The 104,153-nt window shown below is 51.3% G+C and overlaps 3 protein-coding genes and 1 long non-coding RNA gene across 7 annotated transcripts; 2 read left to right on the top strand and 2 right to left on the bottom strand.

Annotated features, from left to right (window-relative positions):
* Nucleotides 1-1,153: 1,153 nt before the first annotated feature.
* Nucleotides 1,154-24,136, bottom strand: PLEKHO2 (pleckstrin homology domain containing O2). The gene is made up of 6 exons (XM_081144999.1): nt 24,053-24,136; nt 17,871-18,017; nt 12,940-13,056; nt 8,471-8,575; nt 6,376-6,474; nt 1,154-4,091 (listed from the first exon to the last, which is right to left on the bottom strand). The coding sequence occupies exons 1-6, from the start codon at nt 24,059-24,061 to the stop codon at nt 3,078-3,080; spliced, it is 1,491 nt and encodes a 496-aa protein (XP_081001125.1). The 5' UTR covers nt 24,062-24,136; the 3' UTR covers nt 1,154-3,077.
* Nucleotides 24,137-33,918: 9,782 nt separating this feature from the next.
* PIF1 (PIF1 5'-to-3' DNA helicase) lies at nt 33,919-41,361 on the top strand (the record flags this gene model as incomplete). 2 transcript variants are annotated; one of them, XM_081121718.1, is made up of 13 exons in its annotated part: nt 33,919-33,983; nt 34,521-35,207; nt 36,104-36,236; nt 36,317-36,442; nt 36,565-36,718; nt 36,810-36,924; nt 37,009-37,115; nt 38,337-38,476; nt 38,793-38,899; nt 39,906-39,993; nt 40,148-40,293; nt 40,925-41,116; nt 41,285-41,361. In XM_081121718.1, exons 2-13 carry the CDS (start codon nt 34,587-34,589, stop codon nt 41,342-41,344), a joined length of 1,989 nt encoding a protein of 662 aa, XP_080977844.1. In that variant the 5' UTR covers nt 33,919-33,983; nt 34,521-34,586. The 2 variants fall into 2 exon arrangements, with proteins under 2 accessions (XP_080977844.1, XP_080977843.1); XM_081121717.1 differs by lacking the exon at nt 41,285-41,361 and having other exon boundaries at nt 40,925-41,284.
* LOC308549273 lies at nt 40,527-69,270 on the bottom strand. Of its 2 annotated transcripts, XR_013997746.1 has the most exons (6): nt 69,092-69,270; nt 67,244-67,479; nt 65,906-66,076; nt 64,990-65,121; nt 42,538-42,763; nt 40,527-41,403 (listed from the first exon to the last, which is right to left on the bottom strand). It is a non-coding gene; the product is annotated as an uncharacterized lncRNA (long non-coding RNA). The 2 variants fall into 2 exon arrangements; XR_013997747.1 differs by lacking the exon at nt 67,244-67,479 and having other exon boundaries at nt 42,538-42,753; nt 69,092-69,170.
* RBPMS2 (RNA binding protein, mRNA processing factor 2) lies at nt 68,782-94,499 on the top strand. 2 transcript variants are annotated; one of them, XM_081121741.1, is made up of 8 exons: nt 68,782-69,163; nt 84,050-84,127; nt 84,707-84,745; nt 85,519-85,581; nt 85,868-86,018; nt 86,492-86,643; nt 93,038-93,107; nt 93,549-94,499. In XM_081121741.1, exons 1-7 carry the CDS (start codon nt 69,083-69,085, stop codon nt 93,098-93,100), a joined length of 627 nt encoding a protein of 208 aa, XP_080977867.1. In that variant the 5' UTR covers nt 68,782-69,082; the 3' UTR covers nt 93,101-93,107; nt 93,549-94,499. The 2 variants fall into 2 exon arrangements, with proteins under 2 accessions (XP_080977867.1, XP_080977866.1); XM_081121740.1 differs by having other exon boundaries at nt 93,379-94,499.
* Nucleotides 94,500-104,153: the final 9,654 nt, after the last annotated feature.

Genomic DNA, 104,153 nt, shown 5'->3' with positions numbered 1-104,153 from the left:
TTGTACATGGTCTAAAAATGTCTCCCAGATTGTTTATTAGTTGGAAAGAGAAAAGTTATAACTCTCCAGTAGAGAAATCGGACACCTTGACCAGGTGATCAAAATTAACATCATTAATGAGGAGCAGATGGATGCATGTCTTCAGATGTGATGCCCTGAGAAGGACCTAGGAGCATCTGTGAAGTTTTTTGGCTGAGAACCCATAACCTCAATCTAATTATGAGGAAACCTCAGACAAACCCGAAGTGAGGAATGTTCTATTAAAATGGGAGGAGGGACCCTGGCCTGGTGGTTCAGTTGGTTGGAGTGTCATCCTGTGCACCAAAAGGTTGAGGGTTCGATCCCTGGTCAGGGAGCCTACATGAGGCAACCAATGTTTTCTCTCTCCCTTCCTCTCTCTAAAATCATAAAAAGCATACCCTCGGGTGAGAGAGAAAAAAAAAGGGAGGTGGGGTGGGGGTAGGAGGACTGTATTACTCAAAAATGTCCATGTTATGAAAGATAAAAGCTGTGGAAACATTTCAGATTAAAGGAGACTAAAGGGACATGTATGCAGTACCCAACCCTACACTAGAGGACAAATATGATAAAGGATATTATTGGGTCAAATGACAAAATTGTAATCTGAACAGTAACTATTATATTGGTGTTAAATTTTCTGAAGTTGGTATTTGTATTGTGGTTACACAAGAGAATATACTTATTTTTAGGAAATACACACAAGTATTCAGGGATAAGGGGCCATGATAATCCTCCAATGATTCAGAAAAAAACTGTGTTCACATGTTAGAGAAAGCACTCAAAAGATAAAACAACGGGTCAATCTGGGTAGAGTGTGTGTCCTCTGCGATTCTTATTCTTGCAACTTTTCTGTCTGAAATTTCCAAATAAGCTTTTAAAAATGGAAAAGCACTGTTCCTATGACAGCCCCCAGCCTGTATAAACGTGTGTAGATGACACTGGGGGCCTGGCTGAGTTTAGCAAAGATGGAGCACTGCGGAGGGCAACGCCCCAGCCCAGCCTATGGGAAGGGTGCCCTAGAACGGGGTTTGGAGAACCAGTGAGGCCACTGATCAACTGCCTACCCCCTGCTTCCTTGAGGTCAGCCGGGAGCTGGTCCCACACCAACAAACAGGCTTGTGGCAGACAAGTTCCATAAAAAGGGATTTATTGCCAAATTTCAAAAAAGGCGCTTCATAAGCGGAAGACATGGAATGCCATCCTCCAGGAGGCAGGCAAGGCAGCCCCTGCGTATTTCCCATTCTTCTCCCTCCCCTGGAAGCTGGCTTCCCCACTGGGGCCCAGGCTGCCCAGGTATGTGGACCCCATAGGAACCAATAGCCTCAGGCCACTGAGGTTGCCCCAGAGCTACTCCCTCAGCCTGGTCACTTATCAGAGGGGAAATGGAGGCTCTAGTCCCTGAAAGCTGGTGACAGCTAAAGCCCAGCAGCCCTCACAGAAGGCTGTTCCCCAAAGCAAGACTTCAGGGGCCACATGACTGTGGGTACTTGATGACATTCTTGCTCTCATACTGGAGATAGAGGGACAGGCAGACTGGGGCGTGGGAGCCAAGGAGTGTGGTTTGGGGAGACCCATTGGGGCTCATGAGACCCATTGCTGCTCACACCCACGCCTGCCCAGTACAGGCCACAGAGTGGACATCTATCCACCCCTCTGGATCCTTGGCTACTACCTTCAAAAACAAAGTAGAAGTACAGTAAAGAAGGCATCAACCTGCTCTGGCAGGTCTGAGGGCACAACTGGTGGTGGGGGAGGGGTAGCGGGCAGAAAGGACAGAGCACGCAGCTGTGACCCTCCTCTCTTTCAGTAAACAAAAGTGCACATGCAGAAACCCCCTGAGAGCGCCTGTCAGGAGCTGCTCCCACTCCCAAGGCCCCAGAGAGAGTGGCTGCAGCCCTCAGGGCCTCTGCACCTATAGGCTTTGCCCTCAGTCCAGCTGCTACAGCAAGATGGAGACGGGATGTGTTCCCGGAGCCAGGGAGGGGCTAGGGAGAGGCCCAGGGTGCAGGCAGGGGCCAGGAGAAAATGCTCCGGCCACTAGGAAGCTCAGGAGGAGCAGTCCATCTAGGGTCTGAGCCAGAGGGGTGAGGGGAAGTGGGGAGAGGGATGTGGTTTCAGGCCCAACATACCCCTCAGCATTAGGAGTGACTGGGATATTGGACCTGTTTGGGTTGTGGAGGAACCACAGAGACCCAGATATAAATCCCATCTGGGAGGCACAGGAGTTGGGGCGGCTTCTCTTCTAAAGGTTGATTTATAATGAATTGCATACAGGATTTTCTGATTTGACGTCGGGTCCTTCTGAAGTTCACCTGTATAGGAACGTGCAAGGCTGGACACAAGCTGGTTCAGGGGCAGGGACGAGACTAGGAGACCTTTCAATTTCCTCCTCCACCCTGGAGTCCTCCTGTCACATCTCACCAGAGGGGAAGGCCTGCAGAACAGGAAGGCCCAGAGAGAGCCACACAGCAAACGGCTCTCACACAGCTGCCTCCACCCTGCCTTCAGAGGCCATCAGCTGAGGGGTGAACCTACAGCCTAGACTCAAGGCCTCAGCAGCTACTGAGAACAGGTGGGGGGTAGGGTTGGTTACGACCTGAAGCTGCCTTTGCCATGAGGCTGTCTGCCTGGGGTATCTGGACATAGAGGGTGGGGTAGGGTGGGGGGGCTCAGGTGTGCTCTATTTAGAAGTCAGGAATGTAAACTACTGGGAGTGAGAAGCAGAGATGATGCCACCCCCAGAACCCGCAGTGCTGTGCCAAAGCCCTGGGGCAGGTTGGAACAACCATGCAAGCACAGAGGTCCTGAGTGTATGCTTCCAGCCCAAGCCAGGGCGCGGAGGCCAGGCCAGTTAGCCAGGCAGTGGCCCTGGTTGGCACCTGGCACCACTGGCCAAGGCAGGGCAGGAAAGATACCAGGAGCCTCTGCAGGTCCTGGCCAACCCCTGACATATCCGATGGCCCTTCAACAGCCTGAGCAGAAGCACATTTCTCAGCAGGGCTGGGTTTTGATGAACTGGGCCAGCCAGGAGGGACCGTGTCCTGGCCTGGCAGGCCCTAGGGTGCACTTCTCCTGTAGAGGGTCACCAGCTCCTTCCGCTTCTCCCGTAGCCCAGGTGCTTCCTGGCTTAGATCTCCCCGATCTTGGATTTCCTGCAGGACCTGGGTGGCCTGCCTCAGCTGCTCCACAGCCTCGCTGAGTAATGTCTCAGCACTCACGGGGGCCGGCTCACTGGTCAGCACCTTGTTCAACAGTTTCTCCGTCTGTTTTGAGGCCACCTGCACCTCTAACTGGGCCCGGTATAGCCGTTCCACAGGTTTCTGTGAACGCCGGGGGCCTTCCCCAATCAGGTCCCCCATGGAGGAGCAGCGGGGATGGGGCTGAGGTGGCAGGTCCAAGGGGAACAGTGTAGATGTTGTTGCATTCTTTGGGGGAATTCCTGGGGTGCTCACGGCCTGGGATGGTTTGTGAGGCTCAGGACTGTCATCCACGCCATTCACTGAAACCTGTGCTGAGCCTGGGGCAGAGGTCTCAGTGGCCCCAGGACTCTGGACTGGCCCTGAAGCCTCCACCCCGCTCATGGAGGCTCTCAGTTTCTCCGATAAGATCTTGGGTGGGGGTGTAGGGGGCTTCCCACCCTCCTTGGTCGAAGCCTCAGAAGTCTCAGAAGAGGGTACCTGGGGCGGTTCTGCACTTTCAGGGTCAGGGAGTGCCTCAGAGCTGGAGTTCTCCCAGCTCACCTTCAGTTTGTCTGACAGGGCCCTGTTGGGGAGCTGCTTAGAGGAACTGTCCTTCCTCACTGGGGTCTCTGAGTCCTCTCGGCTCTCAGGGTGGGCCTCAGGGCTTGCTGAGACAGGGGTTGGGGCTCTTTCTCCCACAGGAGTTTCCACTCTGTCACCAACGATGGCCATTTCGGGTGCTGGGGAAGGCTTGGTAGGAGGCATGAGGGGCCGGAGTGCCTCCCGGGGCTGGGCTTCATTGACATCATTGCTGGGGACAGACACTGGGAGCCCGCTGTCCAGAACATCGAGGTCCAGACGTGAAAGTCCATCAGAAGCTGCGTTGGCTACCTGGTGGGGGGCAGCAAATGGGCATCATCTTGTATCACTGGCCTTTGGGTCTGATGTGCTCACCTACAGTGGTACTAAAGCCCTCCCATCCAGGCTGCCCAGGACCCAGTCCCCCCCCCCCACACACACACACCCTCTGACGAATCCTCTCTCACTCATAGAATTCCCTGTTTTAGAATCACAGGCCAGGAAGTCAGAACCAGGCTGTCCTCTTGGTGCCCCAGCCTGGCTTCTTCCAGCAAAGGAAAGAGGCTGCTCTTTTTAGTGGCAACTGTACTGGCCCAGTCAGCAGGGGACATGGTTTCAGCCATTTCTGACCCTCCCTAGCTGTATGGCCTTGAGAGTGTCCCTTCTCTGCAACCATCCACCCAGGGTCCCCACAGCCAGTAGGAACAAGGACCAGGACTCAATAATATAGCTCTCCAGAATTGTCTTGTGCTCGCTAACTTCTGCTTGCCTTCCCCGGAGACCTCTGTCCAGTCTGCCAGTCCCCACACTCAGCCCTCCGGCCCAGATTTCTCCAGCCTTTGCCTGCCCAGCTGCTCAGCAGCTTGTGCCCACTCTCCTCACATGGTCAGATATGACCCCAGACACAGGCAGCCCAGACCACAGCTGACTGCCAGAGGGGAACAGCTGCACCAAGCAGACAGCTGCCACCAACCTGGCCCCAGGGCTCCACAGGGACACCCAGCAGTCACACACGGTCATGGGGACCTACTCAGGGAGCCTCAGAGGCCCTGGAGCAGGGCCAGGCACTAGGCCTGTCCCAAGGTCCCTCAGATGGTGGGGGTCCAAGCTCGGACCCTCACTCCCTTTTACACGCACACAGATGATCAGGCCGACACACATGCTCAGTCACTGGGGTGACAGTCCCTCCTTGAATTCTTCTTCAAGGGTCTCCCCTCCAAGGCTGGCCTCCCCCAACACCTCCCAGACCTCCCACCTCAGGCATCCCTTTCCTCTCTGGCTATTTCAGTCATTCTCTCCGCAGGCTTTTTCCCCTCAGCTGACAGATGTGAACAGGCTGCCTCACCTCAAAACAAACTCTCCGATGACCTTGGCCCCTTCCCTTCTCCCTCTTTTCCTATGGCACCCCTCCAGCACTGCCAGCTCTGTACCCATGACAGCACCAAGCTGACTCCTCTGAGAAAATATGCTGTAAACATTACCACCTGCCTGTCCCTCAGTCCTGCCCTTGTGCCTCGTGGTGGCCAACCTGACTGATGACCCCTCGGTCCTGTGCCCTTCTCTCCCTAGATGTGCCACTCACTTCTGTGGCCTCCTCTTCCTTGGTGCTCTACTGCCCCTCATTCCCCAAGTGTAGCATTTGCTGAAGTTCTTTCCTGGCCTCCAAGGTCTCTACTCCCCCCCATTCACCCCCATCAGCAACAATGGTCTGAAAGGGGCTCCTTACCTCTCCCCTTGCCAATACCTTCTCCCAAATTCCCTGTGCCCAGGGCTTCTAAATTGCCTAGCCTCCAGGCTTGGGGCTCCTCTGACAACCCTTCCTCTCTATTCAGTCCGCTTCCCCACCCTGTAGTCAATCACAAGCCCAGGTGCCTCTGGCTTCCCAGTCTCTCTCCCACGGGCCCCTCCCTTTTCAACCCCTCTAGGAGCCTGGAGGCCCTGTTTCTCTTCCTCCTGGTCCCCCTTTCCCTCCCTAACCGAACCCCCTACCCTGGGTCTCAAACTGACGTCTAGAACAGAACACACCCTCCCATCCATCCTGTCCTCAGTTCGGGCATTCAAGGTCTCCATAGCCCCCCCACACACCCGGTCCCCACCTTCCCTGACAGGTCTCCCAGTCAAAGGGACTCGGCACACCTTGAACTCTCCTGCCTCATGCCTCAGCTCACACCACCCACCGGGCATCTCCCTCACACATCTGCCATTTGAAACTCTTCCAGTCCTTCAAGGGTCACTCATGTGCTGGGGTCCTCTGTGGTCCCTCCTGCCAGGACTCCCAGAGCTGTCTTCCGTACAAAAATTAGACACAGCCCTGGTTGGAGCATTTCTTTTCTCCAGCTGGACGCTGAGCTCTGAGAGGCACAGACACCAACTCTGGCTGAGGTAGGTGTGTGGACTCACAAGTGCAGCAGGCACGTCTACACCCTGAGTACGTCTAACACACATGCCTCTACTCAGGCCCCCGCGCACCGCTCAGGAAGCCCCAGCTCCAGGAGCCTCAGGAAAAATGGGGCCCGAGCCTGGCTGCCATCTAAGGAGATGGGGTCCCAGGCTCAGCTGACCTCCCATCTGTCCAAGCAGAGAGGCGAAGTCTCACCTCCTTCAGGTGGATTCTCGTAGGTGGCCGGCGCCGCTGGCCCCCGCGCACTCGGTCCCGAGTCACATGCTCCAGAGCACAGCTCTTGTCCACCTTTATCTGGGAAGGAGAAGGAACCAGGTCAGTCCCCAATGGGCCTTGGGGAGAGAAGGAAATTGACTTAAAGTCAGAGTCTGTACCCACATCCTCACTCACAGGGTCAAGAGGCCCACTGCTGCCCCTCTCTCTGAAACATCTCCCCATGTCCTCTGCTTTTCTCCCTGTTTCTACACTGCCTTTGTCATCTCTCTGCAGTCTGAGGTTCTCCCTCTTTGTGGCTACCCTCCTTGCCTCAGTCTTCCTGCCCGAATATGGGTTGTCAGTCCTTGCCCCTCAGTCAACTGCAAATATATAAGTAGCCCCGAGGCTGCTTTTGGGTTTAGCTGGGGAGGGCAGCGAGGACAGCCCATGATCCTCTGGTACCTGCTTCCAGAAGAGGCCTTGCCCTGGCCCCAGCAACTCTGTCAGGGCCCCTGGGGATAGGCCCAGAAAGAGCAGGGCCTCTGCCCCTTGGGTCAGACTATCTGGAGGGCAGCATCTCCTCCCTGAGGGTAAGGAAGAAGGGTGAGGAGTAGTCCAGGCAGCCACTGAGTAAGATTCACACAGGAAATCCAGACTCTGAACCCCAGAGCAGCCTGTCCCTATGATTGGGGGTGGAGCCAAGACTGTCCAGCCCACAGGTGAGGCTCAGGGCTCAGGCCACCTGGGGGTCCAACTGTCTGTTCTTCAGAGGAGGAGCTGACCCTGCTCTGCCAACACTATGGGCTGAGGCCCAGCCCATGCTCCTGTACCCACAATATGTCCCATCACCCCTGTCCCACAAAATAGGAATATTTTCCCCAGCTGGTGAAGCACTGAGCATGACACAGTCACATTAAGAAATGATATACAAGCCATGGCTCAAAGTCAGGGGCCTTGGGAAGATTTGCTGCCCTTGGGTCTCAGACTTCACAATCCAAGGGTCACCGCAGGCAGCCTCCAGGTCCATTTTAGCCCAAATAGCTAAAAATCCATGATGTCGCCCTGGCCCGTATGGCTCAGTAGTTAAACAGCACCAGTCCACACACCAAAGGGTCTTGGGTTTGATTCCTGGTCAAGGGCATGTACCTGGGTTGCGGTTCACTCCCCACCCCCGGTTAGGGCACTTGCAGTTGACAACCAGTTGATGTGTCTGTCTCTCTCCCATCAATGTTTCTCTCTCTCCCTCTTCCCCTACTCCCTTCCCCTCTCTCTAAAAAGCAATGGAAAAAATATCCTCAGGTGAGAATTAACATGATGTAAAAGATAACCCTCCCTAGATCTGGCCCCAAGGGACACCTTGCCTGTCTCAAGCCTGACTGTGGCCATTGTTGCCACGTCACCACTACAGCACAGGGGGATGGGCGGCCACTACAGAACAGGTAGGGAGGACCAGAGCTAGAGCCAGCCTGGCTCACTTCATGGCCAAACTGAAAAGTGAGCTTTCTGGCTCTCAGCTCAACCTCCAAACCTCTCTGGCCTGGGCCCACCTGCTGTTTGGCTGCAAGCCATTAAATTATACCCTACCACTTACCCATGTGTTCATTTTCTTTATTATTATTATTTTTTAATCTTTATCCAAGGACATTTTTTCCATTGCTTTTTTAGAGAGAGTGGAAAGGAGAGACAGAGAGAGAAACATCGATGTGAGAGAGACACATCGATTGGTTGCCTCCCGCACTTGGGATCGAGCCTGCAACCGAGGTACATGTCCTTGGCTGGAATCAAACCCGGGACCCTTCAGTCCGGGGGCTGACACTCCAACCACTGAGTCAAATCAGCCAGGGCCCATGTGTTCATTTCAAACAAGTTGCTTAATTTCCTCACACCTCAGTTTCTTCCTCTATAAAGTAGGAATGCTACCACCTCTTTGAGGGGTGTTGTGAGGATTAAATGAGGTAACAATAGCATGCCCCAGTGTTTGTAGCAGGGATATAATCAAGGGGTTATCTGAGGTGAGGTGGGCAGGGTCCTCTCTGAGCTCACGCACAGTGGGAAAGGGGACACAGAACTGTCTGTCCACAGGACTTCATCGCACCTCATCGAAAGCCTTGTTCTTGCCTCGGCTGATCCCTTCATTGAGGGCTTTGATCCAGGATTCCTTCTCCTCTCCACTGGGTGCTTGGAATTTGATATCGCTGACCTGCAGGGGACATGGGTGTGGTAGATAGCAGATGTTTAAACGGGCTCACATTTGTGGTCTTAAGGAAGCTTCCCACCCCAAATCCCAAAGTTGGCTGTGGCACAGCTGGCTAGAAGCAAACCAAAGTGACCTCCACAACAGGTCTGACTCTGGGGCTTCAGGGGAAGGGAGGGGACAGGTCCAGCAGAGAAGGGGCTCCCTCCCTGCAAACAGCTGTCGGAGACTTAGATTAGAATCAGCCATGCCCTGTGGATAGAACTCAGATCTGGTCCTGCTCCATATGACTGCCTGCCCCAGGCTAGCCACCTGACCTCTGGGCTCCAGTTTTCTCTGAAGTAGGGGTAGTCCCAGTCTCCTGGGACTGAGGTGACAGAGGTGACAGACATGGGGGTGTCCATTGGTGAAGGCCCACTGGAACCAGGAACACCTTCAGGTCCCTAGTGGTCCCCATACCCAGCCTGGCCCCAAATGAAAAAGTTCCAGAATCTCCTTTCTGGTCTTGAATCATAGACTATAAGAGAGAAAGGGCATTGGGGGTCAATCCCACCTCCTCATACAGATGAGGAAACAGAGGCTCACCAGATGGGATGGCATTTGACCAAGGAGGCCTAAACTAATCCCATGACTCCTGACTCCATATCCCATGCCACCCACCCCACAGGTCTCTTCCCATCTTGGGCAGGAGCTCCAAGCTCCTATGTTAGAATCAGAGGGCAGCTCAGACAGTTCCTTGCCCCTGGCTTGCCAGGCCCCAAGGTCAGACAGGAAATGATGGAAGGAGTGAGGCCATGCAAACCCAGAGGCTGCTTTGCATGGTGGACATAGCAATGGGGCCTCTGAGCTAGACAGACCACCACTTATAGCTGGCAGACCTTGAGCCTCAGTTTCCTCATCTGTAAAACAAGACCACCACCATGACCTGCCTCGTGGAGCTGTGAAGGTCACTGATGTATTTAAAGTGTTAAATCTGGAGTCAGGCACAGAGTGCTCAGGAGTAGAAATTATCACCATGGCCTTCCTTCTGGACAAAACAGTCCCAGTTTCCTCATCTGCAAAAATGCTGAGGGAATTCAGCCTGAGCAAAGCCAGGGTCCAGGACATAGTAGGTACTCAGTAAATAGTTACTAAATGAATGAGCCAATAAATGAATGAACTAGCCCAAGGTTCCTCCCCTTGACCCATTTTTGGGCCATTGCCCACTCTCTGTCCTCAAGATGCCCTAGTTCTTTGCCTGGCAGGTCGCCAACCTGCCCATCCCCCACCTGATGCTCGCCTTCCCTCCTGCCACTCTTCCAGTTATGTAACACCGAAGGCCGCCTGGCCCCTCAGCATCCTAGTTATATAACTTCCTCCTGGCTGCCTCCTGCTTCTCCTCATGCAGGGCTCTGGGTCCCACCCACCTCCCCATGCCAGGCACAGCCAAATGCTCATTTGCATGACCAGGGTAAATTTGATACTGGCAGCAGATCTGCAGTTAAGTCAGAAACCCCAGGGTACCTTGGCAACTGCTTCTTAGCCCAGCCATCAGGGCTTCTGGGAGCTCAGGGAGGAACAGCATTGCATCTAGGCTCTGCAAGGGCCCACCCAACCCTGTGATGGGGTTGTGAAAAGGTGGAACCAGGGCCAGCCCCTCTGAGCCCAGCTGCTTCTGCTCACAGGCCCTGAGTTGGTGGGGCCCCTGCCTGATGCAGAACTTAGCATCCCAGAGAGCTTGGGAGGCATGTACTTGAACTCAGCAATAGATGCAGCAAGAGTGGGGCAGAAAAAGAGCACTGGCCTGGAAGTCAAGATCAGAGTTCTAGTCTCACCAACCTGCAATGGCACCCTGCTCAGGTCTTTTCTCTCGGGGCCTCGATGGGACAAGTACAGAACCACTGAACCCAACCCAAACTGCGGCCCTCCCATTGGCCAGCCCACCCGAGGCAGGCTGCAGGGGAGGGGGGTGTTAGCCAAAGGGCTCCCCTAGGAGAAGGAATACAAGGTGAAATGAGACCCAGCCCCACCCTCAGGAACCTTGTGATTCTGGCCGACTGAGCCAGGCATCCCACAGGGTGATCAGAACAGGGATAAGCAGAATACCAAGAAGTTGCTCCTCCTGCCCCACCCCCACTCCCATGTCTTGAAGAGCCACAGGCTACACAGGTCTCTGCCCAAGTCCTTCCGAGGAGCCCCAGGATCAAAGAACCTGAGGATTTTAGGAGCTAACAGGTCTGGCCACCAAATAGGCCAACGCGGTCTGGGAAAGGGGGAGAACAAAATGGCAGAGAGGAAAAAAGTGGGAGGGGGAGAGGAGGCAGGAAAAAGGCAAGGCCAAGCTGGCTGCGACCAGCAGGCAGCAAGGCCCAGCAGAGGCCACCCTGCTTCCTGGCAGCGGCTGCCTGTGACCTCATGGCAGGGGCGTGGGGATGGGGAGACAAGGGGGAGAGGGGCATGCAAGACACTGGAGTCTTTGTTTATTTGATTAGAAGGAAAAAACAGGCGGCCCCAGGACCAGACAGCCGGGGTCATGTGACCTCCCAGCCAGCGGGCAGTCTCACTGAGGATAGGGAACACCCAGGGCGATAGGAAAGGAGGGTGAGAGGATGCGGGGGACAAGTACTCTAGGCAGTCCCCCGTGTGCCCTCCGGAGAGCTTCCACTCTGTGTGAGCTCCTGGGGTGGCGAGGGTTAGGGGGCTCTTGAGTTGGAATCAGGGTAGACTGTCCTCCCACTGCTCTGCAGCCCCCACCAATTGTTCTATAGACCACTCCCGACTGATCATCCTGTTCCCAGAGTCACCCTGAGCCCACCAGAACTCTGAAGAATTGGGGAATGGAAGGGAGGGTGCTGGCCAAAGCAGGTGAGAATGTAGCTGCACAAACAGGCCTTTCCAAAGGTGATGACCCACCCTGCACTGGGCCTGACCCACCTGTCCTACCACCAGCTGATCCTCACAACCGGACAAAGGAGGTGGGCCACAGAACAGCACTGGCAAAGGACAGAGGCAAGGCCCTCTCCACTCCATGTCCACATAAGCTCACTAAGAGACACACAAAGACCCAGACAGACCGTGGCCAGGTGAACACACACCTGCACATAAAAGTACACACATATGCACTGGCCACAAGTGTGCAGATCTTCACACATAAAGAACTCTGCATGTCTCTCAAACACACATACACAAATATATCTCCCACTAGAGAGAAAGCAGGCCTCCACGACAGGGTAGGGGCTTCTGGCCTAACAGACCAAAATACGGCTCTCCTCTTCCTCAAAGAGCCCTAAGCAGCAGATGTCACGTGAAACCTATGCCCAGCCCCATGAACCGTCATGACACTATAAACCCGCCCATGGGCACACCCCCAATCCCAGGGTCAGAGCCCTGCAGTTGCTTCTTTGCACCCACTATGGGCAGAGCAGGACAAAGGGTTAGTAAGTAAAACAGCATGGTCTCCTCCAAGGCCTAGAGCCACCAAGGACTAGGCTCCTGGCTCTGAAAACTGAGGAAGAAACACAATGGCCTCTAGCAGGCCCAGACCAGACCCACTCCAACCCCCAGCCTCTGTGACTCAGCCCCACTCTGGGAGGCTCCACATGACGTGCAGAGGTCCGGGGAGAGGCGTGACCCAGCTGCAGATGGGCGAGATCTGGCTCGAGGTGCTGTACACGCCAGCCACAAATCTGACTCCCTCCTGACATCTGTGAAACTACGCCATGCATCAACACTCACCCAGACTCCCTGCCAGAGATATGCGGTACAAACAGAAAACCTCATCTGCACACACAGCATGTCCCAGGGAAATAACCTCTTAGGCAGGAGACTTTCTCCAGCATTATTAGCCAAGAAAGGAAAGTGCAAGAGGAGGAAAGCTGGGAGGCTGCATGTCTCAAGCACTGAGCGCAGGATAGAGAGCCCACCCAGGAAGGCCTGGGGTAAGGGGAGGCCACTCCTTCCCCACTGGCCCAGACTATGTTATGGTGTCAGAGGCCTGGTGGGATGAAGACCTCATCCCCAGCTTTCCTGCCTCAGCTCTGGGCCTCCTGTGTCCAGGGTGTGGGAGAAGGCCAAGTGCCCCACCTCCCAAAGGCTACTTTCCAACTCCAGCCTGGGAAGAAGGCCCCAGAGCCTGGAAGGGGAGAGGGGAGAGAGGATCAGAGCTCTCAGCAGAGCCCTAAAAGCATCTCCTATCAACCAGGGGCTGGGAAGACTCCAAGACAAAATGAGCAAAAGGTCTAACCTGTGGCGGCGCCAGAGCTGAGCCTTAGAGCCTTAGAGAGTGTACAGGCTGCATCCAGGGGCCCAGCCTGTCTTAGGGCCTCCAGGGATGATCTCCCAAGCAGATCCCAGCCTAGAGGAAGGTCAGGCCACAGCAGACACAGCCCTACCTTGTTCCCTGGGGATCGCAGTAGGATAAATCGGTGCTTTCGTTTGAGGAGGGCACGGAGGTCCTGGCACTTCTCATAGCTGCCCAGCTCCACTGTCTCCACACACTTCTGCTCATCCTGGGGAGAGAAACAGAGGGGACATGAAATAGTGAGAGCTGGACACACCCAGACCCTCAGACACCCAGGACCCGCCTCAGACCCTGGTCCCACTTAGTGAGGGCATCACTTGGTCAGGGGGACCCCAGGCTGCCAATCAATCACCAAGATGAGGTATTCAGACTCTGGCAAGTCCGTGCTGGCTGAAGGGACACCCTCAAGGCTAACTGTGCACATGAGATATGGGGCTCACAGTCCCAAGTGGGGAGCAGGGCTGACTCAAGTGCGCCTAAGGCAGTAGGAAGAAACCAGGGGAGCTGGAGAGGCTTAGAAAAGGTGCCTGGGGGTCCATGCAGGCCCAGAGACCAGGCAGAGATGTTTGAAAAAGGAAGCCTGGAAAAGGCAGCAAATTGTCACAAAATGAGAAAAAAAACACACTTCCAGGCAGAGCCATAGAGAGAAGTGTAAACATGTGCTTGGGGCTACATGTCCCACCTTCACCACAGTGACCCTGAGTTGCCTTCTCCACTGGCATCTTCCTCCGCTGACCCTTGGCTTGGGGAGAGGGCACTCTCCATGGCCTGAGCAATGGTTCCTTTAAAAGCACCCCACTCCCAGGTTGTCATCCTAAGGCCTCATCAATAGAAGGGCCAGTGGCCAGGACAGTGTTCAGCCTCTCCTAGGCCACCCCTGGACACTGGCTAGACTCCCTTCTTGCCCACCAGCCCTGGCACCTGAGTGTTTTCTCCACCAGGAGCCTCTCTAGCAAGCTGCCTGAGATAAGCTCCCCCCTCAATGGTGATCCATTGGTTCCTATTCTAGGAAGACCTAGCTGGGACAACTTCCTGGATGTGGCACAGTCTCACCCTGGACACTCCAGGGAAATAGAAATAGGTCCTAGGTTGGCACGGGCAGGAGAGGCACTGCCCTGGAAACTGGCCAACAAGTGAAGCTACTATTGGATGTCACAGTCAGCCAGCAAGAGCACCCATCAGGGACCCCCTCAGTGCTCTGCAGTTGGGGTATAATATCTGGGAAGCAGTGACTCAAATTTATTTGCAGTGGAAATGCCCCAACTTCCCTCCATGAATCTGCATATGCAGTTGGCCCTCTATCCGAGGGTTCCACATCCACAGATTTCATCAACCTCAAATCAAAAATATTTGGGGGAAAAACATTACGTTGTTGCTGACATATTGGGCCTACCATGATTACTTCTTTATTCAACATGCACAGACATTTCTTTCTTGCCATTACTTCCTAAACAACTATTTATGTAGCATTTACATTGTATTAGGTATTAGAAGTAAACTAGAGATAATTTAAAGTATATGAGAGGATGTATATAGGTTATATGCAAATACTATGCCATCTTATATAAAGAACTTGAGCATCCATAGATTTTAGTATCCAAGTGGGTCCTAGAACCAATCCCCTGTGAATACCAAGGGACAACTATACTATGAAACCCTGACACTTAGTGATCATTTTTGCATCCCTGATTCTCCCGAGCCTCTCAATCACCCGGAAAGCCTAGAGTCCCAGTGTTTGCCTCATTTTATAGAGGAAGAGACTGAGGCTTAGAGGCCAACTGATTTGCCCTGGTAGCACAGACCCAAATATAAGGGGCAGAGCCAAACTCAACCCCACACCCTCTGACTCCAGGGCAGAGCCAAACTCAACCCCACACCCTCTGACTCCAGGCCAGAGCTCCTCCAGGCATGGCACACTCCTCCCAGCCAGGGGCAGAGGCTTGGTCAGTGCCTTAGCAACAGGTTGCTCTGCACCAGTGATCCTCCAAGTGTGGTACCTGGTCCAGAAGCAGCAGCATAACCTGAGAACTTGTTAGAAATGCAAATTCTCTGGCTCCATACCTACTGAATCATAATCTTAGTGGAATGGGGCTGGAAATCTGAGTTTTAACAGCCCTCCAGCTGATACTGATGTATACAAAAGTCTGAGAACCTCTGTTCTACACCAGAGGTTCTCAAACTTGGTGGCACTGAGACCTTTAAAAATCCCAGTGTCCACCCTGGCCAGGTGGCTTGGTTGGTTGGAGCATCATCTCGTAAACCAAAAAAAGGCTGTGGGTTCTATTTCTGGTCAGGGCACATGCCTGGGCTGTGGGTTCAATTCCCAGTCAGGGCACATACAGGAGGCGACTGATCAATGTTTCTCTCTCACATCCACATTTATGTTTCTCTCTCTCTCCCCGCCCCCTTCCTCTCTCTCTAAAGTTAATGGGAATATATCTTTGGGTAAGGATTAAAAATTTTTTAAAATCCTCCCCAAAATCCTGATAAACTACATCAGGATCCCTGGGGGGTGGAGCCCAGACATAAAAGTATTTTTCAAAGCAGATGACTGCACAGCTAAGGTGGATAACCACTGATCTGCCATCTCTTCAGCCCTCAGGAAAAGAGGAACATATGGCCAGGGCAGCCTGGTTTCTCCCATGCAGGGTCAATCAGGTATCTCTCCTATTTTTGCCTCTATATATCTCTTTCCAACCCCTAGTCTCCAATCCCTTCCACATTTCTCCATCAAGACAAGAGAGAGTAAAATCTACCTGGTCCAGGAAGCTCCACTGCCCCCCTCCCCCATGAGCCCAAGCCTTGGTGCTCTCTCCCTCCTTTGAGGCCCCCCATCCACAAAGCACCTGCCAGGTGCAAGCACTAGACTAGGTGCTAGGAACACCCTGCTGTGAGGAAGAACAATCCTAGCTCCCTGCTGGGCCATCTCTCTACCTTATGCTGCCTATGTCTGCTCTCCTTTCTGTTCCCCCTACAGTGCCCTGCAAAGGGACAGCCCTCAAGGGCGACATATACAGGGCCAGTTTGCTGGACCAAATACCTGACCCATAGTGAGACCCCAGGAAGTCCTCACCTACTGGGCACCCAGAGGAAGGGAGATGTTTGGAAAAGGACCCCCAGTTGCAGAGAGTGCAGCTCAATGGCCCCATGTGGACATGCTTCCCCCAACTGGACAACTACTAACCCAAACAAAAAGTCAGTTCACCTCCACCACCCAGCTCCCCACAGCTGCCTGACCTGGGTCTCTCCACCCAAAACGCTGAATCATCCGGCCCTTCTGCAGCTCAGAAAAAACAGATAACCCAGCGGGTGCTGGGCGGGGGCAGCATTTCTGGAATGTCAGCCTCACTGACAGCAAAGAGACAGCCAAGAGCCATTCACACTAGCCTAGTTCCTTACATCAAGAAAGAGGAATTGAACTAATAAGCATTTCTCAATTCCTACTCCTGGGTCAAGCTCCCCACCCATGAGAGAGCTAAGTCCTTGAAGCTTCATTGAGGTTTTCAATAGTGATTTTTTAAAGCGTGATTTAGGTTTTTCATGTTTAGGGGCTGTGAAATCCTTCCTGCTTCCCAGCTGTGGCCAGATGTGAAGAGGCAGCTCAAGACAAGTCTGGCAGCGCCAGACAGGCTGACAGCTGGGGGCCTGTCACTCAACCCCGGCAGCTGGGACTGGAGGAAGCTTTGACAACGCCCTTTATTTATAAAAACATCCCCTGCTGCCACCACAGCACATCCTCATTTGGTGAGAGCAACGGTATAGAACATCTGGGGGGCTGTCTGCACACCCAGCTGCTTCTCTGACACCCCAACTCCATGCCTGAGCCTCGGGCAGGAAAGGCAAAGTGCTTCTCAGGGGTAGCTCCTTTAATCACGGAGACCTGAGTGCCCAGTCTTTCTTGGCCTGGGACAATTACGAACTTGCCAAGATACCCTGAGGCATGCTGAGAGAGGCTGGTGAGGAACAGGCAGGATGCTCTTTCTGCCACCAGGCCAGTTCTTCCCCATGTACTCCATCTGTCGAAGGCATGCAGTGGTAGCCCATTTGCAGTGGGTGGGCCCTCTGAGAGCCTCAACCCCAGAACACAAACATCATTTATAAGTAAAAGCCACCTTTCCTCCTCAGGTCTTCACCCAGAGCTTTGTCAACTCTTAACACACAATTTTAGCATCCTTGGTTGTCCAGGTTCCAAAGCCTGCTGAAATGAGAAGGGACACAAGCCTGAAGTGGGAAGATGTGAGGACTGTGAGAGGCACAAGGACAGCAGCAGTGGCAACTGGTAGCTTGATGTTAAAGGAGAGAGAAAAGCTGAAAGGTACAGTCTGCCAGTACAGAACAGTCCAACTGTCAGTGCCTCTGAGCCACCGAGAAAAGACTTAGTTTAGGCTGGTGCCTTCCTTTGAAGAAGGCAGAGAATATTCAATACATTTTAGAGAACTTGCACCAAAAATAAGTTGTAGAGTTTACTTGCTGGCATTAGTGAGTGGAAATAGCACTAGGTTTGGTTCTAGACCTGGCTCCTTCATTCACTGAGACGCTGAACAGTCATTTGGCCATCTCGGCCTCAGGATCCATCTCTGTAGAATGTGACATGATCACCATGCTCTTGGGACTGTCGTGAGCGTTATATGAGAGCTCCAAACATGCATGAGCGATAAGTATTATTTCTACTATCATTGATAAGTGGAGCAAGCTTTAGTTTTCTGGCACACTCACATATGTGGAACCTAGCGCAGGGCCAGGGAGTTGCAGTGTTGGTGTGCAACTGAGAAGACACACACAACCTTATGCACATATGCTTCAAAGGGCCCCTCATCCAGGAGCCCTAGACTAGCATGTAGAGGTATGGTCCCATGCCACAGAGACCCAGAGAAGATCAGGTGCTCGTCCAAGGTTGCACAGCATGGCAAAAATGAAACAGATCTTCCAGTCCCAGTTCTGAAATCCCCCTGCTGGCCTGGGCTGCCCCCACTTTGCCCCCCGCCCCAGCACCCCTAACCTCAGGGTCAGGAAGGTCCTCACCTCATTCTCGTACACCAGCAGCTGGGCCTGGCAGAGGAGCAGATAGCGGTCTTTCCAGAGCCCTAAGAAGCCCCCGCTGCTCTTCTTGATCCAGCCAGCCTTGTCCACTGTCCGTGCTCGCTGAGGCTTCTCGCCCTCCTTCACACCCTGTAAGATAGTACCAGAACATACCTTGAGGGTTGCCGCCATGGGGCCACACAGTCCACAGGCCAAGCTAGGGGCATGTCCCTGTGCTGGGTACCTACTGATATCTTCCCATGTGAGCTTCCCCACAACCCCCAAGGCAAATATTATTAATCCAGTATTAGAAATAACAGTAATTCCAGCAGCAACATTAGCAGCAGCCACCTTGCATTGAGCCACCATGTTCCACTTTCACACACTGTCTCATTTGGCCCATACAACTACCCTCTGAGGTGGTGGCACCATTATCTACATGTTACAGCAACCTCAGAGAGGGTAACTTGCCAGAGTAGCACAGCTGGAAGGACAGAGCCAGGATTCAAACTGGGGCTCTGACTCTAGTTCTTCCCCTATCACACTGCCCCCCATGTGTTCATTCAACCAGCCAACAAATGCTGTACAAGCACCTACAACCTCCCGCATGCTGGAGCAGGCAGAGAGGGATAAAAATAATGGATCTCTGCCCTCATGGAGCTGGGGAAGGAGGAGCTGAGCAGATAAACACTAGACAGAAACACATTAACAAGTGTGAAACACTACAAAGGAAATAATGAAGGGTGGGGTTGGAGGGTGAGAGGACAGTGCGGGACCTGCTTCAGGTAAGGTGGCCCAGGAAGGCCTCCCAAAGGAGAGGACATTCAAGCAGAATCAGAAGGATGAGAGGAGGGAAGTAGGCAGAGTGGTAATCTGCCTGTCAACCCCTGCTCTTCTAAAGAGCACCCCTGGAAGCCCCTGCTTCTGCCCCAAAACAGGAGGCTCCTCTGCCCTCCTCCCCACCCAAGTCCAGGACTTTGGGGCAACCACCCCATCTGGTGAGGGTCCCAAGGGACTTGCCTTCGACCAGAGTCCTTCTCTAAGACATGGCAGCCACCCTGGGGCCTCCAGGCCAGCTACTGTGCCCCTCGACTACCTGCTTGGGTAGCTGGGTGCCAGGTGTATGCTACCAGATGAGGTCGGATTCACCTCTGGTCCCCAGCACCCAGCACTGTTCCTTTACACATAACGGGTGCTCAAGAAATATCTGTGAAATGAAAGTAAAAATACATCCAATTTGCTAACCACTTTGCTTCAGTGACTGCTACACACAGTAGTAAGTGTGAAGGGGAGGGTGGAGGAGAGGGGACCAAGAACGTGTCAGAATCTAGAGGATGCTAGAAGGAAATTAGCACTAATTTTGACTACTTTGTAATTTACATAAAGCTCAAAAAAGTGGCCCCAGTTAAAAGAAGCACACCTCTCCCCAGGGGATACCCTGTGGCCACAGCTGCCTTTGGAAGGACAAGCCCAGGCAAATGGAAGTGTGGTGAGTTGCCAGGGGCTGGGCAGGGCATGGCCTCCCTGCTTTCTATCATGGCAGGGGAGCCCCAACCTGGTTCTCACTGTGCCCCTTACCCTTCTGAACTATATACTCTGGGAGTTGGGGATCTGAGCTTTGAAACCCAAGTCACACAGACCAGAAACAAGTCACTTGATCTCTCTAAGCCTCAGTTTCTTCATCTGTGAAATGGAGATATAAACAACAGTGGCAAAGATTGTAACTCCACAAGAGCAGGGATTTTTGTTTTGTTTACTGCTGTATCCTTGGTGACAAGACAATGTCTGGTATACAGTAGGTGCTCAATAAATGTTTGTTGCTGAATAAAGATATGGCATATAAAGCGCTGCCTAGGGTACCTAAAGTTAGTAAATGGTAGCTGCTATTATTATTATTGTCACTGCCACTCCCTCTGACTCTCAGGGACTCCTATCCCTGGGCCTGGTTCAGAATTTAGAACAAGGCCCTTTCTGGCCTTAGCTCCTGGGCATTAATGCCCCTGCAGCTCCTTGGAATGTAAGGAGCCCCCCAGGGTCTCTCTCTAACTTGTAGATGACAAGGAAAATGGGGAAGTGAGATGGTCCCGAATGGTTTTCCACCATAGAGGAATGAGGAAGCGGAAGGCTTGCCTACAGGCCAGTATGAGCCACCCTGACCTGGAGAAGAGGGGACTTCAGGCCCTTTACAAGAGAGGGAGGCTCTTGTATCCTATCATCCACTCAACTCCTCCTCCCTCTCCCCCCATCACCAGAGACGCTGTGTTCAGCCCCATTGGGCTGTGTGACCCACAGAGGCCTCATCCCCCCAGGGCTAGAAGGGATGAAGGGGGGGGAATGGGAAACCCCACCCCCACATTTCAAACATCACACCTCTCCATCATCAACTGCAGCACTGTTGGCTACTTCCTAGGCCTGCAGCTACAAGTTTTTCTTTTTTCTTTCTTTTTAATGTATTTTTACTCATTTTACAGAGAGAGGAAGGGAGAGGGAGAGAGAAACACCCATGTGTGAGAGAGAAATAGGGATCAGTCACCTCCCGCACGTACCCCTACTGGGGATCGAACCTGCAACCTAGGCACCTACCTGACAGGCAATCGAACTGGCAACCTTTCAATGCACAAGATGATGCTCATCCAACTAAGACACTCCGGCAGGCTATAGGTCTCTCTTAAACAAGGCAATAGGGATGGTGGGGCATGAAGCTGCTGCCTGGGTGTCCCATCTCTGAGCTCCAAGCTCCCCTCCTGCTTTTCAGGGGCCCACTACCACCCCATGGAATCTCACACCTCTTTCTAAACCCCCTCCCCTTGTGACCTCCCCTGCCTGCCTCACCCACTAATACGTAAAAACTTCCTGCCAGCTGGAAGCTCCCAGGGTGCAAAGCTAGGAACTTGTGCCTTGACCACTGTCTTCTCTGGTTGTAGCAGAGCAGTGCCCAATGAATACTATGGCTGGGTTAAGTAGAGAAGCCAGTCCTGGGCCTTAGAGATGGGTGGGGCCAGGATGGGACTGAGGCATAAAGGCACTTTGGGATGGGGGAGTGACAAGTGAGGGGCTGGAGGCATGAACCAAAGCCCAGAGAAGGGTCTCCTTATCATGAATCAGCAACAGCAACAACTACCCAAAGGAAGGTCTGGCTGGAGGTCCTACTTGCCTGCCACCCTTCACCCAGCTCCTCTCCCTGCCCCTCAGACATTCTCCCATCAGGGGGCCTGGCTATGCCCCAATACATTTTAATAAGTGGCCCCACCCCTTGGCAGGGCTCACAGGGGAGGTTTTGTCCTGCTCAGCCCAGTTTCTCAGCCTCCTCTCCTCTTATTGACCAGCTGACCACTGTTCTTACATGTTTCGTCCTCTCCTCTCCCAACTATCCTCACTCAGGCCCTCCCCTGCCCACTGTGGGCAGCTTCTGAGGCCACCCGTAGGCACAAGCCTGGCTCCCCTTTGCCTGAGGTGGGAAGGTCTCTGGGTCATTCATTAAAAAGAAAAAGAAAACGATGCCAGGTCACCCTGACCCTATGCACAGAAGGGAGCAGGTGAAAAGCCACAACACAGGCCATGACAGAGAGACAGAGACCAGCAGAAGAAAACCTGTTGGCACCTCACATCACAGAGAACTTGTGATGATGATCTTTGCCCTTGGACTAAACCCAGTGATGCTCTGACTAAGCTCTGCTAAGAACCACCATGTCAGAGTCCTGCGAGGAACTTCCAGTCTGATGGAGGCAACACAGATGCTGCTTGAGGGGCCCCAGCCTGTTGTGAGGGACATGGCACCTACCTGGAGGGATACCTCAGTCCTAGATCTCTAATGGAATAAGGAAGGGCTTGGGGTTAGTTTGGGAAGCCCTTGCAGAAGGCAGGGTTTTGATAGGACTGTGAAGAGGGAAAGAGACACACACCTTGGCCTGAAGGAAAAGGAGAGATACAAAGGGTATCAAAGACCCTACACTCTCAACTCCTTCACTATAGAATGAGAAAGTACAGGCCAGAGAAGACCAGAGATTAGCTCGAGGTAACAAAACCAGTCCTGGGACTGGACACTGCCCTGCCTCTCTCTAGATAGGAAAGGGCAACTGAGCAGCCTGGAGGCCAGACCAGGAAAAGGCATGACTAAGAGGACAAGGCGTAGAACCCCAAGGCAGAGACGGGAAAGCCTGAGTCCAGGGTTTTCAACTTATTCCAGGGTCAAGAATGCCTCACATTGATATTTGCAGTTTTCAAAGCTTCTGTACATATCATTGCATTTCTGGATCACCCACCTCCCTTGTTTTATAGATGGGGAAATGATGTCCTGAGAACACAAGTGGACAGATGCCCAGTGCCCAGACCTGCACTTCACCAAGCCTCAGCCTGACAGGGTTTACCAACCCATTGCACAGAGGGCGTCACTGAAGCTGAGGGGCTTGGCATAGGGAATGGGGAGGAAGCTCAAAACTAGGGGGAGGTCTGAAAGCAACCATGTGGGAGTGAGATGATGAGGCCAGCCTGGGTCATGAAGGAGAGCAGGTAACAATGACCTAAGAGGGGTTTCAGAGAAACAAAGATGGGGCACTGAGGCCTAAAGAAACAAGGGTAAGTGACAGAGAAGAAATGGGAGGAAAAGAGTTAGGGATGCTAAAGAGCTGGGGGATAGGGAGCCCCTGATTGTGTGGGGAAGAGGTAAGCAAGACCTTAGATAGCCCGACTACGCCAGTAGTTTTTTGGCACAGTCAGTAAATGGCAAAGTTAGAAACTCAGAACCAGAGGGAGTGCAGGGCTGGGCTGGGCTGGCCACGAGACAAACCATGGGCCCAGGAGGCCCCAGGAGAACTTCCCTTAATTGGGGGCCAGAGCAGATCAGAAGATGGAGTAATCCTGTCCCACATCCTCTGGGAGAAGGGGAGGGGCCACCGCCAGACAGCCCAGCCCTCACAACAGGGACCTGGAGCAGGAGAGGGCAGCCCCACCTCTGTAAGCAAGAAACCAAAGCAAAATCACAGTGGACTAACTTTGCCCCCTACTTCCACCCACTCTGAGAGAAGGGGCCATAATCATACTGTCAGGGTCTGGGGAGGAGGCCCTCAGGCCCTGTATTTTATAGAAGAGGAAACACAAGCTGAGAGGGGAAGTGACTTATCTACCATCCCACAGAAATGCAGCGCTGGCCTGGAGGGAACCCTGATACCCCAGTTGCCCCTGGGCAGTGACAGTAAGGAAATGGGCACTGATGGGGACCCAGGCAGCCTGGGACCCCAGGTGGCCAGAGTGGCCCCACGAGTGAAGGCTTCATCTTTCCTCCCCACCCACCCAGGCACAGACATATACACCCTTCCCTTTGGCTGGGAGGGACAGAAGCTGACCCCCCTCAGAGGACAGGCAGCAAAGTCCTCTAGACTCAGCAGGCCCCCCTCTAATTTATTCATTCCACAGGCACACATTAAGTGCTTGCAGTGCGCTTCGATGACGGGGCTGCTGGGAGAACTGTGTTTACAAGTAAAGGGCAAGAGTCGCAGAGTGCCTGACCCCACCCCAGACCAAGAGGGTCCTGAGGGGGAAGAGAGAAGCTCCGAGGGCGCTGCTGGTCCAGCGCCCATCTCCTCCCCAGGGCTAGCCTCCCAGGGGAGTGGGGAAGGCAGGGGCCGCATCAGCCCCTCCTGGGCCAACTCCAGGGGAGGCGAGAGGGCAGGGTAAAGGGGACTCACAGGGACTTATACAGGGGAGGAAAAAAAGCAACTTCTCCAGTTCTCCGGCGACCAGATGGGGTCACAGCCTGCAGGTTCCTTCAGACAGGCACTCGGGGACCCACAGACCCCGCCCCACCACACGCAGAGACCCAACACTAGTGTACGGTCCGACCCGGCGGGCAAGGAGAGTCCGCGGTACCCCGCGCTCGAGCCCAGCACCCCAGGCCACTGTCAGCAGAGCCTCAGTCTCCGCGTCAATCCAATGGGAACAATAACATGCCCATAGTGGGTGAGAAAAACCAGAGAGAGAATGAAGTCGGATGGGTCGCCGAAGTGCCGGACGCGATCCCCGCCCCCGCCCCCCAGCCGAGGATCTGCCCGGTGGGGGATGGGGGAGGTGGGCCGGTGTCCCGAGACCCCCGGGAGAGGGGCTGGCTGGAACAAGGGCCCGAGCCCGGGACCCCAACCGCCGTCAGCGGCTCGAAGACCCCAGCGCAGGCCCCGCGCGGCCGCCCTCACCTCCTCCATGGCGAGTCGCGGAGGTCCGGCCGCCCCGCCGCTCACCCCCGGCGCCGCGCGGGCTCCGGCCCCTCCATCCGCGGCCGGCCGGGCGGCGGTTCTCGGCGCTCTGTCCCGCCCGCCGCCCCGGGCCCAAGAAACTTCGGGGGGGCGGGGCCGGGGCCGGGGGCGGGGAGAGGCTTCCGGGGGCCTGGGGGCGGGGCCTGACGAGCGGACTCGCGGGGCCCGGAGGCCCGGGCTGGGGCTGGAAGCCGCGGGGCGGGGCCGAGGGAGGAGCCTGGGCGGGGCCGGGGTCTGGGGACCGGGAACCCGAGCGGGAGGAAGAGGGAGGGGCCGGGCGGGGGGAGGCTCGGCGACCCGCGGAGGGAGAGGGACTGGGTGGGTTTCTAGGGTGCGGGGGACCCGGAGGAGCGGGGGAGGGGGCTTCCGGCTAGAGGCGGGGGAGAGGGGCGCGGGCGGGGCCGAGGGCGGGGCCGGGCGGGGCGGGACCCCGCGGGCTCCGGGCGCGCCGGCGGTTCGTGCCCGTGAGGTCTCCTGACGGAGTGGGCCGGGGTTGCCAGGCTGGGCCCAGCCGCTCTGGGCGGCCCAGAGGGGAGGCCACAGGAGGCTCCTCTTCTTTCCTCCCCGACGCCAGGGCCGTGGCGACGACCTGGTTCTGTTCTCCCTGGAACCTCCTGGCAGGTCAGGGCCTGGAACTTGAGTCCCATCCGGAGAGTAATATAACCGGAAGACCTGGGCTGGGGAGCTGCGCTCCAGGGTCCCTTTGGGGGGGAGGGGTTCTGCCCCTGGCTCTCAGGGTTCCCCAGCCTTCGTTAGGCATTGCTCAGAACTGTACCCCTCTCTGGTTCCAATACCTGAGGGCCGCGCCCATCCCCCGCCCCCATTCAGCGGTAATCTTGCATCGTTAACAACCTTGCTAGGGGAGTGAAATGTAGGGATCAGCAGAGAATGGTGTTAGTTATACCTTGCACCCTCATTTTACACTTAGAGAGAAACAGAGACCCAGGGAGAGAAAGGGACTGGCTACATCCTATCGTCCAGCCCCACCTCCCCCCAGTCCCACCCCCACTCCCACCCCACCTCTTTCCCCTTAGCTCTCAGGTCAACCCTGCCCCCATGTCTCAGCAGGAAGAATTAAGTGCCTGTGAGATCAATGGTGACCTCCTTTGGCTCTGGCTGCCATAGGAGCAGCTGCACCAGTTGATTGAGCTCTTCTTTCACTGCCTTCTGCTGGCCCTCAGGCTCCCAACCATTTCCAACCCCACATGGAAAAGGGCAGCCTGGGCACCCAGGGCCAAGGGAGAAGACCCTCATGCCTGGGTCTGGGTCTCTTTATCTAAAGAGATGAAGAAACTTCAGCTCAGAGATCTGAGAAAATCAGTGTATGTGGCAATCTCTTGCAGCCACCACACGGTTATATTCCCTCAATCTGCAGAGTTGTGCAGCTGTTGCATCCCATGCTCGAGGGCTCAGAAGATCCTGTGTCTGGAAACTCAGATTCCACCTAAAGGAAAACAGATACCCTGGGGAATTCATGTTGCTGCACAGAAGCAGCTCATGATGGGGGTGGGGTGAGGTGGATTTTTTTTCTTTTTAATATGTTTCTATTGATTTTTTTAGAGAGAGAGAAAGGGAGAGAGAAACATGGAGATCGGCTGCTTCCTACATGCCCCCTACTGGGGATCCAGCGGCAACCCTGGCATGTGCCCTGACGGAGCATCGAACTGCCGACCTCTCAATGCATAAGACAACACTCGGCCAACTGAGCCACACCGGCCAGGGCATGAGGTGGGTTTTGATATCCCTCCAGCTCTGCCACTGTGAGGAATAAGCCACTGATAACCACTTTAGCCTCAGTTTCCCCATCCTTCCCAGGCTGGCCCTCCAGTTGTTGCCTCTACACCACAGGCACTCATTCAACACAAATATTTTATTTGCCTTGATTGCTTGTCAGGCCCTACACTAATAACTGGATTATAATGGCAGGACCCAAGGTCCCTGTCCTCCATCAGGAGAGAAAGGCATGTAAACAGATAAGAAAACTATGTGTTAAATGTGAGGGTAAATGAGGAGAGGAACACCAAAACCAGCACAGAGGGGCAGGACAGGTATTCTAGGCAGAGGAGACAGTGTGAGCAGTGGCACAGAGGTTTGAAATAGTAAGGAGAGAGAGAGAGAGAGAGTGTGTGTGTAGGGAGGCCAGGCTGGAGAAGCAGACAAAGCTCAGTGCAGAGAAGACCTTGAAAGCTGTGTTGAGGAGACTACCTTTTAACATCAGGGCAATGGGAAGTCATTGAAAGCTTTGGGCTGTGAAAGTGATGGAGTCTGCTTTGCATGTGCACCATGTAATCAACAAAGTTTATTGAGTGCTCTAAGTGGGGTGCTTTCCAATACTTCATCCTGGAATTTATCTATTAACTCAAAAGAATTAAGGGAGCCTCTTATCTGCTCACTGTACTAAACTTTTCACGTGTATCTCATTTAATCCTCACACAGGTAGGTAGGTACCCATCCATGAAATAAATACAACTGTTAACCTCACTTTATAGAACAAGAATCCAAGGCTTGGACCCGTTTAAAGTCACTTGACTGGTAAGTGGTGGTGCAAGGATTCAAACCTTTCCTGACTCCAGAGTCTGTGCTTTCTACTAAATGACCTGTTTGGGCAGCATTGTGTGACCAGGCCACACAACATCTGGGCCCAGTCTTGGAGAGCTGATGAACCAGTAGGAGAGTCCTGAGAAGAGCTCTGATGAACAGAGTACACACACAGTGTGTGCTGAGAGCTGGTTCTCAGGGGGAGGGGCTGGAGTGACTGACTTGTATTCTACTGGGGTTAGTTAGACAGACGGAGGGGAAACAGAGTTCAGGAAGGGGGAACATCTCACAAAAATGAGAACTTGTAAAACATCTCGATTTGTCAGGGGAAATACAGGCAGATTTGTGTGCTCACGTGCGTGTGGTGGTGGTGGGAGTGAGTTTGGAAAGATGCCATCAAGGAGGCAGCAGGAGCTAGAGCACTTAGGGCTTTGAGTGCTCACTGAAGGGATTTGAAATTCCTCCTGCAGCCTGGCCAGGCGTGGCTCAGCGGTTGAGCATTGACCTAGGATCCAGGAGATCGCAGTTCTATTCTCGGTCAAGGCACATGCCCAGGTTGCAGGCTCGATCCCCAGCTGGGGGTCTCCAATGATGACTTTCTCATCATTGATGTTTCTCTCTCACTTGCTTTCCCTTCCTCTCTCTGAAGTCAATAAAGACATATTTTTAAAAAAAGAAAAATTCCTCCTGCAAGTAGCAGGGGCCACCGAAGCACTGAAGCAGGGTATGACACTGTTTTCATGACTCTGTGAAGAATGGCGACAGAGCAAGACAGGCCCACTGGGTAGGAAATTGTTACAGAAATCCAGGTTGGAAGTCAGGGAGCCTGAACCAGGCCACGGGTTATGAGGGTGGTAGGGACAGATTCAAGAGTAAGGAGACAGAGGGACCAGGACTCAGAGAAAATGGTTTCATTATTCACTGATTCATCCATTCAATCTCTGTTGAGTCTATGGTGTCTCAGGTGTTGTTCTAAACACACAGCACAAAGTCGTAAACCTGACAGGCGTGGTCTCTGCCCTCATGGAACTGGAAGAGAGAGATGATATAGGCCAGTAAACAAGTGAACATGACAGCAACAGAATGTGGTAAGTTCTCTAAGGGAAATACACAAGGCAATAAAATAGCAACTGGGGAGCCCATTTTAGCTACAACATGTGTAGTAGGGGGAAGCCTTCGGCAGAGTAGATATTTCAGCTGAGACCTAAAAGATGAGAGTCACAAAAAGAGGTAGGGTGAAAGGGAGAGGTAGTTCATGCCGAGGGGAGAGCAAGTGCAAAATCCTGGCATAGGAAAGGGCTTTGGTGTTTAAGGAACATCAAGAAAGCCAATGTGACAGAAGCATGGTAATGGAGAGAGTGGTAAACTTAAGGTCACAGTGAAAAGGAAAGGAGGGAGTTGGCCTCAGGCTATGGTAAGGACTGGATTTTATTCTAAGAGGAATAGCCTAGGGAGGCATAGAGGGCTTTTAATGAGAGCAATAGCAAAATCTGATTTATATATTTGAAAAGATTCCACCTGCTGCTGTTTAGAAAAAGGATTGTAACGGGGCCAGAGTGGAAGCCCCTAATCCAGTGAGATTAGGAGGCTACTGCTCTAATCCAGGGGAGAAATGAGAGGCTGCTACCTCTAAGGAGTGAGGTGGGGATGGAGGAAAGTGAATAGGTTCAAAATACATTTTGGAGGCAGACACAGGTTTTGATTGTGGATTGGATGTGGTAGATGAAGGAGAAATCAAAGATATGATGCAGATTTTTAACTTGAACCAAAATCGGTGATACCATTTACTGAGATAATGAAGACAGGAGAAAATCAGGTTTATTTGGTATTGGAGAAAGATTAAAAACTCTGTTCTGGAGAAAGTGAGTTTAACATGCCTATTAGGCATCCTTGTGGAGATATCACAAGGACAAATGGAGGTATAATCTGGAGTTCAGGGGAGAGGAGCAGGCTGGAGACATAACATTGGGAATCATCATGTAGCTGATAATTAAACAATGAGATTGGACAGATAGAAGAAAAAAAAGTCCTCCTACATTGAGAGGTCTGGTTGAGGAAAGGGGTTAGTTAGCAAAGGAGACCTAAAGGAAGCAGCCAATATGTAGGGAGAAACAAGGGGAGTGTGTTGTGGAAGTTAAGATTTTATTTTTTTATTTTTATTTTTTTCAAATATATCTTTATTGATTTCAGAGAGAGGAAGGGAGAGGGAGAGGGAGAGGGGTAGAAACATCAATGATGAGTCATTGATAGGCCGCCTCCTTCACGCCCCTCAGTGGGGACTGAGCCCAAACCTGGGCATGTGCCCTGACCGGGAATCGAACCTCAATCTCCTGGATCCTAGGTCAGTGCTTAACCGCTGAGCCACACCTGCCAGGAGAGGAGATTTTAAGGAAGGAAGATCAACTGTACCAGAGGTTCCATAAAATAAGTGTCAGCAGCCCTGGCCAGTGTGGCTCAGTTGGTTGGAGAGTCATCCTGTACACGGAAAGGTCGCGGGTTCGATTCCGCATCAGGGCGCATACCCAGGTTGCGGGTTCCTCCCGATAGGGGTGCATACAGAGGCAGGCAATTGATTCATGTTTCTCTCTCATATCGATATTCCACCCCTCCCTTCCTCTCTCTCTCTAAAAATCAATTAAAAATAAAAAACATGTCTTTAAGAAAAATAAGTATCTGCCGCCCAATGATGCGTGCTCTGGAAGGGGGAAGACCGCCCTTCCAGCTTCTCTACCATGCAGGCTGTCCTTGTGAGCTTAGGGCTGTAAAGCCGGGAGGGCAAAAGCCTGGAAAGGACCATACGATGGCGGGGAAGGGCTCTTTTAAGTATCAAATGAGGTAACTCCGAAAATGCATTTTTGTAAATAAATTGTTTTTATTAACGACCTGGAGGTTGGACTGAGACTCCAGGTGAGAGAGCGCAAAAGAGACATCAGGAAAGAGCTCTAGAAAAGGAAATGTCGTCATGAAGAAAATCCCGTTGCTCCTGAAAGCTTGCGTCACAGCCAGGTTTCCGGCCCGGCGAGGGGATCCGGGGACAGCGCCGCGCCTCGCTCGCCGCTGACCCTACAAAGGCAGCGGCGAGCGGAGAACCGCGCGGATGCCAAGGCTGCCGAAGCCCAGGAGGAAGTCCGGCCCCGGCCTGAGCAGTCCCTCTGGCCCCGCCCCCTCCTCCGCCGGCCAATCAGGACTCCACCGGCTGCGCGCGGGGCGGGGAGGAGCTCGGAGCCCGCGGACCGTTACTTCACCGCGAGTCAGCTTCCAGTTACTCGTTCAATTCCTTTCCCTACAAGGACTCACTGCCGCTGCTCCTAAAAAAAAAAAAACCTGAGTGGGCATGTAACCACTTTTGAAAAGCTCTGGCAGTTTCATATGAAACTAAGTATAAACTATTCTATGACCCAGCAATTTCTTACCTAGGTATTTATTCAAAAGAAAGCACAAATCCACAGAAAACCCAAATATCCATCAACGGGAAATTGGGTAAGCTACTATATCCACACAATGGAATACTATGCAGCATCAAAAAGGAACCACCAAGTGACCCGCGCAGCAACATGCGTGGATCTCAAAGTTATTATGCTGAGTGAAAGAAACCTATACACACAAGAATAGATATTGTATTCATTCCATTTATAAGAAGATCTAGAAAAGCTGAAATAATCTAAAACAAAATCAGAACAGGGTTTGCCTGAGGACTGAGGGTAGAAATTGACTGCAAAGGGGCATGAAGGAACTTTCTAGATGATGGTAATGTTCTTACAACTTTGTGCAGTGGAGGAAACGTCCTGTGTCTGTGCTGTTCAACAGGGTAGCCACTAGCCACGTGCGGCTCTGGAGCTCTTGAAGTGTGGCCAATGTAAATAAAAACTGCATTTTTAACTTCATTCAGTCTTAATTACCTTAAATTTAAAATTAGCCGCATGTGGCTACCCTATTGAACAGCACAGTTCTATATCCTGATAAGGGTTTGGGACTCAGATATATTCATCTGCCAAAACCCCTCTCACAATTCGCCTAAGATTTATGCATTTCACTGTATGTAAAGCTTACATTAAAAGATAAGCATAAACTCTAATTAATGCTATGTGTGTTGAAGTGTTTATATGTGAAATGTACTGTTGTTTACACCTTTGAAATGCATAACAAAAAATGTATTGATAACTGGAGGGATGGATAAATTGTTAGACATATGATAGAACAAATACAGCAAAATATTAATTGTAGAATCTTGGTGGTAGGTTAATGGGTGTTCACTGTAAAGGTCTTCCAATCTTTCTGTGTATGTTGGAATATTTTCAGAATAAAATGTTGGGGGTATCAGGGCTGAGAGGAGAAAGGATTGGAAAGTTATTGTCTAATTGGATACAAAGTTTCTGTTTGAAATGATGAAAATTTTCTGGAAATAGATGGTGGTTATTTAATGGCAATTAATTGTACACTTAAAATAGTCAAAATGGTAAATATTATGTCATATATCTTTTAAAATTTTTTAAAAAGTTTGAAAGCCAAAAGAAAAAATATGTTGGGGGCCCAGCCGGCGTGGTGCAGTGGTTGAGTGTTGACCCATGAACCAGGAGATCATGGTTCAATTTCCAGTCAGGGCACATGCCTGGGTTGCAGGCTTGATCCCCAATAGCGGGTGTGCAGGGGGCAGCTGGTCAATGGCTCTCTCTCATTATTGATGTTTCTATTTCTCCCTCTCCCTTCCTCTCTGAAATCAATAAAAACATATATATATGTTGGGGGAAAATCCATGTGAAAATTTCTGTGCCTCCTCTAGAGGCAGCCTGGGGTACTGCACAGAGAAGGGTGAAAGGAGCAGGCTGTGTGAGTGTGCTAGTCCTGTTTGGAGTAGAAGGTAGTGGAAAGAGAACACAATCTTTGGAAACAGACAGACCTGAGTTCATAATCCCAGATCTTTTGCTTTCTAGTTGAATGTATTTGTTTTGACCCCCCCTTTGCCCCACCCACACCTCATAAACCTCTGGGTAGCTTGATTCTGCCTTCCTTTCAGGAAAACTTGTGCTGGAGTTGCTGATGGAATCAATTAAATGTTTACTATTTAAAAATATATATCTGTTTCTTATTGCTATCGCTACTGTAACAAATTACAACAAATTTAGTAGCTTAGAACAACACAGACTTATTATCTGATAGTTCTGGAAATTTGAAATGTCTTACTGGGCTAACATTAAGAACTGCATTCATCCTTCTGGAAATTCTGCAGGGTGGGGGAGGGCCCAATTCCTTGTCTTTTCCAGCTTCTAGAAACCTCCTGTATTATTTGGCTTAGCTCATTACCTTTTCCTCCATCTTCAAAGCCAGCAGTAACATTTTCCAATCTTTCTTTCATGTCCCCCTCCCCCTGCTTCCTTCATCACATCTCCTTTTCTGACTCTCCCGTCTCCCTCTTTTCCTTATAAAAACCCTTGTGATTCCATTGGGCCCACCCAGACAATTCAAGATAATCTCCCCAGCTCAAGATCCTTAATTTATTACATCTGCAGTGTCCCTTTTGCCATGTAAGGTAACATATTCACAAATTCTGGGGATTAAGACGTGGACACGGGGGTGGGAGGGGGCATTTTTCTGCCTACTACTGTGACTTTGAAATTTTATGCTACTCCTATTCATATATCAAGGGTACACTGAAGCCCTGGTGGGTGTGGCTCAGTTCGTTGGGTGTCCTCTTGTGCACCAGGAGGTCGCTGGTTTGATTCCCCATTAATGGCTTTGCAGGAGGCAACTGATGGATGTTGCTCTCCCACACTGATGTTTCTCTCTCTATTCCTCTCCCTTCCATTCTCTCTAAAAATCAATGAACTATTAAAAAAAAGACTACACTGGCGCTGCCGGCATGGTTCAGTGGTTGAATGTCAACCCATGAACTAGGAGAGCACAGTTCAATTCCCGGTCAAGGCACATGCCTGGGTTTCAGGCTCAATCCTCAGTAGGGGGCGTGCAGGAGGCAGCCAACCAATGACTCTCATCATTGGTATTTCTCACTCTCTCCCTCTCCCTTCCTCTCTCTGAAATCCATAAAGATATATTTAAAAAAAAAAAAAAAAAAAAGACTAAACTGAAGAGGAAACATATTTCTTATGATTTTTTCCTAATAGTTTTATTGAGATATAATCCACATACCATACAATTTTCCCATTTAAAGCAAATAATTCAAATTGTTTTTAGTAGTCACAGAGTTGTGCAATCATCACATTTTCATCTTTCTCCCATTTTTACATTTGTGGAAATAAAGGCTTAAGACATTAGGAAACTTGCTTAGGGTAACATCTAACGGCAGGGCTGGGGCATTGCAGTGGCTGTCAGGAGCTGAGACTCTAGTTCAGAGCTGACTCCCTTCATGAAGACCAGTCACCTGGGAGCAGCGTGGTGTAGTAGTGAGACACGCAGATGCTTAGGCCAGGTTAGGTTTGCGTTCAAGGCTTTGTTTCTGCTATCTACAAGCTATGTGATCTTTGGTAAGCCTTGGTTTCCTTATTTGCAAAATAAGGACAATAAAAATAATGGGGGAGGGGGATTGGGACTCGCCTGTAAGATCCCTTCCAGCGATGTAATTCCAAGCTTCAATGAGGTGGGGAGAAGGTAATTAAAAATAAATTCCGCAAGCATCCAGAGCAACGAGAGGGATAAGTATTCCCTGAAGACGAACCCACACGCTTTCATAGCACAGGTCTCAAGAGTTCCTCACTGATGGGCCTCCGCTGGGTGGGAAAGACATGCGTAAAAGGGCCTTTACAAAGGCAGAGAGGGGTGGGAAGAGGTGAGAGGCGGGGCAGGCCTTGGAGCGGCGTGCCCGGGAGTGGACAATGATCCTGCGAGTGGAAACAGAGGCGGGAGGGATCAGTGGCAGCTCTTCCCAAAGCCAAGTTCAGCCGCTATGTAAGAGCTAGAAAGGAGGAGGAGTGTGACAAAGGGACGGTTCTGAAAATAAATCTTCCGGGCAGGCTTGGGTGACACCACTCGACCGACGGCGCAGTGGCGGCCGCGCGCCGTCCCCCGCCACGCCCACTCGCGCGCGCTCCGCCGCCGCAATGAGCCTCCTCCCTGCAGCGGGCGATTGGTTCAGCTCCAGCTAAGGAAGGGGGCGGGGACGAGAGACACGCCCCTGTCCCTGACTGGCTGCAGAATTTAAAGATCCGGCCAGTGATAGGGTGATTCTCTGCTGCTAGTATTTGAAAGTGCCTGGAGCCCGAGTTTCCATGGCAGGTCGGCTCAGTTCTGCATGTTCGTCCGAGTTCCGGGCCAAGTGAGCGTCCACCCGATCTCAGAGTTGGGAGGAAGAGAACCTGCTTCTTTAAAGGGGTCCCTGCAGGTAGGGTGCAAACGAGAGGGTCAGACGGAGGGAAGACACATTCCAGGGGCCCCTGAGATTCCCCTAGCCAAATACTCTACCCCTTCCGCACCTTGGAGATGGGTAGTGCCAGGGCTTCGGAATCACACTAGCCTGGACTTCTACCAGGCGTGTGGCCGCTCCCAGCCTGTTTCCACTTTTGTACACGGGGAATAGCGAGACCTGACTTGCTGCGTAGAAACCAGTGAACGCACCTGGAAGACGATGATTACATGTCCGCCCCCTTTCTCATCTCCCCACGTGAGATTCCTCTGCTTCCTGCGGAGAGGACTCGGAGGATTCCCCAACCGTCCCTGGGTCTCTTTGAAGCTGTCTTTTTTTCTGTCTCCCTTCTTCTGCGGCCCTTGCTGGACAGCCGAGGCTCCCCAAATCCAGGACATTTGACGCTGCCCACCCGCCGCTCTGGAAATTATTGTGTGGGAAAGTAATTTCTAAGTGAATTTCCTAAATTGGCCCCAGGGTCCTTTTACCATCACTGTGACCTCCTTGTGTTTCCAGTGACAGCCTCCGTGATCCTATGTGGCCTTGACCGGGCTCCCCGTCACCGCCTCTATACCACCTGTTATGTCCTTGAGTCCTGTGACCCCTGTGCTCCGATCCCTTTGCAGACCTGCAGAGGCGGTGGCGATGCAGCCGGGTACCCTGGCAGCGGCAGCGGAACGCGAGGACGCGGAGCTGCGGTGCCGCGTGGCTGTGGAGGAGCTGAGCCCGGGCGGGCAGCCACGAAGGCGCAAGGTCCTCCGCGCCGCGGAGCTGAGCCTGGGCCGGAACGAGCGCCGCGAGCTGATGCTGCGGCTGCAGGCGCCGGGGCCAGCGGAACGGCCGCGCTGCTTCCCGCTGCGCGCGGCGCGTCTCTTCACTCGCTTCGCCGCCTCGGGGCGCAGCGCTCTGCGGCTCCCGGCCCACGGCCCTCCCGGGGCGGGCGCGGTGCAGCTGCTGCTCTCGGACTGCGCCCCGGACCGCCTGCGCCGCTTCCTGCGCATGCTGAGCCTCAAACTGGCGGCGGCCCCGGGTCCCGGGCCGTCCTCCGCCCGCACGCAGCTGCTTGGCCCGCGGCCCCGCGACTTCTTCACCATCAGCCCGGTGCAGCCCGAAGAGAGGAGGCGCGCAGCGGCCACCAGGATCCCCGACACGACGCTGGTGAAGCGGCCCACGGAGTCCCGAGTGGGGGCCGAGCCCAACACCGTGAGAACAGGAAAGGGGAGGGGGGGTGCCTTGGGGACTGGGTGTGCCACTGAGTTGGAAGAGACCAAGGAGACCCAAGTTTTGGGGAAAGATGGTGCTGGTATTTGAGGGGGTTGCTGGTTATCTCAGAGGGAATGCCCATCGGACATCTGAGTATAACAGATGCGGGAGTTGTGCGTGTGTTTCTCACAGTGCAATCCCTGAGACTGGGTAAGCAAGAACAAGAAAAGGTGCCCCAGGTCACATTAAAAGAGAAAGGAGAGACGGAGGCCTGGAAAGGAGATTTCAAAAGAAAAAGTAACAATGTAGTCGCCCTGGAGAAAAAGAGGAGCTTTTGGAGAAAACCAAGTAGTCAGCAGCAGCAGGGACAGCCAACAGGTCCGATCAGGTGGGGGTAGGGACAAAGTCTGGTGGTTTTGACAGTTTTTAAACTCAGGCAGATGGATCTCAGACCACAGGGATGTGAGACCAGGAGGGTGAGGAGATGGAGATGGGGCGAGGAGGGGCCCTGGCTAGGCAGGATTTTGCCTGGGGGTTTTGAGGTGAGAAACAGGTTTGTGGCAGGAAGAGAAGTGAGAAGGAATGATGGGTGAGAGCACCAGGAGAGTTAGGGAACCCAGGAGAAGAAGCTGAGGACCCAGATCCACACAATGGGGTCTTCAGGGCACCAGGAGTCAGTGAAGACCCAGCCTTGGGCCCTTCCTCAAGGAGAGACCTGGACCCCAGTAGTTACTGGCAAGATCTCTGGGTGAAACAAGGCTGCCCAAAGGCTCCAAGGAATGAAGCCAGCAGAGATACAAGGGCTACCAGGCCTAGCATTTCACCTGGGCCAAGAAGGGTGTGGTGGCAATGCCTAGAGTATGGAGGGAGGCTCTGAGACAACACTGTTCCCTCAGGAAGCCCCAAGGTGGCCCCTGCCTGTGAAGAGGCTGAGCTTGCCCCCCAGCAAACCACAGCTTTCTGAGGAACAGGCTGAGGTGCTGAGGGTTGTCCTGAAAGGCCAGAGCATTTTCTTCACTGGGAGTGCAGGTAATGTGGGGCAGAGTCAGGGGAAGAAGGTGGTAGGGTGGGATGGAAGAGACGTGGTCTTAACTTTGCCCTCTGCCCAGGGACTGGGAAGTCTTATCTGCTGAAGCGGATCCTGGGCTCACTGCCTCCCACAGGCACGGTGGCCACTGCTAGCACTGGGGTGGCAGCCTGCCACATTGGGGGTACCACCCTCCATGCCTTTGCAGGTAAATGAGAGCCTCTGGGGCTAGAGCTGGGAGCAAGCCAGGCCTGTGGGAAGGGAGGAAGGGGAAGTCAGGGTTGAGACAGGGCTGGGGTCTCAGCCCAGGCTGAATAATATCACTCACAGGCATTGGCTCGGGTCAGGCTCCCCTGGCCCAATGTGTGGCCCTGGCCCAGCGGCCAGGTGTGCGGCAGGGCTGGCTGAACTGCCAGCGGCTGATCATTGATGAGATCTCCATGGTGGAGGCGGACTTATTTGACAAGCTAGAGGCTGTGGCCAGGTCAGTATATGCAGTGAGGTCTGGGTTCTGGTGGTTTTCCGTGAGGAACCTGGCCACCCTCACTGCTAAAGCACTGCTCACTCCTCTCCAGAGCTGTCCGGCAGCAGAATAAGCCATTCGGAGGGATCCAGCTCATCATCTGTGGGGACTTCCTGCAGCTGCCACCTGTAACCAAGGGCCTCCAGCCCCCACAGTTCTGCTTTCAGGTACCACTCATCCTCCTGTCTTGTCCCCCCCACCCCACCCAGGGGTCTGCTCTGCTCTCTGACACCCCCACCTCCCCCCACCAGGCCAAGAGCTGGAGAAGGTGTGTCCCAGTGACCCTGGAGCTGACCAAGGTGTGGAGGCAGGCAGACCAGACCTTCATCTCTCTGCTGCAGGCTGTGAGACTGGGCAGGTGGGCTCTATGAAAAGAGAAGGAACCACGGATAAAGATCCAAGTGTGGGCCACAGAGGAGCACAGGGACCCAGAGAAGGGGAAGAAATGCTTTCTGGGCCCATAGAAGATGGTCACTTTGTGAATGCTGAGATCCTGCCTCCCCCAGGGTTGGGTCCCCATCACCCAGCACAAGGCCTGGCACAGAGTAGGTGTCAGGGAACTATGATCAGATGGACACACAAGAGGAATTCAGAGATGTCAACACTCCCATTTCACAGATAGAGAAACTGGAGCTCAAAGAGATGAAATGACTTGGCCCAAAGTCATGGCTGGGATTTAAACCTAGGTGTGACTAAAACCTAAGTTCCTTCCACTCTTAAAGTCTATGGAGTCACTTGGTAGGGGAGGGAGGTTGCAGATATGATCCTGCCCACCCAGGACAAAAGGTTGAAATGCTACAGCTACTCTAACATGGGAGTGGACAGGCCAGGAGGGCAGGTGACATGGGCCAGAGCTGGGCCTTGAAAGCCAGGTCAGATTGGGATGGACTTAGGGGAGCATGGTGGGGGAGGGTGGTGGTGGTAAGCCGCTCTATATGCCTGGGGACAGGAGGCAGGTAGGAAGGTGCACAGCATGCACCAGCATGCATGGGGCACAAGAGGAATGCTCAGTGGCAGAGCAGGGAGAGGGACCCAAGCTGTCCCCCCTCCTCCCATGGTAGTTGCTGCTGCACTCAGGCCTCCCCAGGTGGAAGGAGGCTGGAGATGGGGAGAAACAGAAGCAGGCCAGAGGCTAGAAGATTATCCTCTAGATTATAGGCTACGAGTATTACAGATATCACCATCAGTGCCTGGTCTAGGTCCTCTATACCTCTGGACTGCGCTCACTCAGCATATCAAACTTCCTGGGGAGTACTGGGGATGGGAGGGTGGCTAGCTCCTTCCTGGAGGCAGGCAAAGGAAAGGGTACCCACCCATGATCACAGCCAAGCACCCAACCCCCCCACTCTACACATACTCACACACACACACAAAACACATACACCATGCTCAGTCCCCATGTACAGGGTCCAAGTGGAGAAAGGACAAGTTGGCCAGCCTGGGGCCAGCAAATCTTGCTCTGGTGCCCCTTTCCAGTCCCAGGCCTAATCCATGGCCTGCTGCTTGGGCCATACCACCCACGTGCCCCACCTTCCCTGATGTTCAGATGAGCTCTGCCCTCATAGCCCAGCCCCCACAGGTGCTCAGATGAGGTGACCCGCCAGCTCCAGGCTACGGCCACCCACAAGGTGGGTCGAGATGGGATTGTGGCCACGAGGCTCTGCACCCACCAGGATGATGTGGCCCTTACCAACGAGAGGCGGCTGCGGGACCTGCCAGGTGAGCAGGGAGCCAAGGTTAGGAAATAGCAGCTGGGAGGGGCTATCAGGCAGGTATGCCCCCCATCCTGGGCCCTTGGGATAAATATCTAGGCCCCAACCTCTGTGGCCATAAGGCCCTTACATTTGCAGAGGTAACTTGATTTTGAGAGGATTTAAGTGAGTCTTACATCCAGGTCTCTAATTCTAAAGCCCCAGGTAGGCCTGAGCTGTCCCCGATACTCCCTACTATCTCCCCCCATGCCCTGGTCTGAGATGTGTTTTTAGAAACTGAGCCATAAGTAACCAGTAATCTGTTTGCTCCCCTCTTTCCCCAGGTGAGGTACACAGCTTTGAGGCCATGGACAGTGACCCTGAGCAAGCCCGGACTCTGGATGCCCAGTGTCCTGTTAGCAAGCTCCTTCAGCTAAAGCTGGGGGCCCAGGTAAGTGGGAAGCAGGACCTAGATCCTGGAAGCTTGGACCTCTGCAACCTTTGCCCCTCTGCCCAAGCTGCTCCATAGCCAAAGGGACCACAGAAAACTCCTTTCCTCCTATTCCCACCCACCTTCCTGTCTTCAGCTTTCCACTGCCTGCCAGCTCCAAGCAGTGTTGCTTTGGATAAGTCCCTTGCCCTTTCTGCTGCTTGTTTTCCTCATCTCTAAATCAGAGAGTGAAATATCTACCTCACACAGTTGCCTTCATAGTGTACCCTGTACTGTGAAAGTCCTCCTTCCTTCCACTATGTTGGCAGTGGGCCAAATGGGAGCCTTTTCTCAGGTTCCAAGGGGCACCCAAGGGGAAAATGCAGGCACCATGTGGTTAGAAGAGGGATGGCAGGACCTGGGGCTATCCCTCAAGATTGTGGCCCTTGCCCTAGCCGGTTTGGCTCAGTGCTTAGAGCATCAGCCCACAAACTAAAGGGTCCTGGGTTCGATTCTGGCCAAGGGCATGTACCTCAGTTGCAGGCTTGGTCTGTTGGGGGCATGTGCAGGAGGCAACCAATTGATGTCTCTTTCTCACATCGATGTTTCTCTGTCTCCTTCTCTTTCTCTCTCTCTCTCCCCCCCTTCCACTCTCTATGAAAAGCAATAGAAAAAATATCCTCGGGTGAGAATTAAAAAAGGAAAGAAAAAAGATTGTGGCCCTTACACACACCTCACAATACACAAGGAAGTTTTCAAAGCCCTGTGACATCTGTTAACTTACTGCTGTTTATCTATATCTCCCCTCCCGAGCAATGTCATTCCCCTTGACACAAGGGAAACTGAGACCTGGGAAAATAAAGCGTCTCGCTGCAGGGGACACAGCCAGTGGCTAAGCTAAGGGTTAGGACTCAGTGCCCCTCCATGACAGGCCCCAGCCTCCTAGAACCACAGCAGGGACTGCTGGGCCTGAGCCAGGCATAGAAAGGGGCAGCTCTCCAAATCAACAGTTGTCTTTCCCTTGCAGGTGATGCTGGTGAAGAACCTAGCGGTGTCCCGGGGCCTGGTGAACGGCGCCCGAGGGGTGGTAGTCGGGTTCGAAACTGAGGGGAGAGGTAAGTGATGGGGGTGCAGACCTACTGCTTGGGGCAATAGGGCCCCAGGGTAAGTGTGAGGAGGAGGAATCTAGGATGGAAAGGTGAGGTCTGCTTCTCACCTCTGAGCCTTGAAACAGGGCTGAAAAATTGGACTTCTCCGTGCCTCCCTCAGGGCTGCCCCAGGTACGGTTCCTGTGTGGAGTCACTGATGTCATCCGTGCTGACCGCTGGACGGTGCAGACCACTGGGGGCCAGCTCCTCAGCCGGCAGCAGCTGCCCCTCCAGCTGGCCTGGGCCATATCCATCCACAAGAGCCAGGTGAGCAGCCAGTGTGGGGATGGGGACAGGACAGGGCAGGGGGGTACAAAATAGGCCTGGGGACTGTTGAGAGGGGCCTTACAGGCTTTACAGGGGCTGAGCTTGCCCTGGATGCCGAGTTCCAGGCCAGTTGTGGAATAAACTTTTCCTCAGTGCATTTCCCCTCCCACGCTCTCCCTTTCCCAATACATATACTTCCCCTCTGTCATCTCCTGCCATTTTCTGAGCCACTACCAGATATGTTAAATTTAATACTTAAACACCTGTATGAGGTATAGATGTAATAATCATTCCTGTTTTACAGAGGAGGAAACTGAGGCTCAGAGAAGTTAAGTAACTTGTCCAAGGCCACACAATCAGTGAGAGGCAGAGCCGGGATTCCTTTCCATGCCTGTCTGACCCTGGCCTGAGTTCTTTCCTTTCACCTATCCCTCTCTCTTATCCTAGATGTGTCTCTTGGAGTCCCTCCTACTCAGATCCCATCCAGGGTCAGCCTGTCCCTCTGCCTTGAGAATCTCTGGACTGGGCGAGGAGATCCAGGGGCAATAGCTGGGCTGGTGAGGTGGGGTCAGGCTCTTGAGCACTAAGGACTTCAAGCAGAGCTGGCTCCATCTCTTGTCTCCATCCCCAGGGGATGTCCCTGGATTGTGTGGAGATCTCTCTGGGCCGTGTATTTGCCAGCGGCCAGGCCTACGTGGCTCTTTCCCGGGCCCGTAGCCTGCAGGGCCTTCGTGTGCTGGACTTTGATCCCATGGTGGTTCGCTGTGACCCCCGTGTGCTGCGCTTCTATGCCACCCTGCGGCGGAGCAGTGGTCTTGGCCTGGTAAGAGGGAGTCACCGAGTGGTGGGCCAAGGGACCCTGGGTAGGGGTGGCAGAGCCTTCTCTGGCTCCATTGTGGACAGGGGCAAGAGGAAGGAGATGCGGGTCCCCAGGCTGCAGCCCTGGGAGACAGCAGAAGCCCATGACTCAGATTCTCTGGCTTCAATCTAGGAGTCCCCCAGTGATGATGAGACAGCCTCAGACCAGGAGAATGTGGACCCAAACCTTTGAGCTGCAAAGAGACGACAAAGGATGGTCTCCCTCCACCTGCTCCTGAGTGGGACAGGACCCTAGGAGACAGCAAGGGAAAGATGGTCAGGGCCTCTCAGCCTCTGGCAGGGGTCCAGGGATAATAATTCCCACCCATTTGCCAGCTGTACCCCAGTTTCTGCCCTTGCCCTGTGTGAGCTGCTTCCAGGGCCAGGAGTAACACTTTCTGTGCCAGATGGGAATGGGCTTGTGGTGGTACCTGGTGTGAGAGGACAGAGCTCTCTGTGAGGGCTGGCCCCAGGACCACAGTCATGAATGCCGCCCCCTTTGGGCTACAGAGGGGAGAGGTGTTCCAGGAGCAGGAATCGCCATGTGGGTCCTGTGGGACTCAGGCCAAATACAGGCCCCAACTAGAGAAGGGGACCTGAGGTAATTTCACACCTAGGCCCAGCCTAGCACAGCCAGGACCAACACCCTCCTGAGCCTGACTCGAGAAGACGCACTGCAAACTGTGCGCCTGTATCTTAAGCTGCTTTTTAGGGAAAGAAATAATGTTTGGGGATTGAAATGGATGTTCTCAGATTATATTTATTTAGGACAAATAAACTTGTGAATTGTGTAAGGACTGTGAGTTGAGTCTCCTGCTCTCTTTAAGAAGGCACCCCTCACCCCTACTTGGGGCACTGGCTATTCCCGGTCCAGGGAGGCTGTCCTGTGCCCCTGCTCCCAGCCCTGCATGTGCACACAGGTGTTTACTCCATGATGGCTGAGCTCACAGACCGGTATGTGGGGTTTGTTGGTATCACTGGTTATTTGGAAAGCTGTTACATGAGGTTGATGGCTCACAATGAAATGAAAGGCAAATCATCATCACCCATTGTCAGATAAGAACAAACTAGAGAATTCAGACGGTGAGAAGCGGCCTGTGGCAACATCTGAAGAATGCTGGGGCCTCGGTTGAAACTTTCTCACTTTGGGCCTTGCTGGGCCTCTAGCTTGGACATCATTCTGACCGGGAAGGGATCACCAACAAACTAGCTTCAGTTGATCAAAAAGCCTGATGGACATTGATCAGGGGCCCTCAGTGGCTGGTTAAAACTGTTAAGGTTCCCTACTTACAGGTGAAAGGAGTCAATTCTGACTGGTAAATATAGTTATGGTGGAAGCATGCATTGGCAGCTACAGAAAGGAATGGCCAATAAATATAAAATTACCAATGATGGGAGGGCTGGAGAACAGTGAAACCATGCTGGTGTCTGGGGGACATAAAGTATGGATGCTTGAAGGCATTTATCCTTGTCTTCCGAAAGCCAGCAGAGGCCCCAGTGTGCAGAGTAGATGCTCCAGGGTGTCTGGTTAAATGGTGGAGACCATTGACATGGGGCCTCAGACCTTCACTGTGGGCTCTGTGGAGGAGGCAGGGCTACAGCCTGTGAAGAACTGGATAGATGATTAAAGCTCAGGGGAGAGACCTGGCTTTCCATCCTGATTTTGCCACTTGCCTGCTGTGTTACTTTAGACATGTTACACAACCTCTCTGAGAGGGTTTCCTCACCTATAAAGTACAGGTAGTAACTTTCTTTCACATAGGGTTGTTGGGAGAAAGGCCAGCCACATGGCAGGAGCTCAATCAGTAGCTGCTTTAACATTTATGATTACTAATGATTATCACCACGATGTCTGGTTCCTACACTGGCTCCTTTGGCAGACAAATCTGGAGGCTCGGAGGGGTGCCAGTGTGGTCCCTGGACAACCTCTGTCTTGCTACCACCCTTCCTGACCTTGGGGAGTTAATTGTTTTTCTATAGCATGAACTCTTTTCTCTGCCCCAAATAGAAGATACTCTTAGGAGAAGCCTGCCCACAGCGTGACCCCCTCAACGAGTGGGCAACCATGGGGGCCTTTAAACATGGTGCCTCGCCTGGCCGGGCGTGGCTCAGCGGTTAAGCGTTGACCTAGGATCCATGCGATCGGGGTTCGATTCCCGGCGAGGGCACATGCCCGGGTTGCGGGCTGCAGCCGATCAATGACTCTCTCATCACTGATGTTTCTAGCTCTCTCTCACCTTCTCCTTTCCTCTCTCTGAAATCAATAAAGATATATTTTAAAAAAAAAACAAAAAAAACACATGGTGCCTCAAGGACCAGGATGTTTCCTGTCTGCACACATGACAGCCCTCCTCCCAGGTCCAGCTATTAACAGGTCACAGTGACCCTGCCCTCAGAAAGCTTACACTCTGGTCACACCTTGTTTCACTCCCTCCACTTAACACACAGCTTGGGGACCATCCGGTTCAGCACAGATGGCATTGTCTTGTGTTTTCTAGCAGCTCTGTACCCTTTGGGGTTCTTGGATGGAAACAGGAGAAACTGACTCAGGATAACTTCAGCAGGAATGGAACAGAAGGCTAGCTCAAAGAAGTGATACGAAGCCCAGAGCCCAGGGTTGGAAACAAGTGGGAACCAGGGAGGCTAGAACCACTGGCAGGAGTGGAGCTAAGAGCAGCTGGCCAGGAGGACCTCTGGCCACCCCTGGACACCAAGCACAGCCACCAGGGGAAGGAGGGCTGCACTCTTCTGCCTCCTCGCCACTCAGTCCAGACCTAAAGGTAGGTGGGCTGGTTGGGCTTGGACCCCACGCGGGTCCTATGGCCACTGGCTGGAGGCTGAACGTGCAAGAGATCCCAGGGCTTCTGCTGGGAGATGGATCTTACATCATCCCCCAGAGCTGGGCTGTTGAGGATGTTGAAGGGTCCTTTCCTGGGATTCTCCTCTCTGACCCCACCCTCAACACAGACTGCTAAGGCACCCCTCGCCCTCCCAGCCCTTTCCCCTCACCCAGGCACTGCTTTCAGCTTTCCCTAGTCTCATATGCGCTTGCCCTGCTTCATGATGTCTTCCTCAGGAGACTGCCTGGGCATCAGAAAGTCCTGTCCTCAGCAGTCCCTGCTCATTGTGAAGATGTCCTCCTCAGTGCCAGTTGTGATCTGCCTTGAGGGCAATTACCAATTTACAAGTCTGTTTTCCCCTGTAATAAGCAGGTTCCTTGGTAGCAAGAAACTTGTCTTAGCTGTCCTTGTGTCCCCACAGCACTCAGCATGATGACTTTAGAAAGGAGACATTTCCTAAAATGCTTGATAAATGAAAGGACACACCATAGTTCCAGGTCCCCTGAGAGGCGGCAATGTTTACTCCAGTTTTGCAGGGGAGGTGGCTGAGTCCTGGGAGCGAGGCAGTGAGAGCTGGAATGAGAACCCTGTGGCCTCCCCTGGTCTTCCCGGAGCTGTTCAAAGGGGGTGAGATAAGGGAGTGAGATACTGGTGGGGTGCCCACCTTCACCCTACCCTCAGGGGGGTGGCCAGGGGAGGGCTTAGCTAGGCATGACCTCATCCTTTCTGAGGTCCTGACATATTATGCCCACCCCACAGGACCAATGATTATGCTCAAACTCCCATCTCAGAGCAGCCTGGCCCTCTCGCTCCCCAAGCACCACACACCATGGACCACTAGGTGGTGCCAGGTGGTCAGTCAGTCTCTTCCCAGAGACGGGGCAGGTCCTTTGTCTGGGTGCCTGGTTGGGGCACATGGACAGACACCTCAGGAGCTGGGAGCCCAGTAAGAGTAGGGAGGGGGAGGTCCCTTTGTTGAGCAGCTTGCGCTTGGTACCTGTTGAGTACCTCACGGTTTGTGTTCATTAGCCCCCTTGTTTTTCACAATAACCCTGAGAAGACAGTGGCACATTGTCCCCACCTTATAGGGAGAGAAAACTAATCTCTTGAGAGGTTAGGTGACTTGGCCAAGGCTACCCTACAAGCTGGGTCTGGAACCAAGTCCCAGGGTCCTGGGGCTTTTGCAAAGTTAGCAGAGGGCCCTGAAGTCAGATAACTGGCTTCCCACTTCCTGTGTGACCTTGGACGTGCTGCCTAAATCCTCAGGCCTAGTTTCATTATTAGTGAAATGGGGCTAACAGCCAATCAATGGAGTTAGGATAAGAGTGGGGTGGGGCCAGGCACCAGGTAAACCTCCTGGTTAGCTCCCATTGGCCCTCATTACTCTTACCTAAAGTGGCCACCCTGCACCCCCCCCTCCTCACCCCTACCCTTTCCCTGCCTCCCGAGTGGTCTGGAGCATAACAAAGAGAATTAACTGGAGCCCAGATTAAGTAATTTGTTTCTTTCCCTATTCTAGAGAATGCAGGCTGTGCCCACCCACTAAGAGGAAGGGGAGAGTCTCCCAACAAACATGAGGTCTTAGCCCTGGTCTGTGAGTGCATTTGTCATAACTCCCCCTCTTTTTCCCTCTGTCCCTCTTCTTATTTTTTTTAATCCACACCTGAGGATATATTTTTTTTCCATCATTTTTTCAGAGAGAGTAGAAGGGAAGGAGGGAGGGAGAGGGAGAAACATCTATGTGAGAGACATCTACTGGTTGCCTCCTGGACTGTGCCCTGACCTATGGCAGGGAGCAAACCCACAACTAAGGTATGTGCCCTTGACTAGGAATTGAACTTGCAACCTTTTGGTGCGTAGGCCAACATTCTAACCACTGAGCCAAACTGGCCAGGGCTCCCTCTGTCCCTCTTCTTATCAGAGCATGTATGAGGGGGTCTTTAGACCTAGTTTACAGAGGAGGAGACAGACGCTGACAGGTGGGCGGCTCAAGCTCTCAAGGCTGTAAATGGTAAAGCTAGAATGGGCACCCAGATGCCTGAGGCCTCACCTCAGTGTTCAGGGCCTTTGCAAAAAGGAGCAAATGTGGGGTGCCTTCTGGCCCTAGCTTTGTCCCAGAAATCCCATACTCAGACTCGTTTTCTTTTAGGATTCCAAGAGCATCACCTGCTGAGACATAAACGGCTGCGAGGGGCTAAGATGGAAGGGGAGGGACTTGGAAGGAGACCCTGAATGGGGAAGTGAACCCCAGGTGCCAGACAAGCCCTGCAGCTAGGGCAGTGACTTTGCCACTGGCCCACCTCCCACTCCTCAGCCTCTCACCCCCTTGGTTCCAGCTCCCTCCTTCAGCCTCACAGCCTCCAGACACATGCTTTCCCCAGGGCTGCCCCTCACTTCCCTCCCCCAGCTGCTGTTGGGTTCAGTAAGCAGAGCCCCCCCCCCCCCCACCACCACCACCTGGGAAAGTGCAGAGTGAGGAGGGCATCCAGTTACAAGCTGGGGCTGGGAGGGCCTGCAGGGGCAACCTGGGGGCAGAAGCCAAAGACCTGGGAAATGATGGTGGAGGCAGGTGTCGCAGAGGCTCCAAGACACCCCCACCCCGCAGAAGCCCCCACCCCTGCTGTAAGAGGCCCTATCTTCTGGGCTCCTTGCTTCCCTGAACACCTTCTCCCAGCTCTGGGGGCCATAGTGGAAAGACCAAGGCATCCAGCATCAGATGCCACCTAGTAGCTAGTGCATGTCAGTTCCCTGACCTGGGCCTCAGTTTCCTCATCCTTGGAATGGGGGTAGGGTGGGAATCGGCCCTGCCTGACCATCTGCTGTCAGGGCGGATCCTGGGACAGTGCTTGGTAAACTGTGAAGGGCTGTGCACACTCCTGGGGATGCTGTTCTCTCTTTCAGCTCCACTCCTTTCTCTCCACTACCCAGGGTGGCCTCCTTCCCCCGCCCCCACCCTGGGCCCTGGCACAGCACTCCATGCCTATTTAAGGCAAATCTCCTGATCTCCTTTTAAATAACATTCTCTCCTTGTTTCGGAGAGGACAAGCAGGCTTCAGGAAAGGGGAGGGGAGCCCCGAGTATCCCATCTGAGGGTGGAGGGGGAAGGGAAGATGTGAGGGTAAAGAGGCATGGCTCCCCCCTCCCCACAGTGAGCCTTGGGAAAGTCCTTGCCCTCCCCCACTCCCCATACCACCACCACCACCACCCACCTCCCATTTTGGTACCCTGACTGCACATGCCCTGGATTGGCTCAAACCTCTTTAGAGGGGCTGGGCAGCCCCTTGCAACGGTGGGGGTGGGAGGATGGGGAATAATGCTAGTCCGCAGGCCCTGGGGGGTCTAAACTTGGGTGAAGGAGTGGTACAGCCAGGGTGGCCAGTGAGGGGAGAGGCAGGGTCCGAATTAGAATTGAAATCTGATCTCACAGCCTGCCCGGTGTGAAGGATGAAACACAACTGTTCTTTGGTTCTAGAATCCGAGGCTCAGAGAGGCCAAGTCGTCTGCCCAAGACCACACAGTTAGTGAGTGGAAGGGTCTGAAATCCAGGCCTGCTGGCTCCAAATGTAATGCTTTCTCCCCTTCTCTGTCAGGTCTCTGTGCCTGAGGTTGTATGTGACACCTGACACTGACACTTATCAGGGACCCTTGCACATACGCTTCCTCTGCGTGTTTCACCTCTCAGGCAGGTCCCTGACTCCTTCCCTTCAGCCTCCCTCTTTTCTTCAGGCCCACCCATCTCTTCTTCCCCTTCTCCTGGGTTCCTGGCCCCCCACCCACCCCAACAGCTCACCTTGACTTGGTTCATGCACTCAGAAACTTACAGCCCAAAGGTGGCCTATCCTTCCCCCTCCAAAGCACCCAAGCCTGGCACCTTCCCACTGCAGGACCCCAGCAGGGTCCTTCCCAGCAGCTCAATTATTTCCCCCTGAGGCCCAAGGCCCTCCCTCTCCTGCTTCCTTCTCTCCCCTCTTCCCACTCCCCAGCCTCCCATCTCAGCCCGACTAATCCCCCTGTGGTCCTCACATGACTGAGCCGCCCTCTCCAGGGTTCAAAAGGAGAGGGTCAGGGATCCTTTAGAGATCATGTTGCCTCCTCGGGACCGGGCACTCATTCCTCAGGCGTGTGAACAGCAGCAGGCTGTGCCCACCTTCCCTCCTCCCCCAGTCAGTGTCAAGCTGAGGCTGGGCTGGGGGGTGGGGGACAAAGTGAGGAAGGAGGCCCAGCCTCTTCTTCCTCTGAGCACTTAGAGCAGAAAAGGGCTGTATCAGTCAGCTGGTCCAAGGGCCTCATTTCACAGATGAGCAAACTGTGGCCCGGGGAAGGGGAAGGGGAAGGGGAGGAGGGGGAAGGGGAGGGGGAAGAGGAAACGGAAGGGGAAGGGGAAGGGAAGAAGGGGGTCCCACTATGATACTGAAGCCAAGCTGGGTCTTTTTGGGACTCCTGATAACCTCAGGTGTGGACTTAATCCCTGGGGGCGGAGGGTCTACTATAGAAGATTCAGGTTCTTGTTTAATGGGGGTGTCCTTGAGCTTCCCAGGGTCTTTCTAGCTTGGTTCTACCATTAACCCATTGCATGCCTTTAAGCCCCTTTTCCTCTTTGGGCCTCAGTTTCCTTGTGTAAAACAGGTGGGTTGGGTAGATGATCTTTGAGATCCTTTCCGGATCAGACTTCCTGAACATCCATCAGTCCAGCCCTACACCTCCAGGCCTCTGTTTCCAGGCTCTTGCCCTGGCCCAGGCCTGCCTCCCTCATAGCTCACCGAAATTGCTCTGCCAGCCTCTGCACTATTGCTGGCCTCCTCCATTCTCTCTGATTTACACACCCCACGCATTGCTCAGGTAACTTCCTGAGGCTTGAGAACCTCCCACAGCGCCCCATGGCCTCCCTCAGAATAATCCACCTCATCCCCTGGCATTCGGCACATCCCACCTGCAGTCTTGGAGCCTGGACTCAGTTTCCTCATCTGCCTGGGACACTAACAACCCCTACTTGGGGGGCTGTGGTGTGGGCACACAATGGGGCACACGAAAGGGGCATGGGGAAGACTGGGTAGCCTACCTGGCACGCGTGGCTTTCTGTGCTCGAAAGGCTGCCCATCCCACCCTCACTCTCCTTCATTCAGATTGGTGAGGTCCTCCAAGGCCGGTTCAAGTCCCACTGCCTCCTAGACAGACCACCCTCTGGGCTGCATCAGAGGTGACCTTGCCCGCATGGAGCTCCCACAGGGCTGGACTCCACTCGCCTGCCTGCACCTGCAGCTCCCACCATCCTGTGGGGAATGTATAACGCGGGCTCCTAGAGAACCAGCTGGCACGGCACTGGCTGAGGGAAAGGCTGGGTCTCTGGGCTCCGGTCCACGACCCCTACCTTCCCCCAGGGCCGCGTTTTTGACACAGATTATCTTTGACCCTCAGAGACATCCTCAGCACCGACTTCAAAAAAGCTCATGGTTGGGTCTCAGAGCACATTCTCAGCTGGAAGTTTTAGACTCCATGTTGCCCTGTACAGATGACCCACCAAATTGACTCTTAGAAAGCTTCCCCACCCTGGCTGGGTAGCTCAGTTGGTTAGAGTGTCATCCTGCTACACAAAGGTTGCAGGTTCGATCCCCAGTCAGGACACACACAAGAAATAACTAATAAATGCATAAATAAGTGGAACAACAAATCAGTGTCTGTCTCTTTCTCTCTCCCCCTTCCTCTCTTTCTCTAAAATCAATCAATAAAAAATAAAAAGGGATCCTTTGGGGCGGAGGAGAAGAAAGCAAGCTTCCCCGAGACCCAGGAAAGTGGTAGCTGGTAGAAAATACATGTTAGAAGAAACTGCCAAGGGAAGAGAAGCCAGACCTAGAAGCTTAAGAGACCCCCCACCCTGGGGTCTGAACACTGCTTCAACCACTTGTAGGGCCTTGGGCAGGTTACCTAATGTCTCTGAGCCTCAGTTTCTTTATTAGTAAAGTGGGGACAATAATACCTATTAGATGATGCATGTGAAGTGCTTAGCTCATGGCCTGGTACCTCATAAATGCTCTAAATATGCTAGCTATAAGCCTTATTGAAGACAGATGGATCAAGGCCCCCAGCTGAGGGTGGTGGGGAGGGCTGTCAAGAAGCAGGGAGGCACCAAGGCACAGGCTGCTTAGCCAGAGATAGGCAGTTGGTTAACAGCTAGAATAAAACACAAAGCCCCAAGTCTGGTGCTAAGCAGTCTACATACATTATCTCATTTAAACCTCAATCAAAAATAAGGGTTTGGAAGAGAAGCTTCCTAAAGCCTTTCCAATTCAGTGAGTACTTGTAGAAGGTTTTCCGTTTACAAAGTATTTTTCACTTTATAGAGTCAACCTATAGTTCCATCAGTGTTGTAATAGTTGTAATGGCCACACAACTAGATCTGGGACCAGAACCAGGAGGATGACTCCATCTTTCCCCAGAACCTGGTGGCAGGCAGCTCTGAGAGGGGTGGGTGAGACCTGAGGCTCCACCAAGGGCCCCAGGAGGGGCATGGTGCTTGAAGACGACGTCATGGAAGCTTGGCTCTGGCTCCTGCCCAGCGTCCGGTTCTGTGGGGCTGTGCCGAGGCCCAGAGGCCTGGGTCTGGAACTCATCAACCCCACCTGTCAGCCCTCCCATGGCCGCTCGCTTGGCCTTTGGTTATCACTAAGGGGAGTGTGGCTTCAGTCCAGGGGCCCAGAATCCCTTCCCTGCCAGCAACCTTAGGGCAGGGAGCTGTGTTCCCATCTGCCAAGCATCCCCAATTTGACTGGGCCGTTATATGACAGGCACCGTGAAATATGCAAAGACCTCACTATTCATAAATATTTATTGAACACCTAGTGTGCCTGGCCCTGAGCCGGCTCTAGGGAATCAGGCAGAAATTCCTATTTACTCTGGTAAAATAAGCTGTAAAGGAAAGCTAAATGTGATGGGAAATAAAAGAGAGCAACTCACTTTACATAGGGGAATCAGAGAAGGCCTTTGACCTGAGAGAGGGATGTGCAGCTAGAAAAAGCATTCCAGACAGAGGAAAGGGCCCACAAAAAGTCCTGAGATAAGGAAACATGGAATATTTAGAGAGCACAGGACCAGTGTGAGGTGGGCACACAGCAAGCTCATCCTCAATAAATGCCAGCTGAATATTAACAAATTATCATAAGGATTCCTGCTTCCAGCCAAGGTGGTAACAGGGACTGGGTTGACATTCCCAACTAAAATGCCCAACAAAATATATGAAACAATGGTTCTGAAGACATTGAATGCCAGACAGTGAAAAATACAGGGTGTCCCCAAAAAAATTTATACACACACTTTGAATATTTATAAAGGCAGTGTCTATTAAAATACATTTCATTTTCAAAACTGAGCTATCAGCTGTTACATGTGTATACATTTTTGGAGGGCACCCTGTAGTGACTCCTGTGAGTCAGGAAACATATGAGGTGAGCCCCGCTTTACTGCCTGAAGAGTTTCCAGACCAGGACAGAGCAAGAGGAGGGCAAGTAGAGTCCAGTGGTCTCCCACACTGGAAAGGTGAAGCTAGTAGTCTGGGGACACACGGCAGAGAATCAAACAGACGAGAGCTGCACTGAGAACTCTGGAGCTCTATAGAAGGTACCTCTTCAGTAACTCAGCTCAGTGCCTATATGTGAGGAAACCACCAGAAAGCACGGTAAGAACCACCCAAAAGAATTAGAACAATCCTGGGCGCTGACACAGGGCTGGGAATAGCACTGGCTCCCACAAACCAGAGAGGAAACCTCATAATTAATGGGGCATTGAGTGGAGCACTCAGGAGAATTTTTGGCTCAAAAGTAGGTCAAATTAAATGCTGCTCTGGCCCCACCTAACAAAAACAAGATCTGAAAGGAGCAAACTATTTTCAAATAACTTTTGTACCCCAGAACAAAGCTCAAGAATATTTTACAAATACAAAAATAACTATTGCCCAGCAGAATAAAACTCACAATGCCTGGCAACCAATAAAAATTAGCATGTATACAAAGAAACAGGAAAATATGGCCCATGATCAAAAGAAAAACCAATCAATTAAAACCTACTCAGAAATTACACAGATGACAGAATTAGAGACCCAGGCATTAAAACAGTTATTCTGATTCTATTCCATAGGTGCAAGAAGATAAAGGAAAGATTGCCATGTTAAGTAGAGATATAGAAGATATTTTTTAAAAGACTTAAATTGAAATATTAGAAATGAAAACTATAATGTCTGAGATAAAAAATATACTACATGGATTAATGGAACAGTAGCCATGGCAGAAAATTAGTGAACTTGAACACATAGTTTTTGGGTAAAAACTATCCAAAATAAAACAGAGGAAAAAAGCTTAAAAAATAATAACATGGAATCAGTGAGCTGAGACAACTTCAAGTGACCTAATATATATGTGTAATTGGAATCTCCAAAGGAAGGAAAAGGACAGGAAAGATTATTTGAAGAAAAATAAACCGAAACATTTCCAAATTTGATGAAAACTATAAATCCACAGATGGGAGACACTTAATAAACCCCAAGCACAATAAACGTAAAGAGACTACACCAAGCTATCTGATCCTCCCCATTCAACAGACAGCCACATCTTGTGCAGTGCCAGCCACGTCTGAGACGTAATGGTTAAGGTCCTAGTAAATGGATTTGACCATATTGAGTGCCTGGGCATCAGGGCTACTTTTAACTCTAGCAAAGCGGATATTGCTGCCATCGATGACCTCTTCATTGAACTCAGCTACATGGTCTACATATTCCAGTATTACACCCATGGCAAGTTCAATGGCCCAGCCAAGGCTGAGAACAGGCAGCTTGTCATTAGTAGAAGGCCCATCCCCATCTTCCAGGAGTGAGATCCCACCAACAGCAAGTGGGGTGATGCTGGTGCTGAGTATGTTGTGGGTACCACTGGTGTCTTCACTACCATGGAGAAGGCTGTGGCTCACTTGAAGGATGGAGCCAAAAAGGCCATCATCTCTGTTCCTTTTGCTGATGCTCCCATGTTTGTGATGGGAATGACCCATGAGAAATAGAACAACTCCCTCAAGATTGTCAGCAGTGCCTCCTGCACCACCAACTGCTTGGCCCACCCCTGGCCAAGGCCATCCATGACAACTTTGGCATTGTGGCTCTCACAACTATAGTCCATGCTATCATTGCCACCCAGAAGACTGTGGTGATACCTCTGGGAGGCTGTGGCATGATGGCTGAGGGGCTGCCCAGAACATCTCTGCTCCTACTGGTGCTGCCAAGGCTATGGCAAGGTAATCCCTGAGCTGAATGAGAAACTCACTGGCATGGCCTTCCATGGTCCTACCTCCTAATGTATTGATTGTGGATCTGACCTACCATTTGGAGAAAGATTCCAAATATGATGGCATCAAGAAGCTGGTGAGCCTGGCCGATGAAGCTCAGCGGTTGAGCATTGACCTATGATCCAGGAGATCGAGGTTCAACTCCTGGTTAGTGCACATACCCTAGTTTCAGGATTGATCCCCAGCGGGGGGCATGCAGGAAGCAGCTGATCAATGACTCTCTCATCATTGATGCTTCTATCTCTCTCCCTCTTCCTCTCTTTCTGAAATCAATAAAAGATATATTTAAAAAAAAAAAAAGTTAAAAAAACCCCTAAAAGGCATCTTGGGCTACACTGAAGACTAGGTTATGTCCTGTGACTTTAACAGTGACACCCAGTCTTCACATTCAATGCTGGGGCTTATATTGCTCTCAACAACTACTTTGTCAAGCTCATTTCCTGGTATGACAACGAATCTGACTACAGCAACAGGATGATGGACCTTATAGCCTCCATATGGCCTCCAAGGAGTAAGAGTGACCTGGACCGCCAGCCGCACCCAGAACAGAAGAGGAAAAGAGAGGCCCTTAGCTGCTGGGGAGTCCTTGCCCCCAACTAAATCGCTCAATACACTGAGAATCTCTAGTCCTTGACACAATTTCCATCCCAGACTTCCTGAAGGGAAGAAGCTTAGCATATACCACCAATAAAGTACACTGTACGCAGCCAAAAAAATATATAAGGTACATCATAAACTGCTTTTAAAAAGTGATAAAGAGCCCTGGACAGTGTGGCTCAGTTGGTTGGAGCATTGTCTGATACATCAGAAGGTGGCGGGTTTGATTCCCCGTCAGGGTGCATGCTGGAGGCAACTGATCCATGTTTCTCTTCTCTCACACCAATGTTTCTCTCTATTTCTTCTCCCCTTCCTCTCTCTAAAGTCATTAAAAAAAAAAAAAAAAAAAAGGATAAAGAGAACAACTTAAAAGCAGCCAGAGCAGTCACTCACCTTGGGCTCCAGCAGAGGGAGGGCAGAGTGGACTCGGGCTGTGTGAGGAGAACCTAGGGTTGTGGGCTTTGGAGATTGAGATTAGAAGGCACCCCTCTGGATTCCTGTGCCGAGTCATTCCCCCATACTGCAGAGGACATCTTTCTCAGGCAGACAATTTACTGCTTTTACCTGGGGGGAGGGTGAGAGCAATTGCCCCACCCTGCTGGAAAACCTCTCCCTCTACCCAGAGGAGTTTCTACAGCCTGAGGTTCGTTAAGAGACTGATAACAAGCAGCTGCCCCACCCTGTGGAGTTTCTACAGCCTGAGGCATATTAAGAGAATCAGATTAATCAACCTGCAGCCAGAGGCAAACCTCAGAGTGCTTTGAGTCTTTGCCTGATCTGCTTCTGGACCCAGGCCTTGGAAAAGCAGACTTTGGTGTGCATCTTGATCCTGTCCAACAGCACACAGCCCCAGCAGAGGAGACCTCAAGCCGAGGGTTGTTGATAGCTCCAAAGAGGGTACTCAAGGCCAGTCACAGTGTCTGGCATGGGCCTGCACCAGAGACCCTCCAAAAAGACTGAGAGTCCTAGCAGATCTACTTAATACACAGAAACAAACCCAAACAGGCAGCCAAAATGGGAAGACAAAAAAACAAGCCCCAAATGAAAGAACAAGAGAACTCTCCAGAAAAAGAGCTAAATGAAATGGGGATAAGCAATCTATCAGATATAGAGTTCAGAACACTGATTGTAAGGATGCTCAACAGCATGAAAAAAGATATGGAAACTATGAAGGAAATTAAGAATGACATAGCGGAAATAAAGAATACATTGGAAGGAATAAACAGAAGATTAGAGAAAGCTGAGGATCGGATTAGTGAGTTAGAAGACAAGGTAGGAAAAATAACTCAATCAGAGATCCAAAAAGAAAAAAACAATTAAAAAACAGGAGGACAGTTTAAGGGAGCTGTGGGACAACATGAAATGTAATAATATTCGCATTATAGGAGTGCCAGAAGAGGTCAAAAATAAGCAAGAGTTAGAGAACCTGTTTGAAGAAATAATGGCAGAAAATTTCCCTAACCAGGTGAAGGAAAAAGTCACTCAAGCTCAGGAGGGACAGAGTCCCAAGCAAGAAGAATCCAAAGAGGCCCACGCCCAGACACATCATAATTAAAATGCCAAGAATTTAAGACAAAGAGAGAATATTAAAGGCAGCTAGAGAAAAGCGAGCTGTTACCTACAAAGGAACTTTTATAAGGCTGTCAGCTCTTTTCTCATCAGAAACTCTACAGGCCAGAAGGGAATGGCATGAAGTAGTCAAGGTAATGCAAAACAAGGATCTGAAACCAAGACTACTCTATCCAGCAAGTCTATCATTCAAGACAGATGGTGAAATAAAGAGCTTTCCAGACCAAAAAAAAAAAAAGGTTAAAGGAGTTTATCACCACCAAACCAGCATTGCAGGAAATGTAAAAGTAATTGCTGTAATTAGAAGTAGAAAGAGAAAGAGAAACATAGGCATAAAGAATTAAAATGGCAAAAGATAAGTATCTCTCAATAATAACCTTAAATGTAAATGGAGTGAATGTTCCAATAAAAAGACATAGGGTGGCTGAATGGATAAGAAACATGACCCAAATATATGCTGTCTATAAGAGACCCACCTCAAAACAAAGGACTCACACAGGATGAGAGTAAAGGGATGGAAAAAAATTTTCCATGTAAATGAAAAAAAAAAAAAAAAATCTGGGGTAGCAATACTTATATAGGACAAAATAGACTTCAAAATGAAGACCATAAAGAGAGACAAGAAAGGTCACTACATAATACTAAAGGGATCGATCCAACAAGAGGATATAACCCTGACAAACATATATGGACTCAATATAGGAGCACCTAAATTTATGAAAAAAAAAATTTCTACAGGACTTTAAGGGAGAGATCGACAGCAAGGCAGTCATATTAGGGGACTTTAACACCCCACTGATTTCACTGGATAGGCCTTCCAGAAAAAAATCAATAAGGAAACAGTCACCCTAAATGACACACTAGGTCAGATGGATTTAACTGACATTTATAGGACATTCCACCCCAAAGTTGCAGAATATACATTCTTCTCAAGTGCACAGCAGTAGAGAGTGGATAAAAAAGCTGTGATACATTTACACCATGGAATACTATGCAGCTGTAAAAAAGGATCACTTATCCTTTGGGACAGTATGGAGGGAATGGGAGAGTATTATGCTTAGCAAAATAAGCCAGTCAGAGAAACACAAGTACCACATGATCTCACTCATATGTGGAATATAATAAACAAAATAAACTGATGAACAAAATAGATCCAGAGCCCAGCCGGGTGTGGCTCAGTGGTTTAGTATCAACCTAGGATCCAGGCAATCGAGGTTCGATTCCCAGTCAGGGCACATGCCCGGGTTGTGGGCTCGATCAGTGACTCTCTCATCATTGATGTTTCTATCTCTCTCTCCCCCTCCCTCTTCTTTCCTCTCTCGGAAATCAATAAAGATATATTTAAATAAATAAATAAATAAATAATTTTTTAAAAACCCAAAAAACAAACAACAACAAAAACCCAAAATAGATCCAGAGATATATAGCAGGGAACAGACTGAGGAATCTCAGAGGGAAGCTGGGGGTGGGGGAATGGGTGGGGAGAGATTAAGCAAAGAACTTGTATGTCTATAAGCTTAACCCATGGACACAGACATTGTTATGGGGAAGGCCTGGGAGTGGGATGGATGCAGGGTGGAGGGGATCATGGGGGGAAAAAGGGAACATTTGTAATACTGTCAACAATAAAAATAAATTAAAAAAAAAAAAATTAAAAAAAAGCAGCCAGAGAAAAAAGACACATTACATACAAATAAAAATAAAGTTAGCAGATTTTTTTTTTTTCAAAAACAATGCAAGTGAGAGGTGGAGTCATGTCTTTAAAATACATAAAGAAAAAATAAATATCAACCTAAAATATTTTACCCAGGAAAAACATCTTTCAAAATTAAGTAAATAAAGCAAGCAAAGAAAAAGCTGTTAGAGAGTGAAACAATGAATCAATACTTTTCCCTAAAGCAACATCTTTTTAAAACTATGTATTATTCATTGCTCTTTTAAATCTAAAGACGTTTAAGTTCTTAAACTAGGGCTGTAATTTTCCATGAACTCTGATGTAACTTTAATCTGAAAAACAGCTTTGATTTTTGAGAAATCTGTAATGAGAGGAAAAACCGTGATTCCCTTAGTTATTCAACAGTTATTTGTAAACTATTATTTTCTCCATTTTTGCCTGGCACACAATAGAAACTTTTATTGTGATCCCTTACAATAAAGCCTTAATAGTTGTTTTCTAAATAATATGCAAAAGCAAATTAGCACAATGCAGAAATTAATTCCTTTTATGAATTTTTAGAGTTCAGCAGACCAACTTGCTAGAAAATCCAAACAATCTTATGACCTGTTTTACTAGTGGTTCATCTCAGATCCTTTTGAAAAAATGTGATATAAGTGTTGGTGAGTCTTAGATTGCTAATGGATATGTTTATATAATTCAAGACACTCAGGTATATGACTGCATTTTAAAAAATGAATAGAAAATTTTGGAATGTAATGCTGACAATATTGATCATATAATTCCTTCAATTATGATGAAAAGGCTTGAATTTTCTTAAATAAAGAATATATAGTGTCTTAAAAAAAAAAATGAGACAACTTGGGATGAAATTAGAAATCAATGACAAAAGAGATGTTTAAAAAAGTTGGTTCTCAAACGTCTCCCATCTCGAACAGTTTGGTTCTCCACCAAGTTGTTCACAGAAGAATGTCTTGGTTGCCAAACCAAACTTTGGTTCTTGACCCAACAACCCTTTCAGGTTGATGACCTGTATGATCAGTAAGGTGTCTCTCATGCAACACACAAAGGAGAGAATGTGTGAGTATGAGTCAGTTTACTGCTAAACCTCTCATACTTAACATCTCAGGAAATTGTTCTGTGAACATTTTTGTGGCTTTTTGTTTGTTTGTTTGTTTTTTGCTTTGGGGGCTCTGGAACAGATTAATTCAATTTACACTATTTCTAATGGGAAAAAATATTCAGTTTTTGAACAATTTCCTTCTCAAGTGAATTAAGTTTGAGAACTGAGGTTCTACTGTAGTACCATCCCAATTTTACAATTTGAGGGAACTGAGGCTCAGTGTATTTATTGTCCCAGGCCACATAACTGATAAGTGGTAGATCTAAGTCTATCTGATGACAAATAAATATGATCATCCTACAAAATCGTTTCCTCCTCTTGACTTTCTGGTTTCTAACTTCTGCACCACCAAGCCCCCAGGCCTGAGACCCTGCCATTTCTTCCAGCTTCAGTGTCTCAGGACAACCAGCAACAGGGCTGGAGACTTGGGGAGGAGACCAGGCAGGCTATCCGCATGCTTCATCTATCAGCCATGGAGTTAATGTTGCTACTAACTTTTAACCCCAACTTTAAAAAAAAAAAAAGTTTATTGATTTGAGAGAGGGTAAGATAAAAACATTGATGAGAAACATTGATTGGCTACTTTCTGCATCCCCCCTACTGGGGATCAAACCCGCCGCAACCCTAGCATGTGCCCCGACCAGGAATGGAACCAGTGACCTCTTAATGCATGAGAGGATGCTCAACCAACTGAGCCACACCAGCCAGGGTGTTGCTACTTTTAATCCTAACTTTTTAAGAGTTATATTTCATTGCCAGGTTGCAGGCCCTGGAGGTGTAAAGCAAGGGGTTTGAGGTCAGAAATACTCGGCTTCCATTCCTATCCTGCTTCCTTACATTCCTGCTCTGTGATCTTGGGGCAGCTTCTAAACCTCTCTGAGCCTCATCTGGAAAAGTGTTAACAACCCCAACCTTTTGGGTTAAAAATCTTGTGAGGGGAGATAGATTCCTCTAGTGATGGACAAGGTTCAGGTTACCTTAAGTTCAGCTACACCTGCCCACCACACTTACTCCATCCATCCCTCTGAGGATAGTTTACTTCAAAACATTTGAAAAATATACTCAACCTTATCAGATGGTTACATCTTTTAATGCTTCCTTAAATTTACCTGTCTGGAATGTCCTTCCAGGAAGTCTTATGAGCCTCAGTGAGACACCCCCCACCAAGCAGCTAAACCAATCTCTTCGGCAACACCACCCTTCTTTCTAAGCCTTTCACATGCTAATGCACATTGAGGACCTCCCAGAGCTGTTGGGGTGGGGGTGGGGGAGGGGAAGCAATGGGGCCTCCCAAACTTACTTCCTACAGAAGGCGCCCACTGCCTGCTATTCATTCACCTTGGGCAATCTTTTACCTACTCTCTCAACTCCAGTCTCCCATTTCCAACTGCCTGAGACAGATTTCCTACCAAATCCAGCTTTCTTCTCTGTCCTACCCCACTGCCCTCCACCCAGGCCCTGGTACTCACTGTCCCTCCCTAACCCGCTCCTACAAAGCTCTGCCAGGCCCAGTGCTTGTCCTCTCCACCTCCTGATGACCCTTAGTCCAGCACACACCAGGGCCCTAAGTGGACCCAATTCTCCTTGTCTTTTCACTCGGCACTCCAGCCAAACCAGGCCCTGCATGCACTGAGTTTTCCCACACCCACATCCTTCCCTCTGCCTGGAATATTCCCCAGCTACCCATCTTCAGGTGCCAGGTCAAGTGCCTTGGCCTCCCAGGGGCCTTCCCAGCTGGCCTGACTGAAGGCTGCTTCATCACTGGTGGTGGCCGCTGCAGTCTTCGGTATATAGGAGGTGGACATAAATACCTGTATTTGGAAAGAATGAGTCTAATCCAACTCCATTTTATAGTGAAGGCACAGAATTGACTGAGGGGCGCCTCCTGTAAGGGCTTCTCTACCAGTTAGGCTTTTTCTGCCACTCGCACTGGAAAGGAAGTCCCCCAGGGGCAGAGTGGGCCACATTCTCTGGGAAAACAACTGCCTAGAGCCCATGATATAGACTCCAGTGTTGACCCGTGCACCAAAGGGTCCTGGATTTGATTTCTGGTAAAGGGCACGTACCAGGGTTGCAGGTTTGATCCCTGGCCCTGGTCAGGTGCATGAGGGAGGTGGCCAATCAATGTGTCTCTCTCACATCGATGTTTCTCTCTCTCTCTTCTTCCCTCCCTTCCACCCTCTCTCTCTCTATATATAATCCTCAAGTGAGGATTAACAAAACAAAACAAAAGATGACACTCCAACTGGGCCAGTGCAGTATGCATTAGTTTTGCAACTGAAAATATTAAAATGTACATGCCCTTTGACCCAGCAATTGCACTTCTAGGAATTTCCCCACAGATAGAGGTTTGTGTGGAATGACCCATGTCAAGGCTATGCACAGCAGGCTTGTTTGAAACAGCAAGACTGGAAACAATCTAAATGTCCATCAAAAGGGAACAAGCTAGATAAACCAGGGCATAGCCACAAATGGAACAGTATAGAGATGTTAAAAAGAACACAGCCAGTCTGGTAAATGCTGATGTAGAATAACCTCCAAGATCTCTGTTAAGTAAAAGAAACAAGGTACAGAATAAGGTATATGGGATGAAAAGCTACATGAAAAACTATACACACAAATATTTATAAATGCTCAGAATATCCCTGGAACTTGTACCAGGTGCTAGGGGGTCGGGTTGGGGGGAGACTTAATGCTCAATATTTTTTTTATAAAACTGAGTTAAAACTCACATCACATGAAACATTTTAATCATTTTAAATTGTACGATTCAGTATATCCAGTGTTGTTCAACCATCACCTCAATGTAGTCCCAACATTTTCATCACACAAAAAAACCCCACTCCTGTCCCCATTAGTAGTCACTCCCTATCTCCCCTCCCCTAGTCCCTGGCAACCACAAATCTGCTTTCTGTCTCTACAGATTTGCTGATGATTCTGCATATTTCATATAAATGGAATCATATAATATGTGATCTTTTGTGTCTGGCTTTTATCACTTAGCATGTTTTTGAGGTTCATCTGCATCGATCCTTTTCATGGATCTTTACTTTCCATTGTATATATGACTATACCACATGTTGTTTATCCATTGATGGACATTTGGGTGGTCTCTACCTTTGGCTATTGTGAATAGCACTACCATGAACACTCGTGTACACGTCTTTGTTTAAATACCTGTATTCAGTTCTTCTGGGTACATATCTAGGAGTGGGATTGTTGGCTTATCTGGTAATTCCTGTCCATTTTTAAGGACTGAAAACTGTTTTTAATATTCTTTCGTACCTTGTGAATCTCATACTATGAGCATTGTGAGCAAATATTAGCTTTTCTAAAAACAAAAACAAACTAAAAAAGTAATAAAAAAATGAAGGTGTACATTTACATTTAAAAACAAAAACAAAACCCTACCTATGTAAATACAGGGAGTTAATGCTAGATAAGAAATTAGCAAATATTTATCTACATGATTCCTGGAAGAAACCTGCATTTTGGACTTCCACCTCAATTCAAATTCAATTCCTTTGTTTCACTGTAGTTCCAGCAGTGGAGTATAGGGAGACCTGGGTTCAAATCCCAGTCCTGTCAGTTACAGCTGTGCATCATTGTATAGGTTACTTAACCTCTTTGCATCTCAAATGTAAAATACAGGAAAATCATCATTTCAGCCAGCTGTGAGAGCTGAATGAGTTCTGAGACATGTTCTGCCTAGCCCTGAGCCTGGCACACAGCTGGCAGCCTAGGTTAGCAGCCTTATGCAGGCAGGGTGTGGGAGCTACTCTCTGCTCTACTGAGATTACTGTGCTCTGCAGCATTTTCACATCAGCTTCTCTGATTCCCCACATGCTCAAGAACTCCTACAGGCCTGGCCCTGATGAGCAGAGTTCCCCTCCCACAATATTTCATCGCCTCTAGTGCCAAACAGTAAAGAAGAGAGGCCAACCAGGGTGTGAGGGGACAGAAACTAGGGTCAGGTGCTAGGAAACCGGCCTGCTGTCTGCCAGGGACTACCCTATGACAGGGAGCATGGGTTTGCTCTACGGAGCTATAGAGCTCAGAGCCACATATGCAGGAGTTGAGTCAAAGAAAAGGAAGACAGATTTGGGTTTAACCGGAGGCACAACTTAAATTTTTAGTTGACAGGACATAATGCCAAGCATTCTTGTGTAATTCCACACAAACTCTCCCCACTTCACAAATTAAGAAATTGAGGCTCAGGGTCCTTAGTCACTTTGGACAAAGTCACAAAAACAATATAAAGTGCACCAAGGCTTGAACCCAGGCCTGTCTCAGTCTGGAACTTGGAAGCTTAGCCTCTCTGCTAAGAGGTCCATGGCCAAGTGCCTGACAAATGTTAATTATCACTAATCATTATCTGATAACAATATTGCTGTAAGTAGAGCTGGAGGTGTAGCAGTGGAATGAGCCATTTGGGGTATGTGATCTGAGTTGCTTCTCCCCAAATTCAGGAAGAGGCTGGATTAGCTTTTGGTGGAGATTCAAGTGTTTGATGAAGGCAGTTGGATTCAGGTCCTAGGGTGCTAGTTGCTAGGGTACAAGGAGAGTCCCAAGGTCTGCCCCTGGAGATTTGGATGTAGTTGTTTCCAGATGGGCCACAGGAGTCGGTCTTCAAAAGGCAATTCTGGTCTGCAGCCAAGTGTGAGGTTCATTGGCTTGAGAGACTGCTAGGACCCCTTCTAATACAGATTCTATAATCTGCAATGCCCAGCCTGGGGAAACATACTGCTTCCTTAAATCCCTAAAGTCTAAAAGAGAATGAATGCAGCTGCTCCCTTCCCCTTATGAATAAGAGGCTTTGGGAGGCAAAAAAGACTGTACAAGGAGCCTGACTGCCACCTTCAGTGGGGAAGGTAGAGCCAGCTCCTCCTCCCTCCTTGCCCACCCCCCACCTTATGCAGAGCCCCAGTCCCCAGAAAACTGTCACTTGCCCCAATGGACTCTGGTCAATCACAACTATTCCTACTTTTAACCCCTAGGTCTTTCTCAGAAACTGTCTAGTAAGGCCAGCTTCCTGGCATGCCAGGCAATTCTGCAATTTGTCTGGCCTTGGGGGCCCTCTCCCAGGCCCTGGGAGACCAGCGACTCAGGCAGGGAAGCAGGCCAGAGTGGCATTCTCAGTGACCTTTGGTTCACGGGGAAGGACTTGAAACCAGTAAAAGTTTAGCAAGTGCCATTTAATCGTTGCCAGAACTTTTTTCTTTTTCTTTTTTTAAACACACACTTTCTGGAGGATCATTTGAGGGCTCCATATGAAAAGATATTTGATTAGTTTGTTTTTTCATAGAAAGAAAATTTCCAAGCCATCTGCCTTTGAAATTAAATAGAAAGTATATAATGAATTCAATGCTTGGCTGTATGACCTCAGATGAGTTGATTTTAGCCGCTGAACCTCAGTTTCCCCATCTGCAAAGACCACTGGCCCAGTGGTTGGATAGGAACAGGCAGTGGGGCAGGGGCTCTGGCTGCTGAGAGGGGGGTGTAAGATGGGAATCAGAGTCTAGGAATCTTTGACCTGCCCAGACACCTCTTTTGGGTTTCTGATTGTTGTTTTTTAATCTTCTGCTTCTTTCAGGTTCCTGGTATCCCACTCTCTCTCACTTTGGGAGAGCGAAGATAAAGCAGTCATTGACATGTTAGTATAAAAATACCTTTCTCAAGGATTTTTCCATGGTAACCCAAGCCTTTCGTTCATTCAATATTCATTACTAAGCCCCCAGGACCTGAACTGGGAGCTGAGAATTCAAAGATGAGAAAAAGATACCACCCCTGTCCTCAGGGTCCTCCCCTAATTTTCAGCCATGTGGGAACAGAAGAAATTAATATTATGTGGAGGGAGGGGGGAGACACTGTCTCTTAGGAAGACTGGGTTTGAAGTGAAGTTCTTGATTTTATTCCTTTGCTGATTTCATAATCACTCCTCCTGTTGCCCTAGAGCTTTGAGGCCTTCATAGAACTTCCAGAGCTAGAGTCTCATTTAACACTGGATAACACTCAGGAGAGCCTGAAAAGGATCTCCAGTTTTACCATGAGAAAACAAAGCGTTAGGGAGATTAAACTACCTGCCTGTGGTCACACAGGTTGCCATGGCCATCTAAACTCAAACCCGGGTCTTCTGGCACAGCTTTTTTGGTTAATAGTTTGCTTTGGATGTGAACCTGGGATCTAGGTAACTGTGTGACCCAGAGTAAAGGAGGCAAAGGGAGGACAGAACTCAGGAACTTTGGGTTGAAAAGATCCAGTCTCCGATCTTCACCTGCCACCATTCTGACCTTGACCTTCAAACTAGCAGTAGGGTGAAGGGTAATAATCACAACCAAGAGTTTACCATGAGCGCCTACTTAGCTTACATAACACATCCTTGAAGTTGTGCACTAGTATCCCCATTTTACAGAATCCTGTCGCAGGGCTATTTCACTTTTCCCATCATCCATTTCATCCACTAGTAGCTAGGCAAGTTCCCTAATACTTCTGGGTCTCAGTTTTCTAATATTTAACTAGGAATAGCAGGAACAATAGGAAGATTATGTCAGACTGCATATTAACTGCCAGGGGCAGGAAGGAATAGGTGCTTTATAAATGCCAGCATCCTGCCCCTTTCCCTTCCTGAGACCTCTTGTACCCAAGTGGAGCTTAAACCTGCAAGTGCCAAGAGAATACAGTTTGGCTACAACCCAGCCTTTGGGTCTACCTACCTTCTCATTACCCAGGCTTTCCTGACAGCGGAGAAGCTGGGGTAGAAAGTAGCTATGTATACCCTCAGGATGCTGGGTGGGTCCCAGGGCAGCATTTCTCAGGAGTGAGGCGATCTGACTCTTTTCCATCCCCTAAGAATGAAACACCAAAGGATAATGTATATACAGTAAGTCAAAGAGAAAGGGCCATATTTCTATAGATAATATATTTCTATATTCCTGGGGCCCCAGGAATGGCCCAGTATTGTTTCAGCAAAGGTTTATTAAACATCTACCACTGCAAATGCCCATCACTCATCAAGCTCTCTGCAGAGATTGAGAGGTGAGGTTGATTTGCTTAGCAGGATTTGTGGATATTTCTCACAGTCAGGGATTTTCCCATCTGGTAGGTGAGACTGCAAGACAGGTATTCCCAGGCTCAAGAGGACATAGAGAAGTCCCTCTGAGAGCATCTGGGAAGAGGAGTGGGGAGTGGGTAAGGGAAGATCAGGAATCTAGGGAAAGGGTGGGGGTGGTTCCAGGCAAAGGGAACAGAAATGTGAGCAGCTCAGAGCTGATGGGAAGCCTGGCACCAGGGGAAGAGAGGGCACTGATGGGGTTGCTAGAGGTTGGGCTATTAGGTCACAGTTGGAGGAGACTGAGTTAAAAGTCCTCACTCTCTAGCGCCCTAGTTGGTTTGACTCAGTGGTTAGAGTGTTGGCCTGTGGACTGAAGAGTCCCAGGTTCTATTCCAGCCAAGGGCACGTACCTCGGCTGCAGGCTCGATCCCCAGCCCTGGTCGAGGCGCATGTGGGAGGCAACTAATCAATGTCTCGCTTACATTATGTTTCTCTCCCCCCCCCCCCCCCCACTCTCTCTGTAAAGCAATGGAAAAAATATCCTTGGGTGAGGATTTAAACAAACAAAAAGTTCTCACCTTCCAGGCAGTCTGCCAGAGTTGCAAATCCTGAACTCTTCTCTCCAGCCCCATTTATATCAAGCCCCAAGTTGGTGGCATCACGGGGTACCCCCGCCAGGCTGGGCGGGAGCGTTGCATGTATATAATCTCCAAATCCCTCTGGAGTCAAAGGTTCTTCCATTTCCGGGGCTGTGGAGGACACAAGGAGGAGTAAGATAGTTGCTGCCTCCAATGTGCATAAGAACTAGTCACACATACAGGAAGCTTTCTGAAGCACTAAGAATCCTGGGATAAGGTGTTTCTTACGAAGGCAAAAAAGAAACTGGAAATAATGCAAATGTCTAATAACAAAAGCAAAGTCAAATTATGGCACATCTCATGGGGGTTAAGCACTCATGAAAAATTATGACTAAATAATTTAAAAAGAAATGCTCATGATAAGTTTAAGGAAAAGGGGGCACTGAAACTATATTTAGCATAAATTGCAATTTTGTTTTTTAAAATATACACAGACAAAAGATTAGAAGGAAATGTTAATAAATTGCTCTCTAGATGGCAGATTGTTTCCTAAACTATTTTATAGCTTACAACTATTCAGCAATGTGCATGTATTGCTATTATCATCAGGAAAGTAATACATATTTTAAAATAATCATCAGCTTTATGCCGTGGAAAAATCAGTGATGGGGTCAATTGTGGACCCTGTGTCATTTGTCACCTCTTTGGGCCTCAGCTGCTGCCTCTATAAAATGGAGACGTGAAGGGCAAGATGAGACTCCCTTTCTGAAAAATTCAAACTGACTTCTAGAGGATACCTGAGTTTAGAAAACTGGTCAGGCTCCTCTTCCTGGGGGGGAAAAAAAAAAGGAGCTGAACTAAAGCAGGAATCTGAGGAAAGTGAGGATTTGGATTGATAAGGCTGGAAAAGCAAAGGGGAAAGAAAAAGGGAGGGTGAAGGAGACGAGGGATAATATTGATGGGACAAAGTTGGTGACATGCCTGGTGGGAAGATCTAGGGAAGGGATGAGAGAGATAATGCTAGATGGACTGTTCTGTGAAGGATGGTCGGGATATCTATGGTTCACAAGGTTGGCTCCACCTGGAGGTGCCAGAGGCTGGAAGTAGGTAAAGACTTTTGGGTAACGTGAAGCACTTCTTGTGCAATGGCAGTGCCTGCTTCCTATAGGAGGCAGTTTCCCTCCTCCTAGAGCCTGAACCAAATGCTGGCAACGGGGCTGGTGGGAAACCAGAGTTCTTCTGCCTTAGCCACCAGCACACAGTAGGTGCCCAATGATTTACTGGGAGAATATGTCATTGAGAAAGATATTGCTTATTTCTAGTTCTCAATTTACTTACCTGTGAAATGGCAGGCTAGGTTATAATTTGTTGCAGAGACTAAATCAGGAACATTGTATACCCCCCACTACTCCTGTGCGGTAGTGCTAGCCTTATTTAGCAGGTCGGCATATCGAGGCTCTGAAGGGTTGAGTCCAAGGTCTGGGATCCTAACTGGTTTGTGACAGCAAACCCAACTTCTCCCTCTCCACCGACGCTGTGGGTCGCTTCCAACCTTAATGCTCAGGTGCGACGACCTGGTTTGGCCGGAAAAGTGAACAGAAATTAGATGCAGGGAGACACTGCCGGTCTCTTCAGTTCCAACGGAGCCCCTGGCCGGGATTCCCCGGGTCGCAGTTGGAGTTCGGAGGCAGGGGCGCCGGAGAGGCGTCCAGTCCTGGGGCAGCTCCGCGTGTCCAGACGCTGCTGCGCTTCAAGCGCGACCCGAGGTGGGCACAGGTTTTTACCAGGCGGCGGCACTCCGAGCCGGTTTTCAAAAGTCAGAGGAAAACTGACCCGGGGGCCGCGCCCTCGAGACCCGCGGAGGGGAGTCACTACCGCCCCGCCCAAGCCTCGAGGCTGCTCTCCCCTCCCCCCGCCACCGGGCTCTGAATAGGAGGGGGTAAAGGTGTGTTAATGTGGGGGGCATTTAAACCGTGGCAAGGGGCCCAAAAGCTGGGGTGTGGGAAGAGGAACGGACGAATGGAACCTTCTCGTTCATTCGAGGGACCCCCCCCCTCCTGGGGCTAATAACCATTTGGATCCCGAAGACTCGTTTCCCCGCCCGGAGTCCTATTCAGTGACCCGCACTGGGAAGGGAGCTTGAGATCTAAGTCCCACCCTCTGGGCTGGAAGCCTGGGGCCAGAGAGGGGAAGTGATTTCCTCAAGGTCACGCAGCAAAACAGCGCGCAGCCAGGGCCAAAGCCCAGGTGTCCACACCCACCCCACGCCCCCGCCATCTACTCCAGAACCTGGCCCCCAACAGCCCGGAGCTCTTGGGAGGGAGGAGGGCGTGGACCAGGTCTGGGCACCTGAATTTCGGGGTGAAAAGAGTGAGCCGAACTCTATAATCCCGTATCAGGGCACAAGCGGGCCTATTTCCTGAAGCCGGCGACCCAGGAGCCCAGCTGTGGGAGCCCCCCGCGTGGGGTCGCGGGGGCGGGGATGCCACGGGACGAAGGGGCACCCAGCTCCACATCCCGCGGGCTGGGACAGCACGTTGCGTGCGGTCCCTTTAAGAAAGTTCGCTAGGCGTGTTCATCAAAGTTTAAAAACTTGTGGGGAAAAGAAATAGGGAAAGATGAGAGAGAGAGAGAGAGAGAGAGAGACAACGAGGGAGAGAAGGGAAAAGCCCCGCCGGGGGCTAGCGCGCCGCGGCCCGGGCCGGGGCGAGTCCGCAGTGGGCGGCGGGGATTGGCTGCGCGTTCCCCCGGAGACCGCGAGGAGGGCGGGGGGCTGGCCCGGCCCCAGCTGAGGCCGGTTCCGGCCCCCGCCCCCCGCCACCGCCCGGCGCCCGCCCCCTCCCCCGGCGCCCGCCCCCCACCGCCGCCGCCGCCGCGGGCGCACTCGGCGGTCGCAGTGAAAAGGCGGAGGCGGCGGCCGCTCCGGCTCGGCTCCGGTTCCCAGTGCCTCCCCCGCCGCACCCCCTCCCCGCCTCCCGCACCCGCCAAACTTGATGTGACCCCAGCCCGACGCGGCGGCCGCCCCTCTCACCGCCCCGCGCGCCCCCCACCGCCACCCCGCCCCGCACCCCCGGAGCGCACCGCTCACCGCGCCCCCTCCCACCTCCTCGCCGGGGCCGGCGCCGCGCTCGCCCTCCGCATTCCCTTCCTCTCGTCACCCCCCCTCCCCCCCGCACCATGAGCAACCTGAAGCCGGACGACGAGCACAGCACCAGCACCGGCACGGGCTCGGGCTCCGGCGGCACCCTGGAGGAGGAGGTGGGTCTGCGGCCCCGGGACTTGTCGGGTGAAGTGCACGCGGAGGTGGGCGGGAGAGAGGGGCGCGGGGCCAGTCTGGCCATCGCTCCCGGAGCCTTCCCGCCGCTGCCCTTCGACCGGGGAGGAGCAGCCCGTGTCCGGCGGGCGGGGGCGTACGGCCTGGACTGCCCCGCCGGGCGGGCATTGTCTCCCCGCCCTCTCGGGCTCGGGGCGGGCCGCGCGCCGGCCGCGGTCCGTGCGTCCCGCGGTGGGCGAGCGGCGCCGCAGCCGCCCCCCGCCTGCTGCCCGCGTGTCCCTCCTGCTCACTCTCGGCCCGGCTCGCTGCCCTCTTCCCGGCGCTTCTCCCTCATGGCTGGGACTCCCGCCTCGGCTGGAAGGAACTGAGGGATTAGCACGGCGGGCGGGCGGCACAGTCCCATGCCCTCTCCACCCTGACCCCTCCCCGTGACCTTGGAGGCCCGGGCCAGCCGCCTGGCACCTTGGTTCACTAGAGCTGTAGTCGTGGCTGGTGGACGGGCTTCCCTCACGGCCCCAGAACCTGGGCTTTGGCAGAGAGGTCAGCTGGAAATTAATTAGTTGGGAAGGAGATGTCTAAAGACACTTTCCGGTCCTCCTCCCTTCGGTTTTGCCCTGGCAGCCAGGCTAGGAACCCAAAGCTGGCCTGGGTGGGATCCGCAAGTAGAAGCAGCATTATCTTGCCCACCGGCCATGTGCTAAGACGTGGGAGTAAGAGGCAGCTTCGTGGAATCTCCAGCAGCTGGGTGGTTAATGGGATCTCAGAATCGGGGAGGATGTTTAAGGGGTGAGGTGGTGGCTATGACTCTCAGTGAATGGAGACCAGGAGCTGGCGGGCAAAGACAAAAACTGGTGTAGAAAGGGGACAGGGTGTGCACCTCCCTTGAAGGGCCTCCCGCCTCTGCTGTGTCACTCCAGGGCTAAGAGACCCTTCCTGCCCCACCCTGGCATGCTCTTGCCCAGGAAACCAAGGACCAGTTATCCACCCTGAGCTCCCTTCCCCTTGGTCTGGGGGAGAAACCGCAGAGCCCCTTGGTGGGGGCTGGTGTTGCTACCTCCCTCCTTTCCAGGGGCATTGCCACTGGCCGTGCTATAGGTTTGGTGCAGAATGGCGGCAACGGCCCCACTGCTGGGCTGGGCTCCTCAAAGTGGGAGGGATGGTGGGAGGGTCACACTGCCAGCTCCCACTCTTAGCAATTCAGAGGCCTGCTGCCAGCCCCAGTCCACCAATGGCATGACATCTTGAGAATCTAGGTCTAGATTCTGCTCTTTTTTGGGGGATTGGAGGGATGGGGAAGGAATACACAACTCTTCACTCTGAAGGGTGGCAACGGAGGGCCTGACATCTGTCCACTAATGTGGTGTGGGCTTAAGTGTGGTGGAATTGTTTTGGCTCCTGATGGTCTTGTCCTCCTTGGACCTTGATGCCCATGGGCCCTTGGCGTTGGGGTCCTTATCCCCATCCTGACCCTACCTGGTTGTTCAGAATCTCCCCCTGAGAGTTGGGGGAGGGTGACAGGGTTGCTGGTGTGTGTGGAGTCCCTGCTTGGCCTTCTTGTGGGCTGAAACTGAGGGAGAGTAACTCTTCCGTGAAGCTGGACTCAGAATGCAGCTTCTGCTAGAGGGTTGGCTGAAGCAGGGATCTCACACTGCCCTCAGCCCACCACTTTGAAGTGGAAAGGGTGAACCATGTGGCCAGGCTAGTCTTGGAGAAAACTTAAGGTGTTGGTCACTTTTTTTAAGTGCCTTTTCTGAGAAAGGGCAGAATCCTCAAGAAGTGGAATCTTTGCTACTCCTTGGGGGTGGAGGTGGCCACATCACTGCAGTGGTTGAGGGAGTCAATGCAGCTGGTGTTGGTGGACAGCCCTGGGCTCCTGTTTATAGGTCTAAAACTAAGGGCTCTGGGATCTCATGGAGCCCAGTGTCTGGTCAGGTAAGCACAAGGATTGGCCCGTCCCCTGATTAGCCTTCTGCACAGTGAGTGGGCCAAGAGCTCTCTTGCTGGGATTCCATCTTGGATTGGTGGTTTGAGCTGGAATTGGACTCCTTTCCTTTAGCTTAGATAACCCCTAGGTGGTTCGTTCTGCAACCCCCAAGAGCCATCCCTTGGGGAATCTGCATTAGCAGTAGTGGTTTACTCTCATGGCTGATCTAGGCTGGCTCTTCCCAGCTGACTATTGGAGGTTAACTAAAGCAACCCTAGAAAACCAAGGAATCCTACTTGTCCACCATAAGACCTAAATTCCTAAAGGTGTTAGATCACTGGAGAAAACGGTGTATTTTCATGGTTCCAGGATGGGATTTCAGTGGGACTGCTGGGTTTTGTGTAGCCTTGACTCGAGACAACTGCTTAGCCTAGACTCTCCCTGGTTGTCCACCTTACACATGGGGGCTTCATCTATATCTTAAGCATTAGGTTCCTTTTCTGGAATAGGGTCAAGAATATAGGTCTGAAGGATCACAGACTGGCAGGTGAGAGGATTTGCCAGGAAGCGATGGAATGTTAAATACAGCAGTAGATAAAATAGGGATATCAGCAAGTGATAGTGGTGCTACTGAGAGGTTAGAGGTCAGCCCTCCCTGACATGTGGCTGAGTAGGAGGTTGTTAGACCTGTGGGGGGTGGGAAAGGCATTCCAAGAAGAGAGAATAGAATGTATAAAAGTGGAGGTTGATTGTGGAACTACATGGCTTGTTTGGGTGACTAACAGAAGTTTGCTGTGTTGCAGCATTATTGGGGGGCACATTATGATCATGCAAGCTTGGGGGGAAATTGGCATTTTTCTGCCTCTTGGGAAGGAGATGTGTTAGAAGCATTGATACCCTTTGAAAGCTAAGGAGAGCAATGAAGAATAAGGGGAGAGTCTGCAGGTGAAGAGCTAAGTATCATTTTCAAACTAGAAGCTGTACCCTACCCCAGGTAGGTCATGTCTGGTGCCCAAACTCTAGAAGGTGAGGTAACAAAGCACATGAACCCTGCTCAGGGCAGGCTTGCCTCCGATGCTGTGCAACCTCAGACCCAAGTGTGTCCTGTCTTAGTGATTTTTTTTTTTTTTTTTTAATACATCTTTATTGATTTCAGAGAGAGGAAGGGAGAGGGAGAGAATAGAAACATCAGTGATGAGAGAGTCATTGATCGGCTGCCTCCTGTATACCCGCGACTGGGGATTGAGCCTGCAACCTGGGCATGTGCCCTGACCAGGAATCTAACCATGATCTCCTGGATCCTAGATCAATGCTCAACCACTGAGCCACGCCCAGCTGGACATGTCTTAGTGATTCTTGAGGGATGGCTAGGTACGACAGTGTTTCTGGGGAGGAGTATGTGTAGTTTGAAAACATTCTATTTTGAAAATGGGGCCTTCACTTTTGTAATACAAGGTAATACTAAGTTATAGTAATTATTCATTGGGGGCCCCCTAAGGGGAGGGTAGTATTTGGAATCTTGGGGTGGGGGGTTGAGTTTCTAAGAGTTAAAGATGTTTTTTTGTCTGCCTAATGGTAAACTATAGAAAGACGGATTAATAGCAACTAAGGGGGTGACAGTGTGACGTGAGGGTGTTGGTCTCTTGCTGTCTTCCTACCCCCATCTTTGCTTGTCCACTGCTTTCACTATAGCTGGGCCAAGGCCTGGTACCCCTGGGTCCATCATGTGTCCTCCAGGGATCTCTGGGGAACCAGCCACACCCTGGCCTCTGACAGAACGGCCAGGGTTAGCACTCTGAGTGTGAAGGCATTCTGGATCCAGCATGTGACTTGGGAACCTCCCCTTTTTTTCCTCTGTCATCAAAAGCATTTCACAGATTCTGGGACTTCTTGGTCCTCTGCCTGCAGGCTTTTTTATTGGTTTAAGGGAAGGGAGGCATCTATGCTTCTGGGCTTTTACCTGGAAACAGGACCCAGGCAGGTGAATTCAGGCAGATTTCAGTAGGTCAGGCTCCTCTCCTTCCTGGGTGTTGTTGTGGATGTGTCCAGCCTCTGCTCAAATAACCTATGGGAGAGGCTCTCCTAATAATAGTAAGCCCATATATAGTGTTTGTGCCAGGCGTTGCTCTAAGCACTGTACCATTTGAACTCCTTCAACTCTTACCACAGCCCTGTGAATTACTTACATCATCATCACCATTTCATAAACGATCAGAGGTTAGATAACTCTCATGCAGCTAGTGAGTGGGTGAGTTGAGATTTGAACCCCGAGTTTGTTCTTCACCACACTATACCTGCTGTTCTGTTTTATATTAGGGTTTTTAGTGACTTGGAGGCAGGGGAAGAAAAAGTCCTGCAACTAAAGTTTCTGAAGCCTGAGCTTTGCGTGATGCCAGGGTCTCAGTAGAAGCTCAGAGACTGGCCCCAGGCTAATTCCCTTGGGTCTCGTGGCATCCTAAGATTGGTGAGGGGAGCTGTCAGCCCCTGCAGGAGGAGTATTTTATCACAGATATTGTTCAGAATTGCCATCTCGTGATGATAAAAAACAGACCGTCATTTTTATTTTTCAGTTCTTTACACACAGTGTGCTCCCTTGTGGACTGTACGGGGCTGCCTGCCTTTACACACCCCTTCGTACCCTGCTGCTGTAGGCATCTTCCCTAAGAAACCGTGCATGCTCTAAAGTCATTTTGGGGGGCCATTCTCTTGGGTCCCTTATCTCCTCCCCTGAACACAGACAGCCTAGCTAGTTTGCCCCAGTAAATCTTCTCAATCTCGTGTTTGGACATCTGACTTCTCATACTCATCTTCAGAGGGCAGCTGGCAACTGCTGTAGATAGAGGCAAGACATGAGCTTGCAGGGTGCTGAGCCTTTGCTCGCATGCTTTCCCCTGACCTCCAGGCAGTCCTGAGAGGCAAAGGAGAGGAGCCCTTCCTGCCTGCCCTGATGACCGAGCTCCTGGTCAGAGGTCTCCCACCTCTTGTTATTCAGAGCTGAAGGAGAGTGCTAGCGTTCCCCTGCCATCCCCTGACCCTGGCTGCCTCAGAAGGGTCCTTGCGTCCCTGGCAAAGCTGTGACGTTGTGGCAGAACCCATCGCTATACTTCAGAAACCTTGTTGAACTACAGACAAACCACGAAGCTTCATATGTCAGAACCCTGTCTGTCTCCGCAGGGACCAGTGCAGACTCCTTGCTTTCTGCAGTTTCTTCTGTTCTATCCTTGGATGGAAAGAATCCTTGGTTGTCTCCAAGTGTGCCAGGCTAGATAGGTGGCAGTATTGTTGGGTCCTCCTTTCCTGAAGAGTCAGTCCACTGGTGGATCCATCTGTGCTGGGGGCCTCTGGAGGATAGCTAGGGATGGGTGTAGTGGGAGGGTCTGCCTAGACCCATCTGCCATGGCCTTTAGTCATTTATGGCTGACTGAGCAGAAGCCTGTGCCTGTCACAAGTTATCAAGGCTGCCTGTATAGTTCTGAACAGGACTTGGACTCCCAGGGAGAAAGGGTAGGGCCTGACCTGGACCAGGCCATGGAATAAATATCTGTAGTGCCTGGCTTCTCTTGGGAAGAGCCAGCCTTCCCCTCCCCAAATGGGTCTTGGGCTTTTACTGGGGTGGGGGTTCAGGAAAGGTTACTGGAATAAGACCTGAGCCCATTTTTGAGAACCTCTATTGCCGTGAAGGCTGTGAAGAACTTCTGTCTAGACTGGGCCCTGTTCTTAACAGATAGTTGTGGCCCTATCCAGGCACAGCTGGGGAAAGAGGGATCCTGATGTATTTGTGACGGGAGTTCCAGATCAGAATGCAGCTTCCTCCCTGAACAGAGACCCTCTCCTAACAGGAGTGTTACATTAGAAAACATCTCTTGTCAGGCATCATCTGCCTCAGTCTGACAATGGGCCGTGTGGTGGGTTTCGTGCTGTGTGTTCCCAGGACGGTGTGTTTACGCTGAAATAATATCACGTGGGTTAAGGGTTGGAGGTATTGAAGCTGGGAGAGGGGTGTAAGGTCCCCCTAGGCCAAAGCTTTGAATCTGTAGGGTGGTGTGTGGCAGTGGTGACAACTGCAACCCTGTCAGGTCAGGGGTAGGCAATAGATCTGCATTGGCTGACCACACAGCACCAGGAAGGATGGGAGGTGTATGGACAGAAAGGAGGGAGCCTCACTCTGAGTTGCTTCTGAAAAACTTTCTGGAACCAAATGGAAAGCAGGTGCCTGGTCATAGCACTGAGTCTGCATAGCACAGTTCATGCTGTTTGGTCTAGTTCCCTAAATGAGGTGTAGGCTGGTGCTAACAACAGGCTTTGACCAGGTGTGCTGCCAAGACAGTAAGCCTTTTCCTGGGGCTAGAAGTATCTTGGGCTGTGAGATCCGAAGCCTTCTTATTGAACACTTCATACATGCCAGCCCTGTCCCTCTCTTTAGAGAACTTATCACGCCAGCTTGGTTCCCCACCCCTATACACACGCACAGTCACAGTCTTGGACACATTGCAGGCTATGGGGGAAGAGCCCCAACTTCCCAGGCAACTTGGACTTGATCCATAGCTCTGATCCCCAGCTCTTCCACTGGCTGGCCAGGCACCTAATCCCTGAGCTGGTTTCCCCATCTGTGAAATAGGCCAATACCGCTCTGCCTATCACATCAAAGGACTGCCAGACTCACATGCCAATGGAAAGCGTGAAAAAACTGGAAACCACAAAGTGCTGCCCAGATGGGGCTGAGAGCCAAGCCCTGATAATATGTGATTTGGAGCTGGAATTAGCAGGGGCAAGCAAAACATGGGAACAGACCCTAAGCCTGGGACTTCACACCAGATCAGGCTGTGAAGGCATTGCCAGCGTCCCAGCCCAGAGCTCCTCCAAGGAAGCAAGGGAAGTACTGGTTCTGGGAGTGTGTGCGGCTAGGTTCCCATCCTCTGCCTGACTGTATCCGCTTGCTCTTTATTCCTACGCTGTTTGTTCAGCCCTTATAAGTCCCGGATCTGTGGGCCATGTCGCCACATTCCATCCACCTCTCGTCAAGTGGCCTCACTCAGAGGGACTTCTTTCCCCAGGGAGGGGTAAGAGCGACCTGCTGGTGCCAAGGCTAAGCATGGGACCCAGGCAGAACCCAGTCCCTACATACATACACGAAAGAAAAATCCTGGCCACAAGATCCCTGCATGGGAGGGTGTAACTGCTCTGAGCTTTCTGTTAGGCAACCCCAATATTGCTCCTGCAGAGACCCCTCTCAAACCTCCAGGTCCAGCTTGGCCCAGGGCCTGGCTTCTTATTTCTGCTCTCTTACCCTCTCGTTCTCTAACCCCTTCTTCACCACTTTGTCTTGTGGGCAGAAGGAAAGTGTTTAATCTCTGAGCAGATGAGGACACTTCCTGCTCCCCTGGTATCTCAGAAGGTGGAGTGTGAAGGACCCTAAGGCAAGTCCACCCCTCTCCCTTATTGCTGAGGCAGAGGAGGAGGGCCACAAAGCCACCTGCCTGGCTGACAATTGGTTTGAGGCTCTTTTTCTTTTGTGTCCATGTCTGGTCAGCAGTTTGCTGAGCAAGAGGCTGAACCTGAGTCCCCTGTCTTGGTTCTCAGTGGGATCGCTTTCCCTTGGAGAAGCCAGAGCAGAGCTGAGTGTGATGATGGCTGGTAGAAATTCAGAAAGTATCTTAATATCAGGAAAGCCATAAGCTGTATGTAATGCAGGCTGCAGTTCATAAACCCCCATGGACTGGCTGGTGGGGGTGGGGTGGCCTGGTTCAGGCTTCCTGGGGCTACGTGTGCCCCGTTGTCCTGTCCTGGGTATCCGAGGGGCCCTGCTATAGCTTACCACCCCCACCTCCCCTAGTGAGTGGGACACAAGGCTACCCCTCAGTTGCTGGGAGTTGACAGTCTGTTTTCCCTTTGACCTGCCTATAACTAACTCTATTTAGGACTAATCATGGGACCATCTAGTGGGACCCCCAATCAACCTTCTGTTTCTGCCCTCATAACTCAGAAACTGAAAGCCCCCTACCTGTTCCTGGGTGCCCAAGGCTGACCCCACTGGGGTCTGAGTGGGTTGGGGGTATGAAATCATCATGTGCAAAAGAGCTTTGACTTGTAAGCACCTGGGGACCCTGGGTCTGCTTCTGACATGCTCGGTGACTGCGAGCAACTCACTGGACTCCAGGGCCTTGGTTTCCTCTTCTAAAAATAAGGTTTCTTCCAGCTCAAATATTCTGCATTTCAGTTGCTGCGGAGGGCTGGGAGCTGGGGAAGGATGTGGGAGGGGCTTATGAGAGGCTTGTTTTTCCCTTTTTGGATTCCACCCCCCTTCCCTAAGTGGTGTTTTCCATCCAGATGACACCAGGAGAGCTCACACTGAGCAACCAGTGGGCGGGGATTTGAAGCAAGCACATTGCTTGAACATTTTGATGGAGTGGACAGTTGAAACAGTTTTTGCTTTCCAGACTGAATTCTAACTTTCAGCGATGCTAAGGGATTCTTGCAAACAATCTTCAAATATTGTCTTTATCTCTTTGGTAGAATGTTTTTATTGACTGGAGTCAGGTGTCCTGAGTCCCTCTTTCCCTGAATCCCAGCCTTGTGAGACAAGGATTTGCCTGGAAGGCAAGAGTCTGTTTTCCAGGGGAGAGTTCCTGGTAGACCTGTGGCATTGATTTGGGAGTGGGGTTGGGGAAGCGTGGGGAGTGGCCCTGATGTTTTCCTGCCTCAGCATCCTTTGTGGAGAAAGGTTCATCCCCCAGGCAGGTGAACCTGAAGTCCAGGCTGCTGTCCTGGAGATCACCAGGCTGGGGTAGGAAGAAGGCTGTGGTTTTCCTTCAGAGTCAGAGGATAAGAGGGTCTCATGTCCAGGGGCATACCACTGTTTCTGAAAGCCGTGTTTACCCTTTCCATCTCTAATCAAAGCTGGAACTTATGGAGCCTGTCCTCTGGGCCACAGTCCTCTACTGCTGCCCTTCACTGAGAAGTTGAGTGTTTCATGTCCAGTATGAAGAAGGTTTTTTGTGCCGAAAGGTTGGGACAAGTTAGAGCTACAGAGCCCTCAGCATCAGTCCCGTCCCTCCCCTTGCAGAGGAGGGCACACACCTGGTGAGAGGACAGTGGCCAGACCCCAGCCTGGCCTCTGGCTGAGTGTGGGGTCCTCTTCACTGGGGAGGGAGGGCTCCGAGGCCCCACTGACCCCACACACCAGTCCTGTTCCACATAGGGCCTTTGCTCAGCTGCTGTCCTCTGTGTAGAACACCCACCCCCTCCTCCTCCCCTGCCAGCCCCCTTCCCTTAGTTCCTATAGGGCCCTCTGTGTGTGCCCTGGGGAGCAGGGAGACCTGTGCAGCCACTGTTGAGGAAGCTGGCTTGGGGACACCTGAATGACAGGTCTGCCCATTGGATTGTGCAGAGCCAAGAGGGATGTCCCCCTGGGCAGACAGAGATTGATCGATGTCCTGTCTGAAAGCTCTGTCCACAGAAGCCTGAATCTGTGCTCTGAGGCTCATGTCCTGGGTGTGTATCACCTTGCTCCTGAAGGCTTTTGTTTGATTTCTTTCTTTTTTTTTTCTTTTTTTTAATCTTCACCTGAGGATATGTTTTCCATTGCTTTTCAGAGAGAGTGGAAGAGAGAGAGAGACAAACATCAATGTGAGAGTGACACATCGATAGGTTGCCTCCCCCGCACACCCAGACCAGGGCTGGGGATCGAGCCTGCAACCTAGGTATGTGCCCTTGACTGGAATTGGGCCTGGGATCCTTCAGTCCAAGGGCTGACACTCTAACCACCGAGCCAAACTAGCTAGGGTTTGATTTCATTTTTATCTGAAGATCTTTAAACAGATTTCAGTTTGTCTGATAGAAGAACATCACTGGCACATAGATGTGAATGTGTTTGTCAGAGCCCCTTCTTCCTACTTCTCTTTTCCCTGTAAAAAGTGAACTCTTACCTCTGGGCTGGGGAGGGTTACTGGGAGGAGAGGAAAACCTAGACACCTGCAGTTTCCCCTTCCTGTCACGAAGGAAGGGACTGGGTAACCCCGGGAGCCTGGGTCCTCTGTCTTGCTGGGATTAGAAAGTATGGTTGAGAGGCTCCTTCTAAACTGTTCTTATGGGAGGGGACATCCCCACCCCAGGGGCCTCAAGAACAAGACTGAGCATGGGGACCACCCCTTCCTGTGCCTCTCAGGTACTATCCCTCTCTGCCCCTCCCCTGGAGCACTAGGAGTGAGATTCAAGGGCCACCGATGGAGGAGGTGAGGAGTGGTCAAGAGGTGATTTGGAACCCTTAGGCACTCTACGTCCAGCGCCAGCTGGAGGGAAAGAGCCCAGGAACACACAGCAAAGACCCGGACAACCCCAGGAAGTCTGCTACCAGTGATAGCCTGTGGCCTTAGCAGAAGGGATTGGACCTTCCCCCACCCCCTTGCTCCCAGCAACTTCAGAGGAAGACGGGCAGCAGGACTTACATAAGGAAAGAGCTGCCTCAGGAGCCCCCAAAGCCTTGCTGGATGGGGACCCAGTTGTGCTCAAAAGGTCATTTGGTTCCTCTAGGCAGGCCTGGTGCTGGCTGGGACCTCCAGCAAGGCTGTGTCTACTCCTGGCTGCCATGAGGACCACACAGCCATGTCTGCTGTGTCCTGTATGGTGGGACAGCTCTCTGTCCAAGTTCTTTGTCCGTATTGAATCTGGTGCTTCCAGTGGGTTCCATCTGAAGAGTTGTTCCTCAACAGGTTTCTTCCCTCACTGACTTCTAAGGATTCTCCATTTCTCTCCCAACACCCACTCTACCCCATTGCAAACATATCTTCCGATTGTGCTCAGGACATGGCTGTGGTCTTGCACCGTCTGCTTGTACTTGCCATTGAAGATGGCCATTTAAAAAGGGCTGCGGTTGCTTCCACGTTTCAGGGTGGAAAAGAGATAATCCTCTGGGTTGTGTGGATACTTCTGGAGAAAGGGTGAGTGTATGGAAGGAGAAGGGCCAGGGAAATATGTTTAGTGATTTCTAATAGCCTGGGATTGTGGAAACGGCCCCTTATGCTACCTTCAAATACTGAAAACATTTTTGTGTTGAATTCTTATAATAAATTTGTGGAATAGGCAGGACTTGGGTTCTATGGTTGATCTTTCCATCTTGGCATCAACCAGCTGTTGGTATCTGTACCCACCTTTTTTTTTTTTTTAATTCTCACCAGAGGATATTTTTTTCCATTGCTTTTCAGAGTGAGTGGAAGGGAGGGGGAGAGAGAGAGAGAGAAAGAGCGCCCAACATGGATGTGAGACAGACACATTGATTGGTTGCCTCCCACACATGCCCCAACTAGGGCCTGCAACCGAGGTACGTGCCCTTGGCTGGAATTGAACCCGAGACCCTTCAGTGCACACGGCCGACTCTGTAACCACTGGGCCAAACTGGCTAGGGCTGCACCCACCTCTTTATGAATGTTGGGCCCTGTGAGGCTGGCACCAGCAACTGGCATGGGAGGTGGTCTCTAATGCTGGCCTGGGACGCAGGACTCGTTGGCCAGACCTTGGAGAAGTAACTGCATGTCTCTGTCCCTGCAGTCCCTAAAGGAGCCTGACTGTGCAGTTAGCTTGCTTTGTCACCTTCCTGTTCTGAGCCTCAACTTCCTCATCTGTAAAATGAGGGTGTTGAACTAGCTCATCTCCATTGTGCCTTCACCTCAAATATTACCTCCCCGGGAAAGAGGAAAAAAGAATCCAGTGACCGCCTAAGATCGCCTCACCCATGTGGCCAGCTCCATACCGACCAGACCCAAGCTAGCCTCACTAGGCACTTATAAATAAATGGCTCGTGGTACCTGATAGGTGAGGTTTTGTGCAGGTAACCACTGTGAGTACAGGAGCCCTAAGTGAGTGAATGCACCTTTTGTTGAGCCTCCCATGTGCCAGGCATAAAGTGAGGTGCACTCTTCCTCCTGGAGGTAGATGGTGTCCATGTTGTACAAACAAAGAAAAAGATTCAGAGACATGAGGCATCTTCACCAAGCCAAGCCTTAAGCTGGGTGCCAGCAGCGGCCTAACTAAAGCCTGTGGCTTTTGCCATTTATGGCGTTACTCTGCCATGCTGGGCCACATCTGTCTTGGGCTGGGAGTTTCTTTGGGAGGACCGAGGCGCATGGAGATGGTGGAGGTCCAAATGCTGAGGCCTGACTCTAGGTACTTTGGAAGATAGGAAAGTTCTGAGACTTGGCTGCCTTCTCTAGGGTTTTATAGAGTCCAGGTGAGGGATAAGCTCAGATGGGTGGAAACAATACAAGGCAGGGGGTCCTAAGGGCCCCTGTAGGACTTCAGAGGAAGGAAGGGGAAGTGAGGAAATAGAGGGATGTGAAGGATTGGTGCCCTTCACTTAAGGAAGGAGGGAGGGATGTCCTGAGAGCGCAGGCAGCTACCTTTGATGCATCTGGAGCTTGTTTGGGGGCCTGGAGGAGATGGGGCTGCGGCAGGAGCAGAGGGAGTTGGAAGCAGAAAGGCAGATGGGTGGGCTCTAGAGCCTCTTGTCCTCTCACCGTGTAGCCAAGCTCAGCTTCCCTCTACCCAGTTTCTTGTTCTGTCCCCATCGCTCCAACTTGGCTGTCATCCTAAACGAGTCCGTAAGGAAGGGACTGGCTCCTGAATGGATATGTGGCAATACTTTACCCACCCATGAGGCCAGTGAGGCCGCCCATGTGCCACTCCATCTGTCCCCACAGCTGGATGAATTGCTGGTGGAACAGATGACTGAGTCAGGGTGCCTGGGTCTTACCCAGCCCTGCTCCTTGGTGAACTAAGCTGCATGAGCCCTTTTTGGGCCTCAGTTTCCCGGTCTGCACAGAGGGATAGGCAGCAGGCCCGTCATCTGCAAGGGTGGCTAAGATCAAGTAAGAACTAGAGGGAGTAATAAGCCAGGTTTCCTGTGACTTAACCTCCCAGACTTTGATCACAGCAAAGGGTCTGTGACCTGGCAGACGGGGAGCCCACCACCTCACCGGTAACCGCGTCGGCCTCCGTTTGTTTCCTGAAAGGTGGCCAAGGACAGGATAGGAGCGAGCTTGTAGCCTTGTGAACACTTCAGAACCTAAAGATGGAAACCAGAAGAAAAGGCTGGAAACATCTGGCCCAGGGGAAGGCTGGAAACCAGGATCTGAGCTGGGAATGCGGGGAAAGATTCCCTATCCTCCCCCTCCCCCACCCAAACAGGAAACTTTATGCTGAGAACTTGCTATTTAAGGGGCCTCCAGGGAGGTCTGGCCAGAAAGGAGCCTTTTGACGAAGGGTTTAAAATTAGCCGGGGTGAAATGGGTGGTCCCTGGGGAGAACTGAGGCAGAGGTTTCTGTGGGGTGGCTCTGGTTCAGCCTCTTTGACCTAAACCATATTCCCTGTCCCAGGGAGGAAGGAGAAGTAGTGATCCAGGTCTACCCAGCAGGGCCCTGGCTCGCTTGCACTCTTTCAGCCCATCTTGGGAGCAGGCTGGGTGCTCAAGTCCTGGTACCCAGAAGCAAGTTTCATCTCTACCAGCCCAGATGAGTCCCAGGTCTGCTGCCTTTCAGGAAAGGCTGCGTGACCCGAGCAGGTCAGGGAATTTAAAGGCCCTTCCATCAAAGGGCAGAGTGTAGCAGATGGTTGCCCTCTGGAGTCCAGGGGCTCGGTTGAACCCACCCTGGAGCCTTGGCTGTCCAGTTTCTCCCAGGTGCTTCTGGGAACAGGCAGCACTTGAATACTGTGTATCCAGGGATGCAGAGCTGCGGGGCTGTGACATGTACTGAACCTTCACCCCAGGCCTGGGAGCAGAGGCATATCTGGGTAGGGAAAATGTGACTAAAAGGGAACAGAGTGCCTTAAATGGCAAGGGCATGCTTCTTGGCAAAAACTCATGTGAGTGAAGAAGCCAGTCCTTACCCATTTTTTATCAGGCATGGGCTGGGAGTTTTCTGGTGGGGGTGGCGACACTGGGTACCAGCAGCTATCCATGCTGGTTTCCTTAGACATCTGGCTCTGTTGAGAGGGTGTGTGTGTGTGTGTGTGTGTGTGTGTGTGTGTGTGTTGGGTGTAACTTTGCCTGGCTGCCCCAGGTTCCCGATTCAATCCATTGTCTATAAAAAGGCTGTTGGCTGGATCCCACCGGCTATCACGCAGTTCAGGAAGTCAGGTTTGGCCTGAGTCACAGGACGGACATCTGGTGTCTAGACCTGGCTTCACCACCAACTTATAACCATGTTGAGGACAAGTCTTGTAACTTAAAGCATCATCTGCCTCACTTGAAGCTGGCAAGATCCTGCTCATTCTTCAAAACCCAGCATAATTGTTCCATCTCTGACTCCTTACCCAGGTCTCTTATTCAGTAAACATTTATACCAGCTCCATACTAGAAGCTGGGCATAGAGGCAAGAATACAACACATTCCCTGCCATGGAAGAGCTTACATCTGGCATCAGAAGCAATTACCAGGAGATGGATATGAAAGTGGTGGGCCCTCTGTTGAAATGGCTCCAGGGTGTAGCATAGGACTTGTGTTCCATTTACATCTTTGCCTCTCCGCTAAACCAGATGGAACCTCTCAATGTGGGGTCCGTGGGTATCTGCTGAAAAATATATACATTTTGTGCATTTTTTTGGTGTGGAGGGGAGACACCATAGCATGCTTCAGATATCAGAGGGGTCCTTGATCAGAAAAAGGATCCGTGATCTGTGCACTTAGGAAATCTCTTCCTGCGGGTGTTTGATAGCAGATAGTCTTGCTTAGCAGGTGCTTATTGAGTGCCACCCGCAGGATGAACCTGGAGAAAGGAAAGTGTACAGGAAGGGCTTTGAAAAGTTAAATGCTAGGAACCTCTGAGTGTTCATTTGCCTCGAAATACCGCATTCCTTCCTAAACTCTGGAAAGATTCCAGTTCCTTTCTGAAAGAAGGACCATCATCCCTGCCCTTCTTTCAGTCTGGCCCTGACCACTGTGGTCTCTGTCTCCAGGTCCGGACACTGTTCGTCAGTGGCCTTCCTGTGGACATTAAACCTAGAGAACTTTACCTGCTCTTCAGGCCGTTCAAGGTGAGTCTGGGCCCAGCCACCCACGGGCAGAGCCTAGGATGAAGGTGAAGCATCAGAAATGAATCTCTGACCTGGGCTGGGCAGCAGGAAGACGTAGGACACTGTATCAGAAACTGTGATCACAGCCCTGGCGCTCTCTCTGGTTCTGTTCATTCACATGTTACTTTCTGTTGATCGCTTAGCCCTTCTGAGCCTCTTTCCTCATCTGTAAAGTGGGGACATGGAGAATCTCTGTAGATTTTGCTGTCTGAGTAATCTTTGAGATTCAGTGTAGCCTTTTCAATTTGTAGATGAGAGAACTTAAAAAGGTAAGTGTGCATCTGGATCACAAGCTAGTGGAACAAATGGGAATTTACGTGTGAAATGATGGCTACTATCCCTGGTGCTCCTCCATGTGATACAGAATGCAGGACAGAGGGGCGCCCAACAGTGGTAGAGGGCGGAGTGGGCTGACTTTGGGGGGAGAAGAGTATGAGGATGATACAGGAGAGCAGTGGGGAGAAAAGATGGGGCAGGAGTGGCTGGTACAGCACAGCAGTGGCTCTCACCTTCCGTGTTAATGACTGCCTCTCTCTGCAGGGGTACGAAGGGTCCCTAATCAAGCTCACGTCAAGACAGGTAATTTCTCTCCAAGGTTTTTCTACCTCCTAGCCCATCCCAACCCCTGAGCTTGGAATGAAGTCTGTTGCCTTTTCCTCAATCTTTTTTTTTCCCCCCAAGTGTATCTTTATTGGTGAAAGTATTATAGATGTCCCCCCCCCCCTTATTTTTCCCCATTGACTTTTTCTACCTCGGCCTTTTCCTCTATCCTGAGGCATTTTTGGTAGCTGAGACCTGCTGTCTGTATCCCGTTTCTTTCCTGGGCTGACAAAACAGTGGCCTCCACAGGTCCCTTCTTACCAGTCAGCTCCTGGTCCTCCATCTCTCTTGACTCTTGAGAAGCCACAGCCTTGCCCTGAGGCTGAGGACCATAGAAGTGGTGGCTGTGCTGGGGGCCATATGAGGTCTGGACTGAACCTTGGCAAAATGAAGTTGGAGAAGTTCAGTCTGTTTCCCCTTGATCGAATCTGAAACCTCCCCATGCACTTGATATATTAGAGTCCCCTTCCTAGAATATCACTGGAACTTACTCTTAATTACCTGCATGCATAAAAAAAGGACTTTTACTGGAAGGGTGGGATAAAGCTCTGTTGGCATCATTTCCCACAATGTGGTACCTGGGTGGGAGTCTTGGTGCATAAGAATCTTCTTCTTTTCCAGCTGAACATAGGAGGGACAGGCAAGAGTTGCTTTTTGTTATTTTGAGGTTTTTTTGTTGTAGTTGTTTTGTTTTTGCGGGGGAGATGGAATGCTGGGAGAGATGCAAGGGTGTTCTCTTTTTTTCCTACTAGCCTGTTGGTTTTGTGATCTTTGACAGCCGGGCAGGAGCAGAAGCAGCCAAGAATGCACTGAACGTGAGTAGATGGAGAACAGGTCTTTCTCTGACCCCCAGGCCCCCAGGCAAAGTGGGGGCCTTGTTCTGTCTTCTGCAAACCTTCCCCCACTTCTTGCCCAAGAAAGGGGCCCACAGATGTACCTTATTCCCCAGCCACCCTGGGGCAGAGTCCTGGGCTGTGCTGTCTTCGCCCCATGTGTGCAAGTCTTTTGGGCAAGGTCCTTTTGGGGCCCTTCTTTACCCACTGCAGTGGACCAGGCTGGTTCTACAGAGTAAAGTCTTTCCATCCTTTCCTTCCGGTATAGGGTATTCGCTTTGATCCCGAGAACCCGCAGACCCTGAGGCTAGAGTTTGCCAAAGCCAACACCAAGATGGCCAAGAACAAGCTAATGGCTACACCAAACCCCACCAGCGCTCACCCCGCCCTAGGAGCACACTTCATTGCACGGGACCCCTGTGAGTGGCGCTCAGAGCTGCAGTCTGCTGCCCTTGCACTTGGCCTGAGCTGGGGCCCCCCGTTTTGTGGCAGACATTGAGATTCTCATTGGGGGACTAGTCCGCCTGCACACCCCCTTTTGCAGGAGGCTGCTTGCATCCACGGTTTCATGCTTCCGTCCTGCCCTGCAGCCTTTGTTGGACCTCAGACAGACCGAGCCCGTGAGCCATCAGACTTGCCCAACTTCCCAAAGCCGTCTCTGATTTCTCTTGGTTGAGATGGGCGGAGGCCCATCTGAGAGCTTCTCAAAGCTGAAAACATGCTCACCGTGCGAGGCCAAGCTAATGGCTTCTTTCCCTGGTCTTGAGGAGAGTCTGGCTTGAGTGGGGAGCTTATACTTCAGCCATAGTGCTGGGTCCCCTTCTCTCTTTGGAATGGGGTGGCAGGAAGGGAGAACAGGTTCTGACGATGGGGGCTATTGTCTCCTCTGTAGATGACCTGATGGGGACTGCTCTGATCCCCACATCCCCAGAGGCCTGGGCCCCCTACCCTCTGTACACCACAGAGCTGACCCCATCTATCTCACACGCTGCATTCACCTACCCAGCTGCCACTGCTGCTGCCGCCGCCGCCCTGCATGCTCAGGTAAGCTCTCCTTCGGGGGGAGATGCAGGCAGGGGGAGAGGGAACGCTCTAGGTGGCCAGACTTTGTACCTCCCTGGCCTCTGGACCCCGCATGTCTCCGGAGCTCAGCAGAACTGCTGTCTCCCATGACATGCCTTTAGAATTTGGGCTCTGACAGAGAGGAGGGAGAGGACAAGCTGTGAGGCCACACTGAGGATTCGAGGCAGAGTCCAGAGAGACCCAGCCATGGTTCCACCACCTCCTGACCACCCACGGCCCCCACTGCACTCCCTGCGGCGACAGAATCACTAATCAGATCCCAGCCCAAGTGTGGTTTCGCGAGCCTGCTGCCTCCCTCTGCCGCCTCCTGTCTTTACAAACTTGAGAAAGCTCTTAAAGAGTGCTGTGCCTTGATTTTTTTTTTTTTTTTTAGTCATCTGGAAAAGGAGAATATATTATCTGCCTCCGGATTGAGAGGTGCTAGAACTGTACTTGGGACAAGTGTCCCGAGTGCTCAGCGAGTGTGCCTGTTTTCAGGAAGCCTGGGTGCTCTGCCTCCTGAACCTGCGCTGGGGCAGGAAGGAAGACACGAGCACATGTAGGAGAGTCAGGGAGGGTAGAGCTGCCCAGGAGGGCACTCTGCTCACTGAGGGCCATGCCAGGTGCTCAAGAGGCAGACAAGCAGATGGTCAGGTACCGGCCCATTCCTGTGAGCCAGTGACAGGTAGCCAACTGCCGGCTGTGTGAGCGGCACTGCCAGGTAGCACAGGAGGGCCGAGGAGCAGGGGTGAGCTCACCTCAGCCTGATTAGTGGGGGAAAGGGACCTGGCCGGGCGTGCTGTGCTGTTGAGGGAGAGGACAGAGGCTGCCCGACTTGGCCAGGGCAGTAGAAGGGGATGGGGAGGAAAAGGAAATGAGAAGCCAGGAAGGGAGAGTTCACAGGAACTAGAAGCTGCAGTGGGAGGAGTCGGGTGTGCTGGCCAAGGGCTAAGTTCTTGCTCATCCCTGTCCTTTGGAGGGCTTAGTGACTTCTGGGCTGCCCAACTCCAGGGTGGAAGGTTCAGATCCTAGGGCTGCTACCCTAGCAAACTGTTTTCCCCAGGGGGTAGTAATTTTCCCTGGCCACAGCAACTTGAGGTTGTACCGAGGGCAAAAGTATGGGTAAACTTGGCACTATTCCCCAGCTGCACGGCGCACACAGCTGGAAAACTGATTGGGGTAGGAAGGTGGTAAAGATCCTCCCTCAAGGGAAGTGTTGGGTATTTACCACAAACCAGGTTCTGTTGGGGGGCATGGAGCAGTTAGCAGGGAACACTGTCCCTGTCGTCTCTGACCTGGCACAGTGTGGAAGGTGGGCAGGAACACAGTATGTGGGGAGTTAAACTGCTGGGGTCCTCAGCTCTGGTCCCAGCTTTGCCACCAGTTAGCTACCTGATCTTCAACAGGTGGCTACACCTCTGGGTCTCTGTCTTCATCTGTAAAATGAGAGGGTTGGACAAGACCAGGTGAAAGGTTCTGCTTCATCTGCCCTGAGATGCTAGGCCGTGACTGTGACAAGGCAGAGGTTGGGAGCCAGGGACAGTGAGTGTGTCAAATTAATAAGGAGAGGTGACTTTGCCCTTCTTGGGATGGCCCCCCAGCTGGCTGGGAGTGCCGCGGTGCCACCTGCCCCTGAGGGCTATAGAAGTGCCGGTTATCATGGCTGTTATTTAATATCATCATTGTCTGGTTTCCTCCTCCTGCTTCCCTCTGAGGCTGGAGGCCTCATCATGCCTGAGTTCCGGTCGTCTGGCCTCCCAGGGAAGGAAATGAAGGCCACAAAGGATAGTGGCATTTTGGGGGAGGGAGATAACGACAAGAGATTGGTCCAGGTAGTAACTAGCTCTGTCCCCGCTCCTCACTCTCTGGAAAGCCGTGTTCTCAACGCTAAAACATGTTGTTCAGATCAAATGCAGTAACAGGCATGAGAGCGTTTTCCAAATAGTAGTATTTTTTCATTTCCTTTCCAGAGCCCCCTCCCTGCACCTTCCACAGTGCTGCCCAGAAGTGGAGGTTGAAAATGCCTAAATAAAGGAAGTGGACAGTGTTGGTCCTAAGGGGGTTATTCTGAACCCAGAGGACCAACAAAACTGAGTTTCTCTGTGCCTGCGGGCAAGGAGGTGGCAGCTAAGACCAGAGGGGATGAAAAGCAGTCCTTCCTTTACCCAGATGGGCACGCCCCAACTGCATGCCCTTTGCAGGTAGCTCAGCCAGAGCCATAGGGACCCCACCTGCAGGAAGGGGCTAGGAGACGTTCACCCCACTCTGTCTTGGCACAAGGCCATCTTGTTCGACCTTCTGACCCTCTTGATGGAATCTTTTCCTTTAAGAGGGTGGGACATGCAAGAGATGTGGGTGTCAGAGGCACACTGGGGTCTGTCCCATAAAGATAGTAGCCTAAAAGCAGGGATGCTCCATGTCCTCTTGTGTCCCAGGGTCCTCCCAGACTGGACTTCGTTTTTTATTTCACTGTGGCTCCCCCCACCCCTCCTTAAACTGGCTCAGCCACTTATTGATGACCTTAAAATTACATGCGCTCCCTTGCCTCTGTTTTCTTTTTTTTTTTTTTAAATATATCTTTATTGATTTCAGAGAGAGGAAAGGCGAGGGAGAGAGAGAGATAGAAACATCAATGATGAGAGAGTAATTGATCGGGCCCGCAACCCGAGCATGTGCCCTGACCGGGAATCGAACCCCGATTGCCTGGATCCTAGGTCGACGCTCAACCGCTGAACCACGCCCAGCCGGGCTGTTTTCTTTTTTTTGAAAAATATATCTTTATTGATTTCAGAGAGAGGAAAAGAGAGGGTGAGAGAGAGAGAAACATCAATGGTGAGAGAGTCATTGATCGGCTGCCTCCTGCACTCCCCCGGCTTTTTTCTTATCTGTATAATGGAATGGTGAAAGCATCAACTTCATAGGGTTTTATGTGAATTAAATTAACTTAGTCCATGAAAACTACTTAGAACAGCACTTGGCACATGCTAAGGGTTTCATAAGCGTTAGCTATTAGAGGTCTGCATTTATGGGGAGGTAAATGGGCCGGTTCATTTCTTTTTTCCCTTTGGCTAATCATCCTGCTCCCCAGAAAACGGCTACTTTTAGTCCTTAGACTTGGTAGGTAGTTGGGTGCAGGTGTATAACTAAATCCATAGATAGGAATCTTTTACAAAAGTTGCTATATACACATTCAATAATTTTAAAACTTAAACATCAGGACATTTGTCCACATCAGTAAATGTAGTTCTCCATTCTCGAGGCCTGGCCAGCCCACCGTTGTGTAAGTGTGCCCAGCTCCCTGTAGGCCTTAAGTAGGTTGTTTACACAAGTCTCTGCTCCTGATAGGCTGTGCGGCAATGGACACCCCTGTTCACACCTCTCTGGGCACCTGTCCTAGTTTTCCTTGTCATAAGTTCCTAGAAATGTTATAAGGTCAAAGTGTAGACTTGCCCGTCTGGGTTAAGTAAGACCGAGTATTACTTTACTTTCTCGTGAGTGAGGCTCTGTATTTATTGGCTATTTATATTTCCTCATGTGGATTCATTCCTTTGTCCACTTCTTGGCATATCTTCTCAGTCAGTCCCAAGGTGTGAGAGAACACTGAGTTCATGCCCCCTCTTGTTTTAATGCTGGTCCTCTTGGAGCCTGGTTCATTCTAGTATCCATGGGCTTGTCCCTGTGGGTAGCCTCTCCAGACCCCAAGTCCCCTGTGAGCAACGAGAGGCCCTGAGAAGGGACTAGCCACCCGCTCCCTGATGTGTTGGCTCTGAGCCCTGGGCCTGGGGGGTCTCTTATTCTGAGCTGGGACAGGAATGGACCATGCTTCTCTAGAGATTTTTTTTTTTAAACCTCATCCAAAGATACGTTTATTGATTTTAGAGAGAGAGGAAGGGAGAAAGAGAGAGAAAAACATCGATCAGTTGCCCCCCATACGCTCCCTGACTGGATTGAAACTGCTATCTAGGAGTGTGCCCTGACCGGGAATCAAACCCGCAGCCTTTTGGTGTACAGGACAATGCTCCAACCAACTGAGCCACCCGGCCGAGGCTGGACCGTGCTGCTTTTTTTAAACTCTTATTTATTATATATCTTTATTGATTTCAGAGAGAGGAAAGAAGAGGGAGAGAGAGAGAGAAACACCAATGATGAGTGAGTCATTGGGGATCGAGCCCTCAACCTGGGCATGTACCTGCCTGGGAATCGATCCTTGATCTCCTGTATCCTAGGTCGATGCTCAACCGCCGAGCCACGCTCGGCCAACCATGGACCGGGCTTCTTTAGAGGACCCGGACCGCCACCCTATGCTAGTGTCTGAGGGAAGCGGAAATGCAGCCACTCAAGAACATTTGGTCCACTTTAGAGGAACAGCTGTCTGGAGCTCAGAAATGGGGTCTTTCCTCCACTTCCTCCCCAAGAAGGCAGCCAACTCATCTCAGGCTAAGGGGGAAAGTGCTGCTTTGGAGGCAGGAATTCCGGCGCTTGTGGGGAGAGTGTGGGGCCGGATGAGGCGGACTCTCTGAGGGAGCCCTTACGCAGCTGCAGGAGGCCTCGGCTTCCCAGTGGTGCAAGAGGGCCAGTGGGAGGCCTCCAGAGTCCCTCCCACTCTCACCCGATGTCCCCTCCTCCAGCCCTGCAGGGCACCCAGCTCGCAGGCACTTCCAGCTGGAGGCTGGGTGAAGGGCGGTGGTCAGGGCCTATCGAGATTCCCTGAGCTGGACCACAGGCTTCTCTGGTAGCAGTGGTGTTGGTTTCCCTGTCCTTGTAGACTGAGCTCTAGTGTCCGACTGAGAGGGCATCCATGCTCAGCAAAGGGGAGGAGAGGCTTCCTCCCACTCAGCTGTCAGCCAGGGAGGGAGGGAGGGAACCGCTTCCAGATGTTTAGGAGGCAGGAAAGAAGGTCTGCTGCCCCTGAGGCTGGACAGCTCAAAGGCTAGAAGAGCCTTCTGACCCTTTCCGCGTGGTGTGGGGCTTGATCAAGGCAATTCTAGCAGCCTGGGGACAACTGTGTCCTGGTGACAGCAGTGCCACATGTCTGGAGCCCAGAGAAGATCCTGGCATTGGTCAGGTGACCTAAGACTTTGCCCTGCAACATGCCATATGCCAAGATCCTGGCATCTTAGGGTGACTAGCCCCTGACTTCCTACTGAGCGCTGGTGGTCAGAGTCCTGCACTATACAAAACAGCACCCAGCATTTGGAGGGGACATAGGAGCACGTTCTCAGGAAGCTTCCATCAGCCCCCACATGACCTGACATTGCTTGATATCTTTTCCGCTTCCCCAGGAGGCAGGGATCCCAGGTGGCCAAGTGGGTAACTGGGTCTGACTGCTGCAGCTGTAAGGGACTTTTCTGTGTGCCCAGCTGCTACTCGTGTCTGCATCGGCTCTCATGTGCTATTCCTTCCTTTCCTAAGGGAATCCTGGGCTCCCATCTCGGCAATCTCCCCCTCACTCAGGGTCCTGTAATGCCCTGCCCCCACCCTCACCCAGGCAGCCAGGGTCAGGCTGGGGTAGATGTCCTGCCTGTGACTGGGGCAGGTGGCTCTCCCTGCAATCTTGGCTTGGCCCCCAGCACGGCTTACCATCCAGATGACCAGTGCATGGGGAAGGGGGTGCTTGTCATTTCCTGACCAGTCTCTGGGAATCCTGCTTTGGGGCTACTGTGCTGTGGGGCCTTCTGGCAAATGCTGGGGCTTCTGTAGGTGCCAGGCTCCCACTCGAGTGCTCAGCTGGTAGGTTACAAATCTCTAGACTTAGGTGGGTGGTAATGGAGGGAACAGGAGGGGGAGAGAGGTGGAAATAGGGAAGACGTTAGCAGTTGGGTCTCGCCCATGGCTTCCTTACAGAATCACACAAGGGCAGGAAAGTGCCTGGAGTCCTTAACCCTTGGAGAACTCACTGACTGTGCTTTCTAATGTGTGCTCACGGTCTGCCTCACTACTTAGGGCTGCCTTGACTTGTAGCTGGATGAGGACAGATTGAGATGCTGAGTAAAAATTCATTGGGTTTATTCTCCTGCTGAGAATTCTGCACTCTCCCAGTAAAGGGTAAAGGGCAGATCGTTGGCACTGGTGCCTCTGGCTGCCAAGACTCCCATCTGGTGCAACCTGGCACCTTCCAGTCGGGTTTAGTGGAGTGTAAAACACGATAACCATTCTCTCCTTTGAACCTTCACCCTGCAGAGGAGGCAGGTCAGGGGTACTCTCCCATTTTCAGGATGAAGAAACTGATGCCTAGGAGTGAGTAACTGGCCAACACCTTCCTGTCAATGACAGAACCAGGCCTCCAACAGGGACACAGAAGGCCATGTTTACAGGGCTCCCTGTGAGCGGAAGGGACTGCATGGCTAGATCCTGACGTTGGCTTCTCTTCTCGCAGGTGCGCTGGTACCCTTCCTCTGACACCACCCAGCAAGGATGGAAATACCGTCAGTTCTGTTAGTTCTTCAGTAAGTGCTGGCCCAGGGGTCCAGGTTGAGTGTCCTAGACCCGGGCTTCCCGCAGGGTCCTGGTCCCCCCTCACTGAACCCAAGAGCCAGCTGAGGCGGGGCCTCCACCTGAGCTTGTGCACTGGGTACTCTGGCTGGTTTTCCCCCTTTTCCTCCCACCCTGTCACCCACCCCTGCCATCTGTCTTGCAGACTCCTCACAAGGGGAAGGCCTGGGTTTAGCTCCTAGCCCCAGACCTCTGCTCACGGCCACCTCTCTCCGCTCCCTCCAGGTCTTGTTACCACAGCCTGAAGCCCCTGCCCCCCGCTGGGGAGGAAGCTGCCCAGAGCTTCCACTGTCCCCAAGCGGCCTGTGGAGAGCTGCTGCTTTCCTCCAAAGACTGTGAATTTTAAGCCTGACTCAGTGGACTGCTTCCTGTTTCCTTTCTCTCCTCTTCCTCAGCCCTGTCCTGCCCCAGAGCCCTTCTCCAAGGCCTCCCAGGAGGAGTCGGGGGCCTTCTCGCTGGGACACCCACACCCAGCTCGCAGGCCTCACTGGGACCGAGCAAGGCCCCACCTCCGGTCCAGACTTGCTTTTGTAGCTTCACCTCAGAGAAACAAGGCGTTTGATTTTGCATGTTTTCTGGCATGAATTAAGACACTTAAACTTGTGTATATGTGAGTGTACAGTTTGTTCTCACATTGTGTCACCATAGCAACAGGTCCTGGCCTTTAATGGTTCATCATTCCTGGTCCCGCTCTCCACACCCCTCCCCTGCACCCACCCTGCTTCGGTGAGGCCCAAGCCCTGCAGCCAGTTCCACTGCCCTACACACTTCCCAGCTGAACAGCAGCGACCCCCCAACAAAGAGAGTTTCCTTTTTTACTTTGAATCAGGGTCCTCCGCTTCCTTCCTCAGATGGGCCAACAACTGTTCAGAACACCCCTTCTCTGCCCGTTTTGCTCACCTCTCCACAGCACACCCCACCCCTGCCATTGCTCCTCTTTCTTTCCAAACTGAAACCAACCAAAAAGTGAAAGTATTTTTGTACCCTGTGTAACAAAATATTTATGCATCATAAAGGATTTTTCATGTGTGTGTGCAATTAATTATTGAAGAGACCTTGTTCGCCCTGTCAGATGAGTTTAATGTTTAGTTTGAGGCATGAAGAAGAAAAGGGTTTCCATTCTCCAGCCATGAGCCTTTGTGTCAGGCGTTAGTTTAAGAAAAATGAAGGGAAAATTGTGCAATTTTTTTGTTTCGTGAGCACATCAGTGCTTTGCCTTTGGCCACAGCTGTGGCTGTCTTGCCGTTTTCAGATTTGGGAGACGAGGTGGCTGTTGTAATTGCTGATCCTGTGAGAATGTGAAACTGGATGATAAATGAAATGCAAAATAAAAAATCATCCAAAGTAACTGCTCTCTGACCTTTGCTTCTATGGGATGTAGCCTGCTATTGGGCAGGAATAACTAGAGGACAGAGGAGAATTCAGGGGGGAGGAAGTGAAGTGGGTCTGGGCCTAAGAGCTCTTACAGCCTGTCCCTCCTTCCCTTTTGTGTAACTGAAGTCTGGAGGGGAAGTGTGTTGCCAAGTGCCATATATCAGGATTGGCGGGGTGGGGGGACTATCTGTTAGCCCATCTGTGTTTAATGTGTTTTAAAATACGTTTTTATTGATTTTAGAGAGAAAGGGAGAGGGAGAGAAACATCCATCACCCATTGGCTGCCTCCTGCACGCCCCTACTGGGGATCAAACCGGCAACCTCTTGGTGCATGGTGGCTCAGCCGGCTGAGCCACACTGGCTGAGCACCACCTGTGTTTCATTCATTCACTTCATTTTCCAATTTATGAGGACAGAGCCAGAGATTCTGTGCACCCACAGTAAGCACTCAGGGGAACCTTCATTTTCTCCAGGTCCTGTTACCCACTGGCCTAACCCTTCATGGCCTGTGTAATTTTCAGGCCTCTAGTAGAGAAGTACTGTGGTCTGGGAGGTTGGGCTCCTCTGGGCAGCATCCGTGGGGCAGGTCTTACAAGGCTGTTAGAGGGGAGAGGACCCAGGAGTATGGTACAGAAATAGTTAAGCTCACCTGCCCTGCTGGGCCCCCAACTACAGCTTTGATTCCTGAGAGGAGGTTTTGCTGGGAGCCAGAGCACATGGGTGTGAAGGTCAGGGAACGGGTGTGCCAAGACCCTGGGCTGCCCCAGACCCAGTCGGGACACCTGCAGCTGGCCCTGCTGCTTCCCCTTTGTGCCTTGGGCCTCAGTTTCCTCCTCTGTGATGTGGTTTGAAACCCTTTCCAGCTCCTGGAGGGTTGGAGCTCTGACCTGGTGGCTTTGCTGTTTCTCTTTTCTGTCTACATCCCCCCTCCCCCATACTCTTCACTGCTTGACTCAGAAGCAGTGCCTAGAAAGAGAGGGCAGGGGAGGCCCCGGAGGCTCCCTGGCCCTGGGGCTGGCCCTGGTCGCTTCCTCACCTGCACGTTGTGTGACTTTGGTGCCCCTCTCCACTCCCCGCCTCACTCCTGAATCCCAGGCCTGCCCTGGGCAACATGGGTCTGCAGTGTTCTGCTTAGGACTGTGTCAGCTGTTAAAGGCTGAAGGTGACATTTGTAGCTCCAGCTGGTACCTGCATGTGAAGAGAAGACACAGCACCCCTAGGTGCTATGAGGGTGGAGGAGCCTGGCCCTGTAGGTAACTGGGTGTCACGAGGTGGATCATCTAGACCCTTGAGGGCGGCTCTGGGAGGACTGAGTTGGTAGCTGTGTGCATACTGGCAAGAGGAGGGGTGTTGGTGCTTTCTTGTCTACCCCTCACTTCAATGCTGTATTTGAATCAGCTGGACACTTGCCAATCGAGCGAGGCCTTGCCAGCCTGCAGCCCCTCCTGGTGCTGGTGGGGAAGCTGCTCTGAGCCCCACAGCCCCCACCTGGGGCCAGGGCAGTAACTGACCTACTTTAGCTGTGTCAGGAACCGCCAGGAACCCAAGGCGGTGAATTATTTAGCTGGGTGCCTGGGCCTTTCTGAGAGGGGCTAAGAAAGCTGCTCCATAATTTAAAGCCCCCTCCCCCCCGGCTTCCCTGGGGGGCCTCCTTCACGCTTTACTGAGCAGGCCTCAGACTAGGGCTAAGATGAGCTGGAAGGGGAGGGAGGCCCCGAAGCCACCCCTCCAGGGGGCTCTCCAGCTGAACTGGAGCCTTTTCCAGAGTGAGGCCTCCACAGAAGGGCCTTGGTGGACAGTCAAGTTTGGACTGAACTTTGGGGTGACAAGCCTCAAATCTCGTTAAAGTAGCCAGGTCCCAACTAACTCCCTGACCCATGCCCTTTCCAGAAAGCACCTTATTACTTTCCAAAGTGTTTAATCCCGACCTTCCGGTTGGGAGGCTTCTTTCCTTTCTGAAAGGATTTTAGGCACCTGGGAAGACTGGGGACTTCTTTGCTCAGGGATCCCTTCCCAGCAGCACTGAAGTTTCCCTGTGGCAGAGGGGGCCGTCTTCACAGGGCATGGCCTCCCAGCCCACTTCTCTCTCTTTCTCTCATTCCCACGCACACACGCGTGAGGCTGGTGCTAAGTGCCTGCTTGTTGCGGCACTGGGGGCCCAGCTGCTCCTGAGCCCTGGCCTGAAGCCGACTCTGCCTACTGGGATAGAGCCGATACTCGGCACCCAGCACTCCAACTGGGCCGCTGGTGAGTGCTGCTGCCAGGCCAGACTTTTCCAGGGTGTGACTTTTATTCTGGAACCTTCACAGGTGAGCAGGTTTCCAGGCCTGACGCTAAGCTTTCCTGGGAATCAGTGCGAGGTGAATGCTCTCGCTTCACCGTGACCTGGAGGTCTCAGGAGGGACCAGGCTCACTTGCCCCTCGACCTTTCATTCCTCCCTGCCTCTCAGGCCTGTGCCCTGCAGAGCTCCATTTCCTGAGGCCTTAGAGCCTTTTTTATCTCGAGCCCTCTGCCAGCATGTAGGTATCCCTCAGAGTAAGATTAGAGAAAATGCCAGAAAGGGACCCTGGATGGGAAAGCTAAAAATGGGGGAAGAAAGACTTTCCTGCAAAGTAGGGAGGGAGCCAGGAAGCTGCAGCCCACCTTGCCTCTGTCCACCCATGCAAGGCCTCCCGGCACAGTGGGCCACCTCCAGGATGGCAGGCCCTGCTCCCCGACCTGCCTGACCTCAACGTGTTCCCTGAGGAACAGAGGAGCTGAGGGCCCAGCCTTGTGAGGGGAAGGGGGCTGGACAGACCATGGCCCTGGGAATATTCCAGGGCTGACAGGAAAGGGGTGTGAGCTCCTGAGGCAGTTCCCCTGGGCCTCCTTGACCATCACCCAGCCACCCACACCCTTTGGTCAGTTGGACAGCGTCCGTGGGTTCCCTCACCTTCTGGCTTCTGTTTGGATTGGGTGAGTGGGAACCCCTGCAGGCGTTTGGAGGGACGTCAGTGAGTGAAGCCAGGTGCCCCTCAGCCATAGTCTTCATGACCTTAGAGCAAGTCAATGCCTGGTTTTCCGCAGGGGCCCCAATGTCAGCATGGAACATAGTCCAACCTCCTCTTCCATTTTACAGGTGAGGAAGTTGAAGCACAGAGAAAGGGAGTGTTTTGCTCTAAGGCATAAAGACTATGGGCAAGGCTGCTCCACTTTCCTGCCTCCCAGTCTAGCTTCTCCCACCACCCCACCTGGCAGTTCCAGAACCACACACACCCTTTAGCATACCACACATGCAGGAGGAAAGCAGAGGAAAGCAGATGCAGGATGGCCACCGGCTTGGAAGCCAGGACTACAGGTTTTGTATTAGGCCACACGCTGGCCTGTCTTCCTGAGCAGCTGGGTGCCACTCCCCAATTAAGGGACAGACAGGCCCTCAGTGACCTTTCTAGTTTCAGCCCAGCCCTGTTCAGTATCTGGCCTTTTAAGCTAATGGGTAGGGCCACTGGACCTGCAGGACCCACAGGGCCCTCAGTTTATGCAAGAACCAGGACAGCCGCTTATGCTCATCCATTCATCCTCCCATTCATGCTCCAGCCATTCTTCCTGTTGGCAAACACTTGAGTGCTTTCGGCTGGAGCCTGTGCTTGGTGCAAGGTGGGTGATAGGCATAGCTGCTGTTCTCAGGGCACAGCCTGGGGGCTGGGGCTCTGTGCTGTGGAGCTACTTAAGTCAGCAGGGAAGGGGAAGTTTTAGATGTTAGTGATTCCAAATGGTTCACTTTCCCCTTTTCCCTCAGGATGCCTTCCTACTGCCCCAACCTCCCCTACCCCAAGAGTCCAGACCCACAGTGGGTCTGTTATTGTGGTTCTGTGCTTGGCTTCTCAGAACAGCTACATGGGTGGCTTAGGAGGTGGACACAGAGGAAGATGCACCCTTTTCTTTTTTAAAACATTAATTTAGAGAGAGGAAGGGCGAGGGAGATAGAAACATCATCCATCTGCTGCCTCCTGCACACCCCCTACTGGGTTTCAAGCCCACAACCTGGGCATGTGCTCTGACTGGGAATCGAACCAGCGACCTCTTGGTCCATGGGATGACACTTAATCCACTGAACCACACCAGCCGGGTGGAAGCTGCACCCTTTCTCACCCCAAGGCCCCTCCTGTTTCCAGAGCAGGACCCTCAGATTCGAGCCCCTGGTGAGGTGGTGTCTCACAGTAGAGGCTTTTCAGCTGTGCCCGCTTCTCTCTCCAGACCCAGGTTCTTATTCCTGGAACCGATGGAGTGTGCCACCTGGAAACTAGCTCGGGTCTCAGGGAAGAGATGGAGGGAGAAACTCCATAAAAGGGGAACAAGGAGGGAGCTACAGCCCCCAGACCAATCATCTCCCCTAGGATTTCCCCCAGAGAACATACTCCCAAACATTTCTTTGCATGTATTTCCATGGATGTATATATATTTAGATTTCTCCTGTCTATGTCTGCCGGATGAATCATGACAAAATACAACTTCACAGTTTCAAAGACCTTTCTTTCATGGTTCTCTAGAGCCTATGGGCTGATGGCCAGATTCAGGCAGACATTTGGGACCCACCTCAATCTGGTTTCTGGCACCTTGTTCCCTGACCACTGTGCAGGCTCTGAGATACTCACAGGGAGAGTTTTTCCCCTGTGAAATAGAGCATCGCTTTCATCCTCAAGGTAACAGGACCCTTGTGTGACCTCACCCCAGTCTCACTTCCTCATGGATCTCTAGGCACGCGGCTGTGACGCCAGCAAGTCCCGTTCTCTCTCTCTGGCCCCGTCCCTGTCCTGCTTCTCCTCATCCTCCATTGTTCCCTTGTCCCATGTTCATCTGTTTACATCTCAGCTGTCTTGTCTCTGTCTAGTGCTAAGGGTGAGGTTTCTGCTCGCCTAAAACACCACCACACAGGTGGACTCTGATGGAGCCTCCCTCTTCCCCAGGCCCGGGTGGGAGGAGTGAGGCTGGGGCGCCCTCTTGTGGGAAAAAATGCTCACAAGCCTCAGGCAGAGATTCCCCCCCCCCCCTTTTAATCTTCCAGGATGAACCCTGCCTGGGGCTGCTCCAGGGGTCCATTTCTCCTGGACTGTCTGGGTGCAGAGTCTGCAGCCAACCACAAACATACATGGAGCACCTACTGGATTTGTACAGAGTTTATATTCTAGATAGCCAGTCCCTGTGCTGACACGGGATACAGAAGTGAATATGAAGCCCCAATTCAATTCGTTCACGGAGGAAGCAGCCTCAGCCCTAAGGGACAAAGACATGTGCCCCAGGGCATATGCAGAACTGACATAAAACTCAGGTGTCCTGACTCATGGCTTCATAGAAGATCAAGATCTGTATTCACTTCCATCTCGCAAATTAAACTCCTAATGGCCCAGAACTTAATAACCACAGGTGATATTTTCAGAGCTTACAGGTCTAATTTCTCACATGTGGGAGACTTTTTACCCACTGGAATGCGGAGGATACAGCTTCCCGGGAGCTCAGATTTGGACTATCCTTCAGTGCACTATTCCCAGGTGTCACGGTATCAGTCAGCACTGCCAGGCATTGCTCTCATCTGTGCAAACCTTGCTGGTTGGTCCCTGCCGAGACTGGAAGTTCCATTAGGATGTAGGTCCTACCATCATCCCTTACTGACATGTCTAGGGGACCTGGCTACTTCACTTTTTAAAATTCATCTTTATTGTGGAAAGTATTACAAATGTCCCCTTTTCCCCCCCATCAACCCCCTACATCCCACACCTCCCCCCCAGGCCTGCTGCAGTATTGTCTGTGTCCATGGGTTATGCAATATATGCATATAAGTTCCTTGGTTAATCTCTTCCCGCCCCGCGCCCTTCATCCCTCTGAGATCCCTCAGTCTGTCCCATGCTTCTATGTCTCTGATCTATTTTGTTCGTCAGTTTATTTTGTTCATTAGATTCCACATATAAGTGAGATCATGTGATATTTGTCTTTCTCTGACTGGCTTATTTCACTTAGGATAATACTCTCCAGGTCCCTCTATACTGTCCCAAAGGGTAAAAGATCCTTTTTTTTTTTTTTTGATCCTTCTTTTTTACAGCTGCATAGTATTCCATGCTGTAAATGTCCCACAGCTTTTTTATTTACTCATCTACTGATGGGCACTTGGGCTGTTTCCAGATCTTAGCTATTGTAAATAGTGCTGCTATGAACATAGTGGTGCATATATTCTTCCTGATTAGTGTTTCAGGGTTCCTAGGATATATTCCTAGAGGCTACTTCACTTTTTAGACACATTGCAGACAAGTCTCTTCTCCTCTCTGGGCATGTCTTCCTGGGAATGCAACCTCGATGGAGGTTCCCACCTTATGAAAGCAGTCAGAGCTGTCCAAAGGTGCAATGGGCTGCCTTAATAGGCAATGACTTTCTTGTCCCAAAGGTCTTCAAGTATATGCTGGATGTTCTGGCATATTCCAGATGTTAATGGGGATGTTCTGGAGGCGAGTCAAGCTTGGGTGACTGTCCTGATATTTATCGACTTGTTCTCCACCATGAAATGCCAGCCTCAGTGCAGGGCAGGGGGTGATGGGACCGAGGGAGGCAGCCTGGGTGACTGGGTGGGAGGAAGCCTCGTGTTCCAATGAAAGGGGCAGCAGCTTGTCCCCAGCCCCGGCCAGCTACTGCTCAGCAAGATGGGGGGCCCCATGTGGCTTGATGTTTTGACTTTTCAAGAGAAACTGGATATTTAGATTTTATTGTGAAAACTCCTAATATTGGATGTTGACAACTAACAAAAACATTTAAAAACCATTGCATAGACTAAACATGCCCATGTGCTGTTGGTTTGCAACTTAAAGATTTCTTCTAGTTTCTCACTTTTTGCACTGAGTCTGAGGACAAAGACTGACCCTAAGTGCTCAGTTACCCTCAATCCACGTGTATGTCCCCGTCCTCTCCCTCCTTTGTTCCCTTCTTTTTCCACAGCTTTGGCCATACCCCCTTCACCCCATCAATCCATGAACTCCTCGTGAGGAACCAGAATGTACTGGCAATGCCTCCAGGAGCCACCAGGGGGTAGAGTTGGGTACAGGAAACGATTGTTTTTGGCTGGGAGGAGTGAGGATTGTTTGTGAACCCCCTGTCACTGCCAAGGTTGCAGATCTGTCTTGAATCCAGGTTTGGGGGTTCAGGAAGGCATGTGGGGTCATTCCCTGAGGGTGCCGTGAGCTGTGCCATTCCCTGCCTCACCTCCCAGTGGGTGTCCTTGCCTCACCTTTGGATCAGAGCATCAACTTTCTGCCTGGACTTCCTGCCCTTAGCTCCCCGCACTTCCCCCCCACACACACACACCTCTCCCATGTCCCCAACCACCCAGCAGTCACTAGTGATCTTTTCAAGAGCCTTCAATGGCTCATCATCACATACAGCTTTTCAGAAGTGTAGTGTCAAGACACTGGTCCCTGGTAGTGAAGCAGAGTGGGAGGGTAGGAGTTTTTCTATCATCTCAGTTGTAATGGGCGGAGCAAGTTTTGTTATTTTAACTTTCTAGATGAGGAGACTGAAGCACACAGAGAAAAGCGACCAACTCAGCCATCAAGCAGAACTCATATGTTTTCTGACTGTCCTTGCTAAATAGTGTGAGGGGTATAAAAACTTGCAGATATGATTCCCATCCTCAAAGAGACTACAGATTGTTAAGAAAACATGATACATGTATATTAGAGGGTAACTAACTCCCAGTAACTTCCAAATGGATATTGTCCAGTAAGCAATAATGACAGCAGGACCCAGGAGAGGTCCTTGAACCTACAGGGTAGGGAAAGGCTTGCAGAGGCAGTGGTGGTCTTCACACTTGGGCATGGATACCCCTAGAGATACAAAAAGGCCTTTCTAAGGGCAGGTAGCAGGGTTATATTGAAGGGAATTAATTTCCAGAACGCATCTTTAGCACGTACTCTTCTGTGCCTGAAAATGCCTCTCCTCCTTTCATTTCCACAGTTCCTTGTCTCCCACTTTACAAAAGAAAGGTGTATTCATGAGTGCTGTTCACCCATTTCCCCTGTTCTTTCAGGTATTTTCCCACCTTTTAGAAGTGGCCATGTGACTTTTCCCGGCCAAGGAAATATGGGCAAAAATGTGTCTCTTCTGAATGGAAGCATTTCTTTCTTTTTTTAAAAATCTTTACCCGAGGATATTTTTCCATTGGTTTTCAGAGAGAGTGGAAAGGGAGAAAGAGAGAGAAACACTGATGTGAGAGAGACATCAATTGATTGCCCCCTGGATGTGCCCTGACCAGGGCTGGGGATTGAGCCTGCAACCGAGGTGCTTGCCCTTGGCCAGGATCAAACCCAGGACTCTTTAGTTCACAGGCCAACGCTCTAACCACTGAGCCAAACCAGCTAGGGCTGGGTAGAAGCATTTTACAGTCAGTGTATGTATGACTCTCCTTACCTTCTCTTTGCCGTGGTGAGTGATGACACTTCAGATGGTGGGATCTGGATTCCTGAATGATGATGGTATGGATCAGAAAGAAAAAAAAAAAGAATCCTTAACTGAGTTGGGGGCAAGGGTGGGGGAGAGGAAAAAACCCCTTTGTTGGTTTAAGCAACTAAGATTCTGAGCTTGCTTGTTAGTACAGCATAATTTAGCCTATACTATACAAAGGACTTGCCTCTCGCCCACCCTAAATCTGACTTTGCTGTGTTGTCTTGGTGTGTAAACGTCTCTCGGGCACCAAACAATTTAAAATAGAGATTTCAATATTGAGAAAGTGAATGACCCAAAAGGACTGGATAATACATCCTTTTACAAAGCAAAGATTTCCTAATATTTTGCTTTCAGCAATTGAAGGAGGTGAAACAAATTCAGTTGTCACCTGATGGTGGTATTGAGTGACTCTGCCAGAACTTCTTCCATTCCTGTGTTCTTATTTACATGAGCAAGATTTCTCAGTATTAACAACTATAAAAATTAAATGTGGGAATAAAATTAATGCTGATTTCGGTCTCATCCTAGCTTGTACATATCTATCTCAATTTGAGTTGCATTTCCTATAACATTTACTTCCAACGTTTAATAACTCTGTATCAACATTTGTAATATGTTTATGCTGTTTTCACAGTGAACTAATGACAACTGTAATAAGTCAATCCAGAAGAAAATCTTGAACTCTAGATCAAAATGGACACAAAAAATAAGAAAAATATTTTAATATATGTATATTTATGGCAGAGACATATGATTTGATGATGTTTCCAAGCATAAACTTCATATTACATTAGGATAGCATTTTGTGGGGGGAGTAGAAAGAAAATATGAGTTCAAGGAGAAAACGCAGTCATGTAAATTTTCCTCTGTTGATGGGCATAGATCTCTGTGATTCCACTGGTTTTAATATAAGTTTATTTATTTATTTATTTTTCTTTTTAAATATATCTTTATTGATTTCATAGAGAGGAAAGGAGAGGGAGAGAGAGAGATGGAAACATCAATGATGAGAGAGTCATTGATCGGCTGCCTCCTGCACACCCCCAACTGGGGATTGAGCCCACAACCCGGGCATGTGCCCTGACCGGGAATCGAACCCTGATCTCCTGGATCCTAGGTCGACGCTCAACGGCTAAGCCACACTGGCCGGGCAATATAAGTT

Source organism: Miniopterus schreibersii (assembly GCF_964146895.1).
Source record: "Miniopterus schreibersii genome assembly, chromosome: 1".
Classification (NCBI taxonomy): Eukaryota; Metazoa; Chordata; class Mammalia; order Chiroptera; family Miniopteridae; genus Miniopterus; species Miniopterus schreibersii.
Note: the sequence above shows the minus strand (reverse complement) of the source record. Positions and strands in the feature narration are given on the sequence as shown.

Excerpts from the sequence above, each read along its gene's own strand:
- RBPMS2 (XM_081121741.1), top strand. The coding sequence starts at position 69,083 with ATGAGCAACCTGAAGCCGGACGACGAGCACAGCACCAGCACCGGCACG. Across the intron at positions 84,128-84,706 it reads TGCTCTTCAGGCCGTTCAAG|GGGTACGAAGGGTCCCTAAT; the intron begins GTGAGTCTGGGC and ends CTCTCTCTGCAG. Across the intron at positions 85,582-85,867 it reads CAGCCAAGAATGCACTGAAC|GGTATTCGCTTTGATCCCGA; the intron begins GTGAGTAGATGG and ends CTTCCGGTATAG.
- PLEKHO2 (XM_081144999.1), bottom strand. Across the intron at positions 13,057-17,870 it reads TGCTGGTGTACGAGAATGAG|GATGAGCAGAAGTGTGTGGA; the intron begins GTGAGGACCTTC and ends TTCTCTCCCCAG. Across the intron at positions 6,475-8,470 it reads AGAACAAGGCTTTCGATGAG|ATAAAGGTGGACAAGAGCTG; the intron begins GTGCGATGAAGT and ends TCTCCTTCCCAG.